The sequence below is a fragment of the Spinacia oleracea genome, chromosome 3 (genome assembly GCF_020520425.1).
Source record: "Spinacia oleracea cultivar Varoflay chromosome 3, BTI_SOV_V1, whole genome shotgun sequence".
Taxonomy (NCBI): domain Eukaryota; kingdom Viridiplantae; phylum Streptophyta; class Magnoliopsida; order Caryophyllales; family Amaranthaceae; genus Spinacia; species Spinacia oleracea.
The window spans coordinates 148,234,586-148,378,764 of NC_079489.1; the positions used below are offsets into that span (position 1 = coordinate 148,234,586).

Consider the following 144,179-nt stretch of genomic DNA (forward strand, 5'->3'; position numbering starts at 1 on the left):
CATTAATCTACGTGATAATAGTTTGACTTCAAGTTGTAGGTTTCTTCACTATCTAATAGAAGAATCTCATAGTTTCCGTGACCTGAACTCTATGTTTCTTCACTATCTAATAGAAGAATCTCATAGTTTCAGTGACTTGAAATCTATGTCTACTTGGGTATAGAACATCAAACAATAGAATATCAACATGCACTTTGAGAGTCCTTTGAATATTCTGTTCTCCTTGAAGCACTTGTAAAGTCTTCTAAGAGAAGTCTATTCTTAAAGCCAATTCTAAAGTCCTCAAGAATAAGTGTTCGGATTTTCTGAAGAACTTCGAAAAGCCTCTGGAATGTCCGTTTATGTTTGTTGTTCGCCTCGAAGACTTTCGAGGTCTATTTTCTCCCACTTGTCATTTTGGAAACGAATCTCCAAAAGGACATTATTTCGAGCAAACAAACATTATGTTCTCAAAAATTCGTGGTAGAAACAATACCCTTGTGTCTCATTTGAATGAATCACAATGAAACATATATCTAGACATGGGCCTTAGTTTGTCGAATAACAAACACTAAGCTCCCACTGAGTTTAGCAACTCTTTAGATATATATTATCTTAAAGATATTCTGAAATTACTTTTCAATAGCTTTGACGAATTTGGTTTAGTTTAGTGGTAGTTGAGCATTTTGTTTAGAAATTATAGGAAAAGGCTTTATGATTCATCATTGATCGAATCAAGTACTAATTGACTTCGACCATTCCAATGTAGATATGCCATATCTTATGGAGCTAGATCGTGAAATTACAACACACAACCATTGATGATCATTTTTGGTCTTAAAGTAATCATCGTCATGATCTAACCTAGATCTTTATGATTTCTTGCCAAGTGAATTTTATACTTCTGAATCTTTGAACTAGCCAAACAGATTCAAACTTATATCACTTTGAGTAAATAAACCAATATTCACTCAAATCTAGGTGAAATAATAAAGTCATAAAATCATTCTTTAGCTTTGAACTTTATTGTCTAGGCGTTCTAACAATAGTTCATATCTTTTGTTACTTTCAACAAGTAAGAATAGCTTGTCTTGAATTGATCTAGAATCAACCAACTTTCAAAAGTCCATCAAAATAGAGCTTTTGAATGTTAACTTGTTGATATGGTCTAAGCAACAATGCTAAAGGTTTGTGGAACTCAAATCAAGAGATTGATTTGAACCTAGTAAAGTTCTTATTGTTAAAGAGTTGTTTGTTTTAATCAAGCATATTGACTCCACCCGTAAATGACCATTTCATTCAAATAAACAAACAAACAAACAAACATTGTTTTTTTTTCTTCTTGAATATGAGTCTTTCTGTGTTTGAAAACAGAAATTTAGGTATGCTGATTATAGAACATAATAGCCATTAATTTCCAGCCTTGAAAAGGTCTTAAAACAAACCAAATGACCCTACAACTAATGTAGCATTTCCATGCTTCATTTCCCACTTGTAGGCCATTAGTGTAGCCTAGCTTCAATTGTTTGAGTTATTACCGAAGTAAGAACCTCAAGCGGTATATGATACAAAGGAAGTTTGATTGCTAGGTCACTTTTCTTTAAACATAAACTTATAGGTAGAAACATAATTGTAGGTTCCTTTCACTTGTTCCTTGTTTTTCCTATTTCTTGTACCCTTTATTATAGTCTTAAGAATTGACTTCTCTAATGTTGACTTTTATACTTTGTTTAGACATGTCCAATGTCATTCAAACAAAGTTCTTACCATTTTATTTATGTTGAATATTTGCTTCAAATAGATGATCTTACCAGAAGCTTCTAAAGTTCTCTAAGCATCGATCTATTCGAATGTCTAGGGACTAGACTCATTCGAGAATTAAATGGACAAAGATATTAGGTTGTTAACCATTGGTAAAGCTGAGCGTTTAAACTCAATGGTTTATGATCTCAAAATTACATTGTATTTTGAATTCACAAGCACCAATCGGTTTGCCATTCGACATTGATACTCGAAAACAACCATAAAAGTCGCTATAAGAAACGTACACTTTAAATTGCTCATTTTCTCTCATTTCCGTGAATCGTTCTTGGATTCACTACCGATCGAGGAAATTTACTGTTACCTTTCTAAAAGGATTTACTGCAGTGCAAGATATTTAATTATAAACAATAATTAAAACATACATTGAAGCATGCAAAGTCTAAACATTTATCATGAGTAATAACTTGAAAATTAAAGCAATCATGCAATTTAAACAAGTTATTGCCATTTTATTCGAATTTATTGTTCTGGCAGGTGTGAATAAAATGATTCCAAGATCCTTAAATCATTGAAGAATTAAGCACATTATGTATTTAGACTCAATTCTAAATATTTTAGGTAAGCAAAGCCTTTGCTAATAGTCTAGAAACTACTCTTGGTTGATAGGTACGTCTAAGAACTTATTAGGTAAAACTATCTCATTTGCCACGACATAAAAGGACTCCTTACTTATATCGTTGAGTTTCACCAAAACTAACATGTACTCAAAATTATTTGTGTACCTTACCCCTTTAGAATCAATAAGAAACACCTCGCTATGGCGGAAAACTATTACTAATATTGATGTAAAGGTTATCCAAGTAAGTGTTATTTTGGCATGGCACCTTTTAACTCAATTTTAAAGTTTGGAACTTAAGGCTCTTACTATGTTGGTTAGATTTTAAGTGAACTAAAATCCTTAATCATGCAACATAATCAAGCCATAATCTCATGCATAATTAAGACATATTTAAAGCAATAAATAACTTAAAACATGCATAAGATATAAATGTGATCTAGTATGGCCCGACATCATCTTGAAGCTTCAACTTCAAAGTCCGTCTTGAAAATGGATTGGAAACTTCGTCTTGAATTTCACCATGGAAGGCGCCATTTTCTTCAAATAGGATCAACTATAATTTAAACTAATTACAACTATTTGATGGTACGCAGACCATATTTAAATTGAAAAAACGTTGGTGCATTAGACCAATATAACATTCAAATTAATGGTACGCAGACCATATTTACTACTCCCTCCGTATTTTTTTAAGAGATACATTTGGTTGGGCACGGGTCTTAAGAAGAATAAAAGAAGTGGGGTTGGGGTAGATATTTTAATAAATAAGTACATTGGGGACCATGTCCTTTTGAACAAGTGGAGGTGGGGGTGGGGTGGGTGTAGTTGTAAAATTGTTTTTTAATTGGATGGTGGGTCATAAAGTGTAGTAGATATATTATTTAATTAGGTGGTGGGGTTGATAAGTTACCAAAAATGGCAAGTGTATCTCTTAAAAAAATACGGCCGGAAAAGGCAAGTGTATCTCTTAAAAAAATACGGAGGGAGTATCTTATTTGGGCCATACTAGTCACTTTCAATAACCTGCAAAACAGTACATATACAATATATACCATTCACCCATTCATTATCATGAATGGCCCACATAGCTTGTTAGTAGAACATATTATGCATCAGATAAACATTTGTAGCAATTAATCAAGGCTTCCAATAATCTACCAATTATTCAATCCTTATTAATTCTAATCAAGTTGTTTTAACCTTAAAGGAATGTAGACCTAATCAAGAGTTTATGACTAAAAGGCTCCCACTTAAACCAATAAATTTACATGCTTTACTAATTTTAAACATAAAATTGTATTTCCTAGCTAGTCTAACCGGAAACAAACAAATTTAATTAAAATTTAAAGCTCATATAAATTTATAATTGAATCCTTTAATTTATTTTCAGTTGAATCAATTAAATGAATTTAAATTTATTCAAGGTTTTAATTTTAGTAAAATAATTAGTATAAATTAGAATTTATAATAATTAGATTATTCAAAATTAAATTCCGAGAAAATAATTTAAATTACGAATTTTTAAGTTAATTAAAATCGTTTCCGAACTAAAAATTTAAAATTAAATTCAAAACGCGTCAATCGTAACAAGACGAGGCACTTGGGCTTGCGCCCAAGCCCCATCGAGTCATGAGGCAGCAGCGCCCCATCGACTGAATGCTCGGCAATACACGAACAAGCCACACGCATCGCAGCCAGCCCAGGCCACGCTGAGCGCAGCCCGCCTTGCTTCGACGCTACTGGTCTGCTCGCTGGGCGAGGCAGCGCGCGCTGTGGCGCAGCTCGCCTGCTGCCCACACGCGACTGCTCGCCTGGCTTACGCCTTGCCCATCGCCCATCGCCCATCGAGTCACACACGGCCAGCACCATTGCCTCGTGCGCGCGCCTATTGCTTGTTGCTCGCTGAATTGGACCCCATGGGCGACGAGCTCCTTTGCTCGTCGTCGCATGCCCGCACTATACAACACCCCTTAAGGGTAACACGTAGCGTCCTTTGTTTTGTGCGTGCAACAATCATGAGCGAATTTCATAAAAATTAAAACTTTTTAATTCGAATTTATTGACAAATTAATAAAACATATTAATTTCATAAATTTAGGGCGAAAATTCGAAAATTTATTAATCAATTAATTTCCGATTATCATGGATTCAAATATAGGTCATAAAAATTTAAAATTTATCATAAATTAACAATTTTTATGGTGGTTTTAATCATGGATACCTAATTAAATCGTTAATTAATTATGAAAATCAAATCAATTCTAAATTATTCGAATTTCAACAAATTAATTACAATTACAAATTAGGTTTGTATAATTAACAAGCTTAGGTATTCAAATTTGTTAAACATATACAGTAGGTCAATCAAAAATTCAAGATTTAACAACAAGAATCGCAAATATTTAAATTTAACATCTTAAAATTACAAACTTTGCGTTTGAAAAACTAAAACCTCCGAAAAGTCATAGTTAGACTTCGAATTGGGGAATTCTGGGTTTAGCCGAAAATTAATATTTTTGTCAAAATTTTAGAATGCCTTTTACATGCGGAATTGACACAAAAATCACTCGATTTCGTTGTTGAGTAACGAAGAAACTGCCGTAAAATTAAACTGCATACATATAATTAAATAAACGCAAATTTGCAATTAATTACAATTACGAAAATTAATCACCCTTTTTAATTCCTTGCAAATTTGTAAAATTTAACCATGTTAAGCAATTATTATGGAATTAATTAGAGGCTCGTGATACCACTGTTAGGTTATGATACATATAAATGAATATAAATCATGCGGAAAAACCATAAAAGCCAGGATTCCAAATTAATTGCCACATAACAATTAGCATAATTTAGGATGCATACTCTTTGTAGCGTGCCCTCCCTTGCTGCGCCCGAACCGAACAAGAACAAGTCTTTAGGACTCCAAGTGTCGCCCCTCCGTAGAAAGTCCATAGCACGTCCGGATCCGCCTTAGGTTTGGCTAACTAGAATCGCCCCGAAGGTACTATGATTTTCTGTTATTATGAGCAAATGATTTATGCCTAAAACTCTCTTTGAATACTTGGAAAACTCGTTATAAATTGTGAGCTTTAATCACCTATTTATAGGGTATGGAAAAGGTATTGGAATCCTACTAGGAAACGAATTAATTAACTTAATTTAATTTAAACTCTATTAATCAATTTATCTAGTAGAAATAGGAATTTAATCTTTAAACGAATCCTACACGATTTAGGTTTCGTATGCAAGCACAAACACACACATGAGCATGACCCGCATGCGCGCAGGCCATGCCCGCGCAAAAGCCCACGAAGCTGTCGCAGCCTAGGCGCGCGCTGGGCCTGGCGTGGCCTTGGGCTGTTTGTGAGGCGCGCCACGCTTGCTGGACGTGGGCCTGGCTTCGCGCTGGGCCTTCGTCTAGCAAGCTCGTCCGATGCTAATTCGTACGACGCGCTTCCGATTAATTTCCCAATTCCGGAATTCATTTCCGATACGAACAATATTTAACATTTTCGATTCCGGAATTAATTTCCGTTTCGAACGAATATTTAATATTTCCGTTTCCGGAATTATTTTCCGATTCCGATAATATTTCCGATTCCGACAATATTTCCGTTTCCGGCAATATTTCAGATTCCGGCAATATTTCCATTCCGATAATATTTTCCGATACGTACCATGTTTCCGTTTCCGGCAACATCTACGACTTGGATAATATTTATATTTCCGATACGATCCATATTTCCGTTTCCGGCAATATCATCGTTTCCGGAGTATTCATTTATTTGCCTTTAACGATCTCAGCTCCCACTGAAACCAAGATCCGTCGATTCCGAATATCCATAGATGGAGCATTTAATGCTATTAAATACTTGATCCGTTTACGTACTATTTGTGTGACCCTACGGGTTCCGTCAAGATTAAGCTGTGGATTAATATCATTAATCCACTTGAACTGAAGCGGCCTCTAGCTAGGCATACAGTTCACTTGATCTCACTGAATTATTAACTTGTATAATTAATATTGAACCGCATTTATTAGACTTACCATTAAATGCTTACTTGGACCAAGGGCATTATTTCCTTCAGATATTGTGTGTTCCTTGGTAATTCCTTAATCTCTTAGAAAACGAAGAAGCAAAAGACGGTTTGAAAGACTTCAACCGAGGCTGAGTAAAGAAGCATGAGCCATGCTACGAGTGAGGTTATTTGGATAGAGGCAATGCTCCAAGAGTTACAGGTTCATGTTCTTAAACCTGCTGATTTCTTCTGTGATAATACTGTCGCTCAACATATTAATGAAAATCCCACCTTTCATGAGAGGACGAAAAATCTAAATGTTGATTGTTATTATGTCATAGATTACTATTTGGTTGGTTTTTCTCAATTTGCTGCATTTTAGGTCTTCTTTTCAGTTGGTTGATCTTATGACCAGGGCACTAGGAGTCGATCAACATCAATTTTTAACTTCCAAGCTCGGAATTGTAGCAGTTCCTCCGAATTCCCGCTTGAAGGGGGATGAAGGAATATCCCAGTCAACTCAAAAAGTCAAAGTTTGTTACAACAAACTAATTACCCTCTTTTGATGTAAATAAATATCTATTTATTTTCATACTTTGAGAAGCATTGTATATAAACTGTTACGCTTCATTTGAAGCAAGAGAGGCAATAATAATATTTCTCCCTCTTCTTATTTTCTCTCTTAAAGATTCCACATGACAGTTTACCTTTTCACGCTTGTCAATGTAAATGTTTGGACATTAATATCCCTAATTTTGTATTCGTAAAAATTATAAAAAGTTAATATTCGAAAGTATATATCGAAATGAATCAAATAAGACCTCACACGACTATATTTTTCCTTACCTATAAGTCACAAATGATAGTCAAATTAAAATTTGTGAATAGTGTCAAAAGTCAAATTGTCCCTATTATTTCAAAAATAGATAGACTATAATCATAATAAGAACCGCATTTCAAACCGTATCACCTTGTTTTTAATACTGATTTTAAACTCATACCAATTTGTGAATCAAACTCCATTCGCCCATTCGTATTCTTATTGGCTTATTGCCTTCCTTTTCCCCTTCCGTGACAAATTTGTATGTCCAAACAGTTCCATTATCCCGGGGTAGGAATTCCCATTCGGGCCAGGGCTTTTCTAGGAAATAATACAGGCCCAATTAGCTGGGCTGCTTTTAATGGACCCATCTGTAACATCAGCCTAGATCCAAATGATATGGAACATGGTTTAGCAAAAATTGGTGAACACATTTGGCTGATTTAACTCAAAGGGCATGTTTTGAGTTTTGATGGTTGCCTGATGCAAGTAACACTATGGCTATGTGGTTCTTTTTTCTTTTTTTCTTTTTTTTTGTGTGTGCGCGCGCGTGTAGACAGAGGCACAAAGCATAAGACGATGTAGACGAATTTCAATCTTAAGTCTTGGTATCACCCCTGAATACTTTACCAACTAACTTAGTTCATATTTACGACTATGTGGTTTTGTGATTGCTGACAACTACAACTCTACAAGTGAGGCTTATTATTTGGGATTTGAGATGGTGGATATTCTTTCAGTCTTTCTTTTTCACAGTCTCAACTTCGCAACTTTGACCATTACTTCTTATTACTCCCTCTGTTCTTAAAAGATTTTCTTAAATCACACTTTCCCCTTTATTAAGGGAGAAGACAAAAGAAAAACAAAAGGGTGGATAATCTTATGTATTTTCTAAATTAAATAATAATGTGTGAAGGCCGCAGGATACATGTGAGGACTATCTAACGGAATAAATAGAGACAATCTAAAGAGCAGTACATGACAATCTTTTAGGGATGGATGGGGTATCGTTAATTATGTGCATGACGGTGAAAAATATTATTAAATTTGATGTTCCCAAAACTTTTATCAAGGCAATTCAAAAAAAAAACACAAGATAATTTTTTCACGCTGGTACATAAGTGGGAGATAACCGGTAATAAAAAAATTTACCTTCAACCTAATTAATAAAGTACAACCGTTACAATAGGCGTTGTACGCATCCAGTAACACAATAAATTTACGATTTTTTCATGAAATTCTCCTGAGCTTTCATGGAACGCACCAAATATCCCTTATGTTTTCAAAAAACATAATATATAGACCCTATTTTATGCTTGAGTGCGCCAAATACCCCTTTTTTGACGGTATGTTAGTGCTCCGTTATGTCATGTTTATAATTCACCAAATACACGTATTAGTGAAATTATTGCACTATATACCCCTATTTTAAACTTATTGTACCAAATACCCATTTGGGTTTTAAAGTGTCAAATTAACTTCTAACGGCTAGTTTTCTGAAATCCAAAGAACTAAAATATAGCCGTTAGGTTCTTTGTGCTTATAAATAGTATTCTTCTCCACATACATTCTTCATTTTCCCCTCTTGAGTTCTCATTCAAAAACCTAATCCTTTTAACATGTTTAGATTAACTTTTTATATTATGAAGTAATTTTTGATTGATAAACTCTTTGAAGTGTTATTTTGAAATGGAGTTGAATTAATTACAGGGATTTATTTTGAAGAGATAATTTCTATTAAAAAAACTATAATTAAAATACATTAGTAAATAACTTAGGGTGAGTTTATCCCCAGACTCACTTTCAATCTTCTGATTCTGCCACATCAGTTTTTCACTAACTTTTTTATTATCCAGATTCACATAAAACTCACCCTATTTTTACACATTATCCCCAGACTCACATCAGACTCACCTAACTCTTAGTCTCTTAACATAATATTTTATGTATATATATATTTTTTTTTTTGGTACATTTTCTAAATAATATTGAAACTATGCTTTCTTATATACAAACAAAGTAGACCTGATCAACATGCGGGCCGGGCCGGGTTCGGGTCGGGCCGAGGGCATAAAAATCTGTCCATTATGTCGGTCAGACGGGCCGGGCTAAGCTTCGGGCCAATTTTGTATGCCCAAAACCCGCTATTTCGGGCCAAAATTAACGGGCTTTTCGAACCAATTTCGGGCCATGCCAAATTTATAACTAAAATTATTGTTTTGCGTTGTCCAAAGCCCGCAATTTTTTTAAAAAATCGGGCCGGAATCTTCTGCCCAAAACCCGGTAATTTTCGGACCGGGTCGGGTCGGGCCAGGCCCATGTTGATCATCTCTAAAACAAAGTAATTTATAATTCAAGAAAAAAAAAAAAAAAAAAGCAGATAATGTTAATTTCGAAATTGACATATATTCCGTACAAATTAGAAACAATAATACAATATATTAAATTCAAAAGATCTAGAACATAAATTTAAAGGCAAATGAAACAAAATAATACATAAATCATCAATAATTTAATTGAGTGAAATAAGATAAATTTTGTTTGATGATGTGGCATGATTTGATTAGAGGAAGAAAAAAGTGGAGTTTTAAGTGAGTCTTGAGTGAGTCTTGGATTTTCAAACTCACTTCAAGACTTGGTGTAGTATTTTACCACATTATCCCAAAATTTAGGCTTGAGACTCACCTCAAGATTTCCTTCAAGACTAGGGATAAACTCAGCCTTATATTCTACGGAGTACATGTTAAACTTTTTATCATTTTGGAGATAACTTTACATCTATTTTACTATATTTATTGTAGATCGGTTGTAATTAAGTACTCCTGAGTACGTGTGTAGCTGTTATTTCGTAACGGAGGGGGAAATAAAATAAATAAAAGAAGTGACAAGTTTTGAAAATGAGCAGACAAAAGAAATCCATAAGAATCTGATGAAATCTGGCAAAGAAGGCACTTAAGTTTTAACACAAACATAAACAAAAATAGAGAACATGGGGATTAGGTAGATCTGAATAAATAGAATTGTATTATAATAATAATCTGAAAAAATAAAATAATAAAAATATTACAATCAATTTAATTATTATATTATAATTAAGCTCAAGTTGCATGTCTAATTATGAATTTATGATCCCGTGATATGATATGAGTTGGACATGAGCCAGTAAAACGAATAAATAATTCATCAACACCAAAAAAGAAGAAGGAAGAAGAGAAACTAATGAATCACTGTATGTATAAAATCTAAGTTGAGAAATTATAGAAGAAGAAGAGCGTATCCGAATGCTAAGCTGACTGCCGCTTTAATTGCCCATGTGATCTTCTTCCCACTCTGCCAATTTTGGATTTAAACATCATAAATTATTAATTTAGTCACCAAACAGGCAAACACAACATTTTAATGTTATAAAGTTGACACTAGTAATTAAATAATTAATTAGCGATTAATGTAAAATCTGAAGTTCAAACACAATATTATTGTAAAATCCAACCGGCAACAGGCACACAAACGAATGAATGACATATGGATTATGGACGTTATGGTACAAAAAATTCGTACTCGTTAATACTCCCTCCGTATTTTTTTAAGAGATACACTTGGCCGGGCACGGGTATTAAGAAGAATAATTGAATGAAATAAAATAATAAAGCAAGTGGGATTGGATAGATATTTTAATAATTAAACATGTGGGGACCAAGTCATTTTGGTGGGTGGAGGGTGGGGTGGGATTATGAAATTATTTGTTTAATAAGATGGTGGGTGATAATGTATATTAGATGTATTATTTAATTAGATGGTGGGGTTGATAAGTTACTAAAAATGGCAAGTGTATCTCTTAAATAAATACGGCCGGAAAAGGCAAGTGTATCCCTTAAATAAATAAGGAGGAAGTAATAAATTAATTGTTGACTTATTAACATTATTAACGGGAGATGTATATTCTTCCTTAATCCTAAACATTGTTAGTAGGATTCGATTGCCTTTATCTTTTATACTGGAGAATGAATAAAGGAGTGGCAGGTGAAAAACAAAACTAAAGTGGAGTAGTAAGCTTTAATTAGAGCATACTATTTCCTTCAGCTTTTCCCATAAATGGACAACTTTCCTACCAGCCAGACACCATCCTGTCATCTCCCCCACCGTCATTTCCTTTACATGCACTGTCTAGGACTCTGAGAGTCTGAGTCTTAATTAATTAATTTTATGCAAATTTCTAAAAAACTAGTCATAATTTTTTTACGAAAAATACCTTATAAAAAAATCATATTTTTATGAATAATTATTCCTTCCGTCCCGGAATACTCGATTCGGTTTGATTGGCACAGAGTTTAAGAGACTTGAATTGACTTATTTAATTTAATAGGTAGTAGTTGATAGTGGGGTATTATTTTAATGTAGTCAGTGGGAGGTGGGTTAAGAGGTGGGGTTAGGGGAGAGTAGGGTTGAATTTTTAATTACTTTTTGTATGGAGTAGGGGGTAGGTGGGTTAATAGGGGTGGAGTGAGAAATAATATAATATTGTTAGAATATTTCCATTTTTAGAAACAGGTCAAGTATTAAGGGACGGCCCGATAAGGAATACAGGTCAAATATTTCGGGACGGAGGGAGTACCTCATTAAAAAAAATATATATTGTAATTAACTACTCCGTATAATACCTCACTAAAAAAATTGAAAAATGTTAGTAATTCTTGTAATTAACTACTCTGTATAATACTCCGTACCTCATAAGAAAAATTGTTGCAATGTACTAATTTTAGCCAAATTATTAACATTCTAGGGTCATTTAATTACCTTTTTCTCACTAGATACACACGGTAGTAAAGTCATACTCGAAATTTTAATTTTTGACACAATCCAACTAAAGTTGCTTAATTAAAACATTTTTTATAATTAAATTAGTTTTACATAAAATCACGATTTTATAAGTTAGTTTTATACTCGATCTCTCCGTCTCACATTACTAAGTGGGGAGTAATTGAATCGCATAAGGGCAATCGAACTAATAATAAATTTTATGTTAGTTTTTAACACTATTGTTTTTAATTTTAGCATGTTTGGAAATAGTTAAATGAAAACAAAAATAAAGTAAATCAAAATGAGTTAAAAGTAAAGGTAATGATGGAGTAACTATATATGTGGTGAGCTTACCGAGGAATCATCTTCAGAAGGGCTTGGAGCATAATCATCAAACCCTCCGTTAGGTCCAGGTGCCTCAGCTGGTGGCGCAGGTGGGCTTTGAATCTCAGCCGGTGCCGGAGCCGGAGCCGCTACATGGTGCTTCTTACAATGCTTCTTGTTCTTGAACCTGCAGTGATAAGGCGGTGGGGCGTGGTGCTTTGGAGCTGGCGCCGGAACCTCCACAGAAGGTGGAGCCGCCTCGGGAGCCGGTGTCGGAGCTGGATTCTCTGGTGGGGGTGATGGTGGTGAAGGTGGCGGCGAACTCTCAGGAGCTTTAGCCGGTGCCTTCACAGGAGCTTTAACCGGCGCCTTAACAGGAGCTTTAGCCGGTGCTTTAACCGGAGCCTTTGCCGGAGCTTTGACGACAGGCGCCTTAGCCGGTGGTTTAGCGGCTGGAGAAGGAGCTTCGGCTGGGGTTTCTGAGACTATAGGAGCTGAAACAGGGGCTGAAACAGGAGCCGGTGATTTCGGCTTGGAAGGAGCAGGAGCCGCCGGTGTTGGTGAATCGGCGGCTTTAATAGGAGCGTCGGCGGCTGGAGCCGGGGATTTAGTTGGGGAAGCTGATGGAGATTGGGCTGTAGTGTGAGTTACGATCAATAATAAGAATGCGAGGGGAATAATTCTGATGAGAGCCATTGTTTGTTGAAGAATAGTGAGTGAGAGAGAGAGAGAGAGTAGTGATAGAGGTGGAAGGAGGATTCAGAATATATAGCCGTTCGCATTGTTTAATACCGAGTATTACCCCTTTTTCTTAACGTTACTCCGTATAATTGACACATTTTGACTTTTTTAACTCTAGATACGCGTATTACTCCATATTTAAGGGAAAAAAATTGTAATTAGGTGTGATGTTATCAAATTCACTCTTTATTACTCGGTATATATATGTATTTCCTTTGTATTTCTTAGAGCATCTCCAATACTAAGTTAATTTGAGAATTAGTTTGTTATGTCACATAAGATTTCAACCTATTTCATTGTCTAACTAATTTGTGCTCTAATGGATAGCAACTAGCTTGTTAATTAAATTAGTTTCACTTGTCCCACTTTTCAATTAATTATTTGACAACTTTGATAGCTAGTTGTCAAGAAAATTGGCTTAAACAAGCTAATTTGCTTGGCCAAACTAATTTAATATTTGCACTCTAATGGTCTAGCTATTAGCTTGAAACTTTTATAAATTTCAAGCTAGTCCCTAACTACAACCATTGGAGATGCTCTTAGAGCATTTAGGATTATATGCTGAACATCACAAATAGTATTAAAGAAAATGAGTTGATTTTCTTATAATAATGCATGATATAATATTTATTGTACATATTTGATAGTGGGTAAATAAACTTTTTTGTACGAGGGAAAGCATGAGACGGCGTAAATAATGATCCCTTATTTTACGCTTTACTAGAATTAGAAAAATAAAAACAAAATATTATATATTACAATATAAAAGGGAATCTTATTTACTAAATCACCAAATATTAAAACTAAGAAAAAAAATGAACAAAAGGTCTTGCATGCACAAGGTGTACAATGAATTTATTGTACACCAACATAACTTTTATCCAATTTTCTCTAACTTTTACCCTGTTTTCTCTAACTTTTACGAAGTATATTATTAAAAAAAAAGTTGATAGATAAACAATTTAAAGTGTCAAATGATTAATTTTATACATTATTAGTGATTTTGAGAAATAATTTTTATTGAAATGAAAATTTTATCACTAAAAAATTGATAACTTTTACATATATAAGGGTAACTTTTAAACATTTTACGTCAACTTTTAATTTCGGTGTCAATATTATCGTACACCCCATGTAAATAGAATTTGTGAAATATGAATAAAAAGGGGAAAAAATAATAAACTAAATAAGTATTATTGTGTGTGCGTTTTTAAATTGCAAACAAGCATCGGGTGTATTGTATATAAATTAGTTTATTATGAAAAAAAGATAACGTAAATATGTATGAGGACCGTAATAAAAAGATAACCACCGAGTAATAAGTAATGGGGAATTGAGGACTTGGGTGTAATACTTTTACGTAAAAGTTAATAAAAATGAAAATATCACTTATTAAAGTATGACCAAAAATAGTATGAAATTTAGAGGCCGTTTGGTTCACAAGGGGTAAAGGGAATGGAATCAACAAAGGGTTTGAAAAGGAATGGAAAGGAAATCCCAAGATTATCACAAGTTGTTTGGTTTTCAAAAATCAAAAGGAAACCCATTCTTCCCACCACCCCTTCCCTCAATCTACAACCACCACTCTACCGCCACCCCTCTCAACCGCCGCCCCACTCTACCGCCTCCCCACCCACCCATTACGAGTACCGCCTCCCGAACCCAAGCGCCGCCCCTTCCCCCTTTCTCTCTCCTCTATTTTCTTGATCTAGTTTTTCCGGCGAGATTATGGTTTATTTTAGGTAGTTTTTTAGATGATTTCGGTTGTATTAGGGTTGTTTTAGTTGTTGTATAGTGGTTTCGGTGGCTGTAGCGGGTTGAAGGGTGGTGTTATGGTGGTTTAGGTGGTTTCGTGGGTGGTGGTACGGTGGTTGTTCAGTGGGTTTTGGAGGGGCGGTGCAGGTGATTGGGTGGGTAGTGGGGTTGTTCAGCGGCGTAAGTGGCGGCGGCGCAGGTGGTGGTGTGGTGGTGCGGTTGTTTCGTGCGTTTCGGGGGGAGAGGGGAAGGTGGTTGGGTGGTGGTGTGGTGGTCAAGGTTGGTCAAAAGGGCAATTAAATTGTTTGGGAGAAGAGGAATTTGGGGGTTAGGGTGATTCCTTGGGGGGAGGGGGGTGGGGAATCATGGTAGAGGAATGTTTGGGAATCAAGAGGTAAAGGGAATAATTGAAATAGTCAAACAAACAACAAGAAAGGGAATCATGACAGTTAATTCTCTTTCCCTTTCCCTTTCCTAAAGACCCCCAATCAAACGCCCCCTTCGATAACTCATACGAGAATACAGAGGAAATATTTTATATCTTATATTTTTTAAACAGGTTAATGGTTGAAGTTTTGCGCAAACATAATACTCGTAAAAGAAACTTATCAAACAAAAAAATTTACTCGGTAAATGCAAAGAAAATAAATAAAGGAGAGTTCCGGGACCCGCACGGGAGAAGACAGGAAAACAAGATAATATGGGCAATGATAGTGTCGGTTATGGAGGATTATCATTTGCTGATTAGTACTCCGTAATTTACAAAATGTGATTAAGATGCATGTGATAAACAGGTAATAACATTCTGTTGCCGCGTCTACTATTTTCCTGGAATACGGCGGAGTTGCTTCTTTTTGTGTCTAAGTATCAAAGGTAGGTAGTGAAATCATTTAGTTTGGATGTTTTTGATACAAATATTTGTAGGTATATGAATATTCATGTACGTGATCATTTTGTAAACCTTACGCTTCTTGATCTGTTCTATACTGTACAATTATTTTCACATGGTAGGAAAACCAACAAATTAAAGATTTTAAAAGTGGAAATGCGCGCATTTTCTTACTCTTACGTACGTATTCTGAATTGTATGTGCATTATAGTTTATCAGATGAAAGTCATAAAACTAGAGCTTATTTGAACAAAAGTTATTGGATCTGGTTGATCACGGTTGACTCGAGTGAAACTTATTGGATCTAATAGAAATTTATAATTTAAGACATTATCAAACCTGATTGTATAACATGATTAGTTGTTTAATTAATATAATTCGAAACATATTGTTTGACACGCTAACACATTAACTTAAATGTCACACTATATTCAATAACGTGTCATATAGGTAGAGGGTTGGTGACGCGCAGACATATAGTGTGGAATACATTCATACAATTTACTAAATGACATTCGGTCTAAATAAGATAACTGATACAGTATAATTAAACTACTTCTAAATGAACATGATGTGTGCTTCTCTTTTTCAAAATATATGGAGGAGAAAAAAAAAAGTTGTTTGAGGTGAATTAAGGTTTGATCATTTAAAATAACTAATGAAAATGTTCGGTTACAAGAGGTTTTGGAAGAGAATTTTGAGATGAAAAATATAATTTTGAAAGAGCTTAATACATGAGTACATTTCTTGCATCAGAGGTTTGAAAAACTGGATGTAACATGACATATTTGTCATTATGTAGTCTGAAATTACAATCATTACCAACATAACAACCCACATCACTATGTCAATGTCGTCAATTGTCATTTTATTAAACAACTAATGTATCAAACATTTTACACAGATAGATAATTCAACTAAGTAGTCTAACCAACGAATACAACATAACTAATACAAATTAGTTAGTTAAACCAGCTAACAACTAACTGTCAAACAGGGCCGATTTATATTAAAATGAAAAAATAATTTTAAAAGAATATACAAAATAGTAACGACAATTTAGTTACTTTAGGTGAATACCAAAGTTCTAACTTGTACTACTCCCGTTCTTGAAAGATCTTTGCGCCTTTTTATTTTAGTCTGTTTGTGAAAGTTCTTTACATTATGCTATATTCCAATTTGGACATATAAATTTTATATTTATGTCCTCATTTAACAAAACAACACAATTTCTTATAAAATTTTATTACGAAAGTCTAGCACAATTTACCCACTAACAATAATTTAATACTTCGTATTCCACCATCACATATTCACCAAAGTTTATAATTATTATGCAAATAATAAACTTAAAGATTATTCGGATTCAGGAACATAAGTAATAAAAAAAGCTGAAGTGAATGAAACTGAACTGAACTGAACTGAAATAAAATAAAATTTTCCGTGGAAAAGAACGGGGCCTAGTAATACTCCGTACCGTTTGTGAAATTTGTGTAGTAAGATTGGGACCAAGTATGGAAAGCTGGAGGCCTGGATGAGCCAAGCTGGTGATTATTACAGATTTACAGGGAACAGCTGTTTGAATGTGAAATTATGTTTTCACTCGTAATTAGACTTATTAATAAAAACATGACCGGTAGCATTTGGGATTTTGTTTGTAAACCCGCCACTGTTCGAAATAGTGAAAATGTGAAACTGAAAGTCCTACCAAAAGAATACTAAAAACATAGGCGGTAGCATGGCCTAGCTAAAAGCCGTGAGGCAGGGTGGATTGTTTTGTAGTTGCCCAATCCCTTTCAAGCAACTTGTGTTAGTTATGCGTTGTTGATATGACCGTTGTTTTACTCCGTAATCACATTGCGTGGTGAAACCATTACTTCGTATTATCTCATAACGTAGAGTATGTATCAATTGTTTGTTGGTTTAGTGGTGATTGAGGCTTAATTTGGTAGGAAGAACTCGTGTTCGATCTCCCGCAACAATAACTGGGAGTCTGGGAGGGAACTGAAAGCTATCCACCCAGCACTCGCCCCGAATCCGGATTAGCCCTAAGGGTGAACCGGGTGCTAACACCAAAAAAAAAAAAACATAATACAAAGTACGTAAAAACAATTGCTTTGTATTATTCTCTTCACCTTATTTCAGGTATAATAAGATAAAATAAGGGCAATAAGTTCAGATAAGATAATAATTTCATGGTCATTAAGATAAGATAGATAATATGCGATAAAATTAGATGAGTTCATGGCCAATAAGATAAGATAAAATAAGATAAATATTATATAAGATAATGATATAAGTTCCAATAAGATAAGATAATATAAAATAAGATAAAATAAAGGTCAATAAAACAAGATAAGATAAAATAAAATAAAGGTCAATAAGATAAGATAAGATAAAATAAATGTCAATAAGATAAGATAAGTTAAGTTCAGGGTCAATAAGATAAGATAAAATAAGATAAGTTCAGGGCCAATAAGATACGTGAAATTCAGGTGAAAAGAACACTACCTTAATTGTCAAAGAATAACTCAATCAAAAATCTTAAGCCGATGATCGAATTTAAAAAATTAGTTTTATATTGTATCACGCGCGCCCCACATATAAAAACCCTGAAGTGTGGATGCAACATGGACCTCCCCAGTCCCCACACTCAAAGTTAAATATTTCACTTTGAAAGGAGGGGTGAATGATATTTGAAACTATAACTTTTGTGTCATGGTAGCACAGATAACACGTTAAAGGACCAATTTCAACTAAAAGATTAAGTTGATGGCTCGAAGTCCAAAATTAATTTTATGCCCTATCACTAATTGTGTTGAGTATGTGTTAAGGGGAGTAACCATCATAAGGCGGTGGAGTTGGTAAGAACTCACCTTATGGCCTGTGACTTAGAGGTCACAAAGTCAAGCTCCATCAGTTGCAAAAGGCTTGAGGATGGCTCAAATATCTACCTATATAAATGAGTCAACCAGCCTGTGATAAATGATTGTTCAATAGGATCATATTTCTTTTTCTTCCCTAATTAAACGAGAAAAAAGATTAGAGAGAGTGACATGTCAAAAGGACTAATTGTGTAGGTTGCTTATGTTTTAAGATGAAATTATTCTAAACCCAAAATACATATGTATTGGCCTTTTCCTTAGCTAAAAGTTACGGGAATTAGCTAGGATTGATAAATGGGATGGCCAATGCCGAGCAAAGACTTTCATCCCAATGCAAAATTCTACTCATTTACAAAGAATGTAATGTAAAAAGTATGCATAAACTTTATAGCGCATGCAAATATGCAATACTAGATTGGTTAAAATGTTAAATACAATAACAGAAAAGGTTGATGAGGTGTTACATGTCGTAGTGTATCAGTGTATGTCATTATTCATTGTCTCAATCTTCAGACTTCAAGGTCAAGAAATTAAAATATCCTTATAGGCTGCAGTGAACTTCGGATTTAAGAATTTACGGAGTAAAAAGACATTGTTTTTCATTCATCTTAACTTCAAAGTTTGTGAGTTTGTGCATGCTATACTTCAAGTGATGTCCCCAAATGCCATTCATCATTCATTGATTCGTTAGCTTCTTTGTATATCTATACTATATACTTCTTCCATTCTTTTTTAAATGACACAATTGTACTTTTGGCACTATTCATATAATATACTTTGACCATCAATTGTGATTTATACTTAACAAAAAATATAGTCATGTGGAGTCTTGTTATAATCGTCTCATCCTATAGTTTTATAATATCAAATTTTTATAATTTTTAACCATTGATAATAAAATGTATTAATGGTTGAAATATTGCATGACAAAAAAATTGTGTCATTTAATAAAGAATGGAGGAAGTATTAAAAAACGTTCCTATAAATGTTTACATGTCACATGGCGCTCTCCCTCAATCCACAAATCATGCTATATATATTCACTTTCATTTAAAAAACGAAATATATTTTGCATAAGATTCGAACCCACAACCTCCACTTTCAACACTAGACCATTAACCATTTGAGCTACAATATTTTACATGTTATATATGCAAATTAATATTAATATAATATAGAAAATTTATCTTTTGAAAAAAACTCAAACAAAATTTCTTTGAAAATATGATAATTATCGTTAATTTACGAAATAATCCGGGGCATCGCCCGGACCCAAATACTAGTTTACTTGTAAAACTAGTATTTGGGCCCGGGCGATGCCGTCCCGGAATACTTGACCTGTTTTCCTTATCGGGCCGTCCCTTAATACTTGACCTGTTTCTAAAAATGGAAATATTCTAACAATATTATATTATTTCTCACTCCACCCCTATTAACCCACCTACCCCCTATTCCATACAAAAGTTCAACCCCTACTCTCCCTCAACCCCACCTCTTAACCCACCTCCCACTAACTACATTAAAATAATACCCCACTATCAACTACTACCTATTAAATTAAATAAGTCAATTCAAGTCCCTTAAATTCTGTGCCGGTCAAACCGGATCGAGTATTCCGGGACGGAGGGAATATAACTTTAGCTTAAACAAAGCTCTTAATCGAACCGTAATTGGGCTACTAACGTCGGCAGTTTTAAATGGATTGAGCTTTGAGGCCCATTAGTCCATTAGTCCATTACTAGGCTGAGCCTAAATCTTCTCCAATAAAAAGCCCAGTACTAAATGGATTGAGCATTGAGGCCCATTTACTAGGCTGAGCCCAAATCTTCTCCAATAAAAAGCCCGTTTTCAAAATAAGACACTGTTAGGTATACGAAGGGTCACGATCAGACGCAGGCAGATCAACGGACAGAAATAAATGTCAAGATACCCCTAAAAATAAGAATAAGAATAAAAAACGTTATCCAGGGAATTGAAGCAGAATAGCGCACTCTTGAAGCAATTTTTTTGAAACTCAGAGCTAGAAAGAGAAAAAAATGGCCGGAGCACTAGGGGGTGGGATGAAAGTGGTGGTTTTAGGGGCGAAGAATTCGTCTGTATTTGGTGGTTTTCCGGTGAATAATCCGTCGACAGTGGTGTGTTTCCCGTCGGAAATTAACCGGAAATTTGGAGGAGTGGCGGCTTGTGCTACTTCGCCGCCGACAACAAGGAAGCCGAGAGGAATAATGAAGCCGAGACCAATTTCTCCTGTTCTTCAAGAACTTGTGGGTGCTCCAGAAATTTCTAGAACCCAAGCTCTTAAGGTCATCTGGGCCCACATCAAAGCCAACAATCTTCAGGTTATCCCTTTCTCTAGACTCTATCATTCCAAAGTTTCTAATAATTTCGAGTGATTTTTAGGGTTTTATTTGTCTCTAATTTTTGCTGTTTTATGAATTGCATATTTTTGTGCATTTTTAGTAATTTCGGAGTAATATTTGAATTGTTTCTTGTTCTTGGGTGTTGGAAATATTACGTCTACTAGAGAGAATATTTTTTCTTGTTTGACATGTCAAAACTTTATAATTTTTTGTGTATGTTTTTAATTTTTGCGAAGTTAGATGGTAAACTAATATCTGTGGATTAAGATAATAGAGATTATACTGGTTTCCATGTTTGGATAGTGATTTTTGTTGTAATTTGAGGCTATACCATTAATTTCAACAAAATAATGGATAAGCTTACCAGAGTGTCTCTTTTACTCTTTATCGTACTGTAAGCAGTGTACATTCGACTCCTCTTATACTTCCTTAGAGACGATGGGGTATAGTAAATGACCTTGGAAATGAACAAGGTAGTTCTCCACCTGGCTCGACTGGACTCATTTGCATATATTCATACTTTAGTTGTCTATAAACTTCCTCCATTTCTTATTAGTTGACACAATTTGACTTCGACACTATTCATACAAGCTTTATGATTCTCTTTTGTGATTTATCTTGATAAAAAACTTAAAATCATACGGGGTCTTCTAAGATTCGTCTTAATGACTTTTTATAATCTTTTCCTATTCATAGTTGGAGATATTAATTTTTGAAATCGGATATTGGCAAACGTGCCTAAAGGATTGTGTCAACTGGAAAAGAATGGGGGAAGTATTTAGTTGTGGTTGAAACATTTATCAATATAAAGTATGTGAAATACCTCTGATTAACATCGAATAACGACCTCTGAAGTGTGAACTCTTCCCGTTCCCAAGGTGTTTTGCTCTTTGCTTTTTCTTCAAGTACTTAGGAATTAGGAATGCATTTTGAAAGCTGAAACAAATTCAAGTACTTAGGAATGCATTTTGAAAGCTGAAATGATATTTTAATTTGATTTGTCCAAATTGTATGTCATCGTTGTGTGAATTTAATTATTGATTAAGGAAGTCTTTTTTTTTTTTTGACGGGATTAAGGAAGTCATATATACATACATGTCGGCTTTCTGCTGAAGTTTAGAATAGCAGGGTTATCTAGTTATTCTTGTCAATGATGAATGATACTTGGGTATCAATGACATTCATATTAGTTCCCATCGCTTTTTAGGAACTAATGCTTTATCTCTGATCAACCTGTAAAGCTTAAAAATTCAAGTCAAAATTGGATATCTCTGGCCATTCTTGTTTTCTAGAATATGGTCTCTTTTTTTAGTACTAATTAAGAGCACCTGAGTTGTGTAATGAAGACATTAGCAAGAAGGTAGTTTTCTTTCATGCATTATTTCCTTTAATGCTTGCATTTGTTTCTTAATGCTATGGTATTGATTTCTTTCCTTGCGACATGAGTATTTTAAGGAACAACTGCTTAGTTATTCAGATAGAATAAACAAAGAAAATCTCACATGCTTGTTTCCGTGTGATCTGATTTGATCCTAACTTCTACACCGAGCTTCTATAGTTCTATACCCTGGTTATGCACTCATTTATGTATTGAAATTCCAGTTTTGCAGTAATTATGTTGTCTAATGTATGAGGCTTTTAGTAATCTGAAAATTCTGTCTCATGTTTAGGACCCCAACGACAAGAAAGTCATCGTATGTGACGAGTTGCTGAAGAAAATATTCGCAGGAAAGGAACGCGTGGGTTTTCTCGAGATCTCAGGATTGATCACTCCTCACTTGCTTTAGCTGCTCAATTCTGGTCATCACCAACCATGGACTCGTGGAGTTTGTCTACCTAGTATCTTAGTTTTTAGTAGAAAATCGAGCTGCAGAGTCTTTGCATTAGATGTGCCCTTTTGCTTGTTATTATGGGTTTGAGCATCATTTTGCTAAGTTTTGACTTGCAACTCAGTACATTTGCTACTCCAGGTGTTAGTGTCTTTTCCAGAACAATGATCAAGGGATTTAGGAAATCAGAAGATAATTAGATGTTCAAAGTTTTTGTATCAAAACCATAATTCTGAAGATCATTAGTTTGTATTTATCTGAAGTTCTTTGGCAGTCATATTATCTTATTATGCTCTTGTGACTTGGTCCTTTATCTCGAGTTCTTGTACAGACACCATTTCTGCTGAGTTTTCAGCAATCTTGGTCAGGGTACATCCTCTGTTTCATGTAACAATTTTAAGTATCCAGGCAAGCTTTCAGCAGTGACTCTGTGATTGAGAATTAGTTTTCAACTGAAGATAACTTTTACAGGCCAATAAAGAAGATGATGAGTTACACTAGGTTAGATGTTTGGTTGACATGAAAAAATATAGGAAGTATGACTTTTTAGGAAGCCTCCATTTGGTTGGGTGTAAAACTTTTTCAGTGTAAAATAATTTTCATGGAAAACAATTTACAATGAAAAACGCAATTCCAAAATTAGTGTTTCGTTGTTTGGTTTTATGTAAGAAAAATGAAAAAATAAAAGGAAAATAAAAGTGAAAGTAAAGCACGTAGTGAAAAGAGTGTACAAGAGAGATGAGGCAAAAGGAAGGAAAATCGTTTTTCCTCCATCTTGAAGGGAAGATGGTATTTCATCATCGGGAGAACAATTTTACTCCTAGGGAAAATGATTTTACACTAATTCCCACACCAAACAATGTAAAATTGAAAATAGAGGAAATCTGTTTTCCTGGAAAATGTTTTACGCCCTACCAAACGGAGCCGAAGTGGAAGATTAAAGTATTGTTTGGTTGATAAAAACATGGGAAGTTCCACTTACTAGGAAGTTCTATTTTCTACCAAATGGAGGAAGTTGCTTACCTAGGTTTCCCTAGGTAAGTGGAACTTCCCATGAGAATTTACTTCATATGTTTAACCAAACAATATCACCCACTTCTTAGGAAATGCTTATACATGGGAAAAACTTAGTTCTACTTCCCACGATCAACCAAACGACCCTTAGGAATTTTACACAAAAACATGTCAGCTTACCCTAGTCACTTTAGGGACTAAGGTTTGGTTGTTATGTCTGAGTGGCCTGACTGCATAAGCATACTCATTGTATTTTTTGTTCTAATACGAGGAGTTCCCACCGTCTTTGACGAGTGGACTAATCTCCCGTGGGAGTTTTCATGGGTACCTCAATTACTCGAATCTGAGAACTTGGTTAAGGGCCTCTAGTTGGTAGCATGTAGAAAAGCATGCTCATTTACTCATGCTTATATGTAAACAGTGAGAGAATCATTCTACCTTAATCATGTTTTATTCCTAATCTCGGAGACAACGTGCTTAAAATATCAATTAGCTTACTTTGTGTAAACAGATGGCACGACTAGAACTGCCTAACATAGATCCAAGATCGCAATCTTTACATTGGATATTACCTAAAGAAGACGGAAAGTATACATTGGTTTTGATTACAGAAGTTATTTAAGCTAAAGTATAGCACACCATTTAGCCCCTTTTTCTTACTAATTGAGTAATTGTGTGAGGCAGGCAGCCGTATTTTCTCGAGACAATCCCAGTTGTACTTGGAACCTCATTTTTTTATTGTGTTTTGAATCTTTTTAACTGTATTTGATTTGAGGGGGAAGCAACTGATGAAACTAGGTGGGAGTAATCATAAAAATCATGATATATGCCGTTAGGGAGGTCATGTTATTCTGACTTTTATTTGGCTGAAGTGAACTGAACTAAACTGGATTGGACTGAATGAAGCAAAACTGTACTGAACTACCTTGATACGGAGGGTTCATAAGAATATAGTGTAATTTTCATTTTATACGGGTGTAATTTTGCTTGCACCCTCTCACATTCTCCACCCAACATGGTCATGTGCAACCAATCATAAGGAGAGTAGGGTTCGGGATTGTGAAATCACACACGTGTAGAATAAAGAATAGACACCTGGTCAAGTGATCATATACGGTATAGCAACCATGTAAACAAGGAGGTTGCGTAGTTAGGAACAAATAAGTACCAACAACCGATCAATCCTGATTAATTTCTACCGTGTAAACTGTAGAGAGAGTCACAAAGGACAAATGATATAGACGAGATTTGATCTCAGATTTTAAATACCCTCTCTAATCTCTATATGTGCATGATTTGACTCCTCGTGGGAGGTTATTTCACAGTTTAGTTGATGATTAGGTATAACTAAACACCCAATTGGAGGATAATAATTTAAGTAACCAATATTAAACAATTACAATATTTGTCTTCACTTTTTTCTTTTAAAGCTAGCAAGGTCATGTTTGAGTCAACCATTTGAGTACATGATTAAACTTTGTCCAAAATTCTCAAGCTATAACCTTTTAGGGTAACTTTAATACCTTTCTTGTTATACCAAAATTAACTAATAAAAAATTAAAAAAAACTTGATTATATACCAATACTGATAGTCTGATACATCTACTCCCCTTAGCTCAATCAGTCCAACAAATCATACTTTCTTCCTATATTCTACCCTTCAAATATATTCCCAAAATAGATCATATAAAAAAGTATGAAAATTAACCCACCTGCAAAAATATGCACAAAACCTTATTGTTTCTTTTGTGCAATGAATGAACCAAACACACATCTCAGAAGAAAAAAACTTGCAAAATGCTTCAAAGAAATGCCCTTCATAGATGATCAAGAACATGTATTGGTATTAAGCAGTCTTTGGAATTTAGCCATGAATCAACCAAATGATCCAGAATTCCCATCTCTTGGAATTTTCCAATGCATGTCCAACTTCATTCTCAAAGGTATTAATTACAAAGACTGGCTTCTCGTAGACCAAAACATCTACATACCATATTATGCAGCTCATATCATAGGTTCATACACCATGAACAACCCCAAGTTTGCAGAAAAAGCTGCAAATTCTGGTGTAATTCCACCATTGTTGGACCTTCTAAGAGGTAAAATGAGTTGGGTAGAGCAACGAGTGGCGGTCCGAGCACTTGATCATCTTGCAAGCCATGAGAAGTCATTTAAAAAGCTTAAAGATTATGAAGGGGAAATAGTGGGGTTATCAATGAAGATAGCTTCTAAATGCTTAAAAGAAGTTTATGATAGTTTTGTCAGAAAAGGAGAAACAGAAAGGGTAGAATTGGAATATCAGTGTGATTTGCTGACAAGAGGAGTTGGAGGGTTGGAGTTTGCAAACAGAAAAGCAGAGGAATGGGCAAGTCAGCTTCAATGTTGGTGTCTTTCTTTGTTAGATTGCTTTGTCAAAAGAGAAAGAGGGTTGAATCTGATATGCTGCAATAATCAGAGTTTTTTGACAGATTTGAGTAAAATGTGGGGTGGTTTAGTTAACAGGAAATCTGCTTCTGGTATTGGTCTAATCAGAGGTTTATGTCATTCAAAAAAAGGAAGAATTAGTGTTGCAAATTCAAAAGAAGTCATTTTAAGCCTCTGTAATACAAGCAGATCTTCGGATGATTTTCAGTACATGGCTATTGAATCACTCTTGTTAATACTCAAAGATTCAGATACAAGGTACAAAGTTATAGATTATGCAGTTTTGTATCTTAAAGATTTGGTTGAGATTAGTAGAGTTAAGGAGAGAAAAGGGGTTGTTGGGGAGATGATTACACAGGTTTTGTTGCAGGATTATGGGAAGATTAAGTATGGAAAGTTGAGATTAAGTGAAGGAGCTGAGAAGGGGTTGGAAGAGATTTGGGAGGTTAAAGTTGAGAAGAGGAAAAGAGAGAAGTTAATGAATGATGAAGAGATTAAGGAAATGAAATGTTTGGCAAACCAAATGAAGAAAGAAGGGAATAAGTTGTTTTGGGAAGGGGATATTGAAGGTGGTTTGATGAAATACACAAAAGGTTTGGATATTTGCCCTTTAAAGTATAGAAAAGAGAGGATTGTTTTGTTTAGTAATAGAGCTCAATGTAATTTGATCCTTAAAAACCCAGAAAATGTGATTAGTGATACAACAAAGGCGGTATGTTTGTCGAGTAGAGGTAACAACAACAACCCACATTGTAAGAGTCTTTGGAGGAGATCACAAGCTTATGATATGTTAGGGTTGGCTAAGGAAAGTTTGATGGATTGCTTATTGTTCATTCATTGCAACAAGAATTCTAAGTCCAATGGAAGAAAGGAGTACAATGTTCCGTATTATGCAGCTCGTATGATTAGTAAACAGACTCGTGCCACGTGGTTGTTTACTGGGGTTGTATCTACTTCTCAGTGCGATCATTTTGAAGACATTCAAGAACCAGATGATGGTAGTTAAAAGCTTGTTCGGTATTACTGTCAGTTTCATCTTTTGGGTTTTGTTTTGATTTTGAAAGTCATGTGATTTTATATTGAATCATGAATTGAAAAAGTCATACCTATCGTAATCATATTGATTTTTAAAATTGACAACAAAAGCTGATAATTGTTTTGATTTTTATCGTAATCATATTGATTTTTATATAATTTTCTTATTTTACTATTTTAGTTTTAAAAAATAATAATACCGAACGGACCCTAAGAGTTTTTGTTTTATTTTGGGCAAGTAACCAAGAGTAAGTTGATAATTGCAGTATCTACTTATCTAGTATGGGATTTTGTTGATTTTGGTAGGTGATATGGTGCATTAGATTAATTAGGTGGGTATTACTATTATGGAGTATAATAGTTCAATAATTGGTACTTTATAATATAAAATTAGCAAAGTGGGGGTAAGTTTCCTATTCTATGTACGTCCAAATTATCTCTGCTTTCTAGCTTTTGGTGGCTGATTTTTCTAGATTTCTACTTAATCTGTGAGAATTGTAGTCGTTGGTAGAGTAAACATAGCATCTTCAAAGTCAAAAGCGCTACTAATGTGAAGTATGATTATTGAACTACTTCACATTTTCAAGTTTATTAAAACTTAAAAAGAACATAATCAGTAAATCTAATATACATATATAAAGGAGGCATAATTGCTGAAAGATTAGAGCGCCACTAGGATTATTAATGGTTTCGGCCAATGAAAAATAACATTTCTAATTTCTTTTTGAATTAAAAAAATCAAGTGCAACGTAGATAATTAATTAGGTGCCACGTAGATAATTTAATTAATTAATTATTAATATATACAACTCCATCGAAAATCAAACACTCTAATAATTAAAAAAAATCGATTGCCATGAAGATAATTAATTAGGTGCCACATAGATATTTTAATTAATTACTAATATATACAACTCCATCTAAAATCAAACACTCTAATAATTAAAAAAATAAATCTAAAATAAAATTCATCCAAAATCAAACAATAATCTAAAATAAAATAAATAAAATTCAATTTAAAATCAAACATTAATCCAATATTAGAGCGCCACGTAGAAAAATCTAATGGCTTCGGCCAATGGAGGAATATTTGCTGAAATATTAGAGCGCCACCTAGAATTACTAATGGTTTCGGCCAATGAAAAATAATATTTCTAATTTCTTTTTGAATTTAAAAAATCAAGTGACACGTAGATAATTAATTTGATGCCACGTAGATATTTTAATTAATTAATTACTAATATATACAACTCCATCGAAAATCAAACACTCTAATAATTAAAAAATAATCGATTTCCACGTAGATAATTAATTAGGTGCCACGTAGATATTTTAATTAATTAATTACTAATATATACAACTCCGTCCAAAATCAAACACTCTAATAATTAAAAAATAAATCTAAATTAAAATTCATCCAAAATCAAACAATAATCTAAAATAAAATAAATAAAATTCAATTTTAAATCAAACATTAATCTAATATTAGAGCGCCACATAGAAAAATCTAATGGTTTCGGCCAATGAAAAATAAGATTTCAAAATTAATTTTGAATTAAAAAAGTCGAGTGCCACGTAAAGAAATGATTAACTTCCACGTAGATATTTTTTATTAATTATTTAATAATACAAAAGGTCTTGTGTGCAACAGGTGCACATTAATATTAATGTGCACCAAGTTGTCACACGTGTGAACGCGCAGCAAAATCACGAAAAGAAAGAAAAAAAATCACGCAAAGAAAGAAAGAAAGAGGAGAGAGAAATCGCGCAGAAAAAATCGCAGAAAAGGAGAGAGAAAAAAAAACGCAGAAAGAGAAGGAAGGAAGAACAAAAACGATCGACATTGAAATCGATCGACATTGAAATCGATTGACATTGAAGAAGGAAGAAGGACGCAGAAGGAAGGAAGAGATCGACATTGAAATCGAAACTGAAGAAGAGGAAGAACAACGCAGCAAGGAGATCGAAATTGTGAAATCGATAAATAATGGAAAACCTAATTAGGAGTGTGATTCAATCCACTCAAAGAATTCAAGTTCCTGTTGAACCTGATATTCAAGATGCAACAATGGAGGACGTTCTCAACAATTGCATCGAAAACAATGCTTTGGCACAGGAACGTGAAGAAGAGGAGGCAATGGAAGCTGAAGAACAACATATTATTTCTGATTCTGAAGGTATGAATAATTAATTATATGTTTGAAGTTAAAGTTATGGTTATAAACGTAAAAGTTAGGGATATTCCTGTTAAAGTTATGTAAATGTGTTGGTTTGCCTGAAGTATTGGTGTTTGAAAAAGTTACAGATATCAAAGTTAAAGTTGAGGTTTTCAGAGTAAAAGTTAAGTATGTAAAATGTAAAGATATAGTTATGCATAAAAGTTATAGTTTATACGTTCAAAGTTAAAGTTATAGTTATGAATGAAAAAGTTAGAGATATTCCTGTAAAAGTTATGTAAATGTGTTGGTTTGGCTGAAAAATAGGTGTTTGAAAAAGTTACAAATATCAAAGTTAAAGTTGAGGATTTCAGAGTAAAAGTTAAGTATGTAAAATGTAAAGTTTAGAATATTTGCTTAGATTTTTAACATGCATGATTTTAATAAAGAATTTACATGGTTTTATGCATAAAAGTTATACTTTGATGCATAAAAGTTAGCCTTGTTTAAATAGATATAAGGCTTGTTTTAGTAAAAGTTATAGTGTTATCCATAAAAGTTAGACTTATTGTTGTAAAAGTTACAGTTTTATGCGTAAAAGTTAGGCTTGTTTTAGTAAAAGTTAGCCTTGTTTTAGTAAAAGTTAAATTTCTATGCATAGAAGTTAAACTTGTTTTAGTAAATGTTGGCCTTGTTTTAATAAAAGTTATAGTATTATGCGTAAAAGTTAGGGTTTAATAATAAAAATTTCTGCTGATTTTTGGTAATTGCAATAACAGAACCGGATCAAGATATTGTTGGAACACTGATGGGATACACTGCTGAAACAGTGGAGGAACTTCTAGGTTTCTATGAAAAACATGCTAGTGAGGTTGGATTTTCCATAAGGAAAGGAAACACGAGATTCAAAGTTGGGACAAGAATCGTGCTTGAAAAGACATATGTTTGTTCAGCAGCAGGAGTAACAAACAATGGAAAGAACAAAAAGAAAAAAGTGCAAACAGTTGTTCCTGTAGTGCCCAAAAAAGAGAGAAAACCAAGGCAAGTTTCGATCACGAGAACGCAATGTAGGGCTTGCTTGAGAGTGAAAATGAATTCTGAAGGCAGATATGAGGTTGTTAATCATGTGATAATGCACAACCATGATTTAACTAGAAGTCAATGGCACTACTTGCATAGATCTGAAAGGCAAATAACGGAAGAGAAGAGGGAGGCAATTGAAACTATGCAAAAATCTGGTAATAGTTACATTTTGATAGTTAAACTTTTATGTTCTGTGTAAAAGTTATTGTTTTGATACTCATCCTTTTGTTACTGCAATCACCTTCTAAGATGAAAAAAGTTGGAAATATAAAAGTCACACTCATCTCAGTTAAAGTTAAGCTTTTTAAAGTAAAAGTTAGGTTAGAGTAGAATGAGAACTGTCTTTAACTTTGACAACAATTTCCTTAACTTTAACCTACATAACCACAACTTTAACACAAAAATTAACTATAAGGTGTTAAAGTTAAGTTAATTACAATTAAAGTTTTAGAGGTTAAAGTTAAGCTTTTTAAAGTAAAATTTAGGTTAGAGTAGAATGAAGACTGTCTTTAACTTTGACAACGATTTCCTTAACTTTAACCTAAATAACAACAACTTTAACACAGAAAATTAACTATAAGGTGTTAAAGTTAAGTTATTGACAATTAAAGTTTTAAAAGTTAAAGTTAGCCTTTTTGTACTAAAAGTCAGGTCTGAAGAAGTAAAAGTTAAACATTTTGCCGAAACTATTATTTTATTTACATTCTTTTATGCTGAACTGACAGGTCTGTCATCCACGGCTTCCTTTAACTACATGGCAATTGAAGCTGGAGGTGAAGAAAATTTGGGACACTCGAAGAAAGACCATCTAAATTACTGCACGAGGTTAAAAATGAAGCAAATAGAAGGAGGTGATGCACAAGCAGTAACTGACATAATGTATTTAGAGCTTGAAGGTGACCCAAACTTCTTTTTTAGATTTAGATTGGATGAAAAAGGTAAATTGAGGAGTTTGTTTTGGAGGGACTCTATGATGATGGAAGACTATGGAATTTTTGGAGATATAGTGGTTTTTGACACGACGTATAGAACAAACAGGTATAACCTAATTTGTGCTCCAATAGTTGGAATAAACAACCACTGGAACAATTGCATGTTTGGTTGTGCATTCATAGGAGATGAAAAGATTGAGTCGTTTGTGTGGCTTCTACAAACTTTCAAAAAGTCAATGGGGGGAAAAAGTCCAATATCAATCTTTACAGATCAAGATGCAGCAATGAACAATGCCATCCATCAGGTAAAAATCCAAGATTTATCCTTTTCAGAGCCCTTAACTTTAACTTCATATTCCTCAACTTTAAGTTCATAGTCCTTAACTTTAACTTCCAAATCTTTAACTTTAAGTTCAGAATCCTTAACCTTAAATTTAGAAATCTTAACTTTAATTTTAGAATCCTAAAGTTTAAATTTAGAATACTTATCCTTAACTTTAACTTTAACTTTATAATTCTTAACTTTAATTTCAATTTTCTTAACTTTAACTTCAAAAATCTCAACTTTTAACATTGAGTTGTATATGCAGGTCTTTCCAGATTCAAGACACAGATTATGTGTATGGCATTTGCATCAGAATGCTATTACCAGATTTGGGGCATTGAAACGAGATCCAACTTTTAAGAAGACATTCAACTATTGCTTGTATAAGTGTGTCACAGTAGTTGAATTTGAAACCAATTGGAGATCAATGCTGCAACAATATGAGTTGATAGGGGAAGAGTGGTTTACAAATGTATACAATTTGAGAGAAAAATGGTGCCCTGCGCTAAGCAAAGACTTCTTTTCAGCTGGGATTTTGTCTTCACAACGAAGTGAAAGCACTAATCACGCCATCGGATTTAGAGCAAATAGAACAACCAGTTTAACTGATTTCTATAGATTGTTCAAAGGTACAATACAACGTTGGAGAAGTACAGAAAAGCAAGCTGAATTCTCTTGTAGTAAATCGGTTCCATCCTCGGCTTTACCACTATCTGGATTGTTGAAACATGCATCAGAAGTTTACACGTTGTCACTATTCAGAGACTTTGAGGAGGAATTTGGATATTCAATTGCAACAACAGCAAAATTAATTTGGAAACAAGGTAAATATCAGAATTTAAAGTTAGTCTTTTTACTGTAAAAGTTATGCCTTTTTTTAATAAAAGTTGATAAACTGAAATATAAAGTTTATTAACTTTTAATTCACCAGGGCTAACTTTTATACATATTTTCATAACTTTAAGTAAAAAGTTTAGGTTTTTTGTTTTAAAAGTTAAGATTTTGAAAAAGTTTAGGCATCTGAAGTTAAAGTTTAGAATTCTGAAGTTAAAGCTAGGTTTTTTATTTTTAAAGTTATGTAACCTGAAAAATTAAGTTTCATAACTTTAAGTACACCAGGGCTAACTTTTATATTGATTTTCCTAACTTTAAAACATGGTACTACTAATGCAGAAAATACTGAGTTCTATGCTGTGTCCATTGATGAAGAACCTTGGTCTGCACAGAGAGTAACATACATCCACGAGAGCCAAACAGTATCATGTACGTGTAAAAACTTTGAAGCTTCAGGATGGTTATGCTACCACTGCATTAGGATATTGCACCTTCATTCGGTTAACCGGATTCCAGAACAGTACATCAAAAAGAGGTGGACAAAATATGCCAAGTCATCAGTTTGGAACAAATTAGAAAATGAAAAACCAGAAGAGGTGCAGTACACACCTTGGCGCCAAACCATGGCTAGGAAATACTACAACCTTATCTTGAAAAGCCAATCAAATGAGGAGACAAGAACCCTTATGGAGGATGGTTATGCCGCTAGTGTGTCTCTGGTTGATGAACTTCTAGCGTCATTAAATCTTTCAAACACTGACGACGCTTCAACCACAGAAACAAGTGCAACAGCAGCACCTGAAACAAGTGCAACAGCAGCACCTGAAACAAATGCAACAGCAGCATATGAAACAAACTCAGCACCAGCAGGTAAAAGTTAATTGTTTTTTGGTTAAAGTTAAGATATTCCTTGTTAAAGTTAAGTTAGAGATGATGAAAGTCTGTCTTAACTTTAGAATAAATTTCATAACTTTAACCTACAGAACTACAACTTTAAACCAAAAAAACTATAATGTGTGAAATAAAAACAGATTGGAACTCACATTTTCTTAAAAAGGAAAATATGTAAAAGTTACAATTTTATAAGTAAAAGTTAGGGTTTTATATGTTAAAGTTTGGGTTTTATAAGTAAAAGTTATGATACAGTATGTTAAATGTTTGTAGGTACTCATGCAACAACAACAAGTGATACAAGTGTACAACAAGCAACAAGTTCTGAACCTGCAACAAACACAACAACTGAACCTCCTATGGTATTGGATCCTGAACGTTGCACAACAAAAGGAAGGAACAAAAGACCACGAGGACCATTTGTCAAAAAGAAGAAGGGAAAAACTGCAGCGCCTCCAACAACAGACTTTGGAACAATAACTCCAAATTTGAGATTATTTTGATTCTTTTAATGTTTTATATCAAAAATAGAATTTAATTTTTTCTTAAAGTTAAAGTTAAGGTTTATGAAGTTAAAGTTTAACATTCTGAAGTTAAAGTTTACTAGACTTGAGAACTTAGTAAAAGTTTCTTTACATTGAAAGTTTGAATATATACATTAAAATTTAGTGAAGTATAATATTTCTCTGAAGTGTATATATCTTTTAATCTGTCTTTTGTTCAAAAATGTAAAAGTTGGATTTATATATTAAAAGTCAGGCTAGATATAGTAAAAGTTGAGGTATATTTGCTTAACTTTTAGCATTAAATTAACAACTTCTAATATGTTACGTAACTTTTTCTAAACATCGCCAAAACCCATGTTACTTGGACTGACTTGGATACGTGTCCAAGTGTCTAAGATAAATTGTGATTTTTTTTTTCGGATTTAAGTTGAAAATAAAGTTTCAAAGTGCATGGATACTTAACGTACAATGAAGAATTGAAGTTATATACCAAAAACCAATATTATACTTAAAGTTGAGAGTTTTGTACTTAAAGTTACCCTTTTTGTAATAAAAGTTAGATAAACTAATATTAAATTTTCTTAACTATTTCAATAACAGGGCTAACTTTAATGGTGATAATCTTAACTTTAAGCATAGAATCAACAACTTTAAATACATGTTTCAGAATCCTAAACTTTAACTTTAGAACCCTCAACTTTAACTCAATTATCCTAAACTTTAAGCCTAAACTTTAACTTTAGATCCCTCAACTTTAACTCTAAAACCCTAACTTTAACTCTATAATCCTCAACTTTAACTTAATTATCCTAAACTTTAACAGCAGAATCCTAAACTTTAATTTTAGAACCTTCAACTTTAACTCTAAAACCCTAACTTTAACTCTATAATCCTCAACTTTAACTCAATTATCCTCAACTTTAACTCAGAATCCTAAATTTAACTTTGGATTCCTTAACTTTAACTTCAAATGCCTAAACTTTAACTTTAAAATCTAAGTCTTTAAGTTCAGAAACCTTAATTATAACTTCAGACTCCAAAACTTCAACTTCAGATGCTTAAACTTTAACAACAGAATCCTAAACTTTAACTTAAGAACCCTCAACTTTAACTAAATTATCCTAAACTTTTACAGAAACTGAACATTACCAAAAACCAATATTATTCTTAAAGTTGATCTTAACTATAACAATAACAGGGCTAACTTTAAAAATAATAATCTTAACTTTAACCATAGAATCAACAACTTTAAAAATACATGTTTCCATGTTCTACTGAACATCACCAAAAACCAAAATTATATGCCATATATACACAAAAATGGCATTATACTCTAGAGAAATATTTTTGTGAAAATGTAAAAGTTAAGATTATTGTACTTAGAGTTTTGATGAACTTTAAAACTAATATTAAAATTTCATGCTGCAGGTTTCTTTGCCGTCCGTTTGGTAGGAGCTTGCTTCTTCTCTGGTGGTCCTACATTTTCGGGGACAGATGCATCTGCTACATTCCTTTTAAGACGTTTTCTTGAAGTAAAAGTCTTCAACGGTTGTTCGTTGCCCTCTGCCGCATTATCATTCACATCTGCCACATTGTTATTCATCTCTGCCATATTACCCTCTGGTTTCTCGTTCTCATTGGCATTCTCCTGTGCAATTTTACCCTCTGGTTTCTTGTTCTCATTGGCATTCTCCTCTGCTTTCTTTTCAACTTCCTTCTCCTTTTTGGCAGCTTCTTTCTTCAACTTCCTATCATTTGCCAATTTTTGCTTCCTCCTGGTTACCACATGTGGATAGACATCTACTCGTTTGGAATTGAAATCAGCAAGTTTATTGAGAACTTCTGCCCGTTTGTCATTCATGTCAGATAACACAAGTGTGGCACATATTTCGGCACGCAGAACAATCCTTTTACGGGGCTGTATTATTTGAAAAAAAAAAGAATAACATTATCAACATCATTTTAAATTCCAAAATAAATAAGGCTAATAAAAGTTAAGCAAATTGCTGTAAAAGTTAGGAATTTTGACTTAAAAGTTATGATTCGAAAAAATTCTAACCTCTTTCAAATCAGGACAGCTACATTTGATTCCTTCAAATGTCAACATACTAATCATTGTATAAATTCCACAATCAAGGTCAGAACCTTTTGCAGTCTTCCAATCAAACTCAATCTCCTCCATGGGGTACGTTCCAATATCACCTTCATGATTATTGCCTCTATCATCAAGGAAAGTACCCAGGAGATCACACTGAAAACAATATTAAACACATTTATTGGTTTGTAACAGAAAAAAGAAAGTTGAACCGGTAATTCAACATTCTTAAATTGACTAGAGGTAATTACCAGAGTTGTTGAAAAACTTTCCAAATCAATGATTTGAGCTTCATCATACACAAGATTGTCCACGTGTTGCATCGTTTTGGTTTTCAAATTCAACACAAATAGGAAAAAGTGGCGTTCTCGAAAAAAAGGAACAAAAACCTACAAAAACAAAACATATTGTGATGTTAATAGATACACAAAAACAAAACTTAAACTAGTGAAAGTAAACTTTAACTTCAGAATCCTAAACTTTAACTTTGGATACCTTAACTTTAAGTTCAAATGCCTAAACTTTAACTTTAAAATCTTAAACTTTAAGTTCAGATACCTTAATTACAACTTCAGACTCCAAAACTTTAATTTCAGGTCTAAACTTTAACAACAGAATGCTAAACTTTAACTTTAGAACCCTCAACTTTAACTCTAAAATCCTCAACTTTAACTCTAAAATCCTCTACTTTAACTCAATTATCATAAACTTTAACTTCAGAAACCTTAACTTTAAATTTAGAATCCTTAACTTTAACTTCAGAAAAATTTAATGTTACAAGTTGAATTTTAGGATTCTAAACTTAAAGTTAAGGTTTCTGAAGTTAAAGTTAAGGATAATTCAGTTAAAGTTGAGAATTTTAGAACCCTCAACTTTAACTCTAAAATTCTCAACTTTAACTCAATTATGGTAAACTCTAACTTCAGAAACCTTAACTTTAACATTAGATCCTAAACTTTAACTTCATAAAACTTGACTTTAAATTTAGAATCCTTAATTTAATTTTGAGGTGATGCCAAGTAATAACTGACCAGATCAACACAGGTGATGTCAAAGCCATTGTTGTAAATATCAATCCACTCTTTCCAACAAATTAGAAGCTGATCCATAGCAGCCTCGTTAGTTGAATCTTGCCAAAGAAGTTCCAAAATTTCCTACAAGGGAAAACAAACAAATTAGTACAACACAAACATTTCCTAAAAATATGTTAACTTTTACTAAACTACTACACAATTTAAGAAACTCACACTTTGGCGGACACCAAAACAGAATTTTGAAGGCGGTGAGGCATGTTTCATTTCATTTGCATTTATCATTAATGCCCAACACTCAATAATAGACAAATAGATCTCTTGATCTTCAGCAAGTGACAACATATCCTCTCTTTGAATCATATGTACGGTATCAAACCAGACCAAAGTTTCCCTAAAAAAAAAAAAGTTAAGATTTATTAAGTTAAAGTTAAACCTTTTGTACTTAAAGTTAGGACAATTAAAAGACTTACTCTGCCTTCACTACGACAGGATCATCCAGAAGGCAATAATCAGCAACTTCTTGATACAACTCGGGCAAACGTTTCATGTTCCTCTTGTAGAAACGCATGAAATGTCCGACAAGGAATGGTTCAGTGTTAACCTTTCCACATGGAATTCCAATTTTAGCCTTGCCATCAGCTAAAGAAGAGTGTATAATGGAATGATAACCGACAGTAGGCTCGTAAACTTTTAATTCTTTTGGAGCAGTTTCAGCACTTGCAAGAGGTTCAACACTTGGAAGAGGTTCAACAATTGGAAGAGGTACAACCAGCTGCTCAGATAAGCTTGGCTGTACATCAACCTCCAAAGTTGCGCCTGTAGTAGAATAAATGATTCCTTATCATTTAATGTGAAAAGGTTAAAGTTTTTTTAGATATTTCTAAGTTTGAACATATAGTAAACTGAAATAGAGTAAAGTTGCACCTTGATTGGTCTGCTGAGCTGGATCAGTGGTAGCATCAACAATATGAGGTTCTTCACACTGTACAGCAGTCTTGTTAGCAGTTTCATTGACATTAATTTCATCAAGAACTCCTTGGATCTTTTTATTTGGACTATCATCTTGAGGTATAGCATTAGGTTTTCCATCACAATATATGTTCTCCAAACCTCCTGGCATAGACTGAACTGAAACTACCATCTCAGCCAATTCTTGCATCATGGCATAATACCTTGGATCCAAATCATCATCCGACAGCGATGGAGATGAACGTCGCCTCAGTGCTGCTACAGCTTCAAGTTGTTTCAAATGAAAATTTGAAACAATTTCCAAGTTCCTCTTCATTCTCAAAAACTCCGCATGCATTTCCTTCAAGATTCGGGAAAAGTTAGACTTTTTGAATTAAAAGTTAGACTTTTGAACTTAAAAGTTAGACTACTGAAACCTAAACTTTAACTTCAGAAACCATAACTTTAAATTTCGAATCCTTAACTTTAACTTTAAAATCCTAAACTTTCAAGTTCAGAATCCTTAACTTTAACTTTAATATCCTAAACTTTAAGTTCAGAATCCTTGAAATAATTTTAGAATTCTAAACTTTAACTTTAGGATCCTTAACATTAACTTCAAAATCCTCAACTTTAACATTAAAGTCCTTAACTTTAAATACATAATCCTTAACTTTAACTTTAGAATCCCTAACTTTAACTTCAAAATCCTCAACTTTAACATCAAAGTCCTTAACTTTAAATACATAATCCATAACTTTAACTTTAGAATCTTTACCTTTAATTTTAGAATCAAATCTCAAAACTAGAATAAAAATTTTAATAAAAGAGAAATAACTATAAAAATGTTGAGAAGAAACTTACATCAGTTGAAATTGATTGAATTGCTGAATTTGACAATTGCCCATCAGGAATGACGAACCGTATATGGTTCTCATCATCGTTCACAGCATCATGCCTACCACAAATCTTGGCAAAACCTTCTTCAAAACCCAACTTTTGACAAACAGGGTAGGTCACTGTATTTAATAAACCACTGCCAAAGCAAGATGAATCCTTTTCCAAAACAAGCCTTTCATGAATTTTAGTACCAGACCAATGCTTCATCAACGGAAGACTACAACTCTCTGCAATGCCTCTAAATTGAAGGCGATGAAAATAGACAACTTGTAAAACCCATAAACAACCACCAACGTTACCCTGGCAGCCTGAAGTTTTATGCTTCCTAATAGCCCGACAAAGTCTCTCGTGGACATATCCACACCAATCAAGATTCTTTATTTCATCTACATCCTCAAGAACTTTAACTAAACCCAAATCAGCAGTCCTATTAGCTATAGGAGCTAAGAAAACAGAGAATGCAAACATCACAAATATTCGCTTGAACATTTCTCCACCTTCCACTAATTCACCCATCTTAATCTCCAACAGACGCAATGGAATGGTTGCATTTTTTTTAACTTTAAAGTAGTCTCTCCACTGATTTTTCAAACCTACATCCTTAGTCCTAGTGCTGCTATCTACAATAGGATTGTCAGAATGTAATGGGAGAAGAAACACATCATGCACATCACATGGACTAAATATGAATTCCTTTCCAGCTTCAATTTTAAACAACCAACTAACAGGATCAAAATGATCAATCAACCAGGGAAATAATGTTGTATCTAACTTTGAAGTTTGCGTAGGTAAAGATAACAACCAACCGAATCCAATTTCTGAAACAGACTTAATTTGATTTGAATTGAATGTTTCTATGACAGCTAACAAAGCAGTTGGTCTACACTGGGTAGTCAAGTTTGAAGTACTGCAACCCCCATCCAAGCTGAAAAAAAGTTAAATAGGTAAAAGTTAGACTTTTAGCAGTTAAAGTTTGGTAATTAACAGTAAAAGTTATGTTTCTGATGATGGAAGAATTTCTTAATATTTACAACAAATACCATAACTTTAACCTACATAAGTACAGCTGTAATATTTAAAAGGAAAAAGTTGACTTTTAGCAGGTAAAGTTAGGAGAAAAAAGTCAAAATCCTTAACTTTATATTTAGAAATCTTGTTTGTAAGATTTGACTTTAACATCAAAATCCTCAACTTTAACTTCAAAATCCTTAACTTTAACTTCAAAATCCTCAACTTTAAGTTCAGAATCCTTAAACTTTAAATTTAGAAATCTTAACTTTAACTTTAGAATCCTAAACTTTTAATTTAGAATCCTTAACTTTAATTTCAAAATCATAAACTTTAACTTTAGGATTCTTAACTTTAACTTTAACTACAAAATTCTTAACTTTAACTACAAAAATCTCAACTTTAACTTCAGAGTCCTTAACTTTATAAAACAACTTTAACACAGAAAAGTTCAAATTGAGAAATAAAACAAATTGTAAAACTCACATCTGGACATCATTTTCAGCATCAACAGGAACATTAGCATCAACCTCAGCCTTAATCCTTGCCTTCTTCCCTTTGGTTTTTATTTCAACCAACTCACTCTTAACCATGACTCCCGGCTTCTTCTTCCCTTTGCCTGTCGGTTTAACCAAGCCAGCATTAACATCCTCGTCCTCGTCCTCGTCCCCGTTCTCATCCTGTTCCCAGTTCTCGTCCTGGTCCTCATCAGTATTAACATCCTCATCATCTTCATAAACAACATCGTCATCATCGTCATCATATTCAATATTTTCTGAATCTGGATATTGAATGTCATCATCTTCTTGTAAAATCTCCTTCACATTAACAGTTTTACTTCTCGGCATGATTCAATGATGTCAAAATTCACTGCAAAAGTTAAACTCCCATTAGATGAAAAATTTGTAAATATAAAAGTAATAGATTTAACTGTTAAAGTTAAGATATTAATAGAAAAGTTAAGTCTTAAATGATTGAAAACTGTCTTAACTTTTATGCCAATTTCCATAACTTAATTATATAAAACTATAACTTTAACACAACAAAGTACAACAGTGAAATAAAACAGATTGAAAGACTCAATTTAGTTGTAGAAAGGTAAAAACGTGAAAGTTAGACTATTACCAATTAAAGTTAAGTTATTCACAGTTAAAGTTAACTCAATTATCCTAAACTTTAACTACAGAATCCTCAACTTTAACATTAGAACCCTCAACTTTAACATTAGAACCCTCAACTTTAACTCTAAACCCTCAACTTTAACTCAATTACCCTAAACTTTAACTACAGAATCCTAAACTTTAACTTTAGAACCCTCAACTTTAACTCTAAAATCCTAACTTTAACTCTATAATCCTCAACTTTAACTCAATTATCCTTGCAACTTTGATACAGATTCAATGATTCACGTGCTTGCAACTTTGAATTCAAATGTTCTTCACTATTAGGTGAATAACCTTAACTTATTAACAGATTTATAAACTTTAACATTTATATAACAGAAATTAAAGCACAAAATTGAAATCACAGCAAAGAAACAAAATCGCAGCAAAGAAGCTATCTGTGCAAAGGAACAAAATCGCAGCAAAAACAAACGATCGTTGAAGAAAAACCTAAATCAATACACACAAATACAAATTCGAAGCAACACAAACAAAACGTGACATAATTGGAAGAATAATTCAAGTAGAACAACTAAAATAATTAAACCTAATTATCAAAATACGAAAAATCAAAGAAAATAGGTAGAAAACTAACCTGGATGAACTGTCGAGGTAAATGTAGCAAAATCGCGAAGAAATTGCAGAAGAAATCGCAAGAAGTTGCGGTTGAGATGCAGAAGAGAGAAATTGCAGTTGAAATCGCGAAGAAATCGCAGCACAAATCGCAGCACAAATCGCAGAAGAGGGAGAGAGGAGAGAGAAAAGAGAGAACAACGAAGAAGAAAGAAGAACGAATGAAATCGGGATTGCCTTCCCCCAATTAAAAAAAAAAATAAAAAATAATTACACTTCACACGTGCCAAATAATCGGGATTGCCTAATATGGGCTTGGTGTACAATAATTTATTGTACACCCATTTTAAACAAGATTTTGTGTTAATAATATTACCCATATACAATTTCATCCAAAAAAACACTTTCATAATTAAAAAAAAAAATCTAAAATGAAATTCAATGCAAAATAAAAAACTAATCTAATCTAATATATAAAAGTGGTAGTAGGATTTTTATTTAAACATAACAATTTAATAGAATCCGTGCATCGCACGGGCTAAAATCTAGTTTCATACTCCATCCGTTTCTTTTTGATCTTCCTGTTTGGAGTTTTGGGTGGAAATTAAGAAACTGGAATCTTTTAATGATTGAGTGTAAGAGTAATGATTGGGTGTAAGAGAAAATAATAAATAAATGAAGAAAGTAATAAAGAAATGAAGGAGAGAGAAGATATTTTTATGAAAGTAATAAAAAATCATAAAAGTGAGGTTGGGGGGTTGAATAGGGAAATGTGAATGAATATCTACGTGGCACCTAATAAAGGATGGTGGAGAAATTTATGGTAAAAAGTCATATCCCAAAATAGAAACAGGAAGATCAAATAGGAACGAAATTTATAGAAACAGGAAGATAAAAAAGAAATGGAGGGAGTACTATTTATTGGTGTTTTTTTTCTCTTCACACCCAAAGGTTTTTTTTTTTTTTTTTTTTTTTTAAAAAAAAAAAACTTTTTAAAGAGAAAACTCAAAATCTAGTAATTTGGTAAATTTGTCTTTTCACCTAGATTAAATAATCGGAGTACCCGGTTGTATAAAAGGAGAGACATGTGAGACGACAACAAACGAAAAACATATGAGGCAAATAAATACTTCTATATGGCATACGGGACAACCTTTGAGGACACAGAGAGTACTAGCTTACAATCTTTGATTTCACTCTCAACATATACTCCCCCCCGACCCTAAAATATTGCCCGAAACCATAATTTTCACTTTATTAAAGGAGAAGGCAAAAGAAGAACAAGTGGGTTGATATTCTTATCTTTTTGCTATATTAAATATTAGTGTGCGAGAGAAAACCTGTGAGGAACTCACACCATAAATGATATGGAGCAAACTCAAAGAGATATACCGAAATGAAAATTGGGGCAATCTTTTAGAAATGGAGAGAGCGAGAACTTTGTACAGTTTTGGAGTAGAAGTGAGTATTTTACCTGCAATGCATGTTTTATCCAACAAAATGAAGAAACCTTTATTTTCTATACAAAGCATATATGCAATCTTCTTAAAGATACACATAGGTTCCGAAAGTTGGGAGGAAATGAACATCCCACACAGGAACAAACTAACACTATTCCTAAAGAATTAATACAAGTATGAAATTTACTGGGGGAATTTTTATAACTGAGAAAATAACAAATTAAATATAGAAAAATTAATGTACAACATACAACAGTTATAATGATGAATAGGTAAGGCTCAACCACAGTCAATTGTGGTGTGTTTTACATCAATCTCAACCACGGCTCCTTTTTCCACCATGAGAATACATGCCACAGCAACGAACACAAGCATTTTCACTGCATATAAACAGTTAGAAGTGTGAGTAATTCCAGATGACACTTGCACACCATTACACATTTACAGGATAACTTACAAGTAAATCACAAAAGGAAAAAAGATCCAAAACATTCTATAGAATATACCATGAAACTGTGATCTACTCCGTACTTAAAATACCAGCAGAATCAAGTATTCATTCTGTTTCATAATGTTCTACTCACTTTCCGTTTTGGGTTGTTTCATAAAATTCTACTCACTCCTACTTTATTCTATTTTGGCAAATATCTTTTATCATCTTATCCCATTTCCTCCTAACATTTACACTCATTCTCTCTTACTTTATCTTCTTTTTTTTTTCCTTAATCCACCCACCTTTTTATACAGTCTCTCCTACTTTACCCACCTTTTTCTTACATCCACTCACTTTTCTCGAACTTTCTTAGAAGCAAGAGCCTACAGTAAGCGAGTAGAACGTTACGAAACAAGAGAGTATGAGAAATGAAATAGGTAAAATATACTCCATGTTTCGTCCTAAACCTCGCTAGGCTCATTTTCAAAGTCTTCTCTTAAAAATCCATGTAGTAGCAGTCTTCTTTAGAAATGGAGGAATAGCGTGTACTCTTTATTTACCTCATTGTAAATCAAAAGGTTTCAGTTGTTGTAAGTGCTGAGAGCAGCAATGACGGATCCAGTAGTTGAAAGGGTTGATGCAACATCTGGGTAGTCTTTCCAAGATGTTGTCACCTTAAGATTTGGATACAACCATTTCTTCACAGACTCCATAAAGGAGTCAGGATCGAAAGTAAGAATAGCTTCCCAGTCAACTTGCAATCCTTCTGGAACATTCTCAGTGAACTCCATATTTGCTGCAAGACACAATCCAAGCAAAACTACAAACCCGACCACAGCAGAACCTCTGGATAGTGGCATGAAATTATACCTGCAAAGTCATATCAAATCGAGCCAAGAACTCCCTATTAGATACATCGTCTCAGATTGATTACTCACTTGTCCAAAATATTACTACTTCAGGAGTTGTTTAAAGGGAAAATAAACTTTAAGAGCACGACATGAGTTCCGAGAAACTTTATAAGGGTGGTAAACTTAGAGAGTTTCATCTTATAATCATGTACCAAAATTTTAACCTGGGATCTTACGAGTACGACATGAGTTTCGAGAAAGACATATTGAAGGGGTTAAATGGGTATTTCTTAATATCCACAATCTACGAGAAGGTCAAAGATGAAGTTTCCTTTAGGCATGGACCTGAGTAGTAGATTTGTATGCACAATCCTTTCAGCAGAAGGCAACATCACATACATCTAGACTACGTTTGGTTTGGTGTAAAATGTTTTCAGTGTAAAGATGCCCAACCTAAATCATCCAAACAGGCAAACAGCTGTGAGGAAGGTAATAGCATAGGAGTGCACGAACACCCAAGCCCTAGTCCTGTCAAGGCAAACAAAACTTAACCCAGACCTAGCCGAATAAGTCTTCTCCTAACCCTTAACAGGGGGAAGTCAACTATGCAATGTATGTCAGCCTCTCAAATCTACCTAAGAAGAATAATACCAGGGTAGCTGAAAGCACCCCAAACTAAAATTAATCTACAAACTAACGAAAAAGATCAATAAGCGAAAAACAAAGTCCAACATCTCAACATAACAGACAGTACACAGACTAATCTAAAAACCTTTACACAATCAGGAACTAAAATTACAATGTGCTATACAACAAAAGATAAAATCATCACCACTACCACAATCTGAACAAGCAAAATGGAAGCAAGTGATTAAAGCTGTCATACCAGTAGTATGTCATCCTTAAAATTGCATCTCTCACATTTTCAAGGGCATTGAAATCAGAAGACCCATAAGCCTCCCCACAATAAGCATTGCACAGAGCCTACAAACACAATAGATCCTTTACATCAGGAAACATAGAAGCAACAAATGCAGTTTCTGATTCTATCAGTCTTGAAAAAGGTGAAAACACGATATAAAAACATTGTTATGCGCTGAATGTTAACCAGCAAGATAGATTTAAATAGTACACCACATTTATTTTTTCCAAGGAAAAACGACTAGGTTGGATCTTATGTCTCTAAATCTAGCAAAATACATGATAAGACCAAATATTGAGCGTTGATATGTATGCCAAATTGTCCGACACCCAAATGAAGCAGAGAATATAAACTTTCTTTCCAAATCATAGCCTGAATAGTATGTTTCACTTCAAAGAATTACACAACAACGTATCCGGCATCTCAATAGAAAAAAAAATCTTCTTTACACAACTTCACAAGTAGGAAAGCAGATGATTGAAAAAAGAAATACGAAAGTATATTTTTCTTGGAAAAAGATCTCTGTGAAGAGGTTTACTGGTTCAAGTTCTCTAGATTGCACCCTGGAAAGAATACTTATTACAGGTAACAATATTCATATCTTAGGATATCAAAAGCCTCCGATCAAGGTTCAAAGTTCAAATATCAAATTAACATCTTTACGTTGAACTACAAAAAATAAGATGCAGTAAAATTTGCGTTCCAGAACTATAGATAACTAACAGCTTTAGAAATATAATACAAACAAATCCAAAAGAAATATTGAACCAGGAAGAAACAGAAAGCACAAATGTCAGGAGCAAACAACAATTTATGCACAAACCTCCCATGCTGTTGCCATTTCAATATCAAACTCATTCCATCTAGAAGGTGTACAAGGCGTTCTTATGGCAAAATCAAATCCACGTTCTCCCCTAAAAAGAAATTGCAGAAAGCCATAATAAGTGTTGGCAGAAGGATATTTAGGAAAATGGAAAACCAAATATGCCAGACTAATCACGCAAATCAAAGAACTTAAATCATACGATTTCAGAAGGGTGATTCTTGTCCCCTCCAACTGCTTGCTGAGAGAGCCAAACAACAAGTAGTCAGTTTATTAACCATGAATTCAACTACTAGAGTAATCCCAGCCTACATGACTACAATATCAAAGAAGATAACAAGAAGAAAGGATAATGTTTTTTTTTTTTCATTTTCGGAGGTACTTCATACACATAAAATCGTGCTAAAGCCATATTTTAGAAAAATCTCAAGCAAATACTTACCCCTCAGATGCCATACTTCTGCACCATGTAGACACCCAAAAGTCCTCGCCAACACTTTTGTGAAGATCAGAGCAGGTATCCGCAAGCATAATCTGCAGATAGTTGATAAATTTAATTACTAACTAGATTTGAAAGGCACTTGTAAAGGAAAAATAAAAAACAAATAAGTATAAAACAAATGGACTCATCAAGAAGCAAGCTAATGCAAATGAGCAACTGAGATTTATCAGGGATGGACAACAGAAAATAATACCAATTGGACATATTCACAGAAAACATTATATTTGGCCCAGTAATAAACTAAAAATTACCACGGGGGACCCGGGGGGGGGGGGGGGGGTGGGATGGTGGTGGTAGTAGACCCCACCAATCATCAGATTCATCTAGTGTTTATTGTCATCACTGTTATGTTAGTAACACATATTTAATACTTCCCCGTTTCTTAAATACTGCACCATGGTTGACTTTACGCTCTCCAACACATCACTTTGTCTCTTAATATCTCAAATTATGTATAAGTAAAATGTTATAAAAAATTGATAATTAGAAAATATATACCCGATACAAATCTAACAAGATCCCACATGACTACAATTTTTCTTATGTATGAATCACAAAAGATGACCAAAGGTTTAGTGTAAAAAACAAAATGGTGAGATATTTAAGGAACGAAGGAAGTATTTATTTCTATTGTACGAATATTACAAATTTAACAGACCAGTTTCATGCATATCATTTGGCACATAGAGCAGAAAGATGTCCAGTTATAGTAATATCAATAATGCACTTAAAATAAATAGAATAAGCATGTACCAATGCAGAAAAAGACATAAATTACCTAGATGGAAAATATTTCACTTACATCTTGCAATTTTCTGTTGTCAGATAAGTTGATAACAGCATCTGCCTTGCTGCATGCATATTTCTTTTCCTTTATTGCAGCCTTGGCAGCATCAAGGGTTCTGAGGTACAGAAAATCAAAAAGGGGTGTCACCAGAGGCTTCAGTCTACATTAGAAGGCAGAAGGATATCATATTACCTGTTGAAGTTAGGGAAATAGCGGACAACTTTTGCTTGTCCTAGAATGAGTGGAGTATGGGACCCAAAACCAGCATTGAACTCTTCACTGAAAGGCAGAGAAGTCATTCGTTTCTATATATCAAGGAAGGAGCTGCATTCTACAATGACAAATGGAAAAAGAACTAAAGTCTAAACTTATGCTTTCCAGTCTTCAGAGGTGTTATGGTTTACCAGAACGTTCACATTAAAAAAGAGAAGCATTTGGATCCAGAGATCCAAAAGTGAACATGTCTTTCCTAGGAATAAGGTGAGGGATAGTTGGGGGAACCATCACTTTGACATATAGTCAAGAAAAAGATGAATCAGAAGAATAGATTTTTTTTATCTTACAATATACCGACTATCAAACCAAAAGAACACGAACAAGAAGGTGTACACTGAACCTCTGAAGTCTGAACACAAACTGACATTTTGGATACCTGATATCTAATAACCACCAATACAAAAATGCAGCATTTTTTTTCCCAACATGTCAAATAGAATTGATACTATTGTTCATCTCTCTCTGACACATTTGAAAAGATATAACACTAAAAACACCAGCATGTGCAAATTAGAACAAAATACAAATATGACACCATACATGATGTACACCAGATAACTGCCCAGAAGAAAAAAACACTACAACAGATTGTCTAATAATACATAAAATTTGCAAAAGCTGCTTGAGATAAGTCCAAGAATACATTGAATTTTGCAACACCTGCCTGAGTTAAGGGTTGACGCCAGCTTATGTTGCAGTTCCATTGATACACATCAGAGCAATAAAAAACATGTATTCATAAATTTGGGGTGTTAGTTGACCCCAGATATAAGGAAATATCACAGAGATCCTTTGGGTTTGAAAACAGTTATGGTCCATAATTGATTCCCTATTTTGAGTGGATAACTATACCCTTTTATGAAATAATGGAAATTAAATCACTTTATGCAGGTATAAAAAAATGGACAGCTAAATACCCTCAGTTTTACTTTCTTCTTTAATTCTATTAAATCTAAATTTCTCTCCTTGCTAATATACTCCCTCTGTTTCAGAATACTCGTAGCACTTGTGTTTGCGCGTAGTTTTAGGAATATTTGTGGGTAGTACATGAAAATGAATAAATTAACGTGCAAGTAGGGATAATAGTGATATTTTAATTGTGCGTACGAAAGTAATAATAAAGAATTGGTGCAAGTGGGGTAAAAAGGAGAGAGAAACAATGAAGAATTAGTGGTCTCATGCCAAAAGAGGAAGTGTTGCGAGTATTCAGAAACCGCCGGAAGAGGCAAGTATTGCAAGTATTCAAAGCGTAGGGAGTAGTATCACATTGAAAGAGTGCAGTTTACTGCTAGTAAATTAAGCTAATTAGAGGATTTGAAATATAAAACTGTTACCATAATTTTCTACTGTAATTTTTATGACCGGTTGCCCTATTTTTTTTTTTTGGTTCTACTACAAGGAGTTCCCACCGCCTTCGGCGAGTGGACTAATCTCCCGCGGGCGTTTGTATGGGTACCTCGATGGGCAGCATCCCTCCCAACTGAGGTTTTTTCCGTACCCAAGGCTCGATTGCCCTATTGGAAGCTTGATACAATTGTTCTACTAAGATTTAGCTTATGTATTTATATTATATGTTACTTGACATTAAATATTTCTTTAAAGAATTCCAATTTTATCATGGAAAAAGGATATGGGTATGGGTAGTAGCACAAACATATGCATGGGTATGGGTAGTAGCACAAACATATGCATGAGTTGAAGTGCACCCCGTCTATGGTTGCAATTGCAAGATAATGCATCTTACCTCAACTTGTTGATCCACACAACAGGATCACAAGGTTCTGAGATTTGTCTCCACTTTACAGCCAAGGAATACACATCTTGCCATGACATCATCGCTCGAGCAGCTGGCCTATCTTCCAAAATTCCATATGAAGTTGAAGGGTCTGATGAGCTACTAGTACTGCAACAAGGACCACCTCTGTTCTGACTGGGAAAATTTACAGTTTCCTTTTTCCGAGCTCTCCTGCCATATTTTCCAGTCCCTTTACCAGTATTCTTCAATTCTGCTTGCAAAGCCCGCCAGGCCCTTGAAACTTTCTGGGCAATTTCAATAGCAGCCAATCCCGCCATTCGATGCTAAAGATGATTAATACTTGTCAATATTTGTCAGGGAAGGGCAAAGAGGAGCAAAAAATTACGTGAATACTATTAATGGAACCACCAAGTTTAAGACAAGATCAAAAATTACACCAACTGAACAAGCAGTAGCCTCAAGCACTAGGAGGCGATGTCTGTTAAGATGTTATTCAATGAATAAGAGACTAAGAGGTAATGCACCTATGTTTCATGCCAATAGAGAACAGAACACACCATTAGAAAAGCCCGGTAGTAGATTCTTTCAGTCCCCATTTTCACTTTTTCAGATCCATTTATTTTGGAATGAGAAGAGGAGGTAGGGGGATAATGGCTGAGCACAGTAGTGGCACTTTTAAATTGGATAGTAAAAGAAAGCAAAAAGTCTAATAAGAGAAAAGAAAGCAAAAAGTCTAATAATTCTCTTACTAAAACAGTGGCATTACAGAAGAATCACCTGACGCCTGTTGGGCAAGAAGCCTGCACAATTGTATTGAATCTTTTGTCCAATGGAATCTGCAGCATGGATAAGAGAAGTCTTCTGCTTCGTCATAGCCAAATCTTGCTTCCTGAGCTTACCCTTTTTCAGGGAGTCCCGCAATGTAGGTTGCCTGTAGACCTTTTCACATACATCCTTGGGGTGCAATCTTTTGCACCAGTACTCCTGCAATTGGCAATAAAGGACATGATCAGTATCATATACTGCTATAATCGGATGGGACAACTAACAGGGTTTCAGGTCATTAGAAAATCTTGTACAAGCCTACAAATGTTTGTAGGGTAAACAAGTAGTGCAACATGGCACCATGAAATACAAAATGTCCTGATGCTAGATAATGGATCAATGTCTCCGGTTTCGCTTAATAAGGCATCAACAATGCATTAAGTCATCATAACTCACACAAGATCAGCACCTCACTGGCACTATATCCATGTTCGGAAAACTAGCGGGTAGCTGTCAGAGTAGCGTACTAGCGGATAATTATTATGAGTGTTCGGTAAAGTAGTAGTTGAGATTGTAATACAATAAAAGCTATATGTATTGTGTAAATATTTACTATAATTTTATCAAACGTTACCCACTACCTTTAAACGCTAATATATTTAACGTTTGAGAAAAGCTACTCAACTGCTACCTCTACCTCTATCCGTTACCTTAACCTCTACCTTGCCAAACATTTATAAATTTTACAAGTGCGTTTTGTTTAGATCAAAACGTTACCCGTTACCTTAAACACTACCGCCCATCACGCCCTATGTTTGGATAACCATTGTGGAAGGAAACGGAAGTAGAGAGAACAGAAAGGGAGGTGAGCGGAGGGAAGCTAAGGATTTGTTTTACTGGAAGGGAAAGGAAATGGATCCCTCCAATTCACTTCCCTCTATCCAAGTCACTAGACAACAAGAGGAAACTTTAACCTAATGATCTTCTGCGAATAGTCAAATCTTATACTACTATATGAGGAAGGTTTTTATATTTCCAGGAGAAAAGATATTTTATCAGAAAAGATAAGTTTCTAAGCAATTCTATTAACCAAAACAAGAGTCAAGAGCTTTCCCATGTGCAAAATATTATGTTTTCAGGTACAGTGGCTTTTGCAAAACACTAAATTACCGACGTTAAAAGCAACGGCTCGTTGCATACCATGCGCAGACCCCATTATGATAGGAAGTGCCTTAGAGTTTGGTTCTATAGCATCCATATTTCAAGATAATAAATTTCTAAAAAACATGTAATTATTTTTTTACTTTTTGTAAACACAAAAGAATACGTGTCGCAACTCCCTAGGAAAGGAAGAATGATTTATCATACATTAACACATTATTGGAAAATATCTAGCCAAAGAAAGCTTTAAAAATATCAGTTGTATTTGTGGAGATGATAATGTTCACACATTTGAAGTTAAATAATTATAAGCAAAATAGAGTTCAAACTTTGCCTTTCCAAGAGAGGTAATGAAAGCAATTAAAAGTAGAAAAAAATATTAGAATGTAGCAAATATGCAGTGTGTCAATAATATCACCTTAAAGAGGGGATCAATATCGCCATCAATGTCAAAACAGCAAAACTCACTGTTTAATTTCGATGCTGTATAAAGTGCTACTTCCTTCTGCATGGACAGTTCAAAGGAGGTCAAATTTTTAGCATCAGATAAAATCCAACTTAAGGAAGAATACTAGGAAATTAAAATATGTCAAACCAATTTCTGACTACTTGATCTAGATAGGATGGCACATGAACCATACAAAAACATGCAACTGAATTCTCCTTTAGACGTTTTTTTCCCTTTAACAGTAAAATGAAAATGTTTGTCTCTCTACAAACATTCATTACAAGAATTGGAGATAGTAAGCAGTGAACGCAATTAATTTCTTCACAATCACAGACTCATTTAGAACCTCACTAGGAGGCAGATGGTGGCTATTGATGCACTCAAGACATTGGAGCCTGGAGGAGACATTATGGTAATAGCTACGGTGTACAAGATATATGCCAGTCCATTTTCTTGATGCTACCTTCTTCTACTTAAAATTCCATAGTTTCTACTTTGGTTTGAAGTTTGAACCAAAAGAATAGTCAGCGTAGGTTATTTGAATGTGATTCATGAAAACTAGTGAGTAAAAGTTGATTAAAAAATATCAGGGAAAAAAACTGTTCCACAGGAGTTCAACAATCGGATTGTTGATCCAATTTTATTTCAACTATGACATACCCAGTGGTACAGAGGGAATGCCTCTTAGTGAGACAAGGAAATAGTTTATAAACATTACTGTAATCACTTTACCTGGTAAAATGCAAGGCACTGAAGCACAAATTTCTCCATAGAATCTAACTCCAAATCTAGAGCAGCATCATAGTCTTTGACCTGGTATCATCAGTTGAATACTAAAAGCTATGAATTTTAGTCTTAGAAACGCATTAATGGTAGGTAGGAAATAAGAGTTCAATCTTTATACCGCTTCTTTGAGCTGCCCTAAGGCATGGTGACAAGATGCTCTTAAATAAAGACATTCCACATTTGAGCTCTCGATATTAAGAGCCATGGATATATCCTTGATGGCATTCCTGTCAGAGAGTAATTTCATCCATTTGTCAATAAGTGAAAATGACAATTAGCAAAGAAGAAGACAGGAGAGAATTACCCATGAAACCGGAAAAAAAAAGCAAGACAAATTATATTAGACAGATATTGGCCTCACTATGATGACATGATCAAACAACCTCCCATTGAAGTTCCCCATGCAGAGAAGCAACTAGAGTAAGGATGAGCACTATCTTCCATATGGTTCGAAGAAGATTTAACAAGTTTCACTCGTGGACATAAATCGAGTCACCTTTTCTTTCTTATAATAAATAATCGAGTCACCTTTTCTTTCTTTCGCATCCATGCAGTGGCTAATCTAGAAATACCGTATAGGTTCAGGAACTTTAAACATCAGATAATTAATTTGATAAAGATAAACTTTGTTTTGATAGCAAGATAGAAGGGAAAGGAAGGGGAAAGAAAAGAGGGAGGAGGTGAAGCTCCATTTTCCCTCCAAATCTCTCCAATTTTGGAGTGATGGTCTTTCTCAAAGAGGAAGGAAATTCCTCTGTCTCCCTCATTCCCCCAACCCCTTGTCCAAACAAGAGAATCGCTTCCCCTCTCTTTCCCTTCACTCTCTTTCTCTCCATTTCCTCTTATCCAAACAAAGTGATAATGAAATCTAATATTCAGAAAAATTCTTAACCTACAAACTAACATGGAGGTGCAATTATTATTGTTTTTTACAGGAAGGATGAGGGAAAAAAATTTGAAGAACTTAAAAACAATGATGGAGGCTGGGAGCAATGAATTTGCTGCATTTACATGGTCCAAGCTGAACAAAGGAAACGAAAGGCTTGCATAAGCCAAAAATTTGACTGAGAAAAATTCTAGAAGGGATTCCGTGGTGGAATCTGTTTTCAATTTAGAATGAAGTACACGAACCAAAACCACCGAGCTGTCTGGGCTCAACAGATAAACCTTTCGAGCAAAATAGTTTATATCTCTTTGTTATTTATTTATTTTTGCCTTTTCTCCCGAAAAAGTTTGAACCCATACTGGATCTGCCACTGCATCTACACACCTACTGGAGATCAAACCTTTAAAATCAAATCATAGGTATTTTTTATTCAGCACCAATGGCCTGGTATAAACATAGAAATAAAGGGTGTATCAAGAGTTATTTTCCAGAGTAATGACTTAGAGGGTGTTTTTTTTCCCTTTTACCTACGAGTTCACTATCATTACCGGAAGAACTTTCCACCCTTCCTCTCTTTTCCTTTCCTCCATAAACCAGATGTTACAGCACCAGTACAAAAGCCACGTGACAGGCAGCCACAGGCAACTGGGTTGGAGGGGCAACATATTCCATCATTTGAATAAATAAAATAGCCACTGAACAATGGCAATGTAGTCTTTTAAACAATTCCAATATTTTTCATGTCTATCAATCTTTTGATGCTTTTTGGTAATGATGCTTGTTTCAACAGTGGAAGACTTCCATAAATTTGAAGTAGTGAAGATGCAATGATCCTGGGAAATAATTGTGCTGCAGAGAGATGATCAGATCTGGAAAGTGGGTGGAGGAGCGCTGGCACTTGAGAGTATCTGATGGATCAAAATCTATACTATATATTAAAAGTCGTTTACAATCAAGTTCATCTATCACGTGGCGCTCTCCCTCTTTCCTCTCTAAAGAGTCTTACTCCATGCAATTACATACAATAAAAAAATAAAATATTGTTTAATATAAGACTCGAACTCTCAACCTCAAGTTTCAAACAATAAAGACTTATCCACCAACCTATATGTCACATTTGATTTCTTTCTTTACAAACAAAATATAATAAATGACAAAATAGTAAAGAAAGAAAATAATAGACGCATTTAATCACGTTCTTTTTATGTAGTAGCATAAATATGATATTTTATATAATGACCCGGGGCATCGCCCGGGATCAAAAACTAGTTCTGATATTCTATTCACAGCTGAGGATTGCCAACAGGAGGGTAAACACATTGCACAATTGGGAAGGCGGTTGTATTGAAAGCGTTGGAGCACTAGGGGCGATGGTGGTAGTCGTCAAAGGTTAAAGGTAGCAGACTAGCAGAGGTCAAAGGTTTGAAGGTGGTGACGGTGAGAGGAAAAGATATAATGAAGGACCCAATCAGTTATTCAGGGTACTTATTTTCAGTAACTTTGCCAATCCACCAACCTTGATGTATCCATGTCAGACGTGGCATATCCCGCAAAGGTAGCGTTTGTGTAAAAGGACCTAATATAAAATAAGGCAGGCTATTCTTTATACGGATTTTTCATGAAATGCCCCCGAGGTTTGCCTTAATGCACCAAATACCCCTAAACTTTCCAGAATGCACCAAATACCCCCGAGGTTTTAAAAAATAACACAAAATACCCTTAATGAGCATTTTCCGTCCATTCCGTTAAGTCTCCGTTAGCGTGAATTTACTTTTTTGCCCTTTCTCAACCATTTTCTCTACTAATCCTAATATTAACACTTAATTATATCAATTAAAACTAAAAAAATTTAATTAACTATTATTTTTTAAAAAAATCAAAACTTTGGGCTTTCTTTCACTTATACTACTCTCTTCTTTCACGCCATCAATCATCAATTCATCATCATTATCATCTTCTTTTTCTTCTCTTCCGCCACCATTAATTGCTTCGTTGTAGGCTAAGATGATGATTTGGAAGCCAACATTGCTCCCCCCTTTCTGCCTGGAACGAAGCCCACCTCTCGATCTCCTTCCTTGGTGCACCACCGGGACACAATCCACCCATAGCCACCGGGATTGTTGGGCGGTGGTGGCTGTGGGTGGACTGCATACGTACGACGAAAAACATGGCTGAGAGGAGAGAGGGTAGTGGCGGTGGAGCTTGGCTGGGAGCCTGGGAGGAGAGAGAAAAGAGCACCCAGCTACCACCGTCCATGTTCCTTCTTCCCTCTGCCATGGAAATCGCCGCCCAGCTACCAAAACAACGCCATTGCCCTTCCTTGTCTCTCCTCTTTCTCCCAAAACCCAGAAAAAATTCACCCAGATTAAGACCCAAAAATCCAAAAAACACACAAAATTATCAACAATCACACAAAATCGATAAAGCAAGCACGAATTTTGTCAAAGAAACAAACAGATCGTATACATTTCCGTCAATTAGCGACGAAAACTTCCAAATTCGAGAAATTAACGCTTAATATCTGGGAAGTCGGCAGGTGTTTGAACAACAAAATAGAAAGGTACACCTCCATTAATGGGTCCAATTTTCCATATGAACTTATGTAGGTTTTGGGTGTTGGATTAATTATATACTTCTCCACTAATCATTCATTTTTGGAGGGGAGTAGAAGTTGAGTTTCTTGGCGAATTGCGGGTGTTGGAATTGTGAAGGTGGCGAATAGAAGGGAAGAAGAAGGGTTAATTGATTTTATTTTTTTTGGGGATAATTGATTTATTTTGGGGTTAATTGATTTTTTTTTGGGGGGGTTAATTGCTTTAATTAATGGTTAAAATTTAATGTTAACGGAGACATAACGGAATGGACGGAAAATGCTCATTAAGGGTATTTTGTGTTATTTTTTCAAACCTCGGGGGTATTTGGTGCATTCTGGAAAGTTTAGGGGTATTTGGTGCATTAAGTCAAACCTCAGGGGCATTTCATGAAAAATCCGTTCTTTATATTATGTGAGAACTAAGGGATTTCACACATAAATATTATCAGTCTTTGACTATCCATAAATTATACATTTCCGACTTCCTTGTGTTGTGGAACCAATCCTAAACTCTCTCTCTCTCTCCCTCTCCCTCTGTTGATAATCAGCAATTACAGAAGAGGTTTCCTCTTCCTGTACCATAAACACCCAAAAACCTTTAACTAATGTAATTGTTAATAAGGCCATACCTGTGGTCTCCCATTCCATGATGAAGCAGTCCTCGCAAGTAATATGCTTTCGCATACCTAGTTTAGACCAGAATGCAAGGAGAATTATTTAACAACTCAAAAGAATGGATATATGACAACAAAAAGAAATATTAACACTTTACCTTCCATCAATCTCTAGAGCTCGTGTGAGGCATTCAAAAGCCTTAGATGTGTTTGCCAAATCTTGATAAAGCTACAAGCACGAATAATTACGAATTACTAAACCAATCACGACTAATTCATTTCATACTCCAGTATAATTTAGTCCCCCTATGAAGACACAACAAATATCTAGATGGTAAGTCATTCAGGACAATCCAAACATGTAACTAAAATAATCAGTGCCTCTTGAAAACTGAGATCACCGTAAAGATTGTAGGCAATAAACATTGTATTCTAAAATCAATCAAAAGATCGAGGAGTTGTACTTGCAGAGTTACAAATTTATAAATAAAATAATCAGTGCCTCTTGAAAACTGAGATCACCAATCTAGTTAAGAATTTCATGCACCCTTGCTGCAACATCCAAAACCAGGAAAAAAAATTTAAAATAACAAAATATTATAGTATATATTTATAAAAATATATATGCGTCCCAGTATACTTGTAACACTTCCAGTTTAAAAAGGTCCCACAAATATTGAGATAACTTTCTCTTCCCCATTACTTAAAAGTTAGGGCCCCAAAATCTATCTCAATATAAAATACCGCAATGCCTCCCATGAGTCCCATCCCATCACGTCAATTTTCAATAAAATAACCGTTGATGACCAACTTATTAGCTGAAACCATGTAATATGGTAAGAGTAAAGACTATCTGATGTTGCACCATGACACAAAGAGACAGTAATTGGTGTCACTTCTCAAAATTCTGGATGTATTGACACAGGAACATGACCAGTTAAGAGGATTCTCCAATTTACACAGCAAGGAACTCGACTTAAGCAGCAAATTCACTAAAGAAGGATGTAGAATGTTAGTGGAAAGTTAATCCACGTTACCTGGGTTAGATGAGTCCACGCCTCAAGAAAATCACAGTCAAATTGGAGCGCCTTCAAATGTGACTCCTCTGCTTTCTTGTACTCACCAATCGATGAGAAGGACAGACCCTAATGAGATGATACTTAAGTCAGTCACAGAGGGGAGAACAGAGTCGGACAAGCATATACTTTCTTGTGATCCAAAATCCACATGTCAGAATGGGAAAAACTCACCAAATAAGTGTATGCAGATTTTTTGTCTCTGTCAAATTTAACACAAGTAGAAAGGTCTTTCACAGATGCACCAAAATCCTTGAACTTAAAATAAACGATACCTAAATATCAACCGTAAAGATAGATCAGAGACTGCCTACTGGAAACAGTGAGTATTTTAATTCTAAGCATTGAACAGCTCACAAGAAGTTAAAATATCATCGATACACTTAGACACTTAGTTAGAATCAGCAACATTATAATTGCACATCATCCTGCAATGTAATTTTCATATGAACAATAACGCGACTTTTTTTTATTACAGGTAAGTAATTAAGTTGTAAAGGTTCACGTGTACAGTAATCTCCAATACTTCGAATACTAAGCTTCCAACCAAAAGGAACCTGCAATAGAAAATTCTCCTCGCAACAGTGGGAAAAAGAAATCACCAGCAAGATCTAAGAACCGGCAGTCCAAAGTTCCAAACTCTAGCACCTAGCTAAGAACTCATAGACATGAGGCCCGTGATGGACTTTGTTTGGGGAGGGGGGAATATTAATTAGAAAATGAAGATAAGGCTTTTATATTATTATCAGGAGCTGTGGACATTGAAATCACTATGCTTCAACGTTTTCCAATTAGAATGCATTATATAAAACAAAAATATTGAAGCATATACTCCCAAGTTAAACTACTTTCTGAAATAAAACAGGAGCCTACTGCCGTCCACATGTGTAAAACAAGAGCTGTGTTATTCTGAAGCTTCACTTAAATAAATATTAAAATTCAATTCCAACTTTAGCATACATTTTGCATAGCAGCCTTGCAGATAAGACAATAAGGTCAAGAACAAACTACCATATACGAAGTATAAATAAGACAATCAACAATTGCACCTAGTTGGTTGTTATCAACTACTCCATTTAAAATATAATGCATTCAAGTAACTCATCCATGGATTGAAACTAGATTAATTTTTGTTTATTGCATCTTTATAATGTAGAATGAAATATGCCATTGATAGCAATATCATAGTGTGAAACGACTTATCTTTTGAAACAAAAAAAAAAAAGAAGCTAATATGCCTTATTTTGAAGTGGCGAGTCAACGAGAATACACTGATAGCCTATTTTACATCAACATTATTTTACATAATAATTGGTAAATGGTGACACTTCCTTTAAAATTCAATTGTCAGGAAAATGTAGTAAACAGCAACAGCCTCTTGAAGTTGAAAAATGGATTGTTCATACGAAACCATCAATTCAAACATCATTTTCAATTCTAACCCTTGCTTCTAGGCCGCCCTTAGATATACCATGAAAATAGAATGATACAAAATTGAAACCCTAAAGGACAGGAAAGATGGTGTCGAAAACTGTAACTGAGAAAGGTAAGGTTGCTCCCTACTCTTAAAGTACTGTTAACTCTCCCACAAGGGCCTAAAACAACGACAAAGTATGAAGGTATGAGAAAGATAAGGAAGGGAAAAAAAGCAAAAGAGACAAGAAGCAACTGTATTAAAAAGAGTTTTACTAACTTACCCCTCTCGTGCAGTATGTCAGCAGAATTGGGCTCAAACTCCAATGCCTTAGACAAGTCACCAATAGCCTGGATTATAGAGTTGGTTACATGGATATGATTTATAAGAGCAGACTAACTTGAGCAGTATGTACATTTAACCAGCCTGATAATTTAGTCTGAGATAACATGAAACAATTCACGGTAGATCTCTTAAAAACAATTGACTCTCTGGCAGTAGTAAAGATTCGATCTATATCAACTGCATACCCGTATACCACTAGACAAAATATTATTCTTCATAAAACAGATGGAAAATGAAATTTTCGCAATCAAAGTATTATTAAGAAACTTTTCAAAATAAAACAATACAAGCATCAGTGGAATTGCATGGCATTCCAAGCATCAGCATCATACGGATATATTCAACAGAAAAGAGTCTCTCAATCCATTGCTGCCTTGGTCAAGGACAAACAAGGGAAAACTTTCTGACTAAACATCCAATTATAGAGAAAATTATACAACTTTTTCTGCATCACAATCGCGGGAAGACGATTAAAACTCCCAAAGTAAGTTTTTTTCCATTTTAAACAAGCGTGTCACAAAATAGCACTGCAAGTGGACTTTTGTTTGTTTCTTCCCCCAAAAGACCACAACCCTAGCACATAACCTAAAAAACATGACTAGCAAGGTAAGGGGAAAATCCTCCGCTCCTCAAAAAGAGGCCACAAAGTCTCATCCGCAAACAGCGCAGAAGAAAGTGATTAGAACGTTGGAGGAAAGAAACAACACTAGTAATTACGGAGTAGTTACGCAAGAGAATACTAGGGCATTAACTATAAAGATGGTAGACCTATGAAGCCTCCAATGGATTCAACAAGCTCCTAAGAGAAACTAGAAAGCTTATTTCCAGGACAGGAACAGCAATCTCAAAGTGAACTATTGTCTTGATTGCATAGGCTAGCACTCTTTACCTAGCTGTTTATACTAAAGCTAGAGTGCAAAAGGCAAAGTAAACCCTGCCAATTTACTCCTAAATATTTTGTACAAGTCATGACATCTTTAGACGTGCAATTCTCAAGACTTGTGCCAATTAGATACTCCAACATTTACTACTAAAATTGCCATTGCTGTTAAGAAAGTTGAGCAGGATTGCAACTTGATCTTAAAAAAGGACTGATTCCATGCAAGGAATTCCTATCCTTTATGTCCTAAGGTAAGCAATTTTAACCGATCAAAGAAACGATAATTCTAGCACTGAACTCAAAAAAAACAAAAAAGTGAAAAACTACAAACCTAAATCATCACAACAATTTCAGTGTTTTTTAATCCTCTGTTTCACACTGTCACATTAATGTGTATCTAATTAAAATCTATAAGAAACTGAAGTCTTGGACTTCCTTTTTCCGGGATCAAAGGTCAAACTTTGATCCTTATACCCAACAAAAAATTAACTGAAACCACCATTCACCAGAACACTGCACTTTATCTTACCCCAGCAGAGTCTCCTAAAGCAGCTCGAGCTTGTCCTCTGCGTTTCCATGCCTCACCAGCAGATGGATTTGTATCAATAGCCTAAACAAATATTTAATATAGCACATGTAAGCGAGAGCCGAGAGCTCAAAGGTTCACAGACTGCGGTAATCTGATCAATACCTTGGTAAAATCAGCAATTGCTGCATCAAGTTCTCGTTGGAAAACATACGCTGTCCCTCTTCCAATCAATGCCTCTGGATAATTTGGATCCTCTTTCAGTATCTGCAGCAGGGAAAAAAATCAAGTAGACATAGACAAAATTACAGCAGGAGTAACCCCTTTCCTAGGGAAAATACAACAATGGAAAGACAATAGAGATAACTTCTTACTTGATCAAAAATTGATATAGCATATGTGTACCTTCCCTCATTAACCTGCAAGAATATTGAGCTAACGAGTGAAGTCCAAAATAACTGATGAAACCCTTGAATTGAATTTAACAAAATATAAGCTGGTCTTCATAAAACTTATTTTCCTAGGTGTAACTAAGAAACGCCCAACGATCATCCCCTCAGTGAAACTTCACATAGTGAGCTTCGCCCCATTGTTTACAAGTGTCCTCAAGCCATGTTATTAAAGGTGTGTCTTGAAGAAATAAAAAATTAAGGTGTATCTTGAAGAAATTAAAAAGGTAAAGGTGTATCTTGAAGAAAATAAAATCACCTCAATTTTTTGTGTTTCAAATACTGGTCGCTAAAAAAACTTTTCCTTACTTTCAATGCCACATAATCAGAAATATCAGACATATGTAAAACGGTAGTTGAAACATGATATGATATCATTTTAGTCCATAAAGAACTTATAACAAATTTGGAAAGTGTAGTTAGTAATTTGTATTTCGTAACACCAAATGCCACCAATATCTCGTTGCAATCTATGATTTGCAATTGTAACTTTACTCTTATCTTAACAACGAAAAATTTACTTAAACAAAAAGTGAAAGTGTAAGTTACTAATAACTAAGATCTAAGGTCTAAGGAAATGCCCCGTAAAAAGGTATGATAATTAACATGCACAAAATGCATTAAAATAACTACAACTTTTTGGGGACAAACAACACAGAAATAATGATAATCACATGACTATAGTCCCCCTGTTTCTTCTTATACATCCAATTTCAATTAAGGGATGTTTTTTTATGTACCCACTTCTACTTTGTTCTATTTTTGTAAATCGCACTTTTTCCACATAATATTTACACATTTCCACTCACTCTCACCTACTTATTCACTTTTTTCTGACACTATCCCATCTTTTTACTACCTCTCTCTTACTTCACCTACCTTTTTCTTACTCCCACTCGGAAAAACAAGAATCCACAATAAGTGGATATAAGTCATATAACAAAAAAACGGAGGGGGTACAAGAGATAAACTCAACAGTCCTACTATTGATCAATCGCTCAAACATTAAAACCATTTTGCAACTAATCACCAATTCAATGGCATGCTTATATAATCAGGGCCGCTCAATAGCACGGGACCCCCAATTTTTTGGGGCCCAAAATCTGAATTAATAACTAGTATAAATAAAATGCAGCACAAAACCAATACACAAAATGAGTATAGCTCAGATGGTGGAAAGAAGTAAAGCTGAATGCTTTTGGCGCAAAGCTCAGGGGTTCGACTCCACTTGCGCTGACCATCGAACTCTTCATTTCCTTATATGTGTTGAGTGTTTTTTTACCACAAAGTTATTTTATCTTATTATAAACAGATTTTTCATGAAACGCCCCTGAGGTTTGCTTTAATGCACCAAATACCCCTAAACTTTCCAGAATGCACCAAACACCCCCGATGTTTTAAAAAGTAACACAAAATGCCCTTAATGAGCATTTTCCGTCCAATCCGTTAAGTCTCTATTAGCGTGAAATTACTTTTGTGCCCTTACTCATCCATTTCTCAACTAATCCTAATATTAACACTTAATTATATTAATTAAACCCTCAAAAAAATAATTAATACTATTTTTTTTTTTAAAATCCAAAATTTTGTTTGGGCTTTTCTTTTTCCCTTCACGCATCAGTCATCATCATCATTTTCTTCTTGTTCTTAACCATCATCGTCCCTAATCACCATCATCATCTTCTTCTCCTTCACCCCGTCAAAAAAACCCACCATTTTCCTTCAATTCCGTCATCCCACCATTTGCCGTCACTTTCCTTCGATTCCTTCATCCCTCCCAAAAAAAAAAACCCATCTTCTCTCTCCTCAAGCTGCAACAATGGTGAGTTTACAACCCAGATTTTCGGCCCACAATGATGTTCTATAACCGTAGATCTGTGACAAATTAGTTTCACTTCCAACTCTTTTTCGTCTTCTCCAACCGTAGATCTGTGGTGCGGTGCAGCGACCCATTTGAAATTGGGCGGCGATTGGCAGTGACTCAAGCTAAGAAACCCACATTTGAGTCGATTGGGAGTCGACCCATTTGAAATTGATCAGTGAATTGCAAAACCCGATAATCAATTTGGGTTTTGTGTTCTAGAAAGGAATTGATCGAGATTCGAGACTTCGAGAATGATGCGTGGGGGAGAGAGGGGGCTTGGGGTGGTTGTGGATTTGGTGGTTCTGGGTGGTGGTTTTGGTGGCTTGGTTTTTGAGGATTATGGGATTATGATGATATGATGGCAAGGAAGAGAAAAAATAAATTTGGTGGAGGATTGGAGATGGTAGATGAGCCATAGAAGAAGAAGAAAAGGAAAGAGCAGGAGACTACCATGGGGAGAGAGAGATTAACAAAGTAAATAATAAAGAAAAAAATTAGGAAAATAAATAAAAAGAAAAAAAATAGGAAAATAATAATAATTAGAGGTAATGTTAACGGTGACTTAACCGAATGGACGGAAAATGCTCATTAAGGGCATTTTGTGTTATTTTTTAAAACCTCGGGGGGTGTTTGATGCATTCTGGAAAGTTTAGGGGTATTTTGTGCATTAAAGCAAACCTCAGGGGGATTTCATGAAAAATCCGTATTATAAAATATGAAGAGTTATATTTGGAATATAAAAATGTTGACATTTATAAATTTTGTACAGATGTTAAAAGTGGAAAATTTAGACCGTAGATTTCTGATGCATACAAACTTTCTTTGATAATATTTTGTTAGTATGTACGTAGTATTTTGTGACTTTTAAACAATTAGGAAATAAAAAATACATACAAACTTTATATATAGCACAGGAGCCCTCCATTTGAGAAACAATTAGGAAATAATAACTGCACACAAATGGAGGGGTAAAAACATACCTCTGCTATCCCTCTTGATAATCGAAAGTCTAGGCTTATAGACTTCGTTTTTGAAATCCTAGCAACACAAACTTTCTGGTTCTTCTTAACAGCATCACTACCCTCAAATTCTTCAGAATTCTTATTATTCAACTTGTTGGAAACCTTAGATGTATTAACTTTATTGCGTGGTTCTTCACTAGGTTTGTTGAGTGATTCCAACTCACTGCTCAATTTTTTATAAGTACCATTAGGCTTGCTGTCAAATTTCTTCGTTTCCTTTATCTTTTCCACTGGCCCATTTTGCCGATGACATTCAGGAACCAATTTGCTTTGAACCTCAGACACATGGTCTGACTCACTGCTGATTTCAGAGTCAACCCTTAACTTATTAGGATCCTTTGCAGTTTCAATTTCACATATACTATGTCGTTCTAACACAGTTAATGGTGCAGATGACCCATTACTATGCTCTTCTTGATTACTTCCGTTTGTGTTTTCCTTTACAAGAAGCTCTTCCAATTCTAACAATTGTTTCAAATCTGCAGACTGATTAAGAGCAACGTCATAACCTTGCTTCCAGTATAACACAGCATCACCTTTTCTTCCCAAGGCAGAATAAGCATGACCTGCAATTTAAAGTAAACAAAAATGATTGGAATTCATCAACTTTTTATCTTATAATGGTACACTACCAGTTCAGACCACGAGATACCATGTTTAACAATGTTGTGCAGAGAGAAAGTACAACAGAGGCAAAGCAGGTTAGAGATCAACTATTAGTGTCGACAAGACTTGCCTCACTAGATCTTTTGAAGAAATACAGCCTTTGACACATAGTTCCGGGTGAAGAATCCATGCAGATGAACGCATAATATGAAAAGTTTCTAAGATTCTAACTATAGCTTTGAGATATATGTTCTTTCACACCTAGACTGGGGTGAAGAATCCATGCAAGTGAACACTGAGGAATTATGTCCTTAGACATTTCCGGCAATTACTAAATATAAATAGGAATTAATGATGAAGATAATAAATTAATTATTTTAGTAATCATATTTGCTTGCTAGAGAATAAATGTGATTAGTAGGACAATATTGATTGGACCTACAACTAAAATATATTAATCCTATAAGGTCACACATATAAGCACTAATTGGAATGGGCCCAAAAGGTCCTATGGCAACCGGCCTGCTAAGAGAAATATGGTTGGGCTTTGTGTTAACTTAAAAGCCCTAAACATTATAATAGTTATAATGTCAGGGATTCAGGAACGACGTTCATTCAAGATATCTGACAAAAGGGAAAACATAAAAAACCCTAATTCTTATTTCTCTGAAACGCCGTTCATCCCAAACAAAGCAAGAGACAGATCGTGATCGTTCTCTTCCGTACTAGCATACGTGGGATTCAATTGGTGCTTGTGGACTAAGTAGAGGAGCAACAAGTGGGGCTCTAAGATCTTCGAAGCTTGCATACGAACGGGAGAACACGCTGCAAAGGTGATTATTCTTTCGACTTAATCTGATCTATACTATTGTTATGCATGACATCCTGTGATAGATGTTAGGAAATTGTTTCCTGAAATTCCGCTTTATGCATCTATCTGTTCCTACAGTGGTATCAGTTTTAGCCTCTTGCATAATATTTTATGATCATGATTGTATGCAACATTATTATTTTGATTCAATTAAGGGAAGATTTATTTATGGCTTGAATTTGCAAAATTAATATATGATATTAATTGATTGGAATTATTAAATCGTGATTTATTTAATTTTTGCTCAAAATAAATTTATAAAATTCCGAAAATTTTAACCTAAGTCCGATATTAACAGTTAATATCACACAAAATTTTTCGGATTTTTTAAAATTAATTTCGATAGATTTTAAATTATTTATTGGTTAATAAGATTAATCATGGAAATAATTTGTTAACAGTTAAAGATTTGATTTTTAATTTGTTAAATAAATCTACTAATTATCCCTTAATTTTTATACAATAGCCGAAATTTTTTGGTAATTTTTTAACTATTTTTCGGATATTTTGTATATTAATCATTGAATTTGGTTAATTTTTATGTTTAATTCGATTAATCATAAAATTTAAGGATAACAATTAAAATTTTTGATTTTATTTGTTAAGAAAATTCAATAGATCAGCCTGGTAATTTATTTCGAATTTTTCGGAAAATAATTGTTATTTTTCTGAATTTTTTGAATACAATTAGATAATTATGCCTTAGATTTTGAATTATTGTTAGATTTAAATTTTTAATAAGATTATAAATTGAAATCTAATTAGTAACAACCCTAAAATTCAGTTTAAGGTTTGTTGATTTATTCGAATTTCAAGCATAATTTTCGGATATAAGACCCTAATTAAAATTTTTAATCTTTAAACAAAGGTTGGATAAAGATTAATTTAAATTGACAATTGTTGCACAATTTAAATAAAATTGCCCACCATGGTTGGGTGGCACCACCTGCGACGGTGGAGCCACGGTGAAGGGTGAACTAGGGCGGACTTCCGGCAGAAGAATGGGCGGCGTACGGGCGGTGGGCGAGGCGGCGTATTGACGTCGCCGTTGTGCCTGGCTGCTGTTGCGACCTGCTGAGGTTGCGGCTGGTTAACAGTTGCGGCCTGGCTAGAAGGTCGGCTTGGCTGCCGGCTTAAGCTGGTGGTTGTGGTCGACCATGGATGGGCTCTTCAGCCGCAAAATGGCCGGAGAAAGTTTATTGCTGGCGATGTTAGGTGAAGCTTCGTGGAAGCTTATTGGTCATGCTTCTGTTGTTTTGAATGCTACTGCAATCCTGCTATCCTTTTTTTTTTTGTTCTTTTTTTTAAATAAAAATAAATAAATGAGATAAAATAAAAGGGAATTTAAAAATCAGTTTGACAACTTGAATTAAAAGAATTTCAAGGTCCGAATATATCAGCTCATTTAAATCAGTTTTGGAAGTTGGAAAAATAAAAATTAATTTCCAAAAGGTTTGAGTAATTTGATTTTTATTTTAAATTGGAAAATCAGATTTTCTATTTGAGCATAATTCGTAATTTTCAATGAATGCAAATTCTAGATTAATGAGATTATTCTAGCCATATTTAAATAGTAATTGAATTAAAATAATAAAGTTCCCTAAATAATTTTAAACTTAAATTGTTTAAGTTTTTATAATCATTTTGGAAATATTATTTGCTTATTAACAGTTAATAAGTAAATAATTTGTGTTTAATATTGTTTGATATTATATGCGTGTATGGAATATATATGATATTTTGTTACAGGCAAGTGACTAGTATGGCCCAAAATAGGATAGAAAATACGATCTGCGTATCGTTTTGTATTCTTGTAAAGTTTGAAATACGATCTGCGCATCGTTCTGTATTGTTGTAATTTAATTTAAAAGCTTAAATTAGATTATAAAGTTCGTATTATGAGCTCGATGGAGGAAGAAGGTTCAATCAGAAATTCAAAGATGGAGATCCAAGAAAGATGAACAGGAACCCAAGAAGATTTGAGCTTATTTTTTAGGGGCCATACTAGGATCACATTTATTTTTATGCATTTTATATTGCCTTAAAATGCTTATTGAGTTTATGTATGTGGTTATTTAAAGCAATGTGTTCACTTTTAATTAACCAACATAGTAAACTTAGGTCCCAAATAATATTGAGTTTATGTGCTTTTCCATACAACACCTATAAAGCCTTAGATCATGAGTAATAGGTTCTGCCAAAGCAGGGTGTTGCTTATAATTCCGGGGATAGTAGGGTAGGTTTTTGAAACTTACATGTTAATATTTGGTTTAACTCAACAAAACTATCAAAAAACAAAATTTTGGGTTTTGAAGCTAAGAGATAGGAAAATACAAAGAGTTGTTAACCTGTCTACCAAGAGTTATAATTAGTTATAATTAGTAAAATGTTTACTTACCTCAAGTACTATAAATTAAAGTAGCAGGGCCAAAGTCCGTTTGATTATAGTGGGAGGGGATCTTGGTTAAATCTTTATTCAATGGGGACTTCTAATTTTGAATAAAGGGTAGTAGTTAATTAAATTTGTTTAATTGCTGCTTTTGATAAACATTATATTGAATCTTGCTTTACCATTTTATTGTAGTTATCATGTCTGGTGCAAACAACAACTCTACTTTTAACTTGTGCCCTCTAATTGAAAACAAACTGAATGCACACAACTTCCTACAATGGGAAAAGGCTATAAGAATTGTTCTCAGAGCGGAAGGAAAAGAAAGTGTTCTTGAAAATCCACTCCCTCTTGAACCCCTGCCAGAAAATGCTACTGAAGCTCAATGTCGAGCTAAACAAACTCTCCAGGATAACTCTCTGCAAGTAACATGTTTGATGCTTGCTTGCATGGAACCAGAGTATCAAAAGCGTTTTGATGGTCTGGATGCCTACACAATAATCCAGCAACTGAAAACTTTGTTTCAGAAGAATGCTAGATTAGGGAGGTTGCATAGTATGATGGTTCAGGACGAGGGGAACTTACCTGGTGAACCTGAACATAAGGATGTTCTAATGGTCAAGAGAGGTAAGCAGTTCAAGAGTATCAATGCCATAGAAGTTAATTTAGCTACAACTACTTCTTGGGTATTTGATACCGCTTGTGGATCTCACATTATTGGTAATGTGCAGGGACTTAAAAGAAGTAGGAGCTTGAGCAAAGGCGAAGTGGATCTCCGAGTAGGCAATGGAGCAAGAGTTGCTGCTTTAGCTGTAGGAGATTATAGTTTACGCTTGCCTTCTGGTTTAATATTAGAACTTTATAATTGTTATTACGTTCCAGTTATTACCAAGAACATAATTTCTATTCCGATTTTGGATTCGGAAGGTTTTTCATTTCAAATTATGAATAATTGTTGTTCAGCATATTTGAATGGTATGTTCTATGTCTCTGCTAAATTATCAAATGGTTTGTATGTACTAGACTTACAAAACCATATCTATCACATAGAAAACAAGAAACACAAACCAAATGATTTGAACCTTACTTACCTATGGCATTGTCGATTAGGCCACATAAGCTCAAAGCGCATAGAGAAACTTCATAAGGATGGAATTCTCAAATCATTTGATTTTGAATCATTTGAAGTATGTGAGTTTTGCTTAATGGGGAAAATGACAAAGTCTCCTTTCACAGGCTCAAGTGAAAGGGCCAATGATCTTTTAGCCCTCATGCATACTGATGTGTGCGGACCTATGAGTACTTTGGCTAGGGGAGGGTACGGGTATTTCATTACTTTTACTGATGATGTGAGCAGATTTGGATATGTTTACCTCATGCGGAATAAGTCGGAATCCTTTGAAAAGTTCAAGGAATTCCAAAATGAAGTACAAAACCAACTTGGAAAGAAAATTAAAGCATTGCGATCCGATCGTGGTGGTGAATATTTATCTCAAGAGTTTGGTGATCATTTGAAACATTGTGGAATACTTTCGCAATTGACTCCACCAGGGACACCACAGTTGAATGGGGTTTCCAAAACAAGGAATCGAACTTTATTAGATATGGTTCGGTCCATGATGAGTCTTGCTAACCTTCCTGCCTCATTTTGGGGATTTGCGCTTGAAACAGCGGCATTCACACTCAACAGAGCTCCGTCCAAAGCAGTAGAAAAGACGCCATATGAGATGTGGACTGGAAAAGTTCCAAAATTGTCTTTTCTAAGGACATGGGGTTGTGAAGTTTATGTAAAACGTTTACTTTCTGATAAGCTTTCACCCAAGTCCGATAAGTGTTTTGTGGGTTACCCAAAACAGACTAAGGGATACTACTTCTACAACCAAAGCGAAAACAAAGTGTTTGTTGCTCGCGATGGTGTCTTTCTGGAAAAGGAGTTTATTTCCAGAAAAACAAGTGGGAGTAATGTATATCTCGAAGAAATTCGAGATGAGCAACAAATGGATGAGGTTCACACCTCGTCAGAGACGACCCAGCATGAAAATGCTCAGGAGGCGGTGCATTCCATTCATGCGCCTTCTACCGTCCCACTTGGAGATAATCCATGCGAAGTCCCTCAACCTAATGAGGTGGAAACTTCTCCTATTGTTCCCCAACGTAGGTCTAGTAGGACCGTCATTCCGTCAAAGAGATATATTGATTTCCTTTTGACTGAAAGTTCTGAAATAGAGATTTTAGAACATGAGGAACCTACTAGCTACACAAATGCTTTGACGAGTCAAGACTCCGAGAAATGGCTTGAAGCCATGAGATTCGAAATGGATTCGATGTTTGAAAATCAAGTATGGGACTTGGTTGCTTTGCCTGATAGGTTAAACCCATAGGTTGCAAATGGATTTTCAAACTGAAAAAGGACAAAGATGGAAACATTGATGTCTTTAAGGCAAGACTAGTGGCAAAAGGTTTTAGACAAATTCATGGTATTGACTATGATGAAACCTTCTCACCAGTAGCCATGCTAAAATCCATTAGGATAATTCTTGCGATTGCTGCCTTTCATGACTATGAGATCTGGCAGATGGACGTCAAAACCGCTTTCTTGAATGGGTTCTTGAAAGAGGATGTGTACATGACACAACCACAAGGTTTTGAAGATCCAAACAGTCCAAGAAAAGTTTGCAAGCTTAAGAAGTCCATTTATGGGCTTAAGCAAGCATCCCGGAGTTGGAACCTCAGATTTGATGAGGCAGTCAAATCTTTTGGCTTCCTCAGAAATGAAGAGGAATCTTGTATATACAAGAAGTTGAGTGGGAGTAGTATTGCTTTCCTAGTCTTGTATGTGGATGACATACTTCTCATAGGAAACGACAAGACCATGCTTGAGTCAGTCAAGGAATGGCTTAAAAGTTGTTTTTCCATGAAAGACCTAGGAGAAGCTGAATACATCTTGGGAATAAGGATCCATAGAGATAGATCCAAAAGGCTGATTGGACTTAGCCAAGAGACTTATATTGATAAGGTTCTTGCAAGGTTCAAGCTGGAAAACTCCAAAAGAGGTTTCATTCCCATGCAACATGGCATTTCACTTGGCAAGACTCAGTGTCCTTCGACACCTGATGAGGTCAAGCGCATGAGTAATGTTCCTTATGCCTCTGCAGTAGGGTCCATTATGTATGCCATGGTATGCACTCGACCGGATGTTGCATATGCTTTGAGTATGTGCAGCAGATACCAGTCAAACCCAGGAGAGGCGCACTGGATGGCAGCAAAGAATATCCTTAAGTACTTAAGAAGGACAAAGGATGATTTCTTGGTCTATGGTGGAGATAATGAGTTGGTTGCCACTGGATACACCGATGCAAGCTTCCAAAGTGACAAAGATGATTTCCGATCACAATCTGGTTTCATATTTTGTCTCAATGGAGGGGCTGTGAGCTGGAAGAGTTCTAAGCAGAGTACCATCGCAGATTCTACAACAGAGGCTGAGTATATTGCAGCAAGTGATGCAGCAAAAGAAGCTGTTTGGATCAAAAAGTTCATTAGTGAACTTGGTGTAGTTCCTAGCATTGAAAATGGCATTGAGTTGTATTGTGACAACAATGGTGCCATTTCCCAGTCCAAGGAACCCAGATCGCACCAAAAATCCAAACATGTGCTCAGGAGATTCCATCTTATTCGAGAGATCGTTGAAAGAGGGGATGTGAAAGTAAGCAAGGTTCATACTGAGGATAACGTGGCTGATCCTCTGACTAAACCGCTTGCTCAACCTAAGCATGAGAGTCATACTAGGTCTATGGGGCTTAGGCATATGGGAGAATGGCTTTAGTTTGTTTACTTTATGTTTACAATTGTAAAGACATTTATTATGCTCTGAATGTTTATCAATAAAAGTTCATTCTTATTTAATTGTTTGGTTTAGTATTAAATAAAATGTCCAAATAACTTGTGTTTTCAAATAGGATTATCTAAAACGTTTTGATAATGGAACCCTATAAAGTGACCTGAAATCACAACTTATTAAGTCCCTAGTCTAAATCATTAAATTGGACATAAGTGATTTATGTGAAGACCAGCATGTAATTAATTGATAGTGCAGTTCCATGGGCTATGGAGACATAGGGATGTCTAATTGATTATATGGATGTATACTTGATGCATTGAGACTTGACCTAACTAGATTCTAAAAGTAGAATCAAACTTCTATATTTAGTGGATTCCTTAGACATGAGTATGTCTTAATAACCACGAGACAATTAGTTTAACTTTGACGCTGTTAAACGCTGCGCCGTAAAAGGAGGTTATAAAGGCAGTGATCAGGTAGGCTAAGAATTGAGTGGGAGTTATGGTCATACAAGAGTGAATAAGTCCTCCTATTTGATAGGAATGGTGTCTGGGCCTCTTGATGAGCGAGAACTGAAAATTGCATGGCCATGCGGAATGGGATTAAAAGTTAATCTTTATTTGAACAGTTCGAACTCGGCGATCAAGAAACTAGAATTTGAGAATAACAGTGTGTTATCAAATTTTGGCATTAAAGAGACTTAAGGAATTTAGCATTGCGTTCTTGTCTTCGGACAAGTGGGAGATTGAAGGAATTATGTCCTTAGACATTTCCGGCAATTACTAAATATAAATAGGAATTAATTATGAAGATAATAAATTAATTATTTTAGTAATCATATTTGCTTGCTAGAGAATAAATGTGATTAGTAGGACAATATTGATTGGACCTACAACTAAAATATATTAATCCTATAAGGTCACACATATAAGCACTAATTGGAATGGGCCCAAAAGGTCCTATGGCAACCGGCCTGCTAAGAGAAATATGGTTGGGCTTTGTGTTAACTTAAAAGCCCTAAACATTATAATAGTTATAATGTCAGGGATTCAGGAACGACGTTCATTCAAGATATCTGACAAAAGGGAAAACATAAAAAACCCTAATTCTTATTTCTCTGAAACGCCGTTCATCCCAAATAAAGCAAGAGACAGATCGTGATCGTTCTCTTCCGTACTAGCATACGTGGGATTCAATTGGTGCTTGTGGACTAAGTAGAGGAGCAACAAGTGGGGCTCTAAGATCTTCGAAGCTTGCATACGAACGGGAGAACACGCTGCAAAGGTGATTATTCTTTCGACTTAATCTGATCTATACTATTGTTATGCATGAGATCCTGTGATAGATGTTAGGAAATTGTTTCCTGAAATTCCGCTTTATGCATCTATATGTTCCTACAAACACATATAATAGGACGAGGTTTCTTACATAACATACCAACTAAATTATTTTTTCACATGATTTACTAAAGGGTTTTTCTCATTGGTAGCCATCAACTCTTGCAAATTCTCAATGGTAACAAAATATTTGCCAAGTTCTCTCAAATAACATTAATTTTAAAAAAATTCTCTAATATAGCAATATTATATAATTAGCAGCTAATTAACTTATCCGTCTTCTTCCTCTTCTTGCTTATTTTTTCGGAGTTAATGAATTATTTCAAATAAGGAGTTAATGAATAAGAAGCTAATAAGGAGTTAAGACCCAAAAGTGATTAATTCAAGCACATCAGTGGCCAACATTGTATGTAACGGGTGGGAAAATCATTTAACTGATCAAATGGCTTCTTACAGTAAAGACGACGAGAAGGATTTGATCTTAGCAGCCATTGTATGTAAATCTTCTTGTCATTTTGAGGTTTGCCTTACCAAGCTTTTGTATACCCAACGTAGAGGGGAATCTTATGGGTCACTTAGTTTTGGTAATGTTGGCCGGAGAAGGTGGTCATGGTGGTTTGTTTGCAACCGTGAATTCTCGCGTTAATGGGGTCGAATTGGCAGTCGCTAGAGGAGGTTAAACTCCGCTGTGTTCGTTGTCGGCTGGGGAAGGTGATGGAATGGGGTTTGTTTTGTGATTATGGTACGTGGTGAGTGGTGATTGTTGATTGATGAAGTGGTGCTCGTTGAAGAAGAAGGATAAGCAGGGAAGTAAGCTTCCTTATGTGATGTCGTTTTTGCCGAAAAAATTCAATTAATTTCTGATTTATCCAAGGTCAACGTGGGTCAGGTACAAAATTAGGTTAGCTAGTTTAATATATTTTTATATTATAAGTGTTAGTTACAACTTAAAAGAACAATGCTATCATGGAGAAACTTTTAAAAACTAATGCTATTTAAGAAAATATGGCAAAAAATTTGCTACCATTGAAAATTTGCAAAAGTTCATGGCTACCAAAGAGAAAAACCCTTTACTAAACATATCTATTGTATTACTCAGAACGTCTACCCCCAATAAAGCTCTTAGCCCTTTTGAAACCTTTGATATCCAATAATTATTTTTAAAGAAGGTAAGCATAAACATTTGAATCAGCATGCAAGTTCTGTAAAAGGATTTGCAAAAAAACAATGATATGCGTAAGCCCAGGCTGACAACAATTATTCGCACAAGTGCCAGGTGTGTGGATAAGGGAAAATTGGAAAGCTACCTTAATGGTAAAATCAGAGTTGGTTAGGACTTAGGAGGGGGGAAATTGATATCAGCCTTGCAAGTGGCAGAAATCAGCAGTAGTGAGGGAGAATTGTAATAGGGAAGGGTATTGAGAAAAGGGGTTGTTTATCTTTCTGTTGAGTAATAGAATCTCTGCCTTATTTTTCCTTCCTTTATCTATTAAATTCTATTTTGTGCTATAAACAATAGCATAGAAACTAACCACTAGGCACTCTATGGGATTGGTATATGAAGTTGAAACATGTATAACTTCCTGAATTCCTACGTCCCAGTCATGAGGGTTCCTCCTGAATGTAATAGAACATAGAGTATCTAACTACCACTTTCTCCTGCCATAAAGGATACAACATGAGCATAATAAATCAAAAGGAGGAAATAAGGACAAGGAAAGAAAATGGTTAAAGGTTGCTCGTATGCCCAGACTTCTCGCCCGACACCTCACCTAATGCAAACTTTCCCATTCTCGCCGGACACCTCACCAACAGAAAGAAAAGGAGAAAATGCACAACACCTAGAAAAGAATGAAATAAAGTTTCTCCACCAATCTTTTTACATCCATATTCATCACTATCACCATCGTCATTTTCATTTCTCTCTTCCCCTCAAATGTGCATCTCTCTCAAATACTCTACACTTTGTGTATTGACCTTTGGAACAACTGCATAAAGCTGAGCACATTCATGTATCTTTAGTTCTTCACATGTACACATCTGAAATGTGGCATACTGCATCAGTGTTGTTAGTGTGTTGTGCATCTAACCAAGAGCCTCATGAGTAGAAAATTATTGTCATATGTAGTCATCTAATATTCTCGTTTCCTTCACAGGTTAAAGTGTTGCAGAAACAATTGATTTACATATAGGAAATTCTTCAACTAGCTCTATCCTATCGCTCTATCGACATCATTAATCCCTCCAGTGAAGGATAGGGCATATTTCAAGTTAATCACAATAAAATCTCCATTCAGATGAGGGCATAATGTGGCAAGATCAGCAGCATTCCCATCCATTAATCTATTTCTCTCGTGCATTTTAAGTAAAGTTACATTAGATACCTTTCTCGCACGGCACTCCTAACTCATTAGAATAACTAGTCTTCAAACTCACATTCAGACGCTTCATTATGTCCTCATTCTCATTCACGTTTAACGCAAATCTCTGAAAAGTCTAGTATTGTTGGTAGCTTGATACGAGTAGGATTAGCAATGGATCGGACACGAAACGGCGGGAGCGAGACCCGAATACGCTCCGCATAATAATCGCATCCAAAATTCAGATCCGAGTCCGTATCCTAAAATTCTGAGTATGATCCCATTGTTCCAAATGGCCATCTGAATCCGACCCGCTCCGATGGACACCGAATCATCTCCTACTTAATATTTTGCTTCCAATTATTTCTTTGTCACTAACTCAAGCCTCAAGGGAGTATACTCCAAATGAGAAAGTAAAGCCACTAAGGTTGCATTAAAATGGGTGTATAATTAAAATTGAAATGATAGAGAAATAGCAAGTTGAAGTCTCAAAATTCAATAATACAAATTCATAAAAATAAGGTTAATACATCTCATGTGCAAGAAAATACTATTAGAATTCAGATCTGGGATGAACTACATCAACAGAGCTTGAATTCTTCATATATTCATGGATTCTCCATTATGCATGGAAGAAAATGGTTTATGCCTCTAGATCTCTATCAAACACCACATGACCAACTCATAGTTTCTCTTCAAATACGAAGTACAAAACAAAATTATGATTTTGTGATAATATGAGTTTTTTAGAAATACTACTACATGGGAAAGAGATAGGGATTTTAGAAGAGGAAAAGAAAAGTATGAGTAGTAGAAGATCTAGAAATCCTTTGCCAAGACTCCACAAGCGAGAGAGATATGAAGGAGAAGCAGTGTTTCAAGTTGTGATGCTCGATATTTTCTTATTATTTGTTGACGATTACTCTCGTGCCACATGTAGGGGTGAGCAAAAAGGCAGGGTACCCTGCATTTTAACCGAAACCTGTTAGGAACTTGCAGGGTCTGGTTCCGGGTAACAAAATTGGGAACTTGTTGCAACAAGTTCCGGTTCTCAACTTTTCGGAACGGGTACCCTGTCACACCAATTCTAATATGAATTACCCAAAAAAAGGGATCGAGCCATATAAAAATGTTTCATATGCCCAAAATATAAAATAATTGAAGCTAATTTTTGGAAAAAATAAATATAGAATTACATTTTAAGCCCAAACCATAAAGTAGGTTTTTTTCAATAAATTAGCAATAATTTATTTAAATTTTTAAAATGACAGGGTACCTGAACTGGAACTTGTTGGAGGAGGTTCTGGTTCCGGTTCTTCTTTTAAGGAACCTGTTGCAACAAATTCCGATTCCAGTTCCCATTTTCAGGAACCAGTTGCAACAGGTTCTGGTTCCGGTTCCGGTTCCAGAAATTTTGATAGGGTACCCTATTGTGCTCACCCCTAGCCACATGGGTTTATTTGGTGATTGGAAAATATGAAGTTGGAAAATTGTTACGCAGTATTTGTGCCAGGGTTAAAACTCAATGTCAATGCAAAATAAAGGTAGGACGAAGCAACAATGGTCAAGAATTCCAGTTTAAAATCGTGATATGCTAAGAAAGGGATGTTGCATTAAACATCATGAGTTGATACGGCACAACAAAATGGTAGAGTTGAGAGGAAACATCGTCACATTTTGAATGTTGCTCGGGCATTAAGATTTCAGGCTAAGTCGAAAGTACTTTTGGGGAGAGTATGTCCTTACCGCAATTCATCTTACTAATAGTACACCCACTCCCGTGTTGGATGGTAAGACACCTCATGAGTATTTGTTTGGCCAAAAGAAATCGTATGATTCTATTCTAGTTTTTGAATATGTGTTATGCTGCTAACAGGCCCCATGTTAAAAACAAGTTTGATTCTAAGTCTAGAAAATACATATTTGTTGGTTACCCTAAAAAAGGTCGGCGTCTCTACGATTTAGAAACAAATGAGTTCTTCGTAAGCCATGATGTTCGATTTGTCGAAAATAAATTCTCCTAGATTGAGTTACTTTCCGATGCTACAAAAGAGTTATGTGGGGAGCTTTTTTACTCAATCAATATCGTGGGAAGACAACGATGGGGTGAGATTTGTTGGTCGAGAATGTAGTTATAGGCTTTGATTCCCACGCTAGGTGTCATTCGTTGTTGGGTCTTCTATAGTTACAGCGACGACAAATGTAAGTCTGCAAGAGAGGGAAGGTCTACATAAGAAGCCAACCTCGTTCTATTGGGAGCATGATAGGAGCAGAGTGCCCAGGCCCTTGGCGCTAGTACTAGTGCATATAATGATGTTGGCGCATGCGGCATGGCACACGGTGCGGCAAGGGATGTTGGAGCTGGTGACGATGCGAGCAACGTGGCAATAATCACGAATCAGGTGAGCCTAAACCACCCAATTCTCCATTTTTGAGGATTCATATTGGTGTATACGATTGTGATAGTTCTACACTTCTAAAGTAGAGGAGAAGTATGGATAGTGTTGATTGTAAATTTGTAATCTGGATACATCACTAGGTCGTGGTCATCGTATGAAAATTACGTCGTCAAAGCTCCATGGTTACGTAACTAATAATGTAATTGTCAAAAATATAGACCCTTCTACATCAATTCTTCTTCCTACGTCGCGTTCAGCACGTACACCTTTTCCTATAGCTTGTTATGTTAATTATGATAAAGTTTCTGAAAAGCATAAATGTTTTCTAACAACTATTACAAAGGGGATGGAACCACCTTCATTTAAGGAGACAATGAAACACCTAGGTTGGCGTAAGGTCACACAAAAGGAGATTGATGCTCTTGAGCTTAGTGGTACATGGACAATAGAGGACCTTCCTCCGGGTGAGAAAGTTATTGGTAGTGGTTGAGTATATATAACAAAATACAATGACAAGTCAAAAGTGGAACGTCATAAAGGAATTTGGTGGTCTTTGGTAATTGGCAAGTTAAGGGTATAAATCATAATGAAACTTTTGCGTTTGGTGGTCTTAAGGGCGGTTGGTGGTCTTTGGAAAACTCGTTTGTTTCTTGCAGTTGTTGTGTCACTAAATTGGTGTTCATAATGTCTTTCCTACATGGTGATTTGGAGGAAGAAAATTATATGCAATATCCACTAGGATACAGTCATGAGAAGAAGGTCTGCAGGTTACGTAAGTCATTATATGACTTCAAACAGGCTCCTAGATATTAGACAATGGTTTGCAAAGTTGTCTAGTGCCTTACGGGAATTTGGTATGCAGATTATTCGTTGCTCAATTACATTTAGGGGAGTATGTGGCGCATGCTCTTGTTCACATTGACAGCTTAATCACTGTTTGCAATTCTCATGATGCCATAGTACATTTCAAAGATTTAGCACCTAATCTGACATATTATTTAGGCATCGAGGTTACTCGTGGTCCTTAAGGTACTTTTTTACGTCAACGAAAATATTTCCTTAACATCAGGCAGGGTTGTGAGACTATTGACACCGGAATGGAGCAAAATCTAATGGTAATCCTTTTGCGCATCCAAATCAATATCGGCGGTTGGTGGATGACTTATTTATTTGTTACTCATCCCGATTTGAGTTATTCGGCGCATACTCTTGCTCAGTTTTTGGAGTGACGTGAAGGTGCAACATTGGGATGTCGTGTTACTTGTGTTACGTTATCTGAAAGGTAGTTCAAGAAGGAGTGTCTTGTTATGTCCTACGGCGGATATGTGCTTGACATCCTTTTGCGATAGCAATTTGCTTCTCCCCTAAATAGACGATCATTGTCTAGTTATTCGGTGCTTTGTGGAGGTTTCCAGTATCTTGGAAGACAAAGAAGCAAACTACTATGTTTTGTTTGTCTAGTTATCGTTCCAATTGTGAGTAGAAATGGTTAAGTCATTGTTGTTCTCCCTCGGTGTTTAAATTCCAAGCCTATGAAATTGTTTTGTGATAGTCAATCCGCCCTCCATGTTGCTAAGAATGTCGTATTTCATGATCGTACTAAGCATATTGAGGTGGATTGTCATTTTGTTCGTGATGAGTTATTGAAGGGCAATCTTTCCAAGTCGCATGTTCCTATAATTTTTCTACGACATATGTTCCTATAATGTAAGCTTGTTGTCTTCCAATTTAAAGTGCACAATCGCAATCCTTAATTCATGGGTCCGCCCCTGGTTCCTATTAGTCATCGATGACTAAGGCACTTGGAAGACAACAATTTTGTTTCTTTTATGCAAGTTGGGCATTCGTGATTTACATGATCCAACTTGAGGGGGGAGTAATAGGAATTATAGTGTAGATAAAATTTTGGTGCTTTGTAAAAAATATTATGTAAAGTTTCCTAACATTATTAGGTTTAGAAGATTATGTGGTGGTAGGGTTGTGTACATTATAGTATAAATATGTTATCTCAATATATGAAAGGCTAAGCCGCTTACTCCTAATTGTGTATCACTTTAACATTTCTCTTCTAATATTCAGCGCAACCATCACACTGTAATCATTTGCTCTCCAAACAGTATCAAAGTAAAAATAAAAACTCCTCATGGTAACAAACTAACAACAAAAATTGTGAAGATGCATTCATTTCACAAATTCTAATCAAAACCAAAACAGCTCAAAAATCAAATTCAAAACAATAAAATCAAAAGGTCACCTTTAAGAATGTAAGCTTGAAGAAGACACGGATCAATTTCAAGCGCGCGATCGCAATCCTTAATTACATGCTTATGGAGCTCCAATTGACTGTAACAGAACGCTCGATTGCTGATTTTTCAAACATTTTACACCAAAACGAAAATTCAATTCGTTAAAAAATCAATCAAATTAACAAAATCTAATAGCAAAACAAACATAAACATCGAGATAAAACTAAATGACGAAGAAGAAGAGAACCAGAGGTCTTGAACAGTGGAAGAACGAGCAAGGAGAGAATCAAAAATGCGAATAGCTTTGGACCAGTTTCGAGAGCTACAGAGCTTCGCAATCTCCACTCTCTCCGACGCCATTGACGATTGCGAGAGAAATCAGTAAATTCCTCTCTCTTCGTTGCAGCATAGATATAAATAAATTACAAAAAAAATGGGAGGAAAAGGTAATGAAATTGTGTTGAAGTGGGTAAGGAAGGAGGAGATCGAGTGAAAATGGATTGAGGGCGTGACGTCAGAGTTCGTAATTTTTAGGTTTATTTTTCTTTTTGCTATTTTTGTGTGGGCCTAATGGGCTAATAAGGGACTGATAAGATAATAAGCCCATCACATCAGTGTTTGACTGTTTGTAATGCGTAAATAGTGGGCCAAAGTAAGATAATTAGATAAACGATTGTCATTTGTCATATTGGTAAATTTTGAATTACGGACTTTGTTCTTGTGGTATTGCCTAATCACAAAATATTGTTCCGAGTATGGAATGAGAAACTTAATAGGTTATTCTAATCTCTCGTCTCTCGCCGAATGGCCGGTATAATCCTACACAGGTAAGCACGTTACCTATCCTTCGAACGTGATTAGATGATTTCTTTCTAACGGTAAAGTCAATTGATCGTGTGATAGCTCCCAAGTAAGTAAAAGCTAGAACGATTGCTCGCGTACCTTTGACAATGAATGAGGGTCCATAGATAGATATGTTGTATGTATGAAGAACATAAATCTTTTTTATCCGTTGCATATGGCAAAGATACGTTGGGCAAGGGCTCCGTCTATAGGTATTGACGTGTCATCCCGATATAAGACTGGTATGAGGTCTGACACATATATATATATATGCCGTTATTGTAACCATGTGCTCTAACGAAGATGAAAGGGATGATATTGGCAGGCAGTAGGACATTCTTGTACAACATTATTGACTTTTGCATTTTTTGGAAGAAGTTGCCTTTCATAAACAAAGATTTTTTTTTTGGTTTCGGACTCGTTTACACATTGTTTTTTTTTTTCCCACATACATTGTTTAATTTTTTTTCTTTTACACATTTTTGACACTTTTTGGTTAGTCATAAGAAATAGATGCTCTTCCCAAATAAACGAATTAATTTTTGTTTTTCTGCTTCTGTTTCATGAAAAAACGCATTGAGCTGAACATGTTTCAATTTTTTACTTTACAAAAAAAAGAAATCACCAAACCCACAACGTTACTGAACAATGCCTTAGTTGATTTCTTTTCATTCTCAGTAAGTTGTAAGAGTAGTTTTTAGCTGGAGAGGTGAATTTGAAAATTGATTCAAACACAAAGTGATTTGAAATTCTTAATGTTTCCCAATCCGTGAATTTGGAAATTGGAATTGCAATTGCATGTTAGTGTTTGAATTTCTAAACTTAAAATGGCTCATTTCAAATATTTTATCATATGATTTTATCCAAACACTACTTAAAGGAATTCATATACTCTGTAAATACCCAGCTTCTTAAATAACATGATTTCTTTTTTTTTTCCATGGGAAAAATTTACAACACAGGTTACAGAAAATTTCTAACACATCTTATACCCGCAATTCAATAAATGTCAATCCAATGGCGCTATGAAACTCTCCAAAAGTAAAACCTAATATGAAGTACAATTGAATCAGGTAAATGATTCAAACAACACTTGCACGAAACCAGAACCACACACACAAATAGAGCAAAAGCATTGTCTTTCAAAACCAAGGGAGCGGATCAAAGAAAATCCAACAGTAATAAAACTGGTGTTACATGTTACCATCAAAAAGGGAAGCCACTGAACTTTGAAATAGAAACAAAATTACAAGTTCAAAGCATACTTCAACATTATTGTCAAGTCATATCCAATCATATTAAGTATTAACTGCTAATAAGCAATCTTGTTCCGTCATTCTTTCTTCCCAATTCCATGAGACATGTTATAGATCCCTCTACCCTGAAGGAAACATATGTAAAGCAACATATAACAAAAGTGAGAATTAGGTAGGACTTACGCTCCGTTTGGTTTGATGTAAAACGTTTTCAGTGCAAAATGGTTTTCCACGGAAACCATTTTTCAAAGGAAAACACAATTCCAAACTAGTTTACCTTTGTTTGGTTCCTTAAAAAAAATGGGAGAAGATGGTTAAGATTGAGGGGGGAAAGGGAGAGGGAGGTAAGGAAGAAAGGTGGAAAATTGGTTTCCCTCCCTTTCAAATGGAAAAAGTTTTTCCACCGTTGAGGGAGTTATGAAAAATTGATTTTCATCCCTTGCCAAACCAAACAACGTAAAAAGATTGAAAGGGGAAAATCGTTTTTCATGAAAGTCGTTTTACACTCTACCAAACGGAGCCTTAAAAAAGCTCTCTAAAGAAAAAAAAAAGTTTTAAATAAAGAAGAAATGGCTTACAATCAGGAAGAGTGATGTTGCAGCTAGAGCGGCAGGAATGGCAACCGAGGTGACCTTGTCGAGAGGTCCCTTTAGATATGTATGCTTGTGGATGCTTTGGAAAAACTTCTGCCTCTCAAGAAGCTTCTCCCTGGGGAAAAATGAAGGCTCTTGCTCTGCCATCCTGCAAGCCAAGAATAGGTAGTAAATTCAGCACCTGCCTGTGTGGAAATCAAGCCGGTAAAAGGCAACTAGTCTTGACCCCGTACCATGCACGACTTTTGTTATGATTTAAGATGTGTTTAATTTTTCAAATCATCAAAAAAGAGTAAATGTATTTCATTTCGTGTTTTATTAGGCAAACAATGGATATAAATATAAACTACCATGTTACTTGAAATTAATAGAATAATTAAAAGATAAAAGAGCATGAAATTTATTGGAACTACTTTGGAAGTGAAGGGACATGAATTCTTTTTGATGATGAAGAAACGTGAAATTGGAGAAGGAAGGGACATAAAATTTAAATATAAATAAAATAGGAAGATGCTTTTAAGGAGGGACACATAGCACTCTGCCTTTGTTGCAAATTTGTGTGCTATTAAATATTACGGAGTAGTATAGATGACTAAAGAAATCCACAAAAGAAAGATAGGAGTACAAAACATCAATTCCAGTAACCTAAGACAACAGTCATCCCTATTTCTTCAAAGGAAGTGACAGGAATTGTGGAACGTGAAAACAATTTGAACCTACATTTAGCAGCTTCTCAGAAACTAGTGTCAATCGCAACATTTTAGCAAGCGAGCTGTCAGTATACTTTTTTTCAATCACCATCTACAACATAAACTTTTATTTTTTTCAAGATAACAAGAGAAAGAAATTCAATCGATGAAATCATCTTTTTCTCCCTCCAAATTTTATACATTAAAAATTCACCTCCTACATCTTTTTATTGTTTGATCTTTCTCAAGTTTCAGACAGTAATAGTGTAATACAATGCGGTAGAAAGCATAATATGATAATTGTCAATTACTATTTCCTCTGCGTTATGAACAATCATAACAGCAATCACAGATGCTAGTAGCCAACCAGTGCATCTACAGTACCAAAACATTAAACCGCCATCAATTTATTCTGTGACTTTGTGTGGCAAAATTTCCAGGGAACATATGATGACAAAGCCAAACCCTTCGAGAACAGAGAGAGGGAGAGGAATGTTACTATAATACAGGACAAAAAACTGAGCATGTTTGACAACAGTTATCTACTAGTTTAGGCTACAGAAGGATAAAGCTGCTTACATCTAAAACATATCCAGATTTTAGACCTTGATGCAAATCATACAATACAATAATTAGTTGTGTTCTTGTTGTAGCAGTAAACAAGATAGCATGAGCATAGTTTCAGAACTCAGAGTTCCATATACCAAGTTAATGAATAATATTGTAAATGACGAGCAAAAAGGTGGCAACATTGACATGGAAGAATACGTGGCCATCTAATGAATCCAGACTCCAGAGTAAACAAAAAGAGATGTACAGAAGGATAAAAGAAGGTAAAAGAATGGTGGAGCATTTGGTGGCCATGTGTTCAAAGTTTGAATCAGCCTGTCATTTAGCAGCTTCGAACATTTAATAAACTAACAAGAGGATAAAAAACTCAGCAGAAGGGAAAGTAAATTGGACAGCCTTCAACATTGCCATCCACTATAACGATAATAAAATTCAGATTTACAGCCTGACTTCAAGGTGTATCTAATTTCCATGTGCCAAAGCCTACAGCACATATTGTCAGGAAAGACATCAATTTGTACTAACCAACAACATGGGGTGCAGACTGCAGAGCTTAAAACACAAAGGATACCCACACAATAATGCCATCCACTGGATCAACAATTAATTGACAGCATCAACACTACCGAGTGAGCAAAACAAATGAACCCAAAAGGAATCGTGAATAAAGTTGGAAGAGGAAGTACAAGCCACGGTATACCTTCTCATCGGATAAAAATCCATTGAAGGACAAAAACTCATGGTACTAAAGATCAAGATAATAACACAGAGCAAGATGTGAAAGCAACAAGGATACTAGACTTAGAGGATAGTTGAGGGGGTCGAGGCATCTCAAGGACTGAAGGATTAAAAGTAGAGCACAGGGAACAAAAGGAAAGCAGTTGTGAGCTGTGAGGCACTGAGGCCTGTGACTCATATTTGATCAGCAACAGAAGTCAATGAGCGGTACCACTGAGCCTATTATTTGCTTCCTATAGGTTCTAGCCATTTCATAATCACAAGCACCAAAATTAGGAAAGGTACATACATCACTACCTATATTCAGAAATACTCCTCAAAAGTCATATATCTCATTAACAACATATGCTGTGTGCATGCGTCAGATTGTAACGGGGAGAGAGTGGGAATAAGCCAACTATGATATAGGGTAATTACTAATTAGTGATTATTGAAGTCATTTCTTTCAGGCAAAATTAGTCCAGCTGTCTAGTGGTCACTACTTTCCTACCACCCTACCTTGTTAAACTAGAATAACAACAATGGCGTAATAAGTGAAAAGACGAACATTTTTCCCTGGAACCAAGGAATGAACCACTGAAAAGAACCTCCCTTCTCCCGGCTCGACGCCAAGTCAGTAAGATAAATCGCCTAAAGTTCTCATCTCCCTCTGCGTCCAGTGAAAAAGAGGCCATACAATTGCTGGGTTTCACATTATCATTTTCCGAATTTCCTGCTCTTCTATACAATACACAAAATTAACTAATTTTCCATTTTAGTGTTTGGCATAGTCTTTTTGTTTTCACAATTTCTCCCTAATTTTTTGATCCACTCAGGAACAAAATGCCTAAAGCAGCACAAAATATACGACTAATAATACTTTAGTCTCATCTACCTCACATCTGACACTATCATCACAAACCATCCTTCAGTAGACCACTCATCAGCGTTGATAACAAACAAAACACACATTTCAATCGGAAATTTTCAATTTTTACAAATTTTTAATCTAGATACATGTACAACAATCAAAGGAAAACATATCATAATTGAATAAACGACTAAAAAAACATAATAAATGCAAATAAATAAGAGATCGGAAATCATAATCGTAAAAATTGGAATACCTGATAAGACTTCAATTTCACATTTCGACGAAACCCTAAATAGATCAAAGGAATTCCGAATGCCATAGCGATAAATAAAAGAAGAGAGAGATATAGAGAGACAGAGTAATTACCTTGATTGAAAGTAAAGTTGGTGAAACTCCGGGGCTAGAGACCAAAGAGAGAAGAGAGAGAACTGGTTTTCGGGTAAACGCTTGGCAACGAGGAATGCAGGTAATAGGAGAAATGGAAGAGAGTAAAAGAAGACATTAGAGCTGATCGGACCGGGCCCGAAAGTTATCGGGTTTTGGGCAAAAGGCCCGATTTTCGGGCACGGTCAAACTTTTTTTAAAAATGTGGTCTTTGGCAACGCAAACAACAACAATTTTAGTTATAAATTTGGTTTAGTCTGAAATTGACCCGAAAAGTCTGCTATTTTTGGCCCAAAATAGAGAGTTTTTGACATACAAAATTGATTCGAAACTTAGCCCTGCCCGATATAATGGACAGATTTTTATGTCTGCAGACGCTTTTGATCAGGTCTTTGTATTAGTTACGGACTATTTACGATTGCAAAAGTTCGTAAGCCCAATGATGATTGATGAGAGCAAATTGGATGGTACATTGAGCATTAGTGGGTAGCTAAAATGGTACATTGAGCATTACTGCATTAGTGGGTAGCTAAAATGATTGATGAGAGCAAATTGGATGGTAAGCCCAATGATGATTGATGAGAGCAAATTGGATGGCAAAATTAGCATTAGCAAATGATACTATTTCCGCTCTGGAATACTTGTAAGAGTTGTAACGCTTTTTTTTTATAAAGACGTCCCGAATTACTTGCACCGTTTTTATAAATGATAAACTTTTATTAATATTATATAACCTATCCCCTTCACATGTCATTTTGTGGTCTCATGCACCCTCCCCCTACCCCTCTGCCCTCTTAAAAAGTTGACACATATCCCCTATCTATATTAAAAAACAGTTCACTATCAACTAGCATCTAATTAAATAATAAGTCAATTACATTGTATTAAACTTGTGTCGGTCAAACCGGTTCAAGTATATTCCGGGCAAAGCGCGGATGGTGTGCAGGGGCCTGCACGTAAATCTACGTGCACCTGCACCAAAACGCAAAAAACATTAAATGAAAACGCAAAAAACGAAAAAGAACATAAGAAACTAAACAGAAAGAACATAATAGAGTAAACGAAAAGAACATTAACCAAAACCTGAAAAGAACAGTAATGTTAAAAAAACTAAAGAAAAGGTACAAAAATGAAAATAACATATTTTCTCTCGTGATAAACTATAAAAAGAACAACTATTTTTCAAAAAGAACATCATGTGAAAAATGCAACAGAAAAACAAAAAAAAAATATTATCGATAATATTATAAAAAATTAAAAAACAGTAAAAAAGTTAACAAAGTTAAAAAGAACACAAAATAATTAAAAAAAGAACTACAACTTTTTTACAAAACACAAAGAACAAAATCAAAAGAAAATAAAATAACAAAAACTCAAAATTAAAAAAAAAAAAAAAAAAGACAACAGAAAAAGTAAAAAGAACAAAACACATGAAAAAGAGCAACATTTTCTTTTTCCTTATCAAACAAAAGAATAGAATGAAAGGGACGAAAATAACAACAAACTATGTTCTTTTATTAGTTGTATTTGTTCTTTTCAAACCACTTAGTGTTCTAATTAAAAAGACGAAAACGGCAATATTTTGATGCACTTAAAACTAGATCTATATTTTTATTTAAATGTATTTTTGTTCTTATCCCACGCATCAAATCTATGTTCTTTTATTCAGTGTTATTTGTTCTATTCAAACGATTTTATGTTATAATTAAAAAGACAAAACTACGATTTTTTGATGCACTTAAAACTAAATCTATATTTTTTTTAAAGTATTTTTGTTCTTTTACCACGAATCAGACTATGTTCTTTTTAAGTGTTATTTTTTCTTTTCAAACCATTATATGTTCTTTTTTTAACAATCTATGTACGTTGATATAAAAGAACAAACTATGTTGATGACACAGCAAAAGTAAAGTCGTGAAAAGAACATTACAATTTGAAAAGAACATTAGAGCAAAGAACAAGGAAACGTACCTTAAACACTTGATCAACATTTATCAGGAGCATCAATATCTTTTAATAAATCTTCAAAAACTTATCTCAATCCTCGGAAAGTATCACGCTCTCCACAGATTCTCTTGCTACGAAAACTAGCCAAATTGAACTAGTGTTTTTCTTAATTCACTCATTTTCAACAAACGAGAAACATCCAGAAGGAATTTTAGAGAGATAATAAGGAGAAGATGTATTTTTTTTACTCTTTCACTCACCATCTCACTCTTTCTCTCTCAAAAAATCTCTCTTATGTTTAGAGAATATAAATCCTCTCCTCTTTCTCTCTCTAAAATGTATTTCTAAAATGACTAATGGTTATGATTCATAAGTACAATTATTATATATAGTTGCTGAAAAATAGAAAAATAAAATAAAATAAAATATGAAGTAGAATCAAAGAAGAACAGAGAAGGGGAAAGTAAAATTCTTAAAGAGATCCTAGAGCATAATGAGAATCGTGCACGTGTTTTTATTTTATTCTTTTAACAGATCAGTATTATAAAAAGAATAAATGAAAAGACTAAAAGGACAAATATAGAGACTAAAAGAACAAGTCAAGTACGTACTTTGTCCCACAATAACATATGATTCTGAATCATCATTAGCATCATTCTGTTATGAATTATCAAGCATATTATTCATAATATCTTAAAAATAATAAGTTAACATGTATAATAACAGAAAAAGAACGAAATCAAAAGAACAAAGGATAAATATAAAGTAACACGAAAAACACAATAAAATAAAAAGAACAAATTATGAAACGAAAATGAAATTGAAAATAATAAAAAAAAAAAAAAAATAGCACAATAAAATAAAAGAACAACTTATGAAACGCAAACGACCTATTTTTCTACTATAAAGAAAGTGTTCTTCTAATACGAGTATATGCTCTTTAAATACGTTAAACTGTTCTTTTCTGGAAAAAACATCGTAAGTACATAATAAAAATCTTCAAAATCAACGATTTCAACGAAATCAGCGTGTTATTACATAATTTGATTCATTAAAATCATCAAATTCATCAAAACACGATTATTACAAAATCAAAATCGTCAAAATAGTCAAAATCATCAAAAGCACGATTATTACAAAATCAAAATCATCAAAACATACAATTTATTATTACAAAATTGAAAAATTACCTCCCAAAATCTGATTATCAGCTGCAGAATTCAAATTTGAAGAAGAAGAATCCATTTAATTTGATGTTGAAGCAGAAAAATCAACGAAATTTTGAGAATTTTCATTACTTTCTCTCTCTAAAACCCATTTAAGAAAACCTAGTTCACACTTTCTCTCTCCTCTTCACAATTTGAATTCAAAACATAAAACCCAGAAGAATATTTATCGCAAAAATAACAGCGAATCAAATAAAAACACAAAAAATATAGCTGAAAAGAATAGAGCCTTTAATGTTCTTTTGTTCAAGGGTATTGTTCTTTTGTTCAAGGGAATTGTTCTTTTTTCTAGGAATTTAATAAAAACGCGCGTTTTGTGTTTAACGTTGGTCGTTTTGATCCCGGTGCACCTAGAGCTACGTGCACACATCTGCATCATCAAAATTGTGTATTCCAGGATGGATGGAGTACATTGTATATCCAGACTTTGGACATAGGTCGTGTTCGGAAAAATTGCATTAGCGGGTAGATATTAGAAGATGAATAACATTTAACTGTTAGAGTAGCAGTAACATTGAATAGTAGCAGACAACGGTTAGCTGTTGTCATGACATCCGATAACTAGTATAAGTACAGAGTACTCGACAAAAGTAGCGGTTGAGATTATAAAATCATGTTAAGTTCACACATATAAATGGTCATCTATTAAGATTTCTATCATATGTGCTGAATCAAATAATATTGCGTTAAAGTCGTGAGAGTTGGTGTTTAGTTAGATGATTTCTTAAGTATATAATTTTTATATAAAAAATTACTTCAATATCGTACAAGATGAGAAATTACTTAATGGACTAACAACAATACAATTTTGCACAAACAAAACACCAACAAAACAAAGTAAATTTGGCATTTATTACATTTGTGTAATTGTTGAAAATGTTTGTCTTTGTTTCGAAATGAGAAGGATCTTCCTAGCTTCTTGTAGTTCTATTATGACATCACTTATTTTCATCCGATCACATGGCAATTGATTTGAACATGCCACTCCAATCTTCACTACAAGCGTTATGCACTCTTCTCGATTTTGAAGCACCACTTGAGTTTTTATTTCACTACTTTCCACTTCTTCGTTTTCATGCTCTAAAAGTGTCGAGTCTACAATTTTCAACACTCGATCGTGCAATGCGTCCTTTGAATACATATGGAGGTTCTCTTCCATGAACATATTGTCAGTTGGTCTCTTGCTTGTCATAAGCTCCAATAATAAGATTCCGTAACTGTATATATCAGCCTTCGGGGATGCTTCAGCTCCTAAGCCATACTCTTAAGACAAAAATGTACCACAATTTCAAGTCATTAAGATGTCATTTTAGACCTGATCAACTATAGCCTGACCCGGAAAAGTACAGGTTTGGGATACCTAAAATATGCCTTTTTATACCAAACCCCGAGCCCGACCCAAAGCCCGAAAATCCCGTTTCGGGCCGCAAAACCAGTACCAAACTTATGGGTTTCTGCATGATTAATTTTTTGTGTTAAAGCTTGACCTGACCCGACCCGACCCAAATTTTGATCACCTCTAGCTATGTCATATAGTGAAAGAATAAATTTCTTTAGCCAAGATGATTTAGCGGAAGGTTAAAGTTAATTACCTGGGGCAACATAGCCAATGGTTCCTCTTACTGCTACTGAGCTGCTTTGATTTGGATGTAATGGTCGAGCAAGAACTTTCGCTAACCCAAAATCTGAAACACGCGCAACCATGTCATGATGAAGCAATATGTTGTTTGGTTTTAAGTCACAATGCACAATCGAGTTTCCGCATTCATGGTGGAGATAGTTGAGTGCATGAGCTACATCAATGGCTAAATCAACCCTTTGAAGAAGGCTTAGGTTTCCATCTTGGTGTAACCATCTATCAAGACTTCCATTGGGCATGAACTCATACACAAGAGCTTTGAAATCTTTTCTTTGGAAATCCATACTTGAGCAAGCTGAGCTGTTATGATTCCAACCAGATTACGGTGACGAATGTTCCTCATTGCCTCACACTCTGCCATGAAACTCTTATTTCCACCTCGTTGTTGCAAGTTGAGTACTTTTACAGCAACTGTTTTTCCATCCAAATTTCCTTGAAACACAGACCCAAAAGTACCTGAACCAAGTAGATTTCCCATAGAAAACCCATTAGTTGCTTTGAGTAGCATGTGGTAGGATACTTTCGAGAATGACTCCTTCCCTATTGCGTCTAAAGAAACTGGTTCTCTTTTCTTGTAATGACGTGTCAAGAACAACCATATGCACGAACCCGTTGCCAATATCCCTATGATTGTAGAAATTATGAAGATTACCAGCTTGAGAGTGTAATACATTCGTGTTTTCTTTGGTGCTTTCTTCACGCATCTTGGGAGATGTAGCTCGGAAATTCCTCCACAAAGCCTGTTATTTCCAACAAGAGATATTGCACTCGCATTTGCAAAAATTCCTTTTGTTGGAACTTCTCCCTCAAAATTATTGTAAGATAAGTTTAGGTATATCAAGGGAAATGAAGATAAGTATCTTGGAACGGGACCAGAAAGACGGTTATGAGAAAGATCAACTTCTAAAAGGCTTTTCAAAGAGGCGAATGATTGAGGAATCAGACCATGGAAGAAATTATGTGCCATGTACAATTTTTGAAGAGTAGGTAAGTTGTTAAAGACATCAGGAATTTCCCCCGAAAATTTATTACTCGACACATCAAGTTTTACCAAACTTACTTGGTTGCTAATCTCCATAGGGATAGACCCTTCTAAATGGTTTTGACTCACATTTAATTCAACAAAGTTAGTTTCCGTAAAAAGCTTGTTGTACAAGGATCCTGTGAATTTATTCGAGGATAAATCCAAGTATAGCAAGTTTACACAATTACCAAGGCTCAGAGGTATTCTTCCATGCAACTCGTTATCATTTAGATAAAGTTTGCTCAAACGCGATAAATTTCCGAAGGAATCAGGAATTTCACCATTGAGTCTATTGGAGTTGAGGACTAGTGTCAAAGGACCAACTCAACCAAAAGCTTAAGCTTATGGTTGAAACCTCAATATTAGTTTTATACTCTATCACGCCCCCTCACATGAAAGCCCTTTGGGCTTGAAGTGTGGATGCAGCATAGGTCTCCTCATACCTAGCGCGAAATATTCCACTTTGAAAAGAGGGGTGGATGAGATTCGAACCCGTGACCTTTGCGTCACGTTGGCTCTGATACCATGTCAAACACGGGTCTGGGCCGCACCCGTCATCAAGAGAGAGCCCACTTAACAAGTCCAGAGGAGGGCAGCATAGGTCTCCTCAATCTTTTCTAGCTTTCGAAGCTTTCCAAGATCCCAAGGAATCGTTCCAGTGATTCCGTTTGCTTCCATCCATAGATTGTCTAGGTTCATGAGATTACTAATTTCCCTAGGAATTCTTCCACTAATGGGATTTTCCCCAATGGCAAGGAAAGTTAATTTGGTAGAAAGATTGGCAATAGCTTTTGGTAAGGTTCCTGTAAACCTATTTCCTTTCAAGTCCAAGACTTCCAACTTACTACAATTAACTAGTGTATTGATAAAACTTATGTCACCTACGATATTATTATGATCAAGGATTAGATGTCGTAGGTTATGGAGTTGTCCTAAATGACTTGGCATGTTTCCCACAAAGTTGTTCATGCCTAACTCAATGTCTTCAAGACTTGTAAGGTTCGATAAGGAGATTGGTAATGGTCCTGACAAATTATATATTGTTATCGTTAAGGCGTAAGAACTTTAATCGAGGAAGAGTGGAGGCTATATTTGGTGGAATACTACCCTCTAGTTGGTTATAAGACAAGTCTAATCCTTCAAGGAAAGAGAGGTTGAAGATGGATGGAGGAATCATACCCGAGAGTTGGTTATCAAACAAAAGTAAATTTTGAAGATAGGAAAGGTTAGAGATGGATGAAGGAATTATACCTGACATTTTGTTTGATTGAAGGTTCAAATAAGTGAGATTTCTCATCTTATAAACGCTACCAGGAATGGTTCCGGTAAAGGCATTGCTAGAGCACGATATGATTTCCAAGGATGACATGCTTTCTATGACTTCAAATATAGGTCCGCTAAAATTATTGTAGTGTACACCAAGCAAATTTAGATGAGACAATGCTTTTAATTCCATTGGAAGTTTCCCTTCTAACTTGTTGTACCCTACAGAAAGAGCTCGAAGGTTGATACAACCAGATAAGTTAGCCGGGATTTCACCAGTTAAACTATTGCGGAAGAGAGAGAGTTTTTGTAGTCTGAATAAACGACCGATCTCAGGGGGGATTGGGCCTTTCAGGCTATTATTGTAAAGACTAATAATTCTTAGGAAGCTAAGGTTTCCAATGAAGGGAGATATAGTTCCTACTAAATCTCTTTCTTGTAAATTTAACTCAACCACTCTTTTATGTTTGAGACCACAAGTAACACCATCCCAAAAACAATGGTGAAGTGAGTGATTCCAAGAGCTCAAAGCTCCATTGATAAGCTGGCTCTTGATTGCCAACAATGATGTATGGTCTGTTTCGTTCCCTCGATAATCAGTGCTATCGAGGGCATTAGTTGTTATGAGTTGCTGCATTGTAACTACAACAAGCAATAAGGAAAGGGTTGCTTGTATGAAAGATATAGCAGCATAGTGTTGTTGCTGCTTCATTTTGTGTGTTTTTGTTAGAATGAATATATAGAGGTGATTGATTTCAGGTTACCATTCCTAGTTCTTTAAATAGGCGCATATATAGCAAGTGTGATAAGATTGCTATCCACTTATCCTCCTAATCACTATTCTTTGTATCTTCACGGGGATTTGATATGCTAGCATGGACTTAGCCCCACAACAACACAATTTGGTCCAACTTTAAGTTTTTAAGTCTTTGGCTGCCTATCATATTATATACCTATTCACACTTGCCTCAATGAGGTTTTAGTGTACGGGTTAATACTGATTGAGGAGCTGTGTATAATAGGTCTCAGGTTCGAATTCCTCCGCCGTATCTGTAAGTTATATTGCCCTTGTAGCTCATTCTGACCCAAAGGAAAATAAAGTAGAGTTGGCAAAGACTAACACGACATACATGACAATACGATACAAACCATATACGAAAAAGTGGGTTAGTATAATGACTATAACCCGTTTAATTAAATGGGTCAACACGACAAGACATGTTTATTTAAACATTCTGGTTGGTGTTGAGATTCATAGCACGAAACTAACACGACTTATTATGCCTAAGAAAAATAACCAATAAATTAAGATATCTGATGATAAACCTTTAGAATGATAACCCTTTATTTAACACGACAACACGACACAAACTTAACACATGAAAAACGGGTTAGTGTCTAGGAGTTTTTACCCGTTTAATTAAATAGGTCAACACAACACAATATATTTAACAATATGGATCGGGTTGGATTATTTTTGAGATTTTTCAATATCTTTGATGCGAATATGAAACGACACACTTCTTCCAACTCTAGAATAAAAAACACTTGCCTATAATTTCGCATGGAAATAACTCAAATAAGAAGTCGACTTTCATGTTAAGATAGAAAAACAAAAGTTAAAGTTAAAAGAGTGGTGCCCATGCGCATCACAGGGCTTTGTATTGCACCATCTAACACGGTTGACCACTCGACCCCTAAGTCGTCGATCTGGCATGTACTACAGAAATCATTGACCAAATTTGTAACACTTCTGGTTAGACCTGTCAAACGGGTCGGTCGGGTCGGGTTGTAAAAAATCATTGACCTCCATCTATCCTTGATTTCTTTATCTCCCACCAAAACTTTTTGATCAACATCTTTCACACATTTAATCCTCCCGATGTCTCGCGTCTTTCTATCTCTCATTCGAGCAAGTCTATAGATGTCTTTTTCACCTTCCTTTGTATCCAATCTTGCGTAAAGATCCTGATTTACCTTTGCTCTTGCCTCTCTTACGGCCTTCTTGGCTTCCCTTTTAGCCTCCTTGTACTTCTCGTAGTTCTCATCACTTCTACATTTTCCCAACTCTTTATAGCATTCTCGTTTGCTCTTTATAGCTTGTTGCACAACTTTGTTCCACCAAGATGTGTCCTTACTTGGTGGCATGATTCCTTTAGACTCCCCTAGGACCTCTTTCGCCACTCCCTTTATGGTGTGCTCCATTCTTGTCCATAATGAGTCTACATCCAAATCCATATCCCCGGACCAAATACCTTCACTTGCCACCTTTTCCACGAATTTTAGTTGTTGCTCCCCTTGAAGTTTCCACCACTTAACCCTAACTCATAAAGAGATGAAATTGCAGCCGCCCACCATCTTGTATCGTGGTCATCACCGGCGACCTTCAATCCACGAGCCATCATCGTCAACCCTTTAATCATCATCACTGACCTTCGACTTTAATCATCGTCGGAGACCCTAGTCTATCTTCTCCGGCTTGATGTGTATCTTACTCCTCCTTCACCCTTCTATTTTCTCTCTTCTTGAACTAGAGGTTCAAAGATACTTGAAATATGGAATTGTTTTTTTGGGTTTCTAGTGAAGCAATGGATAGATAAAAAAATAACAGAGTTACATTTCCTACACGTTTTTTCCAGCAATTGCACTTTGGTCCAAACTCAAAGCTAACATTATTGCTTAAATTTGAAATACATACGAAGATGGCCTCTTCCAAATGTGTAATCTAACCCATTTCATATTGTATAAATTAATATTTATTTCATGTTTTATTTTTTATTTGATGAATTTTTATGTTATATTTAATGAAATTGCAGTCTTATGATGAGATATTACGGATTTACAGAGCACGAGTGATTAGTACATTTTTTTATTTAATAAAAAGTAACTTTGGATACAAAATCCATTCCAAAAGTGAACCAAACACTATAATTGGGTTGTAGAATCCATTCCAGCAACATACCAAACAGTTTCAGACTAGTATGGGAAATGAAACCCGGCCATACCACCCAGGTATGAGATTCCATACCATTCCATTCCACATTAGCGAACCAAACGACCCCTCACTTTCTTCCTTCAGTTCTTTTTCTCTGGTTTTGCTTCACCCTTTCTTCACCTTCTTCCTCCCGTTCTTTTTCTCTGGTTTTCTTCACCATGGATACTTCAAAAACACTTATTTTCAATACTTTCCTCTGTTTTCTTTCTTCACTCCTCTTATCGGAAAGCCTTTTCTGATCCACCACCTGCCCTCAAGTGCGACCTTTTCCGATCTCGTAAACCAAGGCCCTCTCCTTCTCCGATCTGTGTCAGTGGGGCTTTTCTTAGGTATTCCAATAACACCTTTGATGCTTCTAAGGCGAAACCCACATGCAGACCACTTGTCTTGCGTTGTTTTGCCTTAGAGCATCAAAGGTGTTATAGGTATCCTTCTCCTTTTCACGGCAACCGATTTGTTTCTGTCGACATTTTAGGTATTCCGATAATACCTTAGGTGCTTCTAATGCAAAACCCAATTGCAAAGCATTTGTTTTGCCTTAGAGCATCTAATGTGTTATAGGGATACCGAATTTATGGTGTTCTTTTGATTCAGCCATCTCCATCAACTATGGTAATTCTTTTGTTTTCGTCGAATCGTTATGAACTTCGATTTCTTGCTTCGATTTCTGGGTTTTAGAGATTTGGTTTCTGGGTTTTCGATTTGTTTGTGATTGTCTTCGATCTGTTAAGCTTGCTTTGATTTTTCTCTTTGATTTCTGGGTTTTCGATCTGTTCAGGTTGCTTTGGTTTCTGGGTTTCCGATTTGATTGTGATTGTCTTTGCTTTTTCGTTCTTCTGTTCTCGATTTGTTTGTGATAGTATTTGATCTGTTGAGCTTTGATTTATGGGTTTTCGATCTGTTCAACTTGCTTTGATTTCCTGGTTTTCGATTTGTATCTGATTGTCTTTGATTTTTTCCTGTTTGTGGTTTCTTGAATTTGGCCAGATGCATGTGATTTGTTCTATTTGTTGCCATTCTCGGTGATTTTTTTTTGTTCTTCAATTTGGGCAAATACATTTTTTTTTGTTTTTAATTTATATTTCTTTGTTATTTTTTTTAAATGTATAGGGGTTGTTCATTTCCATTTAGTTATGGGCTTAGTTTTGATTTAAAACCATGCTTATTTTGTGTTTTGCTTTTTTTTCCTGTTAATGGTTGACTTTTTCAATTTGGCCAGATACATGTGATGTTTGTTTTATTTTTCTTTATTTACATTCTGGATTTACGATACATGAATAGTGGTTGTATATTTTTAATTTTTTTATAGGCTTACGTTTTGGTTTAGATGTATGAGTTGTTATGTGTTTTGATTTAGATTTCCCGTTTAATTTGACAAGGACCTTCTGTGTTTGTGATTGTCTGAATAAAACAACGGTATGCTTTGTTGTTGGATGCTTCTATATTTGTGTAGAATTTGGCCAGCTACATGAGATTGATGCACTTAGTCTGGACCAGAAAAAGATTTTGTGCATCGGGATACGGGATTCTTTGGGTGTTCTTCAGGATGCTTGCTTATGTTTTTCAGTATGCTTGCTTATGTTCTTCGATTTAATTTCAACGTACGACTCTTGAATGTGGTCTTCAAATTTGGCAAGAACCTTAAAAGACATAACGTCTTTCAGAATAATATATGTGGTTAGCCTTAATCAGGTGGTCTGAGTTTATGCGCTCTAAATGTACACGAACTTGTTAAAAACCGATCTAACAGTAGTGTATAGGATGTTTCGTGGTCAATGGATGCATCAGAGGGAAATTAAGTCGTACTGTTGTTATTTTTGTACTCAGTGTATAATTAATCGTACGCTATGTGTTTTGTCTCTACAGGGAATAATTCCATTCTTAATTGGAAGAGCTCTACGTTTAGCACCCCTACCTTACATCTCCTAATTATTTTACTTATACATGTTTAGCATGCTTTTCGACTGCTAATTACTTTACTTTACTTGTAAAGTTGCTGTTAGATGTCATTACCGTGAATATTATGCTTGAAAGAAATAATTGTACAGTGTATCGGATGACACACAAAATTGCTCCGAAGGGTGCAAAAAATGTGGCTTTGGCTTGTCTGGAGTCCTTTTGATGAATGGCTTATACTTTAGGTGGATTTGGCTTGTTTGGAGTCCCTCTTCTACCACAAAATACAAGTGAGTGCCAGCTTTATTAATGCACATTTCTCTTTACCATATCATGTCTGAAAATGGTAATCAGATTATCAGTCTGGAAATGGGAAATAGGTTTAGTACATTAATAAACAGGTTTAGTGATGCCGTTTATTAATGTACTAAACCTGTTAACGTTTTTTTGCCTTCGTTTCAATTAATTTCATCCTTAGTTAGGGTTATGGTCTTAATATTCTTGTTTACAATTCATTAGGGTGATTAGTGTTCTTGATATTCACTTATGTCTTAGTTAATGTTACAGTCATGTCTTACTCATGTGCAATTGTTTTACTTTTAATTTTCTCGGTTTTTGTTCCTTTTTATTATTTCGATGGATATCTGTTGTATCCTCAGTTTTTTTTTTACTTTCTATTCTTTCGATGGCTATCTGTGGTTTGTAGACAACAGTAGCCCTTATTTCTGGTTAAGTATACAGTGGTCATTGTCCTGCAAACTCTTTTCTTGCTGTATTTACACTTTTGTTAATTTAAAAAAGTCAACTTCTATGTTTAGCTATTCCTGCCAGGCCCAATGTGCCTTATTACTTTTATTTTTTCCTTTTTCAAATATCATGTTTTGTCCTACACTTGTTTGTTCCCTTTCCTTCCCTCTTGTGTATATATAGGTGGTTATTCACTCTTGCTTTACCAGGTTTATACTTCTTCTGTTTTCCCCTTTCTCCATTCTAAAAAGCAAGCAAGAAAGGTAGTGCCCTATTCCTTTGGGTATTGGCTTACTCATTATCTGTTCATCTATATGAAAGTGTGATTCCTCGGCCTGATTACAACTTACCTGATAAACTGATTTCACTTTACATGATCTACTCTAAAGACTTTGCCATATGCTCTACTTAACCCCTGTACTGAACTCCATAGTTTCATATCCCTTTAACAGGCTAGGTTTTACCAATCATGACATTAAGTGGTCCTTGTTTCGTTCTTTTGTCTTAAACTCACCCTTTATTTACTGGTTTATGGTATCTATGAACCATTTTGTCATTCTCTCGTTTTGTTTTCATGAAGTTTCTAAACTGAGTTCACTTGACATGATATACTCTAAAGACTCTTCCATATGCTCTACTAAACCCCTGTACTGAACTCCATAGTTTCATATCCCTAAACGTGCTCGGTTTTACCAATCATGACATTAAGTGGTCCTTGTTTCGTTCGTTTATCTTAAACTCACCCTTTATTTACTGGTTTATGGTATCTATAAACTATTTTGTCGTTTATGGTATCTATGAACTATTTTGTTTCGTTCGTTTCTTTCGTTTTGTTTTCGTGAAGTTTCTAAACAATAACACTCCAACCCTTGTTCTGGCTGTTGTATTTAATTACCTTTTTTTCATAGATCTTAAAAGCTGGGTTAGTATTCACCATATGGAAAGTGTCCACCCCATATTATGGAGCTTTCTGTTTAGTTTTAGCGTTTTCGTTTCGGTACTTCATCTTTTACTTTGCTTTACTGGGTCTGGTGTTCTTTTATAACGCCAAGTTATTTAATACCTTAGCACTTTTACCTTTACCCTAAGCTTACTCGACGCAATAGTCAGGCTCATCGATATAAATAATTTTCGAATGAAAAAGGACCGTTCCCATGTAAAAAAACCTTATTTGTCTGTGATCTTAAAAGATGCCTTTGTATGCTGTGGGACTTTCTGTTTATTGTCACCTTTCGTTATAAAATCATGTCCACCGCAATCATCCCAGAATTCGTTGAATTGAGTTTATGTACCTTTCTATTCAGGTTCGTTGAGTTTATGTGCCCACCAAAAAACAATTATCTACCCACTATGCTGTATTTGTAATTTGCTAAAATGGCTTGTAATCGTGCTCAAATTACTGCTCTATCATGGCTTAATTGTTGGTGCAGATCTTTGCCTCTTTATTGTCGGTCGCCTTTGACTCTTGGTCACCTTTGATAACTTGCCTGATTCTTGTTTCTTTTCTTGACAGTGCCCTCCCTTTGTGGTCGCTTGTGCTATTCTGTTTGTCCTTCTTTGGTGTTCCCAAGGTAATCATTGCTCGTACCATGATTTTATTGTTGCTTGCTAAATATGCCCTTCATGCTGGTTTTACTCTATTGCTTTCGCTTTCTGACCTGTTTCCATGCCAGTGTATGTATTCAGTGGATAAGTTCTCGCCTTTGATTCTGGGTTTTCTTTGTTTTGTGCCATTTGCTCAAATTACTGCTTTATCATGGCTTAATCGTGCTCAAATTACTGCGCTGTCATGTGTTATTTGCCTAACGGCTTGTTTAACTTCCTTTCCCCTACACCATAAACTTGCCATTTTAGGTGTCAACAGTAGGTCTCTGCAGTTTGTGTCAACAGTAGATAAGTGTCTTCTTTTATATTGATGAAGTACTGCTACCTACAGTAATGTGGTTTTTGTGTCGCAACTTGATTATTTAATCTTTAGCTGGCTTTCTCGCCGAGTGATATGTTGGGAATGTTATTAGTGTGTTCTTTTATATTGATGAAGTTCTTCTACCTGTAGATATGTAGTTTTTGTGTCGCAATCAAACTTGATTCTTTAATCTTTGGTTGGCTTTCTCGCCGAGTGATATGTTGGAAATGTCATTTCTGTGTGTTGCTTAAGTTTCACTCAGTTTTGGGGAACCATGTGTTAGGTTATGATACATATGATATTACATAAATCATGCGGAAACAACCATTAACCCAGGATTACATATTATTTACACATAATCATATAGCATAATTTAGATGCATACTCTTTGTTGCGTGCCTTCCCTAGCTGCGCCCGAACCGAACAAGAACAAGTCTTTAGGACTCCAAGTGTCGTCCCTCCGTAGATAGTCCACAGCACGTCCGGATCCGCCTTAAGATTGACCAACTAGAATCGCCCTTAAGGTACTAGAATTTTCGGCTCTTTTGAGCAAGATGTGTGATTGAATTTTTCTCTCAAAAACTCACTTTGAATACTTTTAAACTCGTTATAAATTGTGAACCCAGGCCACATATTTATAGGGGTATGGAAAGGGAATTGGAATCCTATTCAGATACAAATTAATTAAACCTAGAATCCTACAAGAACTCTAATTAATTAATTTATCAAATAGAATTAGGAATTTAATCATTAACCGAACTCTGCATGTTTTAGGAATCGTGCATGAACACAAACACTTACGCACACACACACGGCAGCCACGATGGGCCGCCCATGCGCGTGCGTGCGAGCAGCAGCCCACGCAGCGAGGCCTACGCGAGCTACAAGCCCACGTAGCTCCTGCGCGCGCTGCGCGCGCTGTGCGCGCTGCCACGGCCTGCTGGGCCTGGCCTTGCGCTGGGCCTGGCGTGGCCTTGGCTGTTCGTGTGGCGCGCTTGGCTTGCTGGGCGATGGCCTGGCTTCGTGCTGGGCCCTCGTCCGGCAGGCCTCGTCCGATGCTTATTCGTACGATACGCTTCCGATTAAATTTTCGATTCCGGAATTCATTTCCGATACGAACAATATTTAATATTTCCGATTCCGGAATTAATTTCCGTTTCGAACAAATATTTAATATTTCCGTTTCCGGAATTATTTTCCGATTCCGATAATATTTCCGATTCTGACAATATTTCCGTTTCCGGCAATATTTCCGATTCTGGCAATATTTCCATTTCCGATAATATTTTCCGATACGTACCATGTTTTCGTTTCCGGCAACATCTACGACTTGGATAATATTTATATTTCCGATACGATCCATATTTCCGTTTCCGGTAATATTATCGTTTCCGGAGTATTCATTTCTTGCTTGTGACGATCTCAGCTCCCACTGAAACCAAGATCCGTCTTTTCCGAATATTCATAGATGGAGTATTTAATGCCATTAAATACTTGATCCGTTTACGTACTATTTGTGTGACCCTACGGGTTCAGTCAAGAGTAAGCTGTGGATTAATATCATTAATTCCACTTGAACTGAAGCGGCCTCTAGCTAGGCATTCAGCTCACTTGATCTCACTGAATTATTAACTTGTTAATTAATACTGAACCGCATTTATTAGACTTATCATAGAATGCATACTTGGACCAAGGGCATTATTTCCTTCAGTCTCCCACTTGTCCTTAGGGACAAGTGTGCATTTCCTAATTCCTTTGTCGCTCGATGCTTGCTCTTGAACATAAGGTAAGAGTTGTCATCCTTATTATGTCCAGAGGTGTTCCTCGGTTTCAGAGTTCAACTGATCAAATAAACAGATAATCATAGCCTATGATTCATCCGAGCACGGCCATGCATTTCACAGTTTCTAGCTCTCCGAGTGGCCTTGTACAACTTTAAGCATCTCATCCCGATTTATGGGAGGACAATCCCAATCTTGCGATCTTGAGATTAGACTTCGTTTGATAGGTGATTACCTGAGCGTTGCCTTTATAGCCTCCTTTTACGGTGCGACGGTTGGTCAACGTCAAAGCAACCAGTTCTCAAACAAGTAATCTCAAATCACTCAGGTATTGAGGATTTAGTGTCTAATAATTTAATGAAATTTACTTATGACAGATTTTCATCTCTTACAGTAAAGTTTCACAGGTCTTGTCCGATACTAGTCTTCCCAAAGTAAGTATCTATGCAAATGATTATGACATTGCCATGTCCACATAGTTCAAGAAACAGAACTACTAGTCATCTTGCATTCTAGTCGTCTAACGTTTTCTATGCGTCCAATTTTATAGAAAACTCCGACTAGGGACCATTTTCAACCTTTGACATTCAAGTTCACTTGATAGACATTTCTTAGTCACAAGACTGGTCCTGACAGTCTATCTTGAATATATCGTCAAATTGAAGGGACTCATAATTTAATAAACCACAAATTAAATGGAAAAATGAATTCTTTTCATTTATTGTGAATGATCAACCAATAATGTTTTACAAAGATTTAAACTCTAAAACTTTAAAACATTAAATAGAGACATCAAAGCCATTCTCCAATATGCTTGATTCCCATAGCTGCAGTGTGCGAGTTGTGCTTCGCTTGCGGCAGAGGTTTAGTCAATGGATCTGATATGTTGTCATCAGTTCCAATTTTGCTTATCTCGACTTCTTTTCTTTCAACGAACTCTCGTAGAAGGTGAAATCTACGAAGTACATGCTTGACTCTCTGGTGGTGTCTAGGCTCTTTTGCCTGTGCAATAGCTCCGTTATTGTCACAATACAGGGCTATTGGTCCTTTAATGGAGGGGACTACACCAAGTTCACCTATGAACTCTTCCTTAGCCATATAGCTTCCTTTGCTGCTTCATGTGCAGCAATGTACTCCGCTTCAGTTGTAGAATCCGCAATGGTGCTTTGCTTAGCACTTTTCCAGCTTACTGCTCCTCCGTTGAGGCAGAAGACAAACCCAGACTGTGATCTGAAATCATCTTTGTCGGTTTGGAAACTTGCGTCCGTATAGCCTTTAACAATTAATTCATCATCTCCACCATAGACCAGGAAGTCATCTTTATGCCTTTTCAGGTACTTCAGAATGTTCTTGGCAGCAGTCCAATGCGCCACTCCTGGGTCTGACTGGTATCTGCTCGTAGCGCTGAGTGCGTACGCAACATCCGGGCGTGTACATATCATAGCATACATTATTGAACCAATCAATGATGCATATGGAATCCCATTCATTCGTATACGCTCATCAAGTGTTTTTGGGCACTGAGTCTTGCTTAGAGTTATTCCATGAGACATGGGTAGGTAGCCTCGCTTGGAGTCCGCCATCTTGAACCTATCAAGCACCTTATTGATATAAGTGCTTTGACTAAGTCCAATCATCTTTTTAGATCTATCTCTGTAAATCTTGATGCCCAATATGTACTGTGCTTCTCCCAGATCCTTCATCGAAAAACATTTCCCAAGCCAAATCTTGACAGAGTTCAACATAGGAATGTCATTTCCGATAAGGAATATGTCGTCGACATATAATACTAGGAAAGCAATTTTGCTCCCACTGACCTTCTTGTATACACAAGATTCGTCTGCGTTCTTGATGAAACCAAAGTCACTGACTGCTTCATCAAAACGTATATTCCAGCTCCTGGATGCCTGCTTCAATCCGTAGATTGATTTCTTTAGCTTGCATACCTTTTTAGCATTCTTTGGATCCTCAAAACCTTCAGGCTGTGTCATAAACACAGTTTCTGTTAAAACGCCGTTTAAGAAAGCAGTTTTGACATCCATCTGCCATATTTCGTAATCGTAATATGCAGCGATTGCTAACATTATCCGAATAGACTTTAGCATTGCAACTGGTGAAAAAGTTTCATCGTAATCCACACCGTGGACTTGCCTGTAACCTTTTGCAACCAATCTAGCTTTGAAAACTTCAAGTTTCCCATCCTTGTCCTTTTTCAGTTTGAAAACCCATTTGCTTCCAATGGCTTGGTAGCCATCTGGCAAATCGACCAAATCCCATACTTGGTTTTCAGACATGGAGTCTAATTCAGATTGCATGGCTTCTTGCCATTGCCTGGAGCTAGGGCTCGTCATAGCTTGTTTGTAAGTCGCAGGTTCATCACTTTCAAGTAATAGAACGTCATAGCTCTCGTTCGTCAAAATACCTAAGTACCTTTCCGGCTGAGATCTATATCTTTGCGATCTACGCGGGGCAACATTTCTAGATTTACCATGATTCTCACCAGATTCTTCTAAAGATCTCTGAGTTTCATCCTGAATGTCATCTTGAGCATTCTCTAGAGTTTGTTGTTCGACTCGAATTTCTTCGAGGTCTACTTTTCTCCCACTTGTCATTTTGGAAATGTGATCTTTCTCCAAAAAGACACCATCTCGAGCAACAAACACTTTGTTCTCAGATGTATTGTAGAAGTAATACCCCTTTGTTTCCTTTGGATAGCCCACAAGGATACATTTGTCAGATTTTGGATGAAGTTTGTCTGAAATTAATCGTTTGACGTATACTTCACATCCCCAAATCTTAAGAAAAGACACATTTGGAGGCTTTCCAAACCATAATTCGTATGGAGTCTTTTCGACAGCTTTAGACGGAGCTCTATTTATAGTGAGTGCAGCTGTATTTAGTGCATGTCCCCAAAATTCTAATGGAAGTTCGGCCTGACCCATCATTGACCTGACCATGTCTAGCAAGGTTCTGTTCCTCCGTTCCGACACACCGTTCCATTGTGGTGTTCCAGGAGGAGTTAACTCTGATAGAATTCCACATTCTTTCAGATGGTCATCAAATTCATAGCTCAGATATTCACCGCCTCTATCAGACCGCAGTGCCTTAATCTTCTTGCCTAATTGATTCTCTACTTCACTATGAAATTCCTTGAATTTGTCAAAGGATTCAGACTTATGCTTCATTAGGTAGACATAACCATACCTACTGAAGTCATCAGTGAAAGTGATAAAGTAGCTGAAACCACCTCTAGCATTTGTACTCATTGGTCCACATACATCTGTATGGATTAAACCCAATAGTTCATTTGCTCTTTCTCCAACTTTAGAGAAAGGTTGCTTTGTCATTTTGCCAAGTAAACATGATTCGCATTTACCATAATCCTCTAAGTCAAATGGTTCTAGAATTCCTTCCTTTTGAAGTCTTTCTAAGCGTTTCAAGTTTATATGGCCTAATCGACAATGCCACAGATAGGTGAGATCTTAATCATCCTTTTTGGCCTTTTTGGTATTTATGTTATATACTTGTTTGTCGTGATCTAATAAATAAAGTCCATTGACTAATCTAGCAGATCCATAAAACATCTCTTTAAAATAAAACGAACAACTATTGTCTTTTATTAAAAAGGAAAACCCCTTAGCATCTAAGCAAGAAACTGAAATGATGTTTTTAGTAAGACTTGGAACATGGAAACAATCTTCCAGTTCCAAAACTAGCCCGGAGGGCAACGACAAATAGTAAGTTCCTACAGCTAATGCAGCAATCCGTGCTCCATTTCCCACTCGTAGGTCGACTTCACCCTTGCTTAACTTTCTACTTCTTCTTAGTCCCTGTGGATTGGAACATAAGTGTGAGCCACAACCTGTATCTAATACCCAAGAAGTTGAATTAGCAAGTATACAGTCTATAACGAAAATACCTGAAGATGGAACGACTGTTCCGTTCTTCTGATCTTCCTTTAGCTTCAAGCAATCTCTCTTCCAATGCCCCTTCTTCTTGCAGTAGAAGCATTCGGATTCAGAAGTGGGTTGACTGACCTTCCTCTTTACAGATTTGGCACCAGTTTGCTTAGTTGGGCTGGCCTTGTTGCCACCTTTCTTAGCATTCCTCTTCTTTCCAGATTTCTTGAACTTGCCCCCACGCACCATAAGTACATCCTGCTTATCACTTTTGAGCGTCTTTTCAGCGGTCTTCAGCATACCGTGAAGCTCAGTGAGCGTTTTGTCCAGACTATTCATACTGTAGTTCAGTTTGAACTGATCATACCCGCTATGAAGAGAATGGAGGATGGTGTCTATAGCCATTTCCTGAGAAAATTGCTGATCCAGCCGACTCATATTCTCAATGAGTCCAATCATTTTGAGAATATGTGGACTTACGGGCTCGCCTTTCTTAAGCTTGGTCTCAAGAATTTGCCTATGAGTCTCGAATCTTTCGACTCGAGCCAGATCTTGGAACATGTTCTTCAACTCACTGATGATTGTGAAAGCATTTGAGTTGATGAACGTTTTCTGCAGATCCGCACTCATGGTGGCGAGCATTAGACATTTCACATCCTTGTTGGCATCAATCCAACGATTGAGGGCTGCCTGAGTGACCCCGTCGCCTGCAGCTTCGGGCATCGCCTCATCTAGGACATACTCCTTTTCTTCCTGCATAAGAACTATTTGCAAGTTCCTTTGCCAGTCAAGGAAGTTTTTCCCGTTCAACTTCTCCTTTTCGAGAATTGATCGAATGTTGAATGAATTGTTGTTTGCCATATTAAAAACTACAATTGAAAAGAATAAACAAATAAATAAACATTCACAGTTTCTCTTAATAAACTTAAATTCTAGCATACATGCATAATTCAATGTTTATTAAGCATTTTATTCAAGTTATGTGTTCCGGCAGGTGTGAATAAAATGATTCCAAGATCCTAAAATCATTGAAGAACTAAGCACAGTTTGTCGACTTAATCCTAGAACATCTTAGGTAAGCAAAAGCCTTTTGCTAATAGTCTAGAAACTATTCTTGGTTGATAGGTACGTCTAAGAACTTATTAGGTAAACCTATCGATTTTGCCACGACATAAAAGGACTCCTTACTTATATCGTTGAGTTTCACCAAAACTAACATGTACTCACAATTATTTGTGTACCTTGCCCCTTTAGGACCAATAAGTAACACCTCGCTGAGCGAAAACTATTACTAGATTGATGTAAAGGATATCCAAGCAAGTGTATATTTTGGCATGGCACCTTTTAACTCAATTTTAAAGTTTGGAACTTAAGGCTCTTACTATGTTGATTAGATTTTAAGTGAACTAAAATCCTTAATCATGCAACATAATCAAGCTTTTGATCTCATGCATTTTAAGACATATTTAAAAGCAATAAATAACTTAAAACATGCATAAGATAAATGTGATCTAGTATGGCCCGACTTCATCTTGAAGCTTTGACTTCAAAGTCCGTCTTGAAAATCTCCGTGGGAGGCACCATTTTCTTCAAATAGGATAAGCTATAACTAATTACAACTATTTGATGGTTCGCAGACCATATTTGAATTGAAAAATAACTTTGGTACTTTAGACCAATTACATTCAAATTAATGGTACGCAGACCATATTTTCTATCCTATTTGGGCCATACTAGTCACTTCATAACCTGCAAAACAGTACATATACAATATATATACCATTCACCCATTCATTATCATGAATGGCCCACATAGCTGGTTAGTAAAACACATTATGCATCACGTAAACATTTGCAGCAATTAATCAAGGGCACCAATAATCTACCAATTATTCAGTCCTTATTAATTCTAATCAAGTTGTTTTAACCTTAAGGATTTGTAGACCTAATCAAGAGTTTATGACTAAAAAGCGCTCCCACTTAAACCAATAAATTCATATGCTTTACTAATTTTAAACATAAAAATGTATTTCTAGTCTAACCGGAAACATACAAATTTAATTAAAATTTAAAGCTCATATAAATTTATAATTGAATCCAAAAAGTTTAATTTAATTTCAGTCGTTATTTAAATTAATTCATGATTTTAATTTTAGTAAAATAATTAGAATAAATAACATTTATTATAATTACAATATTCAAAATTAAAATCCAAGAAAATAATTTAAATTATTAATTTTAAAATTAATTAAAATTACGTGAACTGAAATTTTCAAATTAAACATTCAAAACGATCTAATCGTAACGCAAACACCCTACGCATTGCACGCCCATGGGCCGCACGCATACAGCCATTGCTGGCCATATGCGCGCAGCCCATGCGCTCGTCGCATAGCTGCTGCTCTACCAATCGCAAGCCATCGCACGCTGTGGTACTCGCTGCGCGCGCGCCAGCGCTCGACGCACGCGAGCCATCGCTCGCAGTGCGCGCTCGCCAGCGCTCGCTGTGCGCGCGAGCCATCGCTCGCTGGGCGCGCGACATCGCTCGCTGGGCGCGCGACATCGCTCGCTGGGCGCGCGACATCGCTCGCTGTGCGCTCGAGCAACGCTGGGCGCAGCGCTCGTGGCACGCGAGCTTGCGCTCGCTGCGCGCTCTTGCGCGAGGCAGTGCGCGTTGTGGCGCAGCTCGCTTGCTGCCCACACGCGACTGCCTTGGCTTGCCTTTCGCCCATGCCCATTTGTTCATAGCTCGTGGCCCACGACACAAGGCAGGGCTGCTGCCTTGTGCTCGTGCACTACGCCCTTGCTCATTGCATTCGTGCCGCACGGGCGACGAGCTCCCTTGCTCGTCGTCGCATGCTCGCACTATACAACACCCCTTAAGGGTAACACGAAGCGTCCATTGCTTTGTGCGTGCAAGTTTTATGAACGAATCGCATAAAAATTTAAAATTTATATTTAAAATTAATGACAAATTAATAAATAATATTAATTTCATAATTTTAGGGCGAAAAAATCGAAAATTTATTATTCAATTGATTTCCGATTGTTATGGATTCAAGTCTAGGTCATAAAAATTTAAAATTTATCATAAATTTACAATTTTTATGGTGGTTTTTAATCATAGGTTTCTAATTAAATTATAATTAATTATGAAAATCAAATTAATTCTAAATTATTCTAATTTTCAACAAATTAATCATAATTACAAATTAGATTGCATAATTAACAAGGCTAGGCATTCAAACTTGTTAAACATATACAGTAGGTCAATCAAAAATTCAAGATTTATCAACAAGAATCGCAAATATTTAATTTAACATCTTAAATTTACGAAATTTTGCATTCGAAAAACTAAAACCTTCGAAAAGTCATAGTTAGGCTTCGAATTTGAGAATTTTGTCAAAATTTTAAAATGCCTTTTACATGCGGAATTGACACAAAAATCACTCGATTTGGATGAGTAACGAAGAAACTGCCGAAAAACTGCGTACGTATAATTAAATAAACGCAATTTGCAATTAATTAACAATTACGAAAATTAATCACCCCTTTTAATTCTTGCAAATTTGTAATATTTAACCATGTTTATGCAAATTAGATTATGAAAATAATAAGGGGCTCGTGATACCACTTTTAGGTTATGATACATATGATATTACATAAATCATGCGGAAACAACCATTAACCCAGGATTACATATTATTTACACATAATCATATAGCATAATTTAGATGCATACTCTTTGTTGCGTGCCTTCCCTAGCTGCGCCCGAACCGAACAAGAACAAGTCTTTAGGACTCCAAGTGTCGTCCCTCCGTAGATAGTCCACAGCACGTCCGGATCCGCCTTAAGATTGACCAACTAGAATCGCCCTTAAGGTACTAGAATTTTCGCCACTTTTGAGCAAGATGTGTGATTGCATTTTTCTCTCAAAAACTCACTTTGAATACTTTTAAACTCGTTATAAATTGTGAACCCAGGCCACATATTTATAGGGGTATGGAAAGGGAATTGGAATCCTATTCAGATACAAATTAATTAAACCTAGAATCCTACAAGAACTCTAATTAATTAATTTATCAAATAGAATTAGGAATTTAATCATTAACCGAACTCTGCATGTTTTAGGAATCGTGCATGAACACAAACACTTACGCACACACACACGGCAGCCACGATGGGCCGCCCATGCGCGTGCGTGCGAGCAGCAGCCCACGCAGCGAGGCCTACGCGAGCTACAAGCCCACGTAGCTCCTGGGCGCGCTGCGCGCGCTGTGCGCGCTGCCACGGCCTGCTGGGCCTGGCCTTGCGCTGGGCCTGGCGTGGCCTTGGCTGTTCGTGTGGCGCGCTTGGCTTGCTGGGCGATGGCCTGGCTTCGTGCTGGGCCCTCGTCCGGCAGGCCTCGTCCGATGCTTATTCGTACGATACGCTTCCGATTAAATTTCCGATTCCGGAATTCATTTCCGATACGAACAATATTTAATATTTCCGATTCCGGAATTAATTTCCGTTTCGAACAAATATTTAATATTTCCGTTTCCGGAATTATTTTCCGATTCCGATAATATTTCCGATTCTGACAATATTTCCGTTTCCGGCAATATTTCCGATTCTGGCAATATTTCCATTTCCGATAATATTTTCCGATACGTACCATGTTTCCGTTTCCGGCAACATCTACGACTTGGATAATATTTATATTTCCGATACGATCCATATTTCCGTTTCCGGTAATATTATCGTTTCCGGAGTATTCATTTCTTGCTTGTGACGATCTCAGCTCCCACTGAAACCAAGATCCGTCTTTTCCGAATATTCATAGATGGAGTATTTAATGCCATTAAATACTTGATCCGTTGACGTACTATTTGTGTGACCCTACGGGTTCAGTCAAGAGTAAGCTGTGGATTAATATCATTAATTCCACTTGAACTGAAGGGGCCTCTAGCTAGGCATTCAGCTCACTTGATCTCACTGAATTATTAACTTGTTAATTAATACTGAACCGCATTTATTAGACTTATCATAGAATGCATACTTGGACCAAGGGCATTATTTCCTTCACCCTGCCTTATGAGGTGCTGATCACCCTACCTTTAACTAATGGTTTTAGGCTGTCGAGTATAAATTGTGCATTTATGTGTGGTTCTCGGAGTACCCAGCGTTGCCATATGGGCTTTTCTGATTGTAGGTTTGCGCTTCTAAATATGTAGTTGTGGTAGGTTTTTTTACTTCAGCCAAATCTAGGCTCCAGAGTTTCCGCTTGCTTTCTCGTGGGTCGTTAAGGTCCAGCAACACTGTTCTCGGATTATCACGTCCTTGAGCACTCCGTATATTTTCCTGTCTTCCCTTCGAGTTTGTAAGGTTAACCTTGAGTTAGTTTCTTCACCCGTACAGGTCATATCTACAGCACCTAGGCAAGTTGTGATTTGCTTCTACCCTTTGTTGAGGCAGATTACTGAGTGCCTAAAGATGCCTGAACCAGTCTTCCAATTTTTAAATGCTGATAGAAATAACGCATGTGTGGTTGTCAAGACGGGGTGTGGCCCTATCAGTTATATCTATGTTGGTGGGGAGGCTGGGAAATTAGAGGAGTCATGTGAGAAGGCGGCCCAGAAGGCTGTGCGTGATCTTATGAAGAAGTACAATGTGCGTGTTACAGATATAACATCTGAGAGGAGGGAGATGTATGAGAGATGTGCAGGGTTATATTCCCTAAAAAAGACTGCCTTGGAGCGTGTGGAAAAAGGGGGCAAAAAAGGTCGCTCTGCTTGAGGATGATGACAGTGAGGCTGATGCTTCTGAGGATCTTAAGCATGTCATTGTGGATTTTGTCTCATTACTACGCCGTGTTGTTAGGCACACTGGAGTCCTGAGCACGACTGTTGAGACTGTCGAGCATGCCCCTGCCCAGCTTACTTAATGGTTTACAGTAGCACCTCCAAGCAGCACCGTTGGGGTTGAATGCATTTTTAGTGACCGTTGTCCCACTCTTTTTGCTGCTAAACAGTCTCTTGCAAAGAAGGCGGTGTCTTACTTGGTTGGTGTGTGCAACTTGGAGATTGTGGATGCAAATTATGGCCCCTCCACTCTGAAGTTCGATGCTCTGTTATGTGATCTTAAAAAGGAGAGTTACTTAACTGTGAAGGAGTGTGTGTCTGGGATCAAGGAAGAGATCCACCCCTCTCCGCTTCTTGTGGAAGAGGACTGCTTAACTCCTCGAGGTTCGATGTTCCAGATCCCTTCCCTTGATTCACCTCCATTGCCCCTGAATTAGCGGAAGCTTGCTACTAGGAAGCCATCTGTTGTTGTGGCATCTTCTGATGTCCCGGTTTTTTTCTCAGTTCCTTCTGAACTTGAGCTTGTGTTCAAGCGTCAGAAGTCCTCCCTACCTCTAGAATGATCACCGCTTATAGTATAGGCTTCAGAGGTCATTGTCCTATGGACCCTCCCTTTTGTAATAGGTTTTGTGTCCTTACTCTATAGCCGTTGTTTAGGCATTTGAGGGTCTGTTCCTATTAGAGTGCTCATCACTTATGTTAAGGTGTTGTTCGACTTTCTGTTGCCAATAATGATATTTAGTGGTGTATCCTGCGCATCATGGCAGTCCGCTATATATGCGTAGTTCATCTTCTACCCTGTAATGTACTCTTGTCTTTTAAATGATTTATAAAAGTAAACTTGTTTAGAAGTGCGCTTATGTTGGTATCATCACTTTTTTCTTCTCCTTGCTTTGCCTTTGTTTGCATTATCGTTCCTCCCACGCTGGCTCAACTGAATTGCAAGATTATATAGGATTATGTAGAGTACTGTGTTTGCAACAATGACTTCCTTGCTTAGTTTGGTGCTTTCCCCCCCCCCCCCCCTCACAGTTCATTCCTTCTCTTCTCCCCATTTTGGCTTTCTTAACATGGTTTTGGTGCTTTTATACTCATGGGGTGATGACAGTACATGTGCACAGGCATGTAAGGCAGGCTCGTTACTTTTAAATAGATGGGGATGTTATATTGCAGTGGACATGCCTCTAAGTAACAACAAATATTTAGCCGAGTTTGAATGTTTGATGTACTCAGTACGTGATTTTATATGTATGCTTACCTGCAGCTACCTGGAGCCTTAGATGAATGATACGAGTAGAGTATAACAATTCAGAATCTTATGAATCACGGATGTTAGTCTATCAGGAGTTTTGTAAGCATGAGCACTCGCTACAGCCTACAGGTGAATTCACTCATTTTCTTTTGCTTTCCTAGACTCTGTTATATACGCATAAACCCTAGAAACAATATCAAATTTGGATATTCCTCTCCTGAAATTTCATTTGCCTTCGTGCTTGTATATCTTCATTTCTCTGATTGATTGGTGTTCTCCTGGTTTTTCGAATTCATTTCCTTGGTGTGCGTATGTACAGTGGCTACTAAGTTGCTCGCTCTATCTGCTGCCTGCTTGCATCCTTTTATCTTAGTTTTTGTTGTACATAGTTATAGATTAGGTGGTTTCAGTCTGCGTCAAGAGTATAATGGATGAGTTCGACTTCATATTCAATTTATAACTGAGGTATACATGCAGTTTATTTATAAATAATGAAGTTTCTTAAGGATGCAAATAGCAGGATTTTGTATTTCAAATATGTGATAAGTCAGGATTCATGGACAAGTAGCTTGGTATAAATACTACAAACTGTAGTTTATTACGATACCAATTGAGGTTTGTCCACGCCGTGGATAATGTAGAGTTCTACAATGTTGTGCTTTGTACCTATTGCACATAATTCTCTGTTGTGATTATCTGAAGACACCTTAATTAAACCGATGTTTAATTGATATCCATGTAAACGGTAACAAGCATGCCAATTTGGAGCATAATAAAAACCATCATCTTCTAACATCCCCGTGATTTGAAATGCATTGAAGTAATCAGGATCAACCTTGTCCCAATAGCTTTCAAGTCCTCCAACGTATTCTCCGTGACCATTTACATAACCTCCGTGGCATAATTTAATAGTAAAGCTACACTCTATGATCATCAAATAAGAGGTGCTTGATTGAACGGATATATGACTTCTTAAATAGAAGACCAAAGGTGAACTGTTGTTACAAACATGTTATTCTGTGTGAGTTATGGTAGAGTTAAATACGCATGTAATAAACAGGGAGTTAGTACCTATGGCATTTTTAATTTTGTGACCAAATAAATGAGTACATACTCTGACTAAATAACTCATGTAACTCCTGTAACTTACTTGGCCCCCCTCCCCCTGTCCGACTGTTTCTATTTGCATACATGGAACCTCTCATTGATCAGTTTTTTTATTGAATGCTCGTATATGGTAGAGTGTAGTAAATGCGCTGAATTTAACCTTTGAACCTTCAGTAGCCAGTTCCTATTAACCCATACATGTTCTACAGATTTATCTTGCTGATAAGCATACCACGTTCTAATCAGTGTTTCATAGTAGTCAAGGGACCTGCTTCGGCCATGGGTATGTTGTTGTCCTCAGGTTCAATATTACATATGTCGTATTTGTTTGTTTATACTGTTTCTAATATGCAACTAGCCTTTTGGTATGCATTGTCTTGTGTTACCTGATAATCACTTATTATGACCACTAGATAAGGTTCTGTGCTCACTATCTCATGTCACACGCCGAAGCAAACGGCAACGGACTGTTGACAGTACGGCCCACCTTACCTTGCCCAGGTAGGTTTCCTGTCTTCTCGGACCTTTGTCATTCCCATAGGATCAAACTACCTAACACCATTTTTGAAATCACCAGTGTGCCTGTACAGTCTCCACCTAAACCACAGTCTCCACCTAAACCACAGTCTCCACCTGAACCATCACATCAACATGACATACACTTTCCCCTCCCTACCTTAGGAAGTAAGACACATGTATATCTTGCCTTCCTTTCATATTCTTCACTGTTTTATCCTCTTATGCTTGACACCCTTTGTGTTTTGTCCCAGCTACTGCAGTGGTTTCTCAAGCATCACTGCTTTTAGTAAATGCTTTTCCGTATTACTCACTGCCCTCAGGGGCAAGTAGTAATAGCAGGTGCTTAAGGACTACCCAAGGGTTTTATTCAAGTAGTGTCATGCCGACTACACATGCAATACCTGTCTCTAGCACACACAGTTAATGTGATCCTCTTCCCTCCACGTCTATTGCTGCATCGCATTAAAGCGTCCTGCTCAAATGTCCTGATCAATTGCCTGATCCTTCCTTTGTAATGTACAGTGGGGCAGTGGAGCCTGCCTCTGGTGAACCTGGTCAAGGAGCACCCCAAGTTGCACGGAAGTCACGCCGAGCCGTCCGCAAAGAAAGTAAACTCCTTACACCCCAATACTAATTTGTTCCCCTGCCCCTTTGTTGAACGACACCATAACAATCACATTATGCATCCACCAGGAGTACCCCCGGCTGTTATCGGTCAGCCCTTGCCCCATAAACCCTTGGAGCTTCCGCCCCCTCATTACTGTCCTAAATGCAACGCAAAGAAGTTTGCTTATGAGTCCTTGCATTTTTGTTGTGGTGATGGAGAAGTGGATTTAGCCTCCAACGACTATCCTGATGAACTTGTGAGGCTATTCACATCTCAAGATGAAGATGCTCTGCATTTCAGAACCTATGCACGGCTTTATAACAACCTGTTCGCCTTTAGTTCCCTTGGAGGGGAGGTTGATGCAAAGACTCATAAAGGCATTTATATCTTTAAGTTGCATGGCCAAATTTATCACTACATTCCTGATTTGCTTCCCAACAATGAAAACCCTAAATATCTGCAACTCTATTTTTACGATGCCCAACATGAAGCTGCAAATCGACTTGGTTGTTTCCCAGAATTAAGAGAAGATGTTATTAATATCCTAATGAATATCACCCAAAAAAACCCGTACGCCAACTTCTTTCGCTCCCTAAAAGAAATGGAAATTAGCGAAAATACACAAATAGTGATTAATAAAAATACAGTGCCTGACCAACGCGTTTATAATGCTCCTACGTCTGACGAGGTTTCTTTCATTTGGCCTGAAAGCACCTCCTCAAGTGAGTCTCGGAGTCCGCACATCCTTGTGTCTGGAAAGTCTAATGAGTCGCACCGTATAATGCACTTTTACGGCTGCTATGATCCACTGCAGTACCCACTGTTGTTCCCATGTGGTGACTGTGGTTGGAACCAGGGTCTTAAAAAAATGTCCAGTGGTGGCCGAACCCAACTAGCCTCCCAGCAGGACCCTATCAGGTCGTGCGCAGTGCACACTGCTGAAGACTTGTTGGCAGAGGAGGACCTCCGTATGTTTCTCCTTATATCCACTCTCAATTTGCATGCCTCCATTACCGTTATTGTTTACAGTTCTGACTGAAGTGAGTTACACAAACTGTTGCTTACCTGCTTATTTTCTTGATGTTGCAGGCTCCGTACTCTACCCTTGAATCACTTTAGTCTGTACTGGAGTATTATATATGTGTATATTTCTTAGAGTATAGATGCGTTTCGGTACCTGAATATATGTGTAATTGGTTTGCTACTTTGCGTCTGCTCTTGATGTTTTAATAACTGCTGAAGAATAAATGTGTCCGCTATGGGGGGCTGGGGGGGGGGGGTTGTTTAGGAGTTCCTGGTACTCAATATCATAATTCATAAGAGCTATAGTGAAATACATGATAATCTAATATTTTGATTTGTTGTTATTTCTGACATTTGAGCTGAAACTACTTAATCTTGCTACATTTTTATAAATAAGAGAATAGCATGAAAGGTTTTGTATTACAACGAACCTTTAATCTGACAATTTTAACAAGTGATTAATCCTTCTATAATCTTATTTTACGCGTTATCTGATTAATTTATACATTCCTTTGTCTTATTCATTAGTTGATTTAATTTGACATGCCATTTCAGCACAATTGGTTAAATGTAGTGGTTTTGTTCTTGATCTTCCAGTTTTAGGTTAGTTTTTAGTGTTTTCTTTTTAATTTTCTTGTGGTTTCTGGTTGTTTGCTTGTCAACTTGGGTGAAGAATAAAATGTGTCAACTTGCCATTTTCTTTATGTGGCGTTGCCTATTTTCGTAAAAGTCATATGCTCACAAACTCAACGGATCAAAGTCATTTTAGCAAAGAAAGCTGACTTTGTTGATCTTATGCTAAAAGCATTTATTGATCCTACGCTAACTTTATTCATCCTATGCTCGTTTAATCAAAATCTAGGGGTAAACTCTTGCTCAATTTTGTTCTCAATGTCTCGAGTAACCTACCGCTTTCTGTCTCCTACATTATTCAGTTTGCTTTTTGGTTTATTTGGTTTTGTGGATTACATGAACTTGTGGGTTGCAGTATTAATCTAAGAAAACGGATTGTGCTATCAGCATGTATCAAGCTATCAGTATCTTCTGTTAGGTGCGAACCAAGGTGCTCGCTGTGTGCTTAGCCGCTTTAAAGAGAAGCTTTCTGTTTGTGGTGCTTATTTCCGTAGTTGTAGGTTCTCCTGGTTATGGCTTTAATTGATACGGATCTGCATTTGAAATCATACTTTGCACCTCTTATTTGTATTCATCATACTTTATTTGATATCTTTTAATATGGCAAGGATCGTTGATTTAATCTCTCTCCGCATCCATTATAATCAGCAGTAACCTGATGTTGTAGCCTATACGTCACTTAGCTTTGACATTTGTTTCCTTAGGGCTGTGTAGCTGATTACTTTCAACCTGAAGTTTCCTATATTTCCTTCTGCTTTGACGGTGCTTATCATTAATACATCATCTGTTTTTTTCAGGTGCGAGTGGAGGCCACGCTAAAGGGGATAAACATATATCTGCAAGAGAGTACTATGCGTATAAGCTCCAGAGTCGTCCTAACAACCTACTTCTCAGGGCCGGGAGATGTTTCCAGCAATACATCGTAAATATGTATGTCAAGGATGAAAACACCCGCCTCGACTTCTTCCGAAGAAATCAGGACACCATAAGGGAAGACCTTTACCAAGGGATTATGGATACTGTTGAGAGTGGGGAAAATAGTGCGGCAAATGTGGGGCGTCGTGTTGTGCTTCCACCGACCTTCATTGGAGGTCCTCGTGATCTGAAGAAATGATATTTACGCGCAATGTCCCTTGTGCATCGCTATGGGAAACCAGACCTGTTCGTTACCATGACGTGTAACCTTGCATGGCCCGAAATCAAGCAAGAACTTGGTGTTGGGGAAGATGCACAAAACCGGCCTGATCTTGTGGCAAGGATTTTCCGTGCAAAATTCTTAGCTTTGAAAAAAGAGATCATGAAGAAACATGTGTTCGGTGAGGTTGCTGCACTGATTTACGTTGTCGAGTTCCAAAAATGGGGTTTGCCTCATGCACATTTCCTCATCATTCTCAAACCGGATTTCAAAATCAAAACTCCAACTGACTATGACAAGTTCGTGTGTGCTGAAATACCATCCTTGGATAACCCACGCCTTAGAAAAATCATCCTCAAGCATATGATGCATGGCCCATGTGGGCCATTAAACCCTCAGTGTCCTTGTATGAAACGTAAAGGAACCAAGGTGTGTTGTAAAAGTGGGTTCCCAAAAAAAATTTGCACTGAAACGACAAACAATGCTGATGGTTTCCCTTTGTATAAGAGGAGCAACACTGGTGAAACGGTTTCCATTTGAAGGGAGAACTTGGATAACGAGTGGGTTATTCCTTATAATCCATACTTGTCTTCTTTGTTTGACTGCCATATCAACGTTGAGGTATGTTCGAGCATCCAAGCAGTGAAATACTTATATAAGTATGTCTACAAGGACCATGACAGGATCTCATTCAATGTTGTGAAAGACGGTGAGAAAGTAACTGTTGATGAGATAGAGCAGTACTAGTCTGGTCGATGGGTTTCACCTTGCGAAGCTTCTTGGAGGATTTTTGCCTTTTACTTGTACGAAATGCATCCAGCAGTCTTGCCACTCCAGATCCACTTACCTAACATGCAAACAGTCCAGGTCAGGCCTCATGAACGGCTTGATTCAGTCCTTGCATCTGACAGACGACATCATACCTCCCTAACAGAGTTCTTCAAAGCGAATGCTGCTACAGAGGCTGGCACGGGCTACCAGTATGGTAGGTTTACATAAAAATACAAATGGGACTGTGGTAAGAAGAAGTGGTTTGAAAGGAAAAATAAAACTGTTGTTGTTGGCAGGCTAGCATTCGTTGCTCCGTCTAAAGGAGAACGTTATTTTTTGCGCTTACTGCTTGTCCATGTGCCTAGCCCTAAATCGTTTGAAGATCTCTTGATAGTTAATGGCTACAGATGTGCAACTTTTTAAGAATCAGCCCTAAAACGCAGATTGCTTGAAGAAGATGAGGCGGTTGACCTATGCTTGACAGAAGCATGCGAGGTGCAAATGCCTTCCGCTTTACGCCGTCTATTTGCAACGATCCTCATTTTCTGCCAACCAAGTGACCCGCAAGCACTGTGGGTGAAATACTATGCTGCTATGTCTGAAGATTGTAACCACCAGTTCCCAGCTTCAGAAAGTAAGGTCAAGCAACTCACGGCCAGATCTGTCGAGCAGTGTTTAGAGGAAATGGGGAAATCACTTAAAACTTTTGGCCTTGCCTACTTGAATGAGGTTGAGGATGCCGAAGTTGCTTGAACAAGGGACATCACTAACGCACTTGAGGCACCCATACCTGACCACTGCATTGCCTGTCGTGACAAGTTGAACCCTGCCCAACCAGAAGCGTTCAACTGCATCCTTGACCATGTGAAGAAGAAAAAGCCCGGAGCATTCTTCATTGATGGCCCTGGTGGGACAGGCAAAACATTCTTGTACAATGCTTTGTACGCAGAGGTTCGGCTCCTAGGTGAAATTGTACTTCCTACTGCTACATCCGTTATTGCTGCAGCGAACATACCCTCAGGAAGAACAGCACATTCCAGATTCAAAATCCCAATTGATACTGAGGCTTCTCTCGCATGTGATGTCCCGAAATAAGGCAGCTTGGCTGCATTGATAAAGGAAACGACTTTGATAATATGGGACGAGGCTTCGATGGCATGGAAAGAGAATGTTGAATCGTTGGATATGGTTCTTCGAGACTTATGTGATGAGAATCTGCTATTTGGTGGTAAGCTCATTATGTTTGGAGGTGATTTCCGGCAAGTCCTCCCTGTCCTTCCCCGTAGGACACAACGCGAAGCAGTCGCGGCCAGTTTGGTCAGTTCTTCCCTCTGGCCTAAACTCACAAAATTCCATCTCACATAAAACATACGCGCTAGAGAAGACCCGGACTTCTCTACGTTTTTGCTAGCTCTAGGTAATGGAGAACTGCAAACCATCGACAATAGCCTTGTCCACTTGCCGAGTGAGGTAGTAAAACCTCTGGAAGATGGAAAAGATCCCATAACGGACCTCACAACACTTACATTTCCTGCGTTAGACCTCAACAGTTTCAGCTCTGACATATTTACAACAAAGGCCATTTTAACTCCAATGAATGATGATGTTGATTCCGTCAACATGGATCTGATTAAAAAGTTTTCGGGCGAGCCTGTTGTGTACAGAAGCTTTGACACGATGCTTGATGACAATTGTAATGTCTACCCCATAGAGTTCATAAATACCCTGTGCCCTAGTGGAATGAGCCCTCATGAACTAATCTTGAAAATGGGGAGTCCAGTCATTTTGCTCCGAAATATACTCCCATCTTCGGGTCTTTGCAATGGCACGAGACTAATATGCAAAGGTTTCTTCCCCAACCTGATTCAATGTGTGATCATAACTGGCCATCATAAAGGCAAGCATGTTTTCATACCACGCATTAAACTACGGCCTGCTTCCTCCTCAAAGTATCCAATACTCTTTCAGAGGAAACAGTTTCCTATCAAGCTCAGTTTTGCAATGACAATCAACAAGTCCCAAGGCCAGACACTTAGTCAAGTTGCTGTTTACCTTCCTCGTCCATGTTTTTCACATGGGCAGTTATATGTCGCCTTATCACGTGCAAGACAGGCCAGCCAGGTTACAGTTATATCAAGGAACTCTCCACAACAGCTTCCTGGTACCGAAGTTGAAAATGTCATTTCGTATGATGTGCTAAGGCTGCCTGGTATTATTTAGTCTTCTGCATAAATATGTAAGTCTTACTCATGCTCTGACTTTATTTATATTTCATAGTGTTCCTTCTTTTTCCTGGTTATATGTTTGTTGTTTTCCTTCGGTAATGTCGTGTAACAAGTTCCTGCTTGTACCCTCATGCTTGTCCTCATCATGTTGCACTTGAATTCGAGCTTTAGCATGAGCTGGCAGAGTATGGCATATGTCAAACTATAATGTTCATTCGTGCAAGTCAGATAATCATCCTTAGTTATAAGTTCAAGTCAGATAGCCCTCCTTAGTTGTACATACTGTTTCTGATATGTGGTACTTGCCTACTTCCAAGTTGTAGTATGCGGTCCCTTTCTTTTGAACAGTGCATTACCTACTAACCGAAATTCTTCAAACAATTCCTAATTATCTGATCTACGTCGTGCAGGATGTACGATGTTGCTTTGCCGATTTAGAAAGAGTCATGCCGTCCATGGAAATAAGAGTGGCTGGTGGGTCTTAGATCATTAAAATGGATCTGTATTTCAATTTTTTTTGTATTTTAAGCAACTCTGTACCTGAAGTTACAACATCCATTCTGTTGGATTTGAGGAGAAAATGGATCATTTGATGTTAATCCTTTAACTGCGCCTAGAATGCTTAGAGACTTTGTCCAACTGAACACAACCATTTTATTTTAAAGCTATATTGCAATTTCAGAAACTACATCCCAGTCATGATTCCATATTTGTCACTTGTCTAGGATGGTTTAGGTGTATGCAACTGTGTAGCCTTAGACCTAACTACTCATGATTGTTACATGCCGATTGTTACTGGAATATCACTTTTTCATTTTAACTAATTTTTGTGTGCATTGCAGGTGGCCAGGATAATAGAAGTTACTCCTATGCGTGTATACGAGGTTGCAACTTTCTACTCAGTGTTCAATCGAAGCAATGTCCAAGGTTCATGATTGGTTTATTCCCAATTATATTATATGATACTTCCCTCTTGCTTGATCATAACTATTTGTCATTTCTTCAGGTGGGAATATACCATCTTTTGGTTTGTGGAACAACACCTTGTATGATCCATGGCTCACGAGAAATTGAATAAGCCTTGTTGAATCATCCAGGGTTGAAGCAAAACGGTTAGACTTGTTAACCATTTTATATGGTTTGTCAAAAGTCCAGCATGTTAAAATCAGGAGGTTTTTTTTTTATAGTTTTTGATTGTGTTTCTCATCTGCATAAGTGACAAAAGACGTTTTTTCCTCTGTTGGATAAATGAAGTTCATGGTGAATGCTCCCCTCATTATTCTGATTGTTTGCCGCAGTTTAATGTTCTCTGTTTGCGACTGTAAGTGAAATTTAAATACAGTTTGTGGTTTCTATTAACAGGGATATTGTGTGAATGCTCCTACGATTACCATTGCTGACTACTCCAATGGATCTGAAGGTTGTACCTACAACTAAAGTATAATGGGATTTCAAGATCAAGCAGTACTGGTAGTATATCCTTGGATGATGTAGCTGTCATGATTATCATCTCTATAAGTTAAATATTTTTTGGACACCAGCATTTCAAATATGGTTAGGCCATGTGTAATTTTGTGTCTGATTGTCACAATCCTACGGTGGTAGCTGCTATGGCGTTTGTGGTATCCATTATGATTAACAGGTTTTTACAAGACATGGAGCCATGGAGGGCCTGTTCTACGACATTTAGGCAAGGGACTACATAAAATAAACTATAGCTTATCAAAGAAATGGTAGCAAATACTTCTTGGGTTATATAATCTCAGCCAAATGGAATAACTTTTTGTTAGTAATTAATATCGTGATTTTTTCGACGCGTCATGGTTGCTACTTGTTAGCCTCTCTATTTGATGAAAAAGTCTTGAGTAGTTTCATGATCAATTACATTTTAAGTTATCTCAGCTTTAGTGGTTCAAGATTCAGGTTTAAGTTTGATAAAAGCATTTGCTCCCTGGATTTCAATTTTGCATTACTAATAGTTTTACTTGGAGGATATGCAAGAATCATGGGGTTGGGTTCTTATCATGTTTCATGTGATTTATGTTTCTCGCTCCCCTCCCTTGTAATCCAGATCGCTAGAGTCTGTTTGTGCTGGATTTTGTGTCATCGATTGTGAATGTGGTGTAATGTTGGGGGTTACGTTGGTTTTTATTTTGAGGGAGGCTCATTTGGTGTTTTTTTTGGTAAAACTATGTAGGTATATATCATCCTCAATTTAGGCTCCCTTTCCATCTTAAATGAGTGTTGCGGCAAGCAAAGGAGCTAAGTTTTTGGTCCTTCCTACTGGGATGGCTAAGAGGGAAATCAAAGGTACGTAATTATTCATTCTGTGAAACACTGTCTGGAGAATTTGGTTTTCAATTTTACAGAATTTATCGTCCATTTATTTGAAACAGATTCTAAATTCAAGTTGCTGGAAGAGTGAGGCTGAATGACTCAGTTTCCCTCTTTCGGCCTCGTTTTGACCTATATTTTGTCGAGGGGGAGGGGGGTAGAGACATGGTGTGTGTAGAAACAGAATTGGTTCCTGATTTTCTATTAAATTCTTCCTGATTTATTTTTGAAAACCAACCATGGAATGCTTTTCTCTGAAATATAATAATTCGTATATGATTGGTGCACTTTGAGAGTATTTTGATTCTTGTTTTAGGGATCTTAAAGCTCATCGCAGAGTTCCTCAATATAGATTCTGGACTGCCATCAGTTATAGGGTTCTTACATGACTTGGCGGCGTAGAAAAATACAATGGATTATTAGTTTCAAGTCATTGTTCTCTACATAATCGACTCCCATATACCTGCCCAGGCTTTGCAATTCTTAATCGAGGAGACGTGTAGCATAGGTTGCCGTAATTTATATCTGCAGAATCTGTAGATACACCATTTACTTTGTTTTTCTTATTTCCCTGAGCATCCTGCTCACTGAAACCAGACATTCCTAAACTCAGGAAGGACTTGTCTAAACTTCTGAATGTCTGACCAATAGGAACACCACCATTCCGAGGTCTTTTGTGAGAATCCAGTGTTAACATAGTTACAGGTGTAGCCTTATACTTGTCATTGTCGAAAGATTCAAACATGTATCTGTATTAGCTGTACCAGATAACTGAATACTCCAGTCAAGAGTGGCATCTTATTCATCAAACAGCATCCTGCATGACCGATTTAATCTAGCCTCTGATCGCCTGGGAGTATTTCCTGGGGCTAATTTAGTAGAGCATGTTTCAATACCATAGATAGATATTATGCCAACCTGTCTTCATATAAATTTGCAGCTGCTTTGACCTCTGCAAAGAATCTAACTTTCTCTCAAAACAATTTATTTCAAATGTAGCCTTCTTTACACTTTTGGTAGAACTATGTGTAGACACCTACTTTTGTCCCTATTCCCGAAAGGGAAAGGTTCGATGATGAAAGCATAAATCTCCACTTGACAACGCATCTCCTATAAAATAAACGAATCTCAATTCCCCTTTTCATTTCACCCGAAACCTGCTATTTATGGAAACCTGCTAAAAATAGTAACTGTCGTAAAAGTTAGCTTCTAAAAGTGGCAAATCATGAAGGATAGAAACCTGTCAGAATTAGGTGTTGCATTCCAACATAAATCCTAAATGAGATAGAAAACTGCGAGAATCCTATTCCTAATATGATTCGGAAATAAGAGTTACGTATTAATTAAAATCCTAACGAGCCTAGAGTTCGTAACGGGCCCAGACGCATTCCGTCATAAAATTGATACGCGCTAAAAGACTCGATTTAATCTCAAACTCTACGGATTTCAGGAATCCGAATCTGACTAAAGAAAACAGCCCAGACCCTATTTTCAACGCCTGGCTCTGGGCGCCGAAATCTTCGGCGCCCAGGCCTGGGCGCTGAAAATACCTGGGTACGTGTTTTTTCCTAATTATTTGTGGATTAGAACTCTGCAATTCTATCTTTCCACGAACTCTTCCCTATAAATAGACCCCTAAATTCGACGTGACAACAACACAGACAACACACAATTCATATTCTGAGTATTGACTCCAACCCTTAGCCTAAGCCTCACGCTGCGAAATTGTTCACGCGTTCTGTCGCAATCGATCCATAAATCGAACAGAACGTATCCTGTCCCATAATTTGAGATTCGTTAAATAAAAAGGAGAAATAGCAAAGTCAAAGTGGTTAGTTTTCTGAGAACCGTGACGCACCTCTCAAGGGTGCGTCGTAATGTGTCCCTTTTCGATGATTTAATTGCTTTCCTCGCCCTTTTTATGAACTGTTAAACTAACTAAATCTGATTGTTCTATCACGCCTAACAAATATAATATTTTTGGGAAATTGGATTATCATGCTAGGTCCCTTAATGCTATTTAAATCAGATAATCACGATCGATCTAGTATTATATGTTGCATATTGCTAAAATCAACTCAAATTAGTTTAATAGTTAACGCATGTCCCTTCAATTATTTATGCTGAGCTAGTAAGGATATCCTGGCTCTGGAGTTATCGACGAGCGAAGTACTCCTCTCGGTAGTTACAGTCCCCCGAACCCTCAATCTCTACCTTGCGGGTGTATGTTGAGAGATCCCCTCACCAGGGATCACAAGGGAACCTACGACCGTCGTGGTCAAACATAATTGCACTCCCTTTATGTACCGATAACCGGGTTTTGTCAGTTTTTCTCATTGTCGTTAAAAACTGAATGGCGACTCCTATATTACTAGTCAATTGGGTGTAAACTCACAGGTCATCCAATTACACTTGATTGAATAAAAAAGAATCGTCACACCCACGAGGGACGAGGTCACGCATTAGCCTCGCGCTTTTTCGACCCCCTCACAGTGGCGACTCCACTGGGGATAGTGAAGGAAATACTCGTGCTTGTAGGTAATCAAAATAGCCGAATGGTGAAACGATCCTACCCCGCGTTTATTTCCCCATCAAGTTGGGACGACCTGAAAATCAGCATATTAATGTGAACGGGCAGAACCGCATAACGAATCTCGGCTCCCTCGGGAGTTGGGACTAAGGATACCTTTTTTCGCCAATAGGGGGGTGCATACGCCGCGCATGTTTCCCACTCGGTACTTGTGCAGGTAGTACACCTATCCCGAACCCAATCGCTCGCTCATTAGGTCCCTCTCGCCTGCATGCCCCCTTGGCTTGCACTTGCGGGTTGGCCTCTTGGGCGAAATTCGTCTGTTGAAGACACTACCTCGACCGGGGCATGTGTTGGATCTACGATAGAAGCGGTACCAAGCCAGGCGCAAATAACTACCCATAGAAGCCTATCATAAGCTACGTGACATATTTAATTTTCATATCCATGTTTGTAATGTAGTTATGTGTAGCGAACTATGTGACTATGTTATGATTGTGCGTACGAATAATGCTAGACAAACAATGTTAGAAAACCAACGACCTTAAAAATTTCCCAAACATTCATAGACTAATTTGCCAAAGAGTTATACCGAAATACGTGTTCCGCAAACCCGAATGATCGCCACAAAAATAAGCGACGCTCGGGATGGCCTGTAACGAATCCCACAAACGCTGCACAACGCGTAAAGGACGTTATAAGGCAAGAACGCAAATTTAAAGTCCCAAAAACAAAAGTAGACGAAAAATGAAAACAAGAACCAGCCAGGGACGCATTTTCAACGCCCCTGGCTGGGCGCCGAAATTTCACACGCCCACTGCTGGGCGCTGAAGTTGCTGCCTGGCCTTTTGGTCAGGCACAGCAGCCTCGGTGCCTGCACATAAAAGAAAAATATATACGTAGCAAAAAAAAACTTTTTGAATTTTTTTTGCTGCGAGGGCGTATGAAAGGCACTCGATTCTAAAAAGCGACTTGTAAAAAATAAAATAACTCTTTATGTCGTTGTAAGGCCTGCTACGACGACAATGCTCGGCACCAAAACCGAACATGCTAATTGAAATAACCTTGAATGTCACATGGGCAAAGTATTCAAAAAAATGATGTTCGAATAAAAGTCTTCAAGAAAAAAATAAATGTTCAAATAAATCCGAGTCTAGACTAGGTTATGCCGAAGTACAATCTAAATCCTAAGTCTTAGTTGTCTTATCCATAGAATTGGTCCTAATACTTGGTGTCGTTCTGCAAGCTAAAAGGCTAAACCATATTGAGTCTCCCATCCTAACATTTAAATCAATGAGCACCCATATGTAATTGTCATCCCTTGCTAAGAATCTACGGTCTCAATACTCTCTCTCACCAATAAAAATAATATATTATAGTATTTGCAAAATGGAAACGGTCACATTCTGAAAATCATTCCCCCATAGTCGCACAACCCCCAAAGTGAACCTAAGGTATCAATACCATTGGCAAAATTAATGGCCTCAAGGCTTATGATCACATTGGGTCACGACTATCATAGTCCTCTCGAGTCACTCACTCCTTGAAATACTACTAAGTACGGACTAAAAGATTTTCCATGAATGCAACGTGACAAACCATGAAAATACCCAAATCGGCATGCCATAAGACTACCACTGGAGTAAAGCAATACACACTAAGAGAGAAGCCGCACTAATGATTCTAGTCTTGCATAAATCAAAATTCGATCTCCCCAACTAACTACCTTGCCAACATTAAGGAAAATGGCGCATGAAAAATAAACACCCAAGGGTTAAAATCTAAAGTGTCAACCAACGAAAGTTATGGTCCAATTAGCCTAAGTCTGAGAGTCGCTTGGTCAAGTATTATAGGCTTACGCCATGTCATTATTTTGAGTCTAGGCCACGTCCTTGTATTCATACACGGGTTATAATCAGAAAGATTAATGAAAGTTCGAGCCTAAATCACAACTTCCAATAAAATCCCAGAAACTGAAATCTGAAAAGAAGAAAAAATTATTTTCGATGTAATTCTTTCGTTAAATTTCAATAAGGTAAAAATAACATTTGAATCTACGCTATTTGCACATTTTAAGAAACGACTAAATACGCTTGCAAAGTAAGACAATTTAAAGGTCCACCCTAGGCCTACCAAAATTAAAGGTCCACTATAGGCCTACCAAACGAGGCTCACTCAGTCTCACCTCGTGACTCAAAAATCATAACCATCTACCTTTTAGCCCAAACAAAAATTGATTGAAGGATTTATGTTGGGGAGAAATCCCGAGCAAAAAGAAAAAATAGAAAGAGAAAAGGGAGAGCGAAAAGAGCGAGCTATGAAATACTTAGCCCATACCCCCCAAAGTGCAACATTTACCCAAGTACACGAAGGAAAAGAATTGAGTCAACCAATCCAAATCATAAAATTCTACGATGTCTACCTTTTCCAATCCTTATGCTCTTAGACGCCTTCGCTCTGGGGTCCCTGCTCAGCTCATTTAACCCATACATGCTCTCATTGCCATAACCCAAGAAACCACTACCTCGACTCTTGTTCTTGAACTTGTTGTCAACTGCAAACCACGCACGGCCATTGACACGTGCGTCATACCCATTATTTCCAAACATGTTCTTACACCACCATTAGCATAATGACCATATAACTTGTGTGGATACATCCTGTTGATATACCCTTGAGCCGTCCCCATGCTACTCATTGGCCTTGGTTGATGTAAACTCGTGACACTAGCTTGGGGCTGCAAATTGCGAGTCCTAATAGATGTGATCCTCATGCTTGACCAATACCTATACAAATCATCCTATCTCATTCGACCCGTCTTTCAAACCGTCTTGAGTCACGAGTAAAAAAAAAGAAGACAAACGAAAAGTACGAAAAAGTAATAAATAATAAAAAAGAACTTTGCAAAGCGCCTCTAAAGTTAGTCTAAAAAGAAAAAGGAGCATTTAGCGCACCAAAAAAGATCCGCCCAGAAGTCATTTTCAGCGCCCAGAGTTGGGCGCCGAAATCTTTAGCGCCCCAGCCTGGGCGCTGAATCTCTCTACTTGCCAAATTTTGTCCAGAAGTGCTCGTCATTTTATCCGCACATGCACGGAAAAATAACGAACACTTGAAGGGGTACAACACGTATTCAGACATACGTACCACCAAAAAATGTACTAAAAAAAAAAGTATATAAAACAAATTTTTGGCTTACGGCAAAGCAGCAGATTAAATAAAAATAAACTTCACTTATTCTACCGTTTCAAATAATATGTTTCCACCTCAGAACGTACTTGTTTAGAATCGGCATTCTAAGAAACCATTTTCTAAGCTAAGAACTACGCAAGACCTGATTCCAAATTAAATCTATTTAAGGAGGATACGTAGGCAATCCATGATTCGGTCCAACCAATTTGCAAAAATATTAAAGCCTACAGAAAAACAAGAATAAGAAATAGAGTCCTTTATTGAAATTTAATTACTTGCAATCCAAGTCGAAAGAAAAATTTAAGTCAAAGGAAGAATCCAAGTCATCAAAATGCCAAAATTAATGAGCACACATCGAAAAATAATAAGGGCACGTACCCTTGCCAGAAGGAGCACTCACACTCCTAGGCACTTAGCCAAGACTCAAAAGACCGCTTTGCCTCAATTGAATGGGGGCTAGCGCAAGCGTCCATGACCTCTAAAATACTCGACTTGACCCTCCCTAAAGCGAACTAACTCACTTAAAGATTTTCTTTCACCACCAGACATAATCGTTCGCTTGAAGACCTTCTTTCACCACTAGACACAGTCATAATCGCCAACAAGTAGTAAAGGCAGTAAGCTTGCAATAAAGAGAATTGTTCTACGGCATCGCCCCATCGTTTCTTCGAACTCAGGGCACCCGTTCATGGTAATTCAAATGCTTGCTAATCCCCTTTGAAAAAAAAGGGAAACAGACATTGTGAATAGGACTTGGCACTTAACCAAGGCTCACCCTACTCAGACATATGACACGGGCATCTAAAATCGAAATCTGAAAGCATCCTTAATGGGAAGACATAACAGCAATTGGGGGCTAAAAATTGAAATGAAAGAGCTAGGGAAAGAACTAAGTATACCTTGACCTTGTGTGCAGACATACACCAAGTAAATCTAAGTCGATTTGAAAACGGTTTATATTCCCGCAATTCTGGAAGAAATGGCCCTAAAAGCCTAAAGCATATGCCAAACGGACACAAGTAATATCTTGACGCCTGCACCCTGGCTTCCAGCAAATCCTTAGACAGCATTCCAAAAATCGTAACAGTATTTTGATTCGTTCATGTAATCCTGTACGAACCCTTCTAGAAGTCAACCTACTTAGGACACCTCGGATTGTACACAGTAGGATTCGGATTTTAAATAATTTTCAAATAATTTTCATAGACTTTTTCGAACATGATAAAGTGTCGTTGGTTTAATCTAAGTATGCGCTTATCCCGATGCTGCAAGTGAGTCAAAAAGATTTCTAAATATGATTATGGGTAAAGAAAGGCACCTAGCTTTTGGCCAAGGCATACTACAACATGTGACTACCTTGACCATGGCAATGTCGCACAATACGACATTTACAAGAGAAGTAGCAAAATCACTACTCGAACATACCTCGCACTAAACGAGTCTGGTTCAAACTATTCATGATCCATGTCACCATGAATGCACAAAAATGTATGCAAGGCCTTATAGCACCAAGCCGATCCCGTAGCTACAGTTGGAGGCTTGAGAAAAACACTCTAAAAATTCTCGACGCTAATGCTATACATATGTCATAGGGGCACAATCCTAAGCTTTAATCGTGTAAAAGAACCTTAGAATGGCTACAACCCCTCCCAAATTCTAAACACTACTTAGAATACATAAAGTCACCCCACTAACAAGGGTAACTGAAAATCGCGAGTCACCAAAACTCCGATCAAACTACTGCACATAACGCTCGCCGTACAAGCGCCCGTTACACAGTCTACCTCGTTCTAAAGCAAAAGCGAAAGAAAAAAAAAATCAAGGATAAGAACTGTCAAAATATACCCAGGAATCATTTTCAACGCACAGAGCTGGGCGCCGATATCTTTAACGCCCCATCCTGGGCGCTGATTCTTTCTGCTAGCCAAGTTTTGCCCAGATATAAAAATCAGAAAGAAACACCTATGAATTCTCGCATCGAACGAAGTAATAAGCCGTGCAAACCCACGCAGAAGGTGCTACATTTGTTCGAGCACCTGAACGAGGCGTGATAAAGTACTCCAATGCAAAAAATAATAATGATATCCCAACACCTGGAGGAATGTTCTAAGACACGCCGTATGGCCACGCAAGCCTACGTCGCACCATAAAGTTTAACCATCCCACAGTACAAGTCTAAAAAGAGAGTAAGGCATACTGCACTAATGTAGGCGCGACCAAAGAGCATGTGTAAAAAAGGCAAAGACTACTTATTGCCCAAATTCAAAATGCAAGCCACACGACTTCTACATTAAGGATTAAAGGTAGCAAAATATTACCTACCACGGAAGGGATAGCTCGCACCTACACGAGCGGAACCCCAAGGCATCTTTCTCAAAAGAACCTACCAAAAATCGTACGCCAAAAGGAAGCATCCCAACATGCATACTTGGGGGCTCCAAGCTACGAAACAACCATAGCAAAATAAAAAAATCTCGGAGCAAATGTTCGAACAATCGAAAGGGCGATGTTTGAGCCCACTTCATGAATGGACCTGACCCCTATCAAGCTTCTAAGCAAACTATTCAAAATCAGTCATTGTTCAAAAAAAATGATTCAAGCAAACTGATTAATGGACCGCACACAACGGCCATTCTATGAACGCTCGTTCGCACATACATATCATCTTTCCTAAGTATCGAACATTTACGAACGCGTTCAAAAGAAAAAAAGAGAACGAACGAACAAGAGGTCAACTGTAAAATCATTTTCAGCGCCCAGAGCTGGGCGCCGAAATCTTTAACGCCCAGGCCTGGGCGCCGAAAATGAACCCAGGTTCACAAAAGGCCCTAACTTCTATTGGGCCCTTCCGCATCCGTTCGACTCGAAAATTGCCGATTTCTTTACTGAAAGTCGCACCTCACGGCTTTGTTAAGAGTAGCACACCACTACAAAGATCGCTCGCACTTACGAGCACAATCCCAAACATGATCAAGGACATTACAGAATGCGTATCCCCAAGGAACCTCTTTGACAAGAAATGACCGTCAAGCACGAAGGCTTGGGGGCTCGAAAGAAAATATATATTGTACAAAGTTAAAAACAATATTCCCAGACTACGCTGTACGAAGTCCCGTGTTTGGATAATCTCAAAATATAAAACCGGATTACGACCTCAAAGACAAAGGTCGCCGTTGATACTTACACATAGTCCCCTAATCAAGGACCCTGGTAGTGGCAAAATTGAGCCATAAAGACTAGCTCAAAATCGTGAAAGATGATGACCACAAGATAATGGTCCGTCTAAACACGTTGTCAACCCACGTTCAGGTTACAACTAAATTCGAGCATCCCTCGAAAGAATTCGCTCTTGCAAGAATGAATAAAAAGAAATTCTCAAAAGAAATCACAAAGAACCAAAAAAATAGGAACTTGCCCATCTTCAGTGGGCAAGATCGCGTCACAAACCGCGCGAGTTCCCAAATCGAAAAAACGAATTCAGGGACGTCCACCCTTAGCGGACAGGGCTCGCCCACCTTCAGCGGGCGGGGTCTGCGTCACTAGCCGCGCAGGTCCTCAATTTTCGAAAAAATAGAAAAACAAAATGAAACAGGCTCGCCATCTTCAGCCGGCGGGGTCTACGTCACAAACCGCGTAGGTCCTTATTTTAAAAAAAAAACGAACTTCAAAACAGACTCGTCCACTTCTATCGGACGGGGTGTCCACCCTTAGCGGACATGCTCGCCATCTTTAGCCGACTGGGTCTACGTCATAAACCGCGTAGGTCCTTATTTTCAAAAAGTATAAACAAATTTCAAAATAGATTCGTCCACTTCTATCGGACGGGGTGTCCACCCTTAGCAGACAGGCTCGCCATCTTTAGCAAGCGGGGTCTACGTCACAAACCGCGTAGGTCCTTATTTTCAAATTTCAAAAACAGATTCGTCCACTTCTATCGGACGGGGTGTCCACCCTTAGCGGAAAGGCTCGCCATCTTTAGCCGGCGGGGTCTGCGCCACTAACCGCGCAGGTCCTTAGTCGCTGCAGCGATAACTTTTTCTGGTTTTCCCTTTTCCAAAAATTAAAAGGATTGGTTTTCCGTTTTTTCCAAAAAAGAGCGATGTGCTGGATTTTCCTTCGTTTTACGTCCCATAAAAACAAAGGGGGTTTTCTTGTTTGGCTAGCCCTGAAAATGAGAATCTTTAAAAACATTTTTACCTCGTGGTTGGGCTTGGCCAGGCCCAATTACACTTTATAGCTTGGATTTCGAAAACATCTGTAGCTACTCCCAATGATAAAGTGAGGGAGTTTTTACACTTCTTTAGATCCTTCCAATGACAAAGTGAGGAAGTTTCTATACTATCCGTTGACAAATCCCCAATGACACGTGAGGGATATGTCGACATTTCAAGTGATGACCCTTAAGTCAAATGTTATCACTCGGGGGCTCGTGAGACCCTCGCAAAACAGGTCACATACACCATGGCTTGTGTGACGCACTCCGTCTAATACTTTGACCATCGTCTCATCCCGAGACTCAGTCAAAGTGGGGGCTAACTGTAGACACCTACTTTTGTCCCCATTCCCGAAAGGGAAAGGTTCGATGATGAAAGCATAAATCTCCACTTGACAACGCATCTCCTATAAAATAAACGAATCTCAATTCCCCTTTTCATTTCACCCGAAACCTGCTATTTATGGAAACCTGCTAAAAATAGTAACTGCCGTAAAAGGTAGCTTCTAAAAGTGGCAAATCATGAAGGATAGAAACCTGTCAGAATTAGGTGTTGCATTCCAACATAAATCCTAAATCAGATAGAAAACTGCGAGAATCCTATTCCTAATATGATTCGGAAATAAGAGTTACGTATTAATTAAAATCCTGACGAGCCTAGAGTTCGTAACGGGCCCAGACGCATTCCGTCATAAAATTGATACGCGCTAAAAGACTCGAATTAATCTCAAACTCTACGGATTTCAGGAATCCGAATCTGACTAAAGAAAATAGCCCAGACCCTATTTTCAACGCCTGGCTCTGGGCGCCGAAATCTTCGGCGCCCAGGCCTAGGCGCTGAAAATACCTGGGTACGTGTTTTTTCCTAATTCTTTGTGGATTAGAACTCTGCAATTCTATCTTTCCACGAACTCTTCCCTATAAATAGACCCCTAAATTCGACGTGACAACAACACAGACAACACACAATTCATATTCTGAGTATTGACTCCAACCCTTAGCCTAAGCCTCACGCTGCGAAATTGTTCACGCGTTCTGTCGCAATCGATCCATAAATCGAACAGAACGTATCCTGTCCCATAATTTGAGATTCGTTAAATAAAAAGGAGAAATAGCAAAGTCAAAGTGGTTAGTTTTCTGAGAACCGTGACGCACCTCTCAAGGATGCGTCGTAATGTGTCCCTTTTCGATGATTTAATTGCTTTCCACGCCCTTTTTATGAACTGTTAAACTAACTAAATCTGATTGTTCTATCACGCCTAACAAATATAATATTTTTGGGAAATTGGATTATCATGCTAGGTCCCTTAATGCTATTTAAATCAGATAATCACGATCGATCTAGTATTATATGTTGCATATTGCTAAAATCAACTCAAATTAGTTTAATAGTTAACGCATGTCCCTTCAATTATTTATGCTGAGCTAGTAAGGATATCCTGCCTCTGGAGTTATCGACGAGCGAAGTACTCTTCTCGGTAGTTACAGTCCCCCGAACCCTCAATCTCTACCTTGCGGGTGTATGTTGAGAGATCCCCACACCAGGGATCACAAGGGAACCTACGGCCGTCGTGGTCAAACATAATTGCACTCCCTTTATGTCACGATAACCGGGTTTTGTCAGTTTTTCTCATTGTCGTTAAAAACTGAATGGCGACTCCTATATTACTAGTCAATTAGGTGTAAACTCACGGGAAATCCAATTACACTTGATTGAATAAAAAAGAATCGTCACACCCACGAGGGACGAGGTCACGCATTAGCCTCGCGCTTTTTCGACCCCCTCACACTATGAAGAAATGTTGCATCGACTTTTTTAAACAACTATTCTAATGGTTTTTTATGGCTTTGTCTGTCCTGCATGATTCCGAAACTAAATAGCGGAAAATTGACCAACCTAACCCTCACATAATTTCTTTCAGATTTGTGATCCTGTTAAATTGATAATGCAGTTGGTGGAAAATCTAGCTGATGCAATTGAGAACGGGAATCGGGATCAGCATGCTAATACTTCGGTTTATCTCTCTCTCTCTCTGCCCCGATTTCCCATCTGAGTTTCTTATTTCATTTTTGTTTGTAGTTCATTCTATTTCCATTGTTATATGGCATTAGAAATTTCTGATGCTTTTTATCTGAGTTTGATTTGGCTAACTGGTGTGTTTTTTGTGTGGGTGTGGGTGTCTGTGTTTCATCTGAGTGTAGATTGGTGAGCTGAATAGCCGCTTTGAGAAGTGCCAACAACTTTTGAACTCTATTGTGGGGAAAATTAATTCAAAAGCCATGGTAAACTTTATCAAGATAAACTATTTTGCTTTCCTGCTTTTAAAGTTGTTTATAATTGATTCAGCATGATTTTGGATTAGGTCCCATTATTTCCTATTGATTGAAAATTCTTGGATTTGCCTCGGTCATTTATGACCTGCAGACTGTAGAAGGGAAAAAGTGCAAGCTTGAAGGAAGCGAGCGATTGCTTCTTCAAAGGAGGTATGATGATGCTCATAATTATGTTCATTTAAGTTTCAGTTTTGTGCTGCACTTTATAACACTTCTTTGTTCAATGCTAATTCATTTACATTAATACTGACAGTCTGACCAATTTCATACCAACATCAATTAACGATTATTTATCTAGCTAAATACCTCCAAGACTGTTGGTTTTCTGTGCATATCTTCCTTAATTGTGTACTCCGTATAATTTAAGAAGTAGTATAATATGATATTTATCTTGGGTGACAATTAGTACTGATTAAGCCAGTCCACCGTTGTCTTTTTTTACATTGATTGCTCACATGAAGTTCATAAATGAAACGCTGAATAGTTGAGCCAATTAATTCATATTCTCTGTAGGTGTCGAATATATATTCTTGAACCTAGGTCTGTGGAAATAAACTTGATGCATATTTTAACAACTAAAAATCATAGGAAATAAACTTGATTCATTTTCCCCATTTGTCCTCATGATATGAACATGGGATGCGGACTTCAATCTTTAGTGCTTTGAACAAGTACTTGAATAAAGTATCATATTGTGAACATTATACCGTCCAAAAAGCGAGAATTATATCTATAAATACCATCCTAACTTTCGCAAGCTTGAATTATCTCCTAAACAAAGGCATGTAGTTCACATCCCTCCTATATGCATTGTATTGCTTCTAGAATCTTCTTGATGGCATTAGTTGTGGAAACAATTTTTGCACTATGCAATGCAGATTAAGACCTGCTTGTTGAAGATATAATTGGTGGGTCTGCTAGAAATTGTGTTAAAATAATGTAATCAGGGCTTAGTTATGTTCATGTGTAAATTGCATTATGCTTTATATAAGTGAGAGAAATTAGCTCCCAATCATTGTTTTAGATGTCAAATTTACCGATTTTACCATGAAATTACATTTAAGGTTCAAAGTTCAAGTGACATGTGTTTGAGTGTTTGAACCCCCCGCCCCGTTTCACGTTCACCTGTTGGATTCACTCCTCACAATAGGTATGAAAGACATTCCTTAACTACAGATTCATCTTGCATTGGCCAGGCTCTTGTTTTGAATGTTCAAATGTTCTACATATAAGTCCATTCGTCATCAGTGACATTACTACTCTAGCTAATGGAGATCTCAGACATGCTGCATGGATATTTATAGATTACTAAGGGTTTTTATATTTCGATTTTGGCTATAATATGGGAGGTGAAAATCGATCTTCAGAAAGAAATGCCTTGACATGTAGGATAAGCAGAAGAATATCTTTTTTTTTCATTAGGGACAACGTCTACACTTTGAGATGAAAATAGTGAAATTGTATTAATAGGAAACTAAGATATATTTGACCCCTTTCAATGGATGTTGTCATTCCAAAGTAGTATATTACATCGTATATGATGTTCGTTAAAAATAAATCACTTCAACGGTGTTATATTTTAAAGGCTACATCCAAGTTTAAAGGTTACATCCAAGTTTAAATGTGTCGACCAAGGTATCCAAGGCATGTGTGTTTTGCGTGTGCGATTTGTTTGAATAATAAATGTCGTTCCTATCTCATATTTGTCCACTTATTTTTTTTTTTTGACAACACATATTTGTGCACTGTGTATTGGTTTATGTTCATGTGGGTTATATTTCTGATATTTTAGAGTGCAGGATGGGGAGGGTAATATATTGCATGCTTGTTTATCTTGTAGTTCACTTGTTATTCTAAGGGTAAGATATTTTGCTAATTAACGATAAACAATTATATAGCTGTCCTTCCCTATACTATCCCCTTTTTCCCTCCAGTTCCTGTAGTTCTGTTGTGAATAACTGAAAAAACCTGGTCCCCATAAACCGTCAAAAACCTGTCAGAAATTCTTACCAATTTCTGGTGTAGGCCTTGCCTAAAGATTCCATATCCATATTATCTTTTACAGCTACTGTAAATATAGTACCTATATCCTTGTACTACCCTAAAGGCCTAGAGTGATAAGAAGGCAAGTGTATGACAACACACTAATCCAGCTGTTTTAATACACTGTTTATAGTCAAGTTACTGTTTCCAACAGCTATTTTATTTGGCCCAGTTACTAACCTACTGGGTATACCACTTTCACCCACAGATTCACCTCTTTCCCCTCTATATACACCCTATTGTTTCAGTTGACCTAAAGGATAACAAGATTTATCCCTCTCTAAAAGAAATAACTTTTGTTAGGTATAACTCCCACCTCCCCGTTCTTATTTTTTTTATTTCTTGCTTATACTTACAGTCATCACCATCTTTGAAGTATATTCTTAATTTCTTACCATGTTTAGTCCTTATTCAACCACATGTATCATGCATACCTACTTATTCTTTGGCTTTTTGCTCATTAATGTTAAATATTGCATAAATGCTCACCTCATCATTTGTTCAACTGCTTGTAACTGCTTGAATTTATTGTTATTTATCAAAATAAATTACACTTCTTTAAAATATGCTTGCATTTTGTGAGGGGGTCGAAAAAGCACGAGGCTAATGCGTGACCTCGTCCCTCGTGGGTTTGACGATTCTTTTTATTCAATCAAGTGTAATTGGATTTCCTGTGAGTTTACACCCAATTGGCTAGTAATATAGGAGTCGCCATTCAGTTTCTAACGACAATGAGAAAAACTGACAAAACTCGGTTATCGTGACATAAAGGGAGTGCAATTATGTTTGACCACGACGACCGTAGGTTCCCTTGTGATCCCTGGTGTGGGGATCTCTCAACATACACCCGCAAGGTAGAGATTGAGGGTTCGGGGGACTGTAACTACCGAGAGGAGTACTCGCTCGTCGATAACTCCAGAGGCAGGATATCCTTACTAGCTCAGCATAAATAATTGAAGGGACATGCGTTAACTATTAAACTAATCCGAGTTGATTTTAGGAATATGTAACATATAATACTAGATCGATCGCGATTATCTGATTTAGATTGCATTAAGGGACCTAGCATGATAATCCAATTCCCCAAAAATATTATATTTATTAGGCGTGGTAGAACAATCAGATTTAGTTAGTTTAACAGTTCATAAAAAGGGCGAGGAAAGCAATTAAATCATAGAAAAGGGACACATTACGACGCACCCTTGAGAGGTGCGTCACGGTTCTCAGAAAACTAACCACTTTGACTTTGCTATTTCTCCTTTTTATTTAACGAATCTCAAATTATGGGACAGGATACGTTCTGTTCGATTTATGGATCGATTGCGACAGAACGCGTGAACAATTTCGCAGCGTGAGGCTTAGGCTAAGGGTTGGAGTCAATACTCAGAATATGTATTGTGTGTTGTGTCCTCTTCACATCGGTTTTAGGGGTCTATTTATAGGAAAGAGTGGCGTAGAAAGATAGTTTTTCAGGAATTTGAATACGAAACGGATTAGGAAAAGAATCCGTCCCAGGTATTTTCGGCGCCCAGCTCTGGGCGTCAAAGATTTCGGCGCCCAGGGCTGGGCGTTGAAAATAGGGTCTGGCAGAATTCTTTGTCAGATTGGACTCTAGAGTACGGAGTTCATTAAGAGACTTAATCCGAGTTATTTGGTGCGTATCAATTTACGACGGAATGCGTCTGGGCCCTTTACGAACTCTAGGTTCGTTATGAGTTTAATTAATACGTAACTCTTACTTTCGAATCATATTAGGAATAGGATTCTCTCGCAATTTCTATCTCATTTAGGATTTATGTTGGAGTGCAACACCTAATTCTGACAGGTTTCTATCTTTTATGACTTGCCACTTTTAACAACTACCCATTACGGTAGTTACTTTTTTTAGCAGGTTTCCATAAATAGCAGGTTTCTATAAATAGCAGGTTTCGGGTGAAAGGAAAAGGGGAATTGAGATTCGTTATTTTATAGGAGATGCGTTGTCAAGTGGAGATTTATGCTTTCATCATCGAACCTTCCCTTTCGGGAATGGGGACAAAAGTAGGTGTCTACACACATGCTTACACATGCTTACATGGACTAAATAATGCACATTATCACATTTTTTTGTTATGACTCTCAGTTTAATAAAGAACAAAAAACTTACAAATATATGAATTTTACTTATTCTCTAAATTTAATTTACCTTGAGGCTTGAGCTGCTTGCATACTTTATCAAATCCCTTGGAGATTAGTTTGAATTTCTTGCAAATTTAGACACATGTATTTTTTTTCTTTTTTTTTAAATACTCAAATTTCATGAATTATACATTGCCCTCTATTTTGTGTATGGAGATATACGTACAAATATATAGATCACTTTGCAGTATTAGGTTACTTATTCTCGAAATTCGATTGTTTGCATATTTGAGCGAATCACTGGAAGATTAGTTTGCATCTCTTTCTGATTTGATAGTTTGTTCACGATTTAGCCCAACAAGTATCAATTATAATCCAGACCATAGTTGAATAATGTCAGTGCACATATGGTGTTCATAATGACACCATTTTTTATTATTCCATGCCACTTTGCATTAGTGTCCTACAACAGCCCATCTGGTAGCCATAAGCACCATCAGCTTGCACTTTTGACCTTCTCTTTATTATTTTGTGTCTTCCCTATATGCTGACCCATTTCCCCCATTCTTATACTATGTAGCCTTGAAACATGAAACGTGAACGTGTCCTTCTGGATGAGCTGAACACGAGCAGTAGTTCTTACAAGGTCAAGGTAAGGGTTGTTGAGAAGGGCCGAGCTAGGCCGTCTCCAACGAAGGGAATTCTGTACCAGCACCTGGTTCTTGAAGAAGAAAAGGTATAAAATAAGAGGGTTAACCATGCCTTTTACTACTAATATCATATGTTACAGTTACTTAACATGTTTTGCTATCACGTACAATGCTGCAAAATACACCTGTATGGAAATCCTTGAGTGTTTACCAATTAGTACAAATGTATGCCTGGTTAATACTTCACTGCCACATTTAAACTTGGATGTAGCCTTTAAACTACACTATTTAGGTTCTTATTGCATACCTTGGTCGTCACGTCTTGATGACCCCTTGTTCTTACCCCACAATATCATCTATAGATAGTTAATTGGATAAAAACTTGAATAAAATGAAATGGCTACAATGTAGAACAACATTGTTTGAGTAATACCATGAATATTCTTTGTTTATGTGCAGAACCATATTTCCTTTAAAATTCAATGAAAAGGGGATCCTTCTCCTATTGCTAAATTATGAAAAAAAATCAGGAGGCTTTATATTGAACTTTGTTTGATTTAGTATCTGCATCATCATTTAGTTATCAACATTTTGGTGTAAACTGGGATGCAACTTAAGTTTTCTTTTCGATTTATTGCTTTAGCATTAAATCCTTATAGTTGGTGGTATGTGCAGAGACAAAACAGACTTTTTGTTTGATTTACTATCTGCACCATTACTTCCTGTATGAAATTTCGTTAACTTTGTGGCTTTATTAGCTAATAGGACAAGGCAACTGATGCATTTTCTCTTGTATTGTTGTGTACTGGTTGTACTGTCTTGATGATATTCTGTTTTGGGGGGTTTAATTAGCTTTGATACTGTTTAGAAGAACGGGAAAGGGAAAACAGAAATATCTGATAATATTTTGCAGTAGTCTATTCTTTGCGCTTTGGAAGAATGACAAAGCTAATTTTTGAGAGTACTGGTTGTCAAGTTGTGATGGAATAAATGTCAATGAGCTCTTGAAGCCTATATTATTTTACAACTGTCTTCTCTTTACCGTCCCCTATGCTTAATTATGTTTACTTAAATGAGTTAGAATCATGTTCCTAAGCCTCAATGTTAAGCTCTCTCCTCGAATTACAATGTCTAACTATGCACATGCTAGCATAGAAAAATAAAGACACGTTCACAAACAATTAACAACTGGAATGTAGTATAGTTGTGAAAATGCTACCAGCTTCAGGACGAAACCCAAATCATTTTTAGATCTTATTTAATATCTTAAGAAGTAGCTAAGCTCTTTATATTCTGCATACAAAAACATTATTATTTTATTCACTTTTGTGTTTACTTAGTTATATTATCCACCGAATTTTTCCTGCCATTCTTTTCAGAACAACAGGATGCGTGGTGCACTATTCGGGGATCAGATTGAGGATTACAAAGACGCCTTTGTGCACAAGGGAGAATACGAAATAGCTGATGCTCAAATCAGACCTGCATACGAGCAGTGGAAAAAAACGATGCAGAGCTTGACTTCCAGATGACCTTCGATCGACAGACAGTGATCCAACGTGTCAACACGGAATCAGGCCATGTGCAGCCCGAGTACCTATGCATTGCTTCTGTCCCACGCGCTGGGGATCCTGATGATAGATATGGTAATTCCCTCATCTTCCTGAACAGTTATATTGATATGGTAACAGACTCAGGAATAAATAAATGCACCTTCCAATCATAAACAAGCGCTGCTAACACTCCTTTACCTGTATGCCCAGATGTCCTTGGCATTATTCTGTACGTTGAAGAGCACGCACGGGAAATTACCATTGGTCAAGACCGCCAGGCCTTGGTCCGTGAAATTGTCCTCTCTGATCACAGGTAACTCGCCCACAAAATACCCCCCTATTACACTTTGCATCATCACTTACTTAGCCCCACATTAACCTGCTTCCTATTTCTCTTTTCCAGTTCTGAACAACCACTTATCATTTCTGTTTGGAATGATCTCGCCGGGTCTGACTGTGACGCGCTCTCCTCTTGGGTCGAAAAATTTACTGTGGTTGGCTTCACTTCTCTAAGAGCCACTTCCCACAAAGGTACTTCCGTTTGCATGCACATTCTTAGTATATGTGCATCGTTCTCTACATCCCCTTGACATCAAACTTCTATGGCACATGATGAAGGAAATAATGCCCTTGGTCCAAGTATGCATTTACTGGTAAGTCTAATAAATGCGGTTCAGTATTAATTATACAAGTTAATAATTCAGTGACATCAAGTGAACTGTATGCCTAGCTAGAGGCCGCTTCGGTTCAAGTGGATTAATGATATTAATCCACAGCTTACTCTTGACTGAACCCGTAGGGTCACACAAATAGTACGTAAACGGATCAAGTATTTAATGGCATTAAATACTCCATCTATGAATATTCGGAATCGATGGATCTTGGTTTCAGTGGGAGCTGAGATCGTCAAAGGCAAATAAATGAATACTCCGGAAACGATGATATTGCCGGAAACGGAAATGTGGATCGTATCGGAAATATAAATATTATCCAAGTCGTAGATGTTGCCGGAAACGGAAACATGGTACATATCGGAAAATATTATCGGAAATGGAAATATTGCCGGAATCTGAAATATTGCCGGAAACGGAAATATTGTCGGAATCGGAAATATTATCGGAATCGGAAAATAATTCCAGAAACGGAAATATTAAATATTTTTTCGAAAAAGGAAATTAATTCCGGAATCGGAAATATTAAATATGTTCGTATCGGAAATGAATTCCGGAATCGGGAAATTTATCGGAAGCGCGTCGTACGAATTACATCGGACGAGCTTGCTAGACGAAGGCCCAACACGAAGCCAGACCCGCGTCTAGCAAGCCCGCGCACCACACAAACAGCCAAGGCCACGCCAGGCCCAGCGCAAGGCCAGGCCTAGCAGGCCGTGGCTGCGAGCATGGCTGCGAGCAGTGGGCTACGAGGCTCGCGTGAGCTTCGTAGCTCGCGTGGGCTGTGCG

General features: G+C 36.6%; 10 protein-coding genes across 11 annotated transcripts; 4 read left to right on the forward strand and 6 right to left on the reverse strand.

Moving 5' to 3' along the window:
* Nucleotides 1–10,212: 10,212 nt before the first annotated feature.
* On the reverse strand, nucleotides 10,213–13,085 carry LOC110793371 (uncharacterized). Its single transcript, XM_021998244.2, has 2 exons — nucleotides 12,357–13,085; nucleotides 10,213–10,535 (listed from the first exon to the last, which is right to left on the reverse strand). The coding sequence occupies exons 1-2, from the start codon at nucleotides 13,020–13,022 to the stop codon at nucleotides 10,461–10,463; spliced, it is 741 nt and encodes a 246-aa protein (XP_021853936.1). The 5' UTR covers nucleotides 13,023–13,085; the 3' UTR covers nucleotides 10,213–10,460.
* Nucleotides 13,086–20,568: 7,483 nt separating this feature from the next.
* LOC110779719 (upstream activation factor subunit UAF30) lies at nucleotides 20,569–23,075 on the forward strand. The gene is made up of 2 exons (XM_021984205.2): nucleotides 20,569–20,935; nucleotides 22,627–23,075. The coding sequence occupies exons 1-2, from the start codon at nucleotides 20,633–20,635 to the stop codon at nucleotides 22,741–22,743; spliced, it is 420 nt and encodes a 139-aa protein (XP_021839897.1). The 5' UTR covers nucleotides 20,569–20,632; the 3' UTR covers nucleotides 22,744–23,075.
* Nucleotides 23,076–25,375: 2,300 nt separating this feature from the next.
* On the forward strand, nucleotides 25,376–27,356 carry LOC110793362 (uncharacterized). Its single transcript, XM_021998227.2, has one exon. It carries the CDS (start codon nucleotides 25,496–25,498, stop codon nucleotides 27,227–27,229), a length of 1,734 nt encoding a protein of 577 aa, XP_021853919.1. The 5' UTR covers nucleotides 25,376–25,495; the 3' UTR covers nucleotides 27,230–27,356.
* A 1,521-nt stretch (nucleotides 27,357–28,877) lies between these two features.
* LOC130470165 (protein FAR1-RELATED SEQUENCE 5-like) lies at nucleotides 28,878–33,982 on the forward strand. Its single transcript, XM_056839790.1, has 6 exons — nucleotides 28,878–29,435; nucleotides 30,194–30,652; nucleotides 31,223–31,734; nucleotides 32,020–32,578; nucleotides 32,928–33,458; nucleotides 33,753–33,982. Exons 1-6 carry the CDS (start codon nucleotides 29,246–29,248, stop codon nucleotides 33,980–33,982), a joined length of 2,481 nt encoding a protein of 826 aa, XP_056695768.1. The 5' UTR covers nucleotides 28,878–29,245.
* A 1,208-nt stretch (nucleotides 33,983–35,190) lies between these two features.
* On the reverse strand, nucleotides 35,191–41,970 carry LOC110798566 (uncharacterized). Its single transcript, XM_056840904.1, has 7 exons — nucleotides 41,729–41,970; nucleotides 40,457–40,840; nucleotides 38,927–39,887; nucleotides 37,112–37,234; nucleotides 36,332–36,469; nucleotides 36,045–36,236; nucleotides 35,191–35,903 (listed from the first exon to the last, which is right to left on the reverse strand). Exons 2-7 carry the CDS (start codon nucleotides 40,816–40,818, stop codon nucleotides 35,403–35,405), a joined length of 2,277 nt encoding a protein of 758 aa, XP_056696882.1. The 5' UTR covers nucleotides 40,819–40,840; nucleotides 41,729–41,970; the 3' UTR covers nucleotides 35,191–35,402.
* A 1,237-nt stretch (nucleotides 41,971–43,207) lies between these two features.
* Nucleotides 43,208–80,909, reverse strand: LOC110776769 (suppressor of RPS4-RLD 1). Its single transcript, XM_056840905.1, has 24 exons — nucleotides 80,639–80,909; nucleotides 80,400–80,509; nucleotides 64,304–64,911; nucleotides 61,385–61,429; nucleotides 61,176–61,277; nucleotides 61,014–61,094; nucleotides 59,543–59,609; nucleotides 58,020–58,120; nucleotides 57,807–57,914; nucleotides 56,928–56,998; nucleotides 56,785–56,841; nucleotides 52,795–52,903; nucleotides 52,623–52,703; nucleotides 51,861–51,947; nucleotides 50,294–50,500; nucleotides 49,505–49,839; nucleotides 47,677–47,763; nucleotides 47,500–47,599; nucleotides 46,638–46,729; nucleotides 46,398–46,436; nucleotides 46,196–46,286; nucleotides 45,337–45,434; nucleotides 44,160–44,469; nucleotides 43,208–43,546 (listed from the first exon to the last, which is right to left on the reverse strand). The coding sequence occupies exons 1-23, from the start codon at nucleotides 80,749–80,751 to the stop codon at nucleotides 44,181–44,183; spliced, it is 3,078 nt and encodes a 1,025-aa protein (XP_056696883.1). The 5' UTR covers nucleotides 80,752–80,909; the 3' UTR covers nucleotides 43,208–43,546; nucleotides 44,160–44,180.
* Nucleotides 80,910–82,356: 1,447 nt separating this feature from the next.
* Nucleotides 82,357–86,459, reverse strand: LOC110776770 (uncharacterized). Its single transcript, XM_021981337.2, has 3 exons — nucleotides 86,300–86,459; nucleotides 83,069–83,231; nucleotides 82,357–82,615 (listed from the first exon to the last, which is right to left on the reverse strand). Exons 2-3 carry the CDS (start codon nucleotides 83,228–83,230, stop codon nucleotides 82,568–82,570), a joined length of 210 nt encoding a protein of 69 aa, XP_021837029.1. The 5' UTR covers nucleotide 83,231; nucleotides 86,300–86,459; the 3' UTR covers nucleotides 82,357–82,567.
* A 3,751-nt stretch (nucleotides 86,460–90,210) lies between these two features.
* On the reverse strand, nucleotides 90,211–94,232 carry LOC110776768 (probable LRR receptor-like serine/threonine-protein kinase At3g47570). 2 transcript variants are annotated; one of them, XR_008931230.1, is made up of 2 exons: nucleotides 91,083–94,232; nucleotides 90,211–90,753 (listed from the first exon to the last, which is right to left on the reverse strand). XR_008931230.1 is itself a non-coding variant. In XM_021981335.2 (2 exons), the coding sequence occupies exons 1-2, from the start codon at nucleotides 91,411–91,413 to the stop codon at nucleotides 90,344–90,346; spliced, it is 741 nt and encodes a 246-aa protein (XP_021837027.1). In that variant the 5' UTR covers nucleotides 91,414–94,211; the 3' UTR covers nucleotides 90,211–90,343. The 2 variants fall into 2 exon arrangements, 1 of the variants encoding a protein (XP_021837027.1); XM_021981335.2 differs by having other exon boundaries at nucleotides 91,083–94,211.
* Nucleotides 91,532–93,122, reverse strand: LOC130470166 (LRR receptor-like serine/threonine-protein kinase EFR). The gene is made up of 3 exons (XM_056839791.1): nucleotides 92,732–93,122; nucleotides 91,782–92,458; nucleotides 91,532–91,585 (listed from the first exon to the last, which is right to left on the reverse strand). Exons 1-3 carry the CDS (start codon nucleotides 93,120–93,122, stop codon nucleotides 91,532–91,534), a joined length of 1,122 nt encoding a protein of 373 aa, XP_056695769.1.
* A 26,450-nt stretch (nucleotides 94,233–120,682) lies between the features above and the next one.
* Nucleotides 120,683–124,491, forward strand: LOC110796242 (uncharacterized). Its single transcript, XM_022001288.1, has 5 exons — nucleotides 120,683–120,779; nucleotides 120,948–121,739; nucleotides 122,598–122,782; nucleotides 123,118–123,175; nucleotides 124,406–124,491. The coding sequence occupies exons 1-5, from the start codon at nucleotides 120,683–120,685 to the stop codon at nucleotides 124,489–124,491; spliced, it is 1,218 nt and encodes a 405-aa protein (XP_021856980.1).
* Nucleotides 124,492–144,179: the final 19,688 nt, after the last annotated feature.

Excerpts from the sequence above, each read along its gene's own strand:
- LOC130470166 (XM_056839791.1), bottom strand. The coding sequence starts at position 93,122 with ATGAACAACTTTGTGGGAAACATGCCAAGTCATTTAGGACAACTCCAT. Across the intron at positions 92,459-92,731 it reads TGCTGCCCTCCTCTGGACTT|TCCTCAACTCCAATAGACTC; the intron begins GTTAAGTGGGCT and ends CTTTGACACTAG. Across the intron at positions 91,586-91,781 it reads TGTATTACACTCTCAAGCTG|GTACTTTTGGGTCTGTGTTT; the intron begins GTAATCTTCATA and ends TACTTGGTTCAG.
- LOC110793371 (XM_021998244.2), bottom strand. The coding sequence starts at position 13,022 with ATGGCTCTCATCAGAATTATTCCCCTCGCATTCTTATTATTGATCGTA. Across the intron at positions 10,536-12,356 it reads CTTCTGAAGATGATTCCTCG|AGTGGGAAGAAGATCACATG; the intron begins GTAAGCTCACCA and ends CAAAATTGGCAG.
- LOC110796242 (XM_022001288.1), top strand. The coding sequence starts at position 120,683 with ATGGCATGGAAAGAGAATGTTGAATCGTTGGATATGGTTCTTCGAGAC. Across the intron at positions 122,783-123,117 it reads TGGGAATATACCATCTTTTG|GGATATTGTGTGAATGCTCC; the intron begins GTTTGTGGAACA and ends TTCTATTAACAG. Across the intron at positions 123,176-124,405 it reads CTACTCCAATGGATCTGAAG|GGATCTTAAAGCTCATCGCA; the intron begins GTTGTACCTACA and ends TTCTTGTTTTAG.
- LOC110793362 (XM_021998227.2), top strand. The coding sequence starts at position 25,496 with ATGAAAATTAACCCACCTGCAAAAATATGCACAAAACCTTATTGTTTC.
- LOC110776769 (XM_056840905.1), bottom strand. The coding sequence starts at position 80,751 with ATGGCGTCGGAGAGAGTGGAGATTGCGAAGCTCTGTAGCTCTCGAAAC. Across the intron at positions 51,948-52,622 it reads AGTGCCTTGCATTTTACCAG|AAGGAAGTAGCACTTTATAC; the intron begins GTAAAGTGATTA and ends CTGTCCATGCAG. Across the intron at positions 46,437-46,637 it reads AGAAGTATGGCATCTGAGGG|CAAGCAGTTGGAGGGGACAA; the intron begins GTAAGTATTTGC and ends TGGCTCTCTCAG.
- LOC110798566 (XM_056840904.1), bottom strand. The coding sequence starts at position 40,818 with ATGCCGAGAAGTAAAACTGTTAATGTGAAGGAGATTTTACAAGAAGAT. Across the intron at positions 37,235-38,926 it reads TTCAATCAATTTCAACTGAT|GAAATTTTGGAACTTCTTTG; the intron begins GTAAGTTTCTTC and ends TTTCCCTTGTAG. Across the intron at positions 36,470-37,111 it reads ACATCACCTGTGTTGATCTG|GTTTTTGTTCCTTTTTTTCG; the intron begins GTCAGTTATTAC and ends TTGTTTTTGTAG.
- LOC110779719 (XM_021984205.2), top strand. The coding sequence starts at position 20,633 with ATGGCCGGAGCACTAGGGGGTGGGATGAAAGTGGTGGTTTTAGGGGCG. Across the intron at positions 20,936-22,626 it reads TCAAAGCCAACAATCTTCAG|GACCCCAACGACAAGAAAGT; the intron begins GTTATCCCTTTC and ends TCTCATGTTTAG.
- LOC110776768 (XM_021981335.2), bottom strand. The coding sequence starts at position 91,413 with ATGGATTTCCAAAGAAAAGATTTCAAAGCTCTTGTGTATGAGTTCATG. Across the intron at positions 90,754-91,082 it reads CATTGGCTATGTTGCCCCAG|AGTATGGCTTAGGAGCTGAA; the intron begins GTAATTAACTTT and ends TTTTGTCTTAAG.
- LOC130470165 (XM_056839790.1), top strand. The coding sequence starts at position 29,246 with ATGGAAAACCTAATTAGGAGTGTGATTCAATCCACTCAAAGAATTCAA. Across the intron at positions 31,735-32,019 it reads TGAACAATGCCATCCATCAG|GTCTTTCCAGATTCAAGACA; the intron begins GTAAAAATCCAA and ends TTGTATATGCAG. Across the intron at positions 32,579-32,927 it reads AAAATTAATTTGGAAACAAG|AAAATACTGAGTTCTATGCT; the intron begins GTAAATATCAGA and ends CTACTAATGCAG.
- LOC110776770 (XM_021981337.2), bottom strand. The coding sequence starts at position 83,230 with ATGGCAGAGCAAGAGCCTTCATTTTTCCCCAGGGAGAAGCTTCTTGAG. Across the intron at positions 82,616-83,068 it reads CAACATCACTCTTCCTGATT|GGTAGAGGGATCTATAACAT; the intron begins GTAAGCCATTTC and ends TGTTTCCTTCAG.